At 43.1% G+C, this 122,144-nt stretch overlaps 9 protein-coding genes across 23 annotated transcripts in view; 4 read left to right on the plus strand and 5 right to left on the minus strand.

Moving 5' to 3' along the window:
• The window catches only part of dscamb (Down syndrome cell adhesion molecule b), a 96,863-nt gene extending 96,503 nt beyond the window's left edge, over window positions 1-360 (minus strand). For all 5 annotated transcript variants that reach the window (XM_041940173.1, XM_041940172.1, XM_041940170.1 and 2 more), the window contains exon 1: window positions 243-360. In XM_041940173.1, the coding sequence (XP_041796107.1) occupies window positions 243-345 (103 nt within the window). In that variant the 5' untranslated portion in view covers window positions 346-360. The remainder of the gene's footprint in view (window positions 1-242) is intronic.
• Window positions 361-34,282: 33,922 nt separating this feature from the next.
• Window positions 34,283-46,011, plus strand: bace2 (beta-secretase 2). Its single transcript, XM_041940264.1, has 9 exons — window positions 34,283-34,833; window positions 38,476-38,564; window positions 38,931-39,147; window positions 40,926-41,057; window positions 41,614-41,748; window positions 42,082-42,183; window positions 42,456-42,605; window positions 42,705-42,873; window positions 44,291-46,011. Exons 1-9 carry the CDS (start codon window positions 34,540-34,542, stop codon window positions 44,530-44,532), a joined length of 1,530 nt encoding a protein of 509 aa, XP_041796198.1. The 5' UTR covers window positions 34,283-34,539; the 3' UTR covers window positions 44,533-46,011.
• Window positions 46,012-46,312: 301 nt separating this feature from the next.
• LOC121609709 (transmembrane protease serine 2-like) lies at window positions 46,313-51,360 on the minus strand. The gene is made up of 13 exons (XM_041941409.1): window positions 51,346-51,360; window positions 50,942-51,097; window positions 50,362-50,446; window positions 50,100-50,213; window positions 49,685-49,808; window positions 49,464-49,574; window positions 49,316-49,359; window positions 48,543-48,705; window positions 48,277-48,449; window positions 47,787-47,888; window positions 47,529-47,671; window positions 46,609-46,761; window positions 46,313-46,421 (listed from the first exon to the last, which is right to left on the minus strand). The coding sequence occupies exons 1-13, from the start codon at window positions 51,358-51,360 to the stop codon at window positions 46,404-46,406; spliced, it is 1,401 nt and encodes a 466-aa protein (XP_041797343.1). The 3' UTR covers window positions 46,313-46,403.
• A 419-nt stretch (window positions 51,361-51,779) lies between these two features.
• Window positions 51,780-73,280, minus strand: atm (ATM serine/threonine kinase). Of its 5 annotated transcripts, none has more exons than XM_041940072.1 (63): window positions 73,166-73,280; window positions 72,745-72,887; window positions 72,494-72,612; window positions 72,004-72,149; window positions 71,724-71,888; window positions 71,390-71,555; window positions 71,033-71,271; window positions 70,611-70,780; window positions 70,275-70,453; window positions 69,703-70,074; window positions 69,407-69,610; window positions 69,028-69,129; window positions 68,587-68,821; window positions 68,372-68,503; window positions 68,105-68,230; window positions 67,875-67,964; window positions 67,620-67,785; window positions 67,018-67,211; window positions 66,853-66,932; window positions 66,611-66,766; window positions 66,283-66,358; window positions 65,871-66,013; window positions 65,656-65,773; window positions 65,391-65,561; window positions 65,036-65,211; window positions 64,683-64,926; window positions 64,455-64,570; window positions 64,156-64,282; window positions 63,843-64,042; window positions 63,567-63,741; window positions 62,912-63,070; window positions 62,649-62,781; window positions 62,460-62,555; window positions 62,215-62,386; window positions 61,972-62,113; window positions 61,699-61,875; window positions 61,363-61,540; window positions 61,061-61,166; window positions 60,755-60,910; window positions 60,563-60,671; window positions 60,230-60,318; window positions 60,035-60,137; window positions 59,685-59,833; window positions 59,439-59,543; window positions 59,216-59,335; window positions 58,887-59,121; window positions 58,635-58,805; window positions 58,290-58,409; window positions 57,123-57,343; window positions 56,812-57,019; window positions 56,595-56,720; window positions 56,317-56,451; window positions 55,975-56,113; window positions 55,736-55,818; window positions 55,388-55,528; window positions 54,486-54,602; window positions 54,195-54,344; window positions 53,919-54,084; window positions 53,545-53,631; window positions 53,207-53,321; window positions 52,929-52,992; window positions 52,671-52,813; window positions 51,780-52,563 (listed from the first exon to the last, which is right to left on the minus strand). In XM_041940072.1, exons 2-63 carry the CDS (start codon window positions 72,814-72,816, stop codon window positions 52,383-52,385), a joined length of 9,255 nt encoding a protein of 3,084 aa, XP_041796006.1. In that variant the 5' UTR covers window positions 72,817-72,887; window positions 73,166-73,280; the 3' UTR covers window positions 51,780-52,382. The 5 variants fall into 5 exon arrangements, 4 of the variants coding, with proteins under 4 accessions (XP_041796006.1, XP_041796005.1, XP_041796007.1 ...); XM_041940071.1 differs by having other exon boundaries at window positions 60,755-60,913; XM_041940073.1 differs by lacking the exons at window positions 51,780-52,563; window positions 52,671-52,813; window positions 52,929-52,992; ... (30 more) ...; window positions 63,567-63,741; window positions 63,843-64,042 and having other exon boundaries at window positions 64,170-64,282; window positions 64,449-64,570.
• A 387-nt stretch (window positions 73,281-73,667) lies between these two features.
• npat (nuclear protein, ataxia-telangiectasia locus) lies at window positions 73,668-84,581 on the plus strand. Its single transcript, XM_041940487.1, has 17 exons — window positions 73,668-73,818; window positions 74,033-74,151; window positions 74,262-74,322; window positions 74,425-74,497; window positions 74,624-74,664; window positions 75,719-75,955; window positions 76,350-76,425; window positions 76,789-76,912; window positions 77,284-77,375; window positions 77,543-77,624; window positions 77,786-77,882; window positions 77,997-78,113; window positions 79,068-80,429; window positions 81,200-81,300; window positions 81,766-81,859; window positions 81,958-83,294; window positions 84,008-84,581. Exons 1-17 carry the CDS (start codon window positions 73,782-73,784, stop codon window positions 84,086-84,088), a joined length of 4,131 nt encoding a protein of 1,376 aa, XP_041796421.1. The 5' UTR covers window positions 73,668-73,781; the 3' UTR covers window positions 84,089-84,581.
• A 752-nt stretch (window positions 84,582-85,333) lies between these two features.
• On the plus strand, window positions 85,334-98,799 carry vmp1 (vacuole membrane protein 1). Of its 6 annotated transcripts, none has more exons than XM_041940494.1 (12): window positions 85,334-85,370; window positions 85,923-86,030; window positions 86,343-86,475; window positions 86,859-86,949; window positions 87,444-87,554; window positions 91,467-91,634; window positions 91,972-92,103; window positions 93,645-93,725; window positions 93,931-94,047; window positions 95,323-95,384; window positions 97,113-97,212; window positions 97,759-98,799. In XM_041940494.1, exons 2-12 carry the CDS (start codon window positions 85,952-85,954, stop codon window positions 97,900-97,902), a joined length of 1,218 nt encoding a protein of 405 aa, XP_041796428.1. In that variant the 5' UTR covers window positions 85,334-85,370; window positions 85,923-85,951; the 3' UTR covers window positions 97,903-98,799. The 6 variants fall into 6 exon arrangements, with proteins under 6 accessions (XP_041796428.1, XP_041796424.1, XP_041796425.1 ...); XM_041940490.1 differs by having other exon boundaries at window positions 85,341-85,370; window positions 86,340-86,475; XM_041940491.1 differs by having other exon boundaries at window positions 85,355-85,482; window positions 86,340-86,475.
• Window positions 98,800-98,988: 189 nt separating this feature from the next.
• tubd1 (tubulin, delta 1) lies at window positions 98,989-102,724 on the minus strand. The gene is made up of 8 exons (XM_041941042.1): window positions 102,431-102,724; window positions 102,206-102,353; window positions 101,474-101,690; window positions 101,164-101,395; window positions 100,726-100,890; window positions 100,500-100,628; window positions 100,135-100,318; window positions 98,989-99,957 (listed from the first exon to the last, which is right to left on the minus strand). Exons 1-8 carry the CDS (start codon window positions 102,579-102,581, stop codon window positions 99,852-99,854), a joined length of 1,332 nt encoding a protein of 443 aa, XP_041796976.1. The 5' UTR covers window positions 102,582-102,724; the 3' UTR covers window positions 98,989-99,851.
• Window positions 102,725-103,384: 660 nt separating this feature from the next.
• Window positions 103,385-112,687, plus strand: rps6kb1b (ribosomal protein S6 kinase b, polypeptide 1b). Its single transcript, XM_041940271.1, has 15 exons — window positions 103,385-103,532; window positions 105,117-105,160; window positions 105,254-105,374; window positions 105,562-105,630; window positions 107,323-107,470; window positions 107,645-107,702; window positions 108,176-108,276; window positions 108,366-108,456; window positions 108,569-108,659; window positions 108,770-108,877; window positions 108,981-109,043; window positions 109,475-109,552; window positions 109,752-109,859; window positions 110,792-110,904; window positions 111,304-112,687. Exons 1-15 carry the CDS (start codon window positions 103,464-103,466, stop codon window positions 111,557-111,559), a joined length of 1,518 nt encoding a protein of 505 aa, XP_041796205.1. The 5' UTR covers window positions 103,385-103,463; the 3' UTR covers window positions 111,560-112,687.
• A 123-nt stretch (window positions 112,688-112,810) lies between these two features.
• On the minus strand, window positions 112,811-119,847 carry slc33a1 (solute carrier family 33 member 1). Of its 2 annotated transcripts, none has more exons than XM_041940270.1 (9): window positions 119,783-119,847; window positions 118,290-118,744; window positions 118,015-118,168; window positions 117,719-117,914; window positions 117,411-117,604; window positions 117,122-117,306; window positions 116,919-117,036; window positions 115,477-115,692; window positions 112,811-115,008 (listed from the first exon to the last, which is right to left on the minus strand). In XM_041940270.1, exons 2-9 carry the CDS (start codon window positions 118,700-118,702, stop codon window positions 114,841-114,843), a joined length of 1,644 nt encoding a protein of 547 aa, XP_041796204.1. In that variant the 5' UTR covers window positions 118,703-118,744; window positions 119,783-119,847; the 3' UTR covers window positions 112,811-114,840. The 2 variants fall into 2 exon arrangements, with proteins under 2 accessions (XP_041796204.1, XP_041796203.1); XM_041940269.1 differs by having other exon boundaries at window positions 119,626-119,841.
• Between the last annotated feature and the right edge of the window lie 2,297 nt (window positions 119,848-122,144).

Genomic DNA, 122,144 nt, shown 5'->3' on the forward strand with positions numbered 1-122,144 from the left:
AAACAGCGACGAGAAAAAAACCCAAAAAACATACCTCTCCCTGACTGTCAAACATTTAAAACCACATTATGTCTTTAGAAAAGTGGGAACAAAAAGGCTTCATGTGCTCTTTTATAACTAAAATCCTTCAAAAATGTGATTTTAACATTACCACTGGCCCTTCAGCTTCACATATTACACATTAGGCTTGATTTTTAACCAGCTATGCTCTGTACAAATCATTGAAGTATGCCATGTCTTACCTGAGCTGAGTGAAACTGTGTCTTTCTCCCATGATACAACAGTGACGTAGGCCTCGACAGAAGCAGGGATAATGCACTTGAAGACGGCTACGCTGCCTCTCATAGCCTTCTGGTCAGCCACTCTAACTGTGTAGGGTTCCCGTGAGACTGTAGACCAAGCAAAAAACATTCATGAGAGACAAATTTTGTTATTATATACCTCTTTTTCATTTTTTCACATCTGGGGACAGGGTGGGCATCCGGATTAGGACGCAGGATCAAGCCCTCATGTTGGGAAACTTCAAAGCTGCTGAAATGTCCTTGAGGCAAACTGAATCCCAAACAACACCAGGGTGTATAGGGAGTCGACTCTATCATCAGTAACAATAATACTATTGCATTTACGCATACAATTATGCAGTATTATACTGGAGATACTAAACATTAAGCAAGATCATGTCTATTACACACCAGTTAATGAAAATATTTTATAAGCCTTTAATACTTTAAAGATGTTAAAGAGTCAAAAATGTAAATTTAGGAGGATCTCTGCTATTTCCCTCATCCACCGCCATTACAACAAGGACTCCTGCTACACTGTGCCCTCCTCTGTGGACTCACCAGCTTTGATGTGGACATCCTGACTCCTAATCTTGCCAGAAGGGTTCTCAGCAGTGCAGTAGTATGTGTTGTCGTGGATCAGCTTGCTGAAGCTGGATGGCAGGAAGTTGAAGATCTGGAGGGTTCCATTGGGGTGGACGTGGCGGATGCCCGGGACATCGTAGATCTCCTCGCCGGTCGCCAGATACCAGCGGAGCGAGGCAGGCGCAGCGCCCCCAGCAGGACAGGGCACCGAGGTCCCTGTGGTGCTGGCAAATACTACCTCTTGCAAAGATGCATTGACAAAGTATAAGCTGGAATGTAGGTCCTCACTGAAAACTGCAAGAGAGGAAACACAGGATGCTTACTGTTACAACCATGTACTGCACTTGCATCATTTTTATTGCGCTGCAGCGTCGTTGCATTGTTTTTCTTTGTATATGGATCACTATAAAGTTTGGAAGCAACACCTTGAATGTAATCTGAAGCAGAGACCTTGAGATGAAAAAAACATTTCCCGAAAAAGTACTTTTAGCTCATCCTTATATGTTGTATTTAGATTGCTTTGTATTTGAGTATGAAAATGTTTATTTAAAATATTCAAAATCAGAAAGCACCCATCAGTATTCCTCTAAAGCTGCTCACTGGAAGTGCTTCTATTTATGGAACATGATCAGTAGTTTTGGAGTTCCCATCCCTGGGACCTCGGGACATTAAATTATCATAAACCACCATCAATTATAAAATAAGGTCAGCTGCCTCAATCATGTTCAAGCTTTAATTCAAGCCAACATCACAGTCAAGAGGATGACGTTAAATGCAGTTTGTGCAGGATCATTCTCTGGAGGAGAGGAGGGTAATAAATGTCAATGTTGGACCAATTAGCTCCATAGTAATCTACAACTGGTTTTAGAGTGATGAAGCCAGCACCTGTTTGCAATCGTGGGTTCTGTGTTTGACAGAGAGAGAGCCATAGTTTTGTATTCCAGGCAAAAATATTTGTATGTACAGTATCTGTGTGTGTGTATCTTGCTTGCCATCTCAGCCTGGTGACGAGCCCAGAGGCTCTGCACTAAGTGGCTTACAGTGGCACTGGCAGCTGGCTTGTACCCTCCCTGGGGAGAAAACATTTTAGCACTTCATAAATTCCTAACAAGGTTTCAAATTGCAGACGTTTCCATCCTTTTCTCCGCTCCAGCAGCTCTCAAGCAGCAATGAGACACTCCAATGACCTGCTCATGCACACACGCACATCCGCACACTCATTTGTTTGTTACAAATTAGGAATTCATTCAAAATTATTAGCACACTAAAGATCAATACTGCAGCGTTTTGTTTTTTTTTCAACAAGAATTTGTTGACATATTGGAGATCTGGACATTTGCGTCATGTCCGAAATGCAAATGACTCTGCACTCTCTGTGTTACAGAAGCAAGCATGTGCATTCAAGTAACGTGAACTTTTCATCCACAGGAGGGAGGAAAGAAGAAACGACAATGTCTAATAACTGACGTCTTGCTACATGCATTATTATGTTGTGAAAGATTCTAATGATAGTTATTAAAACATCTAACACAAAATGTATTTATATAGTTTTCTTTATGGGTATCAGAGATTTGCATGTGCCTCAATTTGATTTAGCAGAAGGAACCAAACTCAACGTAGTAATACAAATGAGAAAGGCATACTGTACGTTTTCCTGCTCTGACAGAGAAGCATTTACTGTTGTATGTAACACGAGTGCTTAGAAAGCATTTGTCTTTGTAGCGGTGGAAACGACATGCACTCAATTAGTATACTTGTGTACAATTCTGAGGTACTTGTGGTTTACTTTACTGTGGAGAGAAATGTTGTGCTCCTTTATAATGCGTGTAATGATAAATCATAGACTCCCCAACAGAATTTCAAATAGACAAAATTAGCTCCACATGGAGCAGTGGAGCTAATTTTAACATAAATGCTTTAACATTAAATGTTGCGTACATGTTAATGCATCATAATAATAATTATAATACAGAAACATAAAATGTAATCACCTCTGAAAGGGGTGCTTGTGCATAATGAATACATTTGCTTAAAATACTTTAGGACATTTAGCAAATTTTGCTGACTTCTTTTAATTAGCTAATTAAAGTTTTGGATGCAGGCCGGATTTCTTCTTGTAATAGAGTATTTTTACATTGTGGTATTAAGTTAAAACTTTTATTTAAGAAGAGGATTTGAGTGCTTCTTCCACCATTGTTTATGTAGATCGTGGAAACTTAAGAGAGCAACTTTAGGGTTAACATTATCTTAACCAAGCCAACGCTAATTTAGCTGCGATTGGGATTTTATTTAGCTAATGCTATAGCTAGCTAACTAGTAGCATAAACGTTAGTATCAGGTAAAAAGGTCAAAAACAGAGATGGTGTAGCTTATACATTTTACCTGTATTTAAAGTCTTAGTTGTTGAAATGTCTGCTAGCTTTTTTAATACATTAGCTAAGTGAAAGGCACCAATAAACCAATCTTTTTTTTTCTTTTAGCTAGCTAGCAGCTTCAGAAACAGCTACGTGTCTGTCACTCATCAAAAATCATCCGATATTATGGCAGAAAATGAAGGAACAATCACACCATGGACAGCCTGCAGACACTGTGACACTATCACGTCAGCTGTGTTGTGGACTGTCGGGCCTGCTTTCAATCCATCTATTTGTTTTCCTGCCTATGTGACTATTGCCGTCTGTCTCTGTATGTATGCTGATTTTATTTGTAAATGATTACAATGTGCATTCTTGACTCACTGCTATACAGAACTATATGTTACTTCCATCTGTAAATTGTACAAAGTGATGACTTGACTAACAATGCACCTTGGGCTCTGCACATATTTCTGTGCATGCAGATATAATACTGTGAAAAGCTTGCAATGCTGAGCACGTCTGGATGCATTTCAATGCATGTTTTCCCAGCATTACACCAGGAAAATGGACTAGGCAGCATGCACACTGACAAATGTCATGTTTTATTACTATCTATCTATCTATCTATCTATCTATCTATCTATCTATCATGCACCTATGTAGCCATATATAAGGCAGATTGCCTGAATTTCACAGAGTATATTGCTTATGAAACACACTGATTCTTAAATTTGACTTAAATATCTGTCTATGGAAATAAAATAAAAACAAAATAAAATAAAAGTACAATATGGTCCCAGCAGAGGAAGTTTTGTATACACTTGTGTAGAGTCTCTTACATCAAAAAGTTTCAGCCAATTTGAATCTTTTAAAATGCGGTGAGATGGGGTGCTGGGCTCTCAGTGGGTCTGTGGCACCGGCCAAGATGAAAATAATACATCAAAGTCATATTAAATTCTGATTCATTCTCTTTTTTCCAGCTGGCACGGGGAGTATCAATCTTCTCGGTGCTCTGTTGATAATACAGACTGGAGCCATGAGGGGACTGTTCATGGACGGTGCTCAAGGTTAGTGAGAAGGAGAAGACACTTTGAAATCACTCATGTCTATATATTCAAACACACAGCCTCTACTGATGTTACACTCAGCAGACATTTTCTTTGTGTATGAAATATTAAATGTGCTGGTGATTATACTAAAGACTCTTTGTAAATATGGCTTATGTATTAGTGTTGTAATATCTCAGCAAAAATACTGTGCGAGATCCTGCTTTGATGATATGCTCATATGCAGGGGATTTTGGGAAGTAAGTGAAGACAGACTGTTTTGCAAAAATAATTTGCACTAATTAAAAAAACAAAGTGATATTTTCTTCAGTAAAAAAAAAAAAAAATCCAGTGACAGACACAACTGGCACACATCAAAGTTTCCAGCAAATACAATTTGGGTACTTCGTTAATTGATACTTTGAACGTTACAGCACCACAACTGCAAATGGCTGGAGAGAAGTAGATCAAAGAAGTGTGTGGTTGCTTGGAAAGCTTCTATTCTGTGCAAGCATCGGAGGAATTGGATTAGGATTTATGTCATGGCTGTTTTGATATTCGTCTATTTCACTTATTAAAAGTACGTGAGAGCAACTCAATTTAGACTGGCTGAGTGATAGCGAGATTGATTTAATTAAAAAAAGAAATGGACTCTGGTGGAAGGGTGCATATCACTGCGCTGCTCGTTTTCCTAATTGACTAAGCTCAGGAGCCAGGCCACAAATGGTCCGGTGACGCAGGTACATCACCCCCTCAGACCTCACAAAGAGCACCATGTCATGCCCCAACAAACGGCCTCAGGGCCCAACCACTTACTACATTGCCCGAGAGGAAATCAGTAATTGGCATAATTTTTCATGAGCTCAACCGTAAAGGTGAAATAAATGACACTGTTCAATAATGCATTATATGCATCTATAATTGACTATGATTTTTTTTTTCTAAAGGGATATCTTCAGGGAGAAGGGAAGAAGAAAAGCTGTTTCATTTAAATCTTTCTGTGTCCTGCCAGCAGGAGAGCCTCGAAATAATACAACCGACCAAAAATGCCAGCTGTATAACCATTTATGGGGATGACGCATGGATCTGGGTTATGTTGTAGCTAGTGACTAAATGCATTACTTTTTGCATTTATTCTTTTCAAGATGTGTGCAGTCTTGTTAAATCTGGGCCTTGTTGTCATCTCTGTTTGGTATACTTGCAGGTTAGCATCCTGTAAGACTGCACTGAGTACCATTATTGTTGACGTTCTCCATTGTTACGATTGTTTTTTGCTCTGCTGCAACCACCGATGTTCATACAGCTGACTTCAGAAGCAACTGCACTATCAATACTGAGGTAATATCTTTTAATATTTACTCTTTTTCTGACCACAATTAGTACCAAGTGCAAAGCTACATCCAGCCGACTGCTGGTGTTTCACGATCTCTACAGTGATGAGGTGAGTGCAAAGTTACCACAGGTATACTAACCAAAAGCATGAGAGAATAACTACCACAAATGTTCATTCGTACATTCATAGATGTGACCGTCACTATTTCCATACCAGAAAAAGAAATCCCTAAATGGATCAAAGAAGATTATATCTCCAGTATCATCAATGCTACTTGCATTGATTGATTTTTTTAGCCACTTGGGTGCAACACAAAAAGCTGTAAATAACATGGACATATAAGTTAATATGGTAAACCTGATAGCAAACAGTGGTTTATTTACAGTCGTTACAAAGAAACATTATCTTTCATTTGGAGTTGTGTTTCTGGCCACCTGATGATGAAAGTCTACTGTTCACTCTTGTTTTAGCTCTGTTTTGGCCCCCACCAACTCCTGAGGATAATATCTGGCCCTTTAGCTGATAAATGCTCAACTATATTCACCAGCTAGTTCTGCCATTCAGTGCTGGGCAGGAAGCAGACTGTGGATTTTCAGGCCAAAACAAGGAGCTACAAGACAATAAAACAAAGATCTGTGGAGAACTGTAGAGTCAGGTGGTAATTTTCTGTGGGTTCATCTCTTGGAGCAACTCCTTTCACATAACACATAGTCATTTGATCCATCATTCATACAGAAATAAATCAGTGTGGTCTTACTTCTGAGCTTTTAACCACTGAATCTTTGATGAGTGTGCATGTTAAGTATTAATACAGTGACACACCTACTCTGCTCAGGGTTGACTAGTGGATGGAGATATTGGAAAACCAGTGCCTTGCTTAATTGCACTTTGACATCTGCTTTTAAAGAGCAGAGCAACGTTACTTGCTTGCGGTCAGAGTCTTTGAACCAGCAATCCTCCACGAGAATTTGTATTTGGCTGCAGCTTCAACATACAACATGGAACTGTTATATGAAATGTGTTTGCAGAATGTGTGAATCATACGAACTGAATGCCGCACTGCAATGCATTACATAACTGTACTGCTTGAAAATTATTTAAATCTAAGTAGGCTTGTTCATGTCATTTGTACCATAAGGCAAAAGTATACCTGTGCCTGTTTTTCAATGTTAAGAGACTAAGAGAAAAGTTAGAACAAAAATCTAGTGTAAACTCACAGAATTTACACTCTGGTGTTGTGTTATTTATAATGTGTTGTGGGAAAGCATCCGCAGTAATGTTCACACAGAGTTACTGTACAATATGACAAACAGCACCTATGGCTCAGAATCATCACAGGACTGTGATTCTTCACACAATAGTGCTCATCAGTTGACAGGGTGTAACCAACCATGACAGTGTGCTTTCAGAGCCACTGGGGCGCTTCATTTAAGTAAACGTGCAATCAATGCCGATGGGAGCAAACAGCAGGTCAAGATGAATTCACTAACTGGCTGTTTGCTGAATCACAGGAAGGAAGAAGTTGCCTCGAGATCACGTTTTTCAATCTCGTGTTCACAAGTTAACTATTTTTGAGGAAACTGCTTCTCAGATACCTGATCAACGCATGTAAGAGTCACGCAGAGTCGGCCTCATCTCATGCACCTGCTGCACTAAGTGAATGGCTCCCAGTGCCACGCAGGAAACTGGTGACACTCCACAGTTACATATTCTGTCTTTCATGCCGCCGCTGGCTTCTTTCGTGAACACTCTCTTCACAGAGAGAACAGCAGAGAGCAAACAAGAAGAGCCAAAGAGAGAATCACAGAGACAGTGGGATTGATTCAGCTTCCCATGTTTCACAGGGCACTCGCGTTGCATCTGTTGAGCGAGCGGAACCATTGTCTGAGTTGTCATCGCGGACGCGGCAGGGGGACTCAGCACGGCGTGGCAACGTGGCACCGGGTGCCTCACAATGACAATGTGACAGCAGGAACCCTGGGTAATTAAAGCAGCTCTCTGCTCTGTGCCCTCAGGGCAAGCCTGCCTGGGACGTGAAGATCATACCTGGCTCGCTCACATTCAAGACTCACAGTAGCCAGAGCATTTTTACACCTTAACGAATTCCCATTCCTGCTCCGTGGATTTATGGATGGAAGCAATCGTATGATGCATGCACTGCTAAAAGCATGTGATCAAGCTGTGTTCACAGCAGCTAAAAACAAGACTTTGACCTGTGCATGTAGAGCGTACAGTTATTTTGTTTTCACGGATTAAAAGAGTTGAAAGTCTTACTTTTACCAAAGTACATTAAGCTGTGAATTTGAAAATAACATATCGCAGCTCTGAGACAGGCAGACAACAACCGTTTGGGGCCAGGCGGTCCAGTATGAGTAAGCATTCCCACTGATCTGATCTGCCCAGAGGCAATACAGCATGCACGGAAGTTAAATGACTGTCTTCCAATTTGCTCTCATGAATATTAAGCAGCGCTGTGACAGTAGAAAGGGTTGGCTGTATGCAGGCTGCTGATCCACACCGACAGATCTGTCCTCTGATGTCTAGGAGGGGCGGGAATCGCTAAAACGAGGCCCCCACAGCAGATGAGCCTCCTCCTCCCCGGTCTATTTCCATGTCTTAAATGGGCCAGAGTGGCTGCCTGTCTCATCAAGGGGAAGCCGGAGACCCTGGACTGTTTCTCACTTTAGTAAAACTGAACGATAAAGACACTGATGTCTAAATTATGCCGCTGCCGCTGCTGATGAGTGCATGAGAGAGGATCTGATGAGGGATTATACTGTAGCAAACTATAGCAGCTCCCTCTGCCGCTGCCGACGGTGAATAAAAAACTTCCACAAATCTAATATTACTATGTGATGTAACCGGCGCACTCGAAAGTGAGGGAAACCCACGTCTGCAATAAAGTAAATAAAACAACAATTGTATTCAAAGTGTCGCATAGATTCGCTGTATGTTTACTACGGGTTTGGCTTCACCATGTGAGCCTCGAAAATGCTGCTGATCTACAGCAGCTTTTGCAATTAGCCGTTATTTAAAACTTCAACAGCTGCAATCTTACCTATTAATTAAAATAATTTTCTAATTTTACCAAGAACTGAGGGGAGCAGCACTGCTGTGCTGCCTCTCCTCAACCTAATTAACAAGAATAAAAACTAGGTATTTATAGAAAGCTAATGCTAATCCTTTTGACAAACAGTACTAGGGGAATATATTTATAAATATATTTTATGGCTGATTTATTCTTGTGAGGTGCATCATTGGTGGTTTGCCACATAGAGTAACACACAGACTGCCAAAAAGACAGGCAGCTGCTTTTGAGTGCAGTCTTTAAGAGTCATGTTAAAGTTTACTCTTCTAGTGTATATATCACAATAAAATGTATTTTTTTTAAGTACACATCAAAGTGATTTCAAAATTAAGTTTGTTGTGGAATCAAAGTCTGATATTTTAAACATACTTAATCACTCATTTTGTGTCCTTCAATATGATGTCAGTGTTGAGCACTTCACTGAAGGCAGCATATCATCCTTACATTCAGAACAATGCACATCTGCATCAAACAGAGGTGTATGTTTTTTTGGGGGGGTTATACACATTTTGCTGCAATCTACACAGATTTGTTATCTTTAGAAATTTTGTAACCTTTTTTATAGCCTCAGATGAGAAGATTTGAATGGGCTTTGCTGCACAGTGTGTTGAAACAATACACCCATTGGTGAGTCTACAGGGGCTGAATAGGTTGAGGACAACAATTTGTTGGAATAATCAATCAAGACGACGAAAATGAATTGCCACAGGCTTGTCACACCGTCCCAATGTGATTCCACTAACAGAAAATACACAATAATACTGAACCATCGCCCCGCCCACGCTTTGGATACCACTGAACTCATGGTAAACACAAATGTCATCAGATGACAACACTAGAAATGTAACTTTCTGCATGCTTGTGTTCATTTATGCAGGAATATAACATTTCAACAAATGTTAACGAGAGTCCACCCCGTCACTAATCCAATAACCTGTGTTATTATGACTTCTGCTGTATTTTGGATGAGTTCATGGCCACTGATCCAGTTTGCCAGTCAGCAACTGCACGTCAGAAACTTCTTTTATGCTTTAAGATTCTCTTTGTAATTAACTATTATACTTAAACATGTCTGACTGAGACTTGAGTGGATATAATCAAATTGCCACCAAACTAATCTAATGGTCAGCATACAAGTCTCTCTTGATAACTCGATTAGGCGGCATCGCCCTCATTGTACAGATGCCTGTTGGCAGAGGGCTTACCTCAGTTAAACAAGTAGACATGCGACATACTGGACAACCAACCTTATTATGTCACCAAATATTAAGGTTAAGGGCCTTCAAGAGAGTTGCTGTCGATGGTGTCTTAACGTGACCGCTGTCCACCTGCATGCCAGCTAAAGTAAGGCAACGTGCGCGGAGGTGTCACTGTAACCAAGCTGCGACATGAGAGGTCGCTGAAGAGAGCGACCTGACACTGACAGCCTTTGGCCCTCAGGGATCTTATTTCACTCGTGTTACCTGAATCTGTGCGCTGGCCATGGCACACTTTTGTGAAATGGTGCCAAAAATAGCTTTTTCACTTCAAGTCTCTGCTTTTATATTCAATATTGTTTCCGTGGTGACTCATCTCAATTGGTCACCATGTGCTGAACTTCATCTTTCTGCACGCTTCCAGGCCAAAGTCAACACCTCATCCACCTCAGCCTCACAAGCAACCTGAGATCATCTAAACAACTCGATCTATGTGTTCTTGATTAATCGCTGCCAGGATTATGTCCAGGAAGGAGGTGCTACGTTTAAACACTGCACACAAGGTGGTGGTGGTGGATGATGGGCATGCAGAATGCAGGACTCCAATACCAGAGCTTAAGGTTTGTGCCCTGATTGGTTGGGTTTAGGCACCAAAAGCACCTCTGGTCAAAGCAAGGGAAGTTGGGTTTGGTTTTGGTACAATGTTCATGAAGTAAATATGTCTCATCTCCAGCATCAAGTCAATTTTTATTTGTTTAATAAATCTTTCCCTGATTTTTATCAAGTGGTGTGAGTGTCTGAATATAACCACTAATCACACTTTGGACACCAGAGGCAGATTTTGTATTACAAGAGTGGATATTATACAATAAACTACCCAGCAAACATTTCAACACTGAAAAAAAGGTGAAATGAAACGAATCGTCCGGGGTTTAAAATGTTTAACCAAAATGAAATCTAAACTGGTGTTAGGTCGCAACCTCAATGTCGTCTCAACATGGAGTCTTCAGCTTTTGTTATATATATTGTCAATTCCTAATTTATTGGTCATGTATCCAATTTTTCTTTTTAAAGAGCCGTTGGTTTGGTCTTTTTTTCAGATAATTGTTAGGGGTTTTATCTTTTTTGCAGCACTTTTTAACTTCATTTTGAAAAAAGCTATACAAACATGCTGCCCTCACTACTAATGCTGTACAGGTAATGATGTCATTATCAGACCATGGAGGCCCTTTGAACATGTACCACTGTCCCTGTGATGTCTGTGACCAGCAGCTGGTGGAGTGTGTTAATGTTGATGTCACAGCAGCTGGCTGCTCTCATCCTGTTAGCTCCGCCTGCCATTATCAGCCCCCCCCCCCCCCTCCTCCTCCTCTTCCTCCTTTAAAGCTGCTGCTACTGCTGCTGCGTGCCATGCTCATTTTAATACTCCAGACTCATTTGACCGTCTTTATGGACTTATCATATTAAACATTTATCGCAGCCATTTCCCTAAACCAAGCATGTTTATTCAACACTTAGGGGACCACAGCACGGCTCCTTTCAGCACACCCCACACCCACCACACACACACACACACACACACACGCACATATCCTTACTTTCTCCTTTCCCTCTTTTCTCTCCACCTCTCCACCTCTCCACCTCTCTCCCTCAGTACCCCAGCTTGCTTTATTACAAGCCTCCTCCTCCATGCGCTACCGCCTGAATAAAAAGGAGAGGCATTTTCGTACAATTTCCTCCCTCTCCTCTCCTCTCCTCTTCTCTCCCATCCAGTCATCCTTTCTTCCAGTGGCGGGGACACCGGGGGACTCATGGCGTGTGAAGCCAGGCAGCCAAGCAGACACAAATGTATTCTGAACATTTAGTACTTTGGATGAATCGAGTTTTAATTTAATCATCTGATCAAACACTAATTAGCATAATCACTTGTGGGGATGGATGGTCTAGATAGAGAGACACAGGGCAACACATAATAGACTTCATCCTGGCAACAGTCTATGGGGACACTTAGCAACATGTAAACAGCTACATGCTTCTAGGGACCCGTGCAGCACTCTGTCCAAATTACCTCCCTTTGTACGAACAATACATCCAATTCTCTATTTCCTTCAACAGCCACTGCAAAATGATCTATTCACTGCTAGGCTACCCTACAATCAAGCGCACTGCTGCCAGGCCCCATGCCCTCTTATTTGATCTTGAACAAGATGGCTTACTGCACACCGTGGTCTGAGCAGAGCAGGTCTGGGAATTCTAGGAATACCACAAAGTGCTAAGATTATTGACAATGCACTCAGTCTCACACCCGGCCGGGAGATCGATGAGTGGCTAGAACGACATAAATCAGACTCCTGTGGCTCCACTCCATGTCACACCCATACCCACCCACCCACCCACCCGGCTCCCCAATTAAATGCACACACACAAACAGGCAAGCACGCCTGCACACAACAGCACGCACTCTGTAAACCCCTCTGCCTCCCCACATATATAGGTAGTTGCACGTAAACACCAGCAAATACACGATAAAGCACCCACTTTACACGTCTCGCACACACGTGCTGCACACACTCGCACACCCTTACCTCAACTCCAACAAGATGACAGCGCTTTAAAAATGGCTGGCTAAAAATAACCGCCACTAACTTGGTCTTAAATCTTAGCATCTGTGCCAGGTTTAAAAATAAAGAGCAGTGTCGAGAAACCAAGCTGGACCCATTTGTCTTTCTGTCACTCTGTCTATCCGGCTCTGCCTCCTCCGTTATCCCACAGCCTACTTTAATAATCGGACTGCGGAGCATCAGAAACACGGGCAGACTTGAGGGTGAAATGTCTCCTGGAAATACAGTCTTGAATAATCGATTTGAGATGTGGATGTGCAATGTATGCTTGGAAAACTGCAGAGAGGTCAAAGAGACATGCAGTGTGATTGTTTTTTTGTTTTGTTTTTTTTTTTAAAAAGGTCAGCAGTCAGAGAAGTCCATGAAATATTAGGGGCAAAAGCAAAGCTCAAAGGCAGCAAGAAAGAGAAAGAGAGAGCAGCAGACCATCCATCAGGCACATGCATCATGCCCAGGCCAGAGTTGCAGGGATCAATTCAGCCTTGGGCCTCCGAGTGTGTCGAGTTCAAAGCCTAGCCCTGGTATGTGGAGGACTGGATTAAGAGGCAGTATTTATGAGGTCCAGCATGAATGTTTGTCTTGGTGGGTGATGGATAGCAAACTCATCACACCTCCGCCACCTGTCTGCCACAATGAACAAAAGCTCTGGAGGGGAGCTCACTATAAGAGCTATGGGTTTAGTGTGCAGTGTACAACACACACACACCCTGCAGAGGCTACACTGCAGCTTCCTGTGAGCATGTACAAACTCTATGCTCTATCCTGGAGATCCAGGTAAAGCGCACCTTTACAGGTTTGTTCGATTTACTGCATATCAGTTCAGAGATGTACAACTTATAGATTTTTATAGATAAATACAAGCAGCCCTGTCTCCTAGAAATGACATTTATACAATACAATTTTGTTTTGCCTGTTATATTTTCAAGGGCGACATAACTGAATGAAGGGCTACATTTAAGTACTGAACTGAATTTGCTGGAAGCTGGCCGGGGTTGACTTACAGAGGGCAGGACTCCCAAGAAACCTGCAGACAGGACTCAGCTGATTTGACCTCTCTGGAAGCTCTGTCAGTTGTCTCATGTTGACCTGTTTGCCAGACCTGCTTCACACATAAAAAATTAAACCTACAGCTAGAGGCGACATGATGAAATACACCATGAACCCATATATATTTGTCAGCCATCAGAGATTTTGTCATATATCTCGTGGACTCACTTTCTCAATTGTAGACCGAAAATGTATGATCTCAAAAAATGAATATGTAACATTACATATATCATGATAGATCAACCTGTGTTTGTAGGCAAGCAAGAGTTTGAGTTGATTTCTGTGGAATATGCTGTAAGAAAGTTGTGTGTTTTTCAATCTATTAACATTTAAATTTCAGTATAATAGATGGAGCAAGTTTTGCATGCAGGGTCAGTCTGTCACTCTTATTGAATGGATGAGCACCATGCTCTTCATCATGATACAACAGTCTTGACTTCCAGGTCAAGGAAAAACTGAGGGACTGCTATGCTATGGGCGTTTCCTGAACTTCTAAGCTCTTCTCCCCAAAATCTTTGAAAGAGAGATGAGTTTCTGCACACGAGAGCAGAAGCGCCTCTCTCTTGACTTAGTCTGTTTTAAACTGTCAAAATAAAGCTTTTAAACCAGTTCCTCCACTACAGTACCTGTGCAGTGCAGCACAGTAATATAACATGTCACTTTGACAGGTGCTGAGTGAATTAAAAACATCCTCTCTACTGAGAATCCTGTCGGAGAGGGAAACCCCCGCCAGATGTACTACAACCTCACTTTGCACGCATGATCAAACACCTACATCTGGGCGCTGAGGGCTCTTCTGCTCTTCCCTGCAGATGCTAAATGATATCGTTAACATTTTAATGCAAGAGACATTTACACGCGGGCTTGCGCAATTACACCTCTGATTCAGTGGAATCCAGACAGACACAGTGTGATCGGTAATTAGATTTTACATTGGGTGAAACGCAGCGCGCACACACACACACACACACACCAGTCGCCAAAGCTTGCTCCTAATTAGAGAGCTAGACAGGCTCGAGGAGGTAGGGTACAGTAGAGTAGCCCTCATTATACAGCTAGGATGTATGAACTAGGGGATATCTATTATGATCACACATCAGGGTGTCCATTACCCAACATTAGCGGCCCTTTCAACTGGAATCACACACAAAGTTCAGAACGTAACCCAACAAAGCCTCTTAACTCACACAAGTGAGCAAGAGTTAAGTGGGTTTGTAAACTTAATTTAGCCCATTAGATATTCATATCAGAGTAAGAGTGCACAAGATGATCTATCACTTCACTGTACGCTATGTCTTTTCATGGGGTAATTTAATTTCATGAGCTGTGATACCTCTTCTACAACCAAACCCTAATTGGTAATTAGTAAACACACTAATGTCTGTGAGTGCAGCACACGGCTGGTCGGGTTTCATTCCGGGGCCTGCGAACGGCCACCGTGTCCACCGGGAGCCCGCTGATGTTTGTCTTTCCTCAGGAAAAGAGAGAAGCATTTTGGATTGTCAATTTCAAAAGTGTATTTCCATGGGGCCTGAGTGAGTGACATCTCAAATCCTGAGTTTTTTTCTTTAATATGTCTCATTTATGTGGTTCTGTAGTGGCTTTTATGATGTAGCTTGTTGCTCTTCCAACTCTACGATACATGGCCATATACCCAGCTTTGTAGGTCCCCCATTGGCTGATATGTGCATGCATATAAATTATCAGTTGTCTTTAAATATAAAGAGCTTTCTGCCTCACACGTCCTCTGGTGACATACTGTTTGTAATATGTGTCGTGATGACCCTGATGAATGCCACAAACGTTGGTCTGACACTGTAGTTGTTCTACACTCCAAGTGCTGGTGGAGTTTTGCCCTCTTTAGACTTTTAATTTCCCTTCTTCGTGCACCTTGGAAGCAGGTGGAGTTGTGCCAGAATGCTCTACTCTCCAGCAGGCAACTGAACTTTGAACATCTTTATGCAGACATCAGAATCGCCTCACGGCTCCAACAAACGTGGCTCTCATCAGTGCAGTGCCTTCATCGCCTTCATGTAGATTTACTGCCATGCAAAAACCCGGAACCCCATTCTACTTGCAGCCAAGTTCAATCTATCTGTCCGCCCCGGGTCCCTGTAGCATTTTCATCCAGTGTTTCAGGTTGCTAATAATGTGGGGTCATGTGAAATTGGCAGGCTAACTGATGTTGGCAGCTATTTACTGTACTGAAAGATACACTGGGCTAGATGCTTTGGAAGAGCTTCCTTATTTCAAAGTGGATCTGCTTTACCCCGACAAATGTCGCAGCTAATTGAGATCAGAATATTATTTCGATCCCCTGACCTCTGCATAAATGTTCATTTATTAAAGACATACAAAATAAGTCCTTTTAAGTCCTGAGCATCAGGTTGAGCTGTGTGTATGTCTACAAATCATTGCAGTCTTCGTGGGGACTGAGCGAGAAGCCTTGTCTCGTTATATCTTTGCAATGAGCATTTGAATAGGCCAGTTTAGCTTGCTGTGGTTTTGCCTAGAGGCAGCTTTCAGGGAGAGATATTTAATAAGTTTCCTCTCCTGTACTGATGACTGATTTTATAGATTTCACTTGATAGGCACAGGAAATACCAAAAGCATAAAGCCTTAAACAGAATACAAGAAATAAATGTGCCTGTTGGCTGTTGAAAAGGTTTAACATTTTCAAATCTTTTTTTAATGTCTGGAATTTGACAAAAGAGTCATTTAAGGACTGTGGTTATGTTTTGCTTCGTTTTCATATAACTTGCAATGATGAGTCAATTGCAATGATCTCCATCATGAAATCCATAAAATCTGGCATTTTGTGAACATTGCTCGGGTGTGTATCTATTTTCCTCTGTTTAATGGGTTGAGTTCATGAAGGGTATTTCTGGTATTTTTAAATCTGGGCCCTACTTTTACATATTTTTGGAGTCTGGGTACAAAACATTTTGGATTTGGTCCAGTAGATCACCACAGCCGGCAGCCATGCAACGGGCCGCAATGGCACAATGTAATCTTTGGGGGCAAATGTGCCCATAAAAGTATGTCCACTAAAAGTGCTTGTTTTTGCAACTGATTGCTCAGATTGTTGTTCTGTCTAACAACATTATGCAAAGGATCGCTAGAGAGATCATTGTTGTTTAACCGGAAACAGTTGCTAACATCGCTCTGTTCAAAGCCACTAGACTCCTTTTACAAATACAGTAATTTTACCCCGGAGAGCAGGACTTGCTGGTCAGTTAGTTTGCTTCTGTTATTCTGTGACTTTGGTCTTTTGGAGGGTTAATTCGAAACTGAACTAACGATCAGAACTAACGTGTTAAAGTCAGACAAACTAACCAAGCAGTAGAACAGCACAACGCGGTAAAATCACTCTTTTTGTCAAAGGAGTCAGGTGGCTTTGGACAGAGCAATACAATGGCTTGAGCTCTGAAAGGGCTGCCTGAACAGGTCTGTCTCTGCAGAGATCCCTCCCATAATGTTGTCGGCTGTTATAATGTTGCGTTGACATAAGCACAGAGAAGTGACCACAGTGCAATGTGGAAAAGAACCCTGAAAGCCCTGAAGGCAGTGAGCCGCTTGGTTGCCATTTGGCCACTTATCACTTATGGACACACTGATGTAACAGGATGTGATTAGCTACTAATCAAGTACTTCTGGGTCAGCTCAGCTTGAGACAAGAGCCAAAATCCCAATTCCATGTCCTGAATCATTCACTACATAGTCCACTATTTCCTGAGTCTGCCATTTTGTGGTGCTGTCTATCAGTATAACTGACATAGTGAACAAAAATGATGCCAGAAAATCGTACACAAGCATCAGACACTAACCAGCAAGGATTCTGAATGAGCTGAATGGTGACTGATGTTGGAGTTTTTGCCACCAGGCAACAACACGCCATATAGTTTTCTACCCCAGTGGAGAGTGAATGGGTGAACGTTTTCGGACGCAGCCATGACACCCATTAAGGACGTTACCATAGAGACAGGCCGGCGAGCATGTGATAGGCCTAACTCTGAAACAGCAAGAATTGTCTGGAATCCAATCGCTGTGCTCGCTTCCATCTACAAGGTCATTCATTCATTCTGACAATGCCTGCTCAGCCGACGAACACCTCATTTTCATGATAATCAACAAAACATCCAACCGGAGAGGACAAAGTCACATAGCTAGGCTCCTGTACAGAGATGGAGAAATCAAATAAAATGACAAGGCAAACAGCAAGTGATAAAAGCTCCATGATTGCAGTGCAAATGACAGGCACAAAAAGTGTAATGTCTGTACTCAACGCTGTCTACTGCTTAATCCCTATCAGTTGTTTGCCACAGGCCTCCTCAGTAATCCCTTATGCAATAAACGGACACAATCTTGCATGGCAGTTGATCTAATGTCAGAGTCAGATGATTATGATTAATGAGGATTCCTTATTGTTCCTTTATGAGTTTCAGCACAAGCTGGGCTGAGGGAGATACCATTTTATATGGAGTCAATGTCAATAAACGGTACCGACTGAGGGTCGCTTCGGCGCTGAAAAAGCGACGACACAGAAACAAAATCCATTTCGAAGCTTATTTTATCACCCGAGCCAGAAGCGGAAATCCATTTTGGGGACACACCATATCATATCGCAACCCCTCGATGTGGTTGAACGTATTCATACCTGTAAATCCCCATTTCCCATTTTTTTGCTTTGTGAATTCAGCTTTTCTTGACCCTTTGATACAAACGCAGGTTACCACCGGCTTGATTTTGCCTCAACACGTGAACAATCCCTGTCTTGTCACCCTGACATGTTTTCTTTACAGACGTGTTTCCATTTTCTTTCCTTCTCCCTCTCCTTCTTCGACTCTCCCTTTTTCTTCCCGTTTTCGTACACACCCAGTCAGCCATAATCCCTCCCTGTAAGGGACTCCGGCCAATAAGTGAATGCAATAAACTGTATCAATTTTCTGCTATTGATTATAGATACATTATGTGGGCACACAAATATGCATGCACGGTGTCAGCCGCGTGCATGTGTGCACACATGCGCGCACGCAAATACACATGTGTACAAGGAAAAAAAAGAGAGAGAGAGAGAGACAGGACGCACAACCAAATCTGGGTGTTTGAATACAGTATTTGAATGGAGAAGGAGACTTTCGGCTATTTGAATGGAAAATTCATTTCACATTTCTGGTGTGTGTTTGTTGAACTGCTTTTGCATTTTCTGGAAAAAAAAATGCGTGGAATGTGTCTCATTAAAAAAATGTACTAACAAAAAATTTGTAACACTGGTGCTCAATTTCTCTCTACAAACTAAATTTAAAGGTAAATAACATAAAAACTGTATTCAAATTTGTGCCAAAACTGAATGTAAATAATTTTGGAAACATTCTGACAGAGCAGACACACAACTGAATATTTCACATTAAAATATGCTCAAAATGAAAATATGGATTGCTGATAAATGTGCTAAAATGATCATGCTAATGAATTACATTCATTTAGGCCACTTTGAACTTGAAAAATATGCTCAATCGGGGGGAGGGGGAAGGGGTTAATGTCCATTATATCAAATACGTCACTTATTACTAAGGGCCACAGTGGAACATGGCTGTGACAGTAAGTAGCATCAAATAAAAACACAAACAAATCACATTAATTGAATGCAAATTAAAAACAATTAAAACTTGAACCTATAAAATCAGATCTGAACAACACAATCAAACCAATTAACGAAGCAGAGGCCCAGGCAAACAACATTATTCCGTTTTATTTCATCTGGCTCAGGTTGTATATCTGAAGGCCAGAGATGTATCTGCTGGTTTGGAGGGGAGCTTGAAGGATTTAAAACGCAGTTCATGCCTCGCCCGTCCCTCTCCCTCTGTGTCAGCCTTCTGACAACCATATAAAATCCATTTCATGTGGGTCACAGGTGACCTCCATCCTCGTCTCCAGTCACTTAGCCGTGTACTAGTCATTTGCCTTCTGCAGTAGGTAATGAGCACTAATTTTTGAAAAAAGCCATTCAAACTTACCATTCAAGATGCTCTGGGAAAAGATAAAAGCCAATATCCACATGCCCTGCTCCGTTCAATCCCCCCCAAGCTATGCTTTCTCTTCTTCCTCCGACCGGTGCCTCCCTGGGTCTCTCTTCTGTGCGCTTGGGGTAAGGTTAAACATTTGCCACTGTCTTGAAGCAAGCCGGTCCAAGTCTCTACTTTTAATATCTCCTTCCTACTTTTTCGTTACACTCTGGTTTCTTTTTCTTTTTCCCCTGTGCGCTCTCTAAGCGCCTGGAACATAAATGAGCTTCTGTGATTGTCTTGGGGAGAGCTGTGCTCAGACTCTCCTCCTCTGCTCCGCGTCTTGCTGCTTCTCCCTGTTATTCAAAAGGATGCTGAAGGGGTGAAGCCCAGGTGTGTGTGATGCTGAGTCAGAGCCGGGTACGAGCGGATCCTGAAACAAAAATGAATCAAAAAAAAAAAAAAAAAAAAAGACTGGCTAAAGTAAATCTTTAAAAAAGAAAAAAAATGTCAGAAGCTCCGATTGGCTGACTGACGGATCATCCTTGGAGGGGGGAAAAATTAAAATGTTAGTAAATTAAAATAACTAAAAGAGCAAAGAAGCAAACATGGGGCAGAGGGCGGCAGAATAAGAATGAAAAACAGGTTTTTTTTCTGAGACTCCAAAGTCAGATCATCTTCATCGCCTCTGTGCGTCCAGCAAGAGGCGAGTAAGCGCATCTTCCCCGCTGCCGCTCTCTAATCGCACCACACTGACTCTCTGAGCATTACACAGAATAACCCACTCCCTGCCCCTGCAGACGCTTTAATTCCTCATTGCCTTAAAGGAGCAGAGGCGGCTGCCGGTAGGTCCTGAGGGCAAGGTAGTAGTGGAGGTGCGAGTGTGTGAGAGCACACAGTGAGTGGGGCATTTGCATTAAGGAAATGAGCTGCACCTGACGCACCGAGGTACCTCGGATAACATTTTTACGCACGGACCGGCTCAAACAGAAAGCGCTGCCTGCTGGTGTGCAGGTGCACTCAGCACACAGCATTAGCAGATCTGGCTTGAATGGAGCCGGTTGGGCATTTTTCTGGTGGAAAAGAACAGAGGAGAGTCCAGTGTTTGAAACGGTGATCTGCAAGGACATCCAATGACGCGTATTTTGTGTTCATTTAATTGCATGGGTGAGGATTAATTGAATCACACCTTTAAATTGGTCGAGGTGGTTTAACAATTGTGTGTTCAAAAAAAAAAACAGAAGAGGCAACGTTTTGTCAGTGGTTGCAGAAAATACAGGGTTAAACTAAAGCATCCCCCACCCCAAAGGCGCGCGGCACACACATACACTCTCCATACCGCCTCCCTCAACCCCATAATCCACCCACCACCACCACCACCACTCCATTTTAATGCCTGCCTTGAAGTCAAGGGTGTAGCTGTAGTAGGCAGTGGAAGCCTGTGGGCCTGTCCACAGAGCTGGGGTACGCTGAACGTGATATAACCAGCAGGGTAGTCTGCATCTCATTCTCTATTCCACATGACAGACTACACTGAGAGTGGAATCCTGTTTATTTACCCCAGGATACTCATTCCTGTCTTATATCTGGACTTCATAATTCTGAATGTGCGCAGAGGAAAATAAATAGAAAATGGAAAAATACAGGGTGTGCATGGATCACATACTCCTGCCTGTCCTCAGTTTATTCATGGTGATATAAATGCTTGGTTCAGGTGTCTGTGTCTGGGTGCAGTTGTATATATACGCTTTTCTAAAGGAGCTAATCAGTCGAATCTCCGTGTGTTAAGCTGGTGAGGCATGCTCTACCTTTTCCTGGCTCTAATGTGTTTTGATCGGCCCATTTTCCTGTTGACCAGTCTTTCTGTGTTTGTCTACAGTATCCGTCCACGTGCCTGCCTGTCTCTCTTGCAGCCTTCACTCCAGTGCAGCACGACAAACACGAACACCGCTCTGCGTTTGCTGAGGTCTGTACCAGAACACACTGTTCTAGCTCGCCTTTAGATGGTCTAGCTCCTTTTTTTCTACTTCTGTTTCATGTATTCAGCAATGGCCCGAACTTAATTGTCGTTTCATCACAGATGCCCTCTTTTTGAACTACCGTCACACCAAAATGCATGTTTAATTGAGTAAGAGGATCACTTAGCTTACTTTTTCCTTAAGCCGTAAGGTAAAACCAAACAAGTTGAAGTCTCTGTTACTCGGAGGAGAAAACATGGGTGAATCAGGGCAGTGGGTCAGAGATCCTGCCTGTCAGTTAGAGTGGATTAGGAGCGCTGTGCTTGTGTTTCAGATCTGGATTCTTGGCATGGACGGGTAAGTAAGTTCATTAGCAGCAACAGACCGAGCGATATGATTGTTTAAGTGGGGGGATGAAATGCAAGGCCTTTGTCCTCACAAAATGAATATTCTGGACTACCCTGTTGCACACTTATATGGACTGTACATATTTACACTACAAGGCTTCATCTTCTACTGCCCTGGCACAGTTGTGATGAGGAAAGTGAAAGAAAAGTGCCTTGCGCACTGATGCGTCTGCAATTCTAGTTCAAGTTCAAGGACTACATTAGTATATAATGCCAAAGGCAAAGTCTTTTCATGCCCTACAGGTAATCAACCACACAAGCACTACATGTGCTTTTCCTTGATTCAGCCTTCAGCAATGTTAGACGGCAGGGAAAAAAATTGTCACTGAAGGTGACATTAACAGCCAGCAAAGACAAACAAAACCCAATGAAGGAGGAAAAAAAGATCCGACTGTGGGCTCAAGGGATTGGGAGAGGGGATCCACGGAATTAGAGGGTGCCATCTGACATTTTGGGGGAAATGAGGCGTTGCTGTAATCTAGCTCAGCAAACAGGATTTTATGAGAAACTGAAATTAAAAATTCGGAAAAAGAGATGGAATGAGTAAAGAAATGCAAATCAAAAAGGTTATATTTGTTTGCGTGGGATGTGAGAACTAATGCAGCAATGGAACAATCAACACTGGCGCCATATAAGCAGAAATGAGGAGCAGTGGCTCTTTTCACCACAGCACATACGCAGGGTTAACACTGGTTCGGGGGGGGTACATGTTGTGTGTACAGTATATACATCTTCCAACCACTGTACACACACTCCATACGTGGGAGTTGCCTATTATAAGCACAGTTTCACTTCACCACGTGTGTTTAACAGCAAACAAACACAGAGTAACATCAACACTGACCAAATGACCTTACAACGACATATGACAGCAGGTGTGTGTGATCGTCTCTGTCATACTCAAATCAGTGATATTAAAGGTAGAGAAAATCAGTATAATGGTGCCTAAGTATAATTTTCTACATATGACTCATATTTGATCCCTATATGGTGTCTTATATTTGTTAAGTTAGAGTAAATTGACCTTTACTTTAAAAAACAGTAATTAAAAATAATTACTATCCAACTGAGAGAAGCTTCTAATAAGACCTGCATTAAGGTACAATCTAACCCCAGAGACACAATAAATAACAAGAACAGAAGGAATCAAGCATCATAGCGTAATGTAGCTCTGTTGTATTTTGGAGATAGTAAGATCACATTTAGCTGACCGCGCTGATACACACAGATCAAATGTTTCTGCTGGCGGCACGCAGGGACTTCCATCCTTACGGAGAACAGGTGCTAGTGTTTGTCGCTTACACCCAGCAGACAGCTGTACAACTGAACAGGCTACTTGTGATGTGAAAGACAATACCTTGATTTCCACTCTGAAGACAAAAGCCTTGACCTTGTGACCAGTGGGTTGAGGTATTCAGCAGTGACCCCTGACAGATTATAGTCAGGCATGTAGAGGAGGCACACGCAGTATGTTTTATAACTGCCAAACCCATGTTTATGTGGCTGATGTAAATTATTTTCACTTAGCCCATAAAGCTTTTTAATCAGTGTATCATTATGATATTCATCTGTTTGGTGGAGCGTGGAGGAACACTTAGAGTAAAACTGCATTATGAGAAACATTGATCAGGTTTGTCAGGCTGCACCTGCGTCATTTAACTTATGAAGAAACTTAGAATTTAAAGTCATATATCATTTGTTTCTATTTCACGTGAACTGTAGTAAAACCCATCTTATTTATATCATCATGACTGAATACATCCTTATGACAACAGGCCATACATCAACATTCACACATGGATGAAAATATTTAGCCTGTTCCATTACGTGAGCATGAAAGTACATGGTCCAATCACATAAATCAGTTTGTACACAGTGATGTTTTGAATATGAGCAGAGTGGATTTTTGATGGTATTTGAGTTTCCTGTGTGGGTAGTGGGGGAGGAAAAGGGTGTAGTTCATTTTAGCCCCCCAGCATGATGCCTAAACAGTGGTAAGTGAATGTGACAATGAGGCCCCTGGGCTGCCGCAGACAGTCTTGGCCTTGCTGTGTGGCCATGCATGTGTGTCTGTCTGTGGGTGTGTTTGCATGTGCCACCATGTCTGTGTGTGCACACAAGGATGGAAGTGGAGCACATATGAGACGATTCATGAACACTGCTCGGCCAAGCTCGTGACTCCTCTGACTGTTACACTCACAGCGGTGGGGGAACAGAAACAAGAGGAAATAAATTAATCAGAGTGGTGGTAGCAGTAAGTGGAAGCTGCAATGTTTTAACTTGTCCCACACAGTGTAGGACTATAATGTGTGTTGTCTTAATTGTTATTGTTCAGCGTGAAGGCTGTTGATTTGTGCAGGTGAATTCCCTCAGTTTACAAAATATCAGGGAGGACGGCTTTTAAAGCATATTTATTTCACTGTTTTCACTGGGAAAACAAAGAAGATGTAGATGAATGGGAGTGAATAAAGAAGGAAATTACAGCAACTAAGACGTGGATTGTGCAAGATGAACTGAATCTTATTACCAAGAGGCTTTCCTCAGTCAGTGTGTTGGTGTGATATCATACATTTATGGATGGGATATTATTATCATCACTGTACTTTACTGCATTATTTTTACTAAGGTATTTCTATGAAAAAATATAACAAATACACTCCCAACAATGATAAAGAATTAAAAAGAGGCAAAATTTTTATCCATCGTGACTAATGCTCACTGTAACAACTTACCACCACAACAGGTACAGGGATCTCCACCTCTTGTGCTTACTTTCATTCAGACTCAAAAGAAGTGTGTGCGATGATTCCCTCAGCTCCTTGTCTCCATCGTGTACGTGCCCAAATCTCAAATGGCAAGTGAAACGTTATCGCGACCAACAGTGATAATGGATGAACATTTGAGTGCATGACCCCGGTCGAAAAATACTTTAAATGTCCATTATAAGTGTTCCTGTGTACATTCAATATCAGAGAAAATGCTTTCTACCAAACACTCTATCATGGGCTGTCCTCTGCCAGGCTAATGAATTGAGATCAGATAGGTAACAACACAGAGTGTGCTTCAGTGCTCATACTAATTACATCACATGCTGAATCAAGTCAAGTGCTTCTTGTGATTTATTCAAATGCATTCCAGCACTACTATGGTGAAGTCTGCATGTAATCCCATTAATAACCTTTGTCGTTAGAAAATATTAAGAATAATAGGAAGATTTTCCCTGAGCCATGTCTCTTCTTTAGTGCAACACCTTCCTCTCTGCAGGGCACTCACACGCCACACATGTCCATACACACACACAGAGTCCCCCCGCCCCTCCTTGTCCCTCAGGCCGACCCTGTCCCTGGCGTGTGTGCAGACAGGCTGGGTAATCCCTCAGGATGGGGCCTCTTGTTTTGACAACTCCTGTGAAGCCCAGTGTCTCTTACAACAAAACACAGACTGGCCTATCATCAGCAAAATGTCAACCCTCTGCTCACTCCTTCGTCACCCAAAGGAGGATCAGGTTGCCTTTACACTATGCGACCCATTAACTCAGAATAGAAACATTCTCAGCACTGGTATAATGATCCCCTTTGTTTGCTAAGACAATGACATTGATAAGAGACAAGCTGCGCTCGTGGCTCTTGATAGAAGTGAGTATAAGGTTACACGTTGCCAGGGCAGGAGCGATGTGGCTCCTAAACAGAGTTCAGGGTGGTGTACTCTTACCCTCTCCCATTCCCAGTGGGATGAAAAGACACCTGCAGGTCAATCAGCATCAGGACACATGCACACTCTTTAAATTAGGACTGCTGCAACATGTGAAAGGGGCTAATGAAGAGGAGCTGTGTTTCTGTGGAGGTCAGCTGGAGGGCCACCCACATCAAACATGGACTACGTTTGATGGCGTGGATGAGAGATGATATCTGCTTTACAATTGCACTTCTTATATGACAAACATAAAATCCTAAGTTGTGAATTCAAAACTCTCCTGGATAAGATCTCTTGAGGCAAATAGTTTTCTATTTAGGGAAATGTGCTCATTTGTTTTCTAGCTGAGGGTTAGATGAGAAGATAAATAACACACTCATAACTGTATACCAAATATGAAGCTACCGCCAGCTAGCTTAGCTCAGTACAAAGTCTGGAAACAGGAGTAAACCGTTAGCCTGGCTCTGTCCAAACGCAACAAAAAACACCTACCACAAGCTCCAAAGCTGGCTAACTGTTTGAATTTAGCCTCAGATGTACTGTCAGATGGACAGAACTGGGCTTGTTTCCTTTTGTTTTCAGCCTCTATGCTAAGCTAAGCTAACTGGTTGCTTGCTGTAGCTTCTCATGCACGGGGTCCAGCGTGCTTTGTGTTGCAACTGCAGGTGTGTGCACACTGTCCACAACAGTTATTGTGCACTCAACTGAGGCGAGCTCGACCGTCCATACGGGAGTTTTCAGTGATGGGAGCGAGCTGGACCAGTCCACGACAAGCACACGTCCTGCGCTGCAGAACAAGAAAGTAGGAAAAGATGACACGACAGCTCTTGGTTACAGTAAAACTCTTATATGTGCTGCTTTCTACTAGCTTTTATGTGCTTTTGGTCTTCATGTATATGTTGGTGATCTGGTTATCGGTGTGGGTTTGGGTCAGGGTTCCCACAGATCAGTGATCCAATCAATATTCATCAATAAGGAGTCGTGCACAGTTAGTTCAGGCGCGGACACTAATGTTTTGTCTTTTGTCCCACCACAAGTAGCAAGTAGCCATCTTAAGGGTGGTATCTTCTCATCTAACTCTCTGCAAGAAACTAAATAAGCATCCCCCAGAATTTCTTTTTTTAGGTTGCTAATTCTAATTTAGATCTAATTTAGACCTCACTAAAATTACCATTAACAGCAACAACACAACATTTCTGTAACAGAGCCCCACATTTACTGAATACTGTTTTTTAGCCTTTAACAGTTCAATTCCACTCTGCAGAATGGACCGCAGCACATGTACTACAGTAACCTTTTCCCATCTCCCTCTCAATTCATGATTCCAACACCCCAGCCTGCTACAGCAACCCCAGCCAGTTTCCCATTGGTTAGCCCCAAGGCACAGAGGAGCATATCTGTAGCCAACCTTGACGTGCTAAACTAGGACGCTGAAGGGGACAGAAATGGGAGGAGAGAAGAGGAGAGGCAGGGGAGCGAGCGAAAGGAGGAGGGGGGATGTAATGAAAGGCTGCTGGAGGAGTGGCAGAAATGCGGAAGTGAGGATGGAGAGGGTGATGGAAAAGAGGGGTGAGAGAAGGGAGCAGTGGAGAGGGAAGGGAGTGAAGGTGGAGAGTGTAAGTAAAAGGAGGAGAGAATAGGGTGGGTTTTGGTGATTTGTACTCTGGCTGCATATGCGTCTGGTCTCCATCTCCTCCATTCTCTGCTTGAAAACTGGAAAAATCAATACATCCACAGTCTAGTGTATCCCCACATGAACTGAATCATTAAAAATATATAATCAAACACCCCACCGTCATTTTTCATCACTATTACCATCATCACGCATATGAACGGGCACGGATATCGGTATATCACCAACATGGCTGTAACAAAGTAATAACCCAATCAATGGCCTTCTAATTATTTCAGTGCCTCAGTTAATCGTCCAGTTAAAGCAGTCTTTCAGCCTTGACTCTCAGAATGGCACACGGAGACAGGCTGCTTGTTAACAAATGCACACAGCAGAACCGAAGCAGGGCTGTTGTAATAAGAATATCTGACTTCTCAGCTTCACAACTCAATCCAACTCAGGGTTGCAGTGTTGCTTAGTAACGATGGCACACTACTGACCTTATCTATGTGGTCATAAAAATGTATGAAGAAGCCCCCCCTGCTTGCCTTCCAACCTCCTCCCCGCCTTCAGTCAGTCCTTCCTACAACCACACTACCACCCTCACAGCCCTTATCTCCCCGTCTCCGAGCAGCATCTTGCCAGGGGGCAAGCACCCTCCATGCTCCTCTACCCCTGCCAGGGCAGCTCTGCGGTGGGTGGGAGCCTGAGAGCTCCCCTCTCTTTTATTACGGAGGGGGCAAGGAAACATGTACACACTTGAGCCTTGTGCAAAAAACACAATGCACTTGTGTGCACTGTGTGTGCACGCAGAACACAGCAGATACAGCGCTGGTGGGCGGGTGGTGGGAGGCTGGAAGGATGCAGATTGCATGCTATGAAACTGATAGATAGCTGTAAGAACAGAGGGACACAGTCAAGCGCAAAGGAGACTCAATACCACACCGCAAGGTGAGTCGGTGCACCAGCCTTCATGAGAATATTACTTCAGAGTGGAATTTCTGCTCTGCCTGCTGTGGGAGAAGAGAAACATGACAGAGTGGGAGAAAATGTGCTTGTTTGTATGAGAACACGGCAGACATGCAGTGGGCTTACCTCTGCAATGGGTATCACAGATATGCTGCATTTGTGAAAGCAGTTTGTTTGTGAAAGATGAGCTGTATCTGATCTCTATCCACTCATGAGTACTAAGAGCCAGGTTCAGCTTTCCTAATTGGCTATCACCTTGGAGATGCCCATCCTAATGAGGAAACAAACTCCAGCTGTTGCACCTGATATAACCTCTGAGTCACAGGGGGACTGTGACACGTACTGTACACACACACACACACACTCCTGCTCCATCTGTCTGCTCTACAGAAAATACTGTCAGGCCAAAATATGGCAGGATTTTCATCACAAAGTCAAAGCAAAGATCTGCAAACTGCAACCCTGACCCCGACCCTAACCCTGACCCTCTGTTTCATTTATTCAACTCCGGTTGGAAACCAATAACCAGAGCTAGAACGAGTTAGTTTTGTGCATTAAACAGACTCTAAGTCTAAACTATCAAAATTCATCATTTAAATGTATTTTTATTTTATTTTTGTTAGAAAAATATAAGATCAACTTCTACACCAAAGTAAACGTCTATTCATATAGTATAACTATACAGACTCAGCTGCTGGAGATGATAGCTCTAGATGACCTCAGATGGATTGATGGGTGAAAGAAACACACAGTTTTTATGTGGGTCTGAAGAATTATAACAACTGCAACCCCAGTACAGAGTGCCCCAACTACGTCAACAAACAGCATCTCAACAATGAGGACGGCCACAGCCAGCGCCGCTCTCCTGCCCACTTCTGCAGCTACATCTGCTCTGTGGCACCTGACGCATCAGGTGGGATCCGTGGTATTTGAACAAACACAGACGGCATATGTGCGCGTATGCAAGCGTTAGAGTAACTAGGGAGACTGGTGAGGCTATGTGTTGTGCCTCGAGGCGAGAAGCAGAAGGGTGGCAGGGTTCCTGACTCCTACCGCAGCCTGTTTAGAGGCTAGCCTCTATGACTCATCTACGTGTCACTAATGCTTTTGCTATGAATGAACAAACAGATACAGATGCACTGCAGAGAGGCAGCGTTACCACCACGGGGGGAAGAGTAAGTGTGAATAGCCTGTGAGACTAGCATGAGCCATCCTTACTCATAGTCCTGCCTGTCTAAGCAGTGAGAGTTGCCATACAGTTACAAGTAATTGATACATATAGATATATATATATAAAAACAGCAAAATAAATCAAAACCAGCTGTCTTTTATATGTCTGGAAACATGCAGTGTGGCAGCAGTGAATGAGCAGTGATGTACCCACGCACCTGTTGTCTGGCTCGTCCCTCTCATCTTACCCAGGCGCTCCTCATTTGGGCTGCTCTCCTGCAGTAGCAGCTGTGAATATGTACACCTTGTTAGGTGGTTGGCAGTTCTGGCAGAGGGAGAGACAGGGAAGTAGCTTGTTATGAAGAACAGGTTAACTATATGTCAATCCCCACTATGCAGAGAGAGGAAACACAAAAGTAGACAAAGAATAAACAAGAGCTGTTCTGTAAGATACGAAAGCATGAAAATCATCTTTTCATCTCAGTCTAAATTAATTCATAAAGATATATTATATCAATTTAAATATTTGAATGCACTGAACTAAAAACTAATTGACCTTAGCCGCTCTGCTAATAAAACACTATGGTAGACTGGATATCAAAATGAGATTTGCCTCAGAAACATGTGGCCAGCCTGATCATTATGACCTGCCCCTGTGTAATCCCCATTTGCTGCTCATCCAGCTCTGTCATGCCTATGCTGTAATTATACAGCATCTGATATCACGGAGAAATGCTAACAGATTCAGCAAATCTATGACCAGCGTTACAGACTTACAGTGACTGGGGCTGCTATAAAAGGCAGAGAGCGGAGGTTACTGAACACACAACACTGCTAATTAAAGACTTCAAAAAACACTAGATCTAGGTAAACGTAGATCAGTGGTTCTCAAACTTTTTATGCCTTCTTTCAGAAGATGAAAAACGTTCACATCCCCCATCCCACAGTTTTTAGCAGTTATTAACGATGATAGGGGAAGAAACTAATATAAAAGGACCCAGGTCGAATTTTAGTGAAATAAAGTTAAGCACAATAGCATCAGCAAACTCTTGTTTGTTTATTTTCCCTGCATAAATCATATTTATTCGGCTTATTTTTACTCAGTTTTTCCCCTGGTCACCCATGCCTCCCCTGCAGTGTCTCTACGCCCCAAGTTTGAGAACCACTGACCTAAATATTGCATGACTGAACTTGAAATACTCATTCCCAAATGTAATGTTGTGATGTAAATTATAAATTGTGCCGATGTAATGGGAATTATGTAGTATCTGCGATTCAAATAAAATCGATTGCTCTCACTTAAAAAAAAATGGTTTTGGGGACATTCGCTCATTCACTTCCCTGCTGAGAGTTAAATGAGAAGATTGATGCCACTCTCACACCTGCACCGTGAATATAAGGCTACAGGCAGCAGCCTTAGCTTGGCATAAAGATCTGGCTTTGTCAGAACATAAAAAAACCACAACTTGTCATTTTTACACTTTGGTTTTTGTGTGAAATAAACAAATGTGTTCATTAGTGAGTCTCAGAGCTGCTGTTAGGTGGATGTTATTAGCTGAACCAGGCTAGCCTTTATGCTAAGGTAAGCTAACAGCTCTGGCTTCATATTTACCATAAAAACTTAAAATAATCATGTTTCCAAAGTGTCCAACTATACTTTCAACTGTTGTTTTGTTTTGTTTTGTTTTGTTTTGTTTGTTTGTTTTTTGGTCTAATTTTGCTGTTAGTATTGTGGATCTTCACTGTTTTTTTCCCTCCAGGTGCACAGGTGTAACTATTTTCCTGCTGACTGTATATTGCATGATGTGCATTTAAAGCAGAAATCACCAGATCACTCAATTTATGATGAAATGCAACAGCGGTAATAACCAAATGGTTTTTCAGGTAATCACTTAGTCGATTAACAGACAATTAATCACCCACAGTTTTAATAATCTATTATTCTCTTAAGTAATTTATGAAGAAAAAAACACTCAAACAGTTTCTAATCGCAGTTACTCAAATATGACCATTTGCTCCTTTACTGTGGTTTACATAGCTATAAACTGAATATCTTTGTGTTTGGGACTGTTGGTCAGATGAAATAGGAAAATTAAAGATGTCACAATAGGCTCTGGGAATTTGTGAATATTTTATATAGTTTTTTTGGCTAAAAGTTTAATCAATGACTCAAGAAAGTCTACAGATTAATCAATAATGGAATTTTTGGTTGCAGTCCTGTTCACCATTTGCATTAGCTGTAAAAATGGAATTATCCAAAAATGATCAATATCATTGCTGGACTTTTTTTTTTATCTTTTGGGGAATGCAATAACTGACATGTGTTACAGTTAAATTTATTAGGGCATGATATTGTATTAATTACTTAACATGATGTTCTTATTTTATACTAAAACAAAAACAGATACTCCATCAGGTTGTAGAAACTCACTTAGCGGCTTCAAAATCAACTCACACTGCAGCTGCTAAATTAAACAAACCAGTTCCAGTCCACAGTTGTAATAATGAATGAGCACAAAAGCCTAAAGATCTGCACCTTATATCTGCGATTAGATGATGTGTGTCCGTTGTTAAGGCAAAGGGGAGTGCATATGAGACAATGTAGAGCGCTCTCCTTGTCTCTCATCAGCTGTAATGATCAGAGCTATGAGGATTAAGTACCAATGTCCCAGTAAAGGAGCTTTGCACTGCCAAATGTAGGACCACTGGCTCCTCTAAGCTGCCTAATTTGCTCACACAGAGAAGATGCTACAGCGCCCTTGCCTTGGATTAAAGGAACATGGATGGTGTGGAGTGCCTTGTTGTGGCCAGCAGTGGAACTGCAAGAGGAAGCTGCAAGGATAAATGCAGAGGCACATTATAAACAAACAACTAAGTAAGTGGCGGTCAGGCTTACTTTTACATTACTTGGACAAATCTTATTGGATCAACTGCAGTCAACAATAACAATTTGTTCATGAAAATAATCATCACAAGTTGAAAGCTGAGACGGTCAAATTAGTTTGACCTATCTGATTAATATGTGCTTGATTAAAACAATACTTTTGTTGGATATCTATTACCGTATCATCAATTTGCAGCTCTGCATATCCTGGAAGAAATAAAGTACAACTTCACAGGCCTCCAACTGCTGGATTCATAAGAGTTATATCTGTGCCATGTGCCAGAAAAAGTTGAGAAACCCTTTAAGCCAAGGATGTATAGCTCACATGATCAACCACTGCATTTACAGCCTTTCATAAAGACAAGCAAGTGATGAATTCCTACTTCCCCTGTTTTTATACTCTCAGGCCAAGGAAGCATCTCAAAGGGAAGAAAAAAACAGGAATTGTGCTTAAATGGGTCATTCACAAGACCCAGTGCATGACATGCAATACACCGGAAAGAAGTTTGTTTTGTGGTCACAGTCTTTCCCCACATTATTCAGGTTATTGCAGCTATGGTTACTGTATTGACTTCGATGAGAAACTGAGAGAGAGCGAGATGGGGTGAACATGTGACAGTGTAACTGTGGACTGATGAGGAATTCAGAGTGAGACAGTGGTTGTCTGTGCGAAACAGGCAGCATGGAGAATGCCTGTGACATTGATCCCACCTTACCACTGGGATCTTCTTCCTATTCCTCTGTTCCTGCTGCGAATGAGACTAAAGGAAGTGCATGCAATTGCCTTGTGCACTGATGCTGACTGGCATTAATTTTGGATGCCTTAATCATATGTTAGGTGATCTTCGTATGTTCTGCATGCAATGGGAGCAAATGGCTGTGTTAAAATAGGCTTAATTGAATTACAGTATATAACTGGCATCATAATGAGCATATGTGTGAAATACAACCAATGTGCAATACTGAGAGTTCTGATGACTTGAAAGGAGTTTGTATTGTATACAGCTTCCGTAGATTTTAATGGTTTGGTAACTCATAATACAACCTCTAATTATCATTACAATGGGCTTATGTAGTTAATCAGTGTGCAATACTCAGCATTTTGAAATATCAATGATCTTTTGTGCACTGTACAATAGCAAATTAAATACACTGAGAATGAGTATGGTCTTTAAAATCTAATAACTCAAAAAGTATAAGAAGTAGAAATAAGAAAAATCATGGCACCCATCTACAAATAAAAATGCACTAATTGACATATTAGTCGTCTTACTAGTATTGTATGAGAAACATATCAAAAGTGTCTTTCACCTTTTTCAGGCATATCTCATTAAATCTGCTGCACAGCAATCCCTTTTTTTAAGTAATAACAATCTTAACAGGTGACATTATTTAGCCTACTTGTTGTTTAAATATTCACAGCCTTGTAAGACTATCAACTTGACTGATTTTCAGGTGAATTGTACAGATGTCATAACTTCAGAAGATTTGAGGCATGAGGGAATTTCCTTTCCTGTGACGAACAAAGTCTAAATACTCGGCGACTTCAACAAGACAACCAATGGTCATGGCGAAAGTGAAGAAAATCGGATTTGCTCTGTAAATGCGGACACATTCAGCGAAGCGAGCAATTTGGATCTTTTTCTCCTTACACGATCAACAGAATGGACACACATCCTCAAGCTTTGCTCGTCATGCGTGTTCACATCCAGCTGAGTTGCGTGAAGTCCAGAGCTGTCAGCAGGCGTCCAGGAAGTTTTTGACAGCAGCGAAAAAATAAGACCAACGGTTACGCCGCTCTGCTTTCAAAATAAAAGAGTTTGGAAAAACTTAAAGATGAAGAATTCATTAATTTACAACCTCATTCGTTTTCTTGTTAAAACTTACTTTATTTTGCGATTTCCTTCCTTGCATGTGGCTCACGTTCCTACCGTAAACATTAACGGTTGTTGTTTCCTTTAATTTGAAAGCGTACATAACCGGAAGTCAAGTTTTCTGATTTGGCTAACTTGATAGCGGAGGAGTGGATGGAGACGAGAGAAGTAGCTGAAACACTCGGTTTGCGGACAAACAGTTGTTTTCAGTGTTGCTCACACCGTGCTACCATGTCACAATGTTTAGCCTCTCTTTGACGGTGAAAAGGCGTATTCAGGATGGCGGTTTCCGCGGCACGGTCGTTTTCAGGACGGCGACACTGAAAACTTAACGTCAGGTAGCGAAGTTTGAGTGAATAGCTGGAGTGTTTTCCCGGACTTTCCCTGTTGTCGCTATAGAAACTAACAGCGCCATGGCATACACCGCTTCAATTACGATGTGGACATTTGCTTTTAGCTTATACATCGGCGTGTCCAAGTGTTACTTCTCTGTACCATTAAAGATATACACAGGCAAGTACAATTTATCCTCGGACGTGGGTTTGACTCCTGTCCAGCGAGTCGTGTTGACGTCTGATGGAAACGGCCTCTCTCTGGCCTCTGACCCAACCGGAACCGTCAACTTTCTGGACATGGTTAATAACTTGGAGGGGGACTCTGGACGAGGCTACTACATAGAAATGTCAATCGGTACTCCTGGTCAAAAGGTAATGTTACTGTTACTCTGTGTATGTGTATTGATTTGGTTTGATAGCTGTTATCATTTCTACAAGAGGTTTTCAAAAGGATCAGGCTCACATGGAGTCACATGTTATTGTCATTCACTGATGGCAGGTCTGGTGTACCTGCTGTGTGTGAACAGGGGCCGGTCCGTCCACCATGTGGCCTGAGTGTGTTTGTCTCTGTCTAAGATGTGATGTTTGCATATACAAAGTGTTACCACATTACACTAACAAGTGTTTTTGACATGACAGCAACAGCAGAAGAAACGACTTGGGTCTTGAGAAAATCAGCAGTTTATTTCCAGGCCTGCCAGGCACCATCATGGCAGGGTGATATTGTGCAGCAGCTGGCTCAAGCCTTTCCAGCCTTGGGGTCTGTAGGTAGACTAAAACCCCCCTGCTCACATGCACTCACATGATGCCGCCTGTGAGGACCACTGTTTCTTCTTACCAGGCAGCTGACGGGGATTATGAGGCAAAGAGCAGCCCCAGAGTTGCACAAAAACAGCACTGGTTTGAGCGTATTTGCTGCCTATGTTCTTTCGGTTGGACAGAAACATGCCTGTGTAATTCACTGTCATCGTTTTAAAGTCCTGATTATGCAAAGTGCCTAACAAGAACACGTTAATGATTAAGCGGCACTAAACGGCCCCGTAAAAGTTGGTATAGGGTTTCCCACGTCACATGAGGCTTTAGAGTGTTGTAGGTTTAAGGCTGTACTTTGCCATTGTGTTGTAAGTAGATGTGTTTGAACTGGATCTTAAACTAAAGGTGAGTCATCTCATTAGTGACTTGACTTGTTGTTCTTCACAGACCTCTCATCCTAAACAGATCACCACTTTTAAGACTCCTGGGCAGCACAGCTCAGTTTCCCAGGCTCACGGAGGCTTATCAGTACTGCCTGCCATGTCACTGCCCTGTGTCAACCTCTGAGAGGATAATGTTGCAGCACTTGGCAGAGCACAGTTCCCACACAACTTTACAACCTGTCCAAAGTTGTAAAATATGCTTAATACCTGCTGCTCTAATGGAACGCCGCAATTTAAAGTGTTCCTTAAAGTTAATGTTTATTCAGACTAGTATTCAAAGCAGCGTTGTATTCCTGTGGACCTCATCCAGACTGTATAGTGACAAAGTGGTACACTAAACCACACTGCTCTATGCTGTATATGGAAGACACCTGTGATTACCTTTTATAGAAGAAGCAATAACGATGTGAGCCTCACCTGTTGATTTCTAATAGGCATCCAGTCACAGGAGACGTTTTGGCTTGTCAGAGCAGGAAATGCATAGGTGTAACTAACACTAACAATACCTCGGTTCCATTAAATGTTCCAGTGAGCTATTGCAGTGAGTGCACCATACCAGGACCAATACCAAACCAGGTCATGCATGGACAGTAGTCGTTATTAATGTCACTGGGTACACCTGCGTGTTTCCTGCAATGACATGTCAAAATGACAGCTGTAAAAAATGTTGGGACTGGTGTCAGGCAACCTGCTGTCTGCACAGCAGGAGGCTCAAGAGGAAGGCAAACAGTGATGTTTTTGAAGAAATATTACTTTAAACATATTCCTCCTCTGATATTCCATATCACTCCTGTGCTCTGTGCATAGTGACATTGAACCTTTATCAGTTAGTCACGCCAGCAGAGCTCAACCCACTGTGGTTCAGATTGGTTATGCAGTGCCAAAGCGTCCTGTAACTCGATACTATTGAGTTACATTTTCAATATTATGATGATGTGATTACAGGCCGAGGTGTAAAGTGAGGCGCTATTCAAATGAGCCACTAATTGCCACATCTGTTAGCATATGGCGCAGCCAGGCTGAGGTGTCGGCTGGAGAGCCTCACATCTGCTAATTGGTACAAACAGGTAGCAGATGCATGGTGCCGCCATGGAGCCACTGCCAATTAGGCAGCGAGCGCTCAACTGTAGGCGACTGCATGCTGCCGCAGTAGAGTAGGGAGGAAGATATTTGCCCGAGGCGCTGCAGCCGAGCTAAGGGAGGATAGTGTGACCAGAAAAGAGAGGCCGTGTGGGCATGAGGAAATGCCCCTGCTCCCCCTCCTTCCCCACAAGGTTCCAGCGCTTTCCAATCTGGCCTGTTTGGCCAGTTCAGGCCATGTGTGAATGGACTGATGCCATTGACAAGGCAGCAGTGGGGTTTTATATGGCACAGTCACAGTGATGGGACCACAGCCTGTCCAATGAGGAGGAACTGATAGGCCTGAGTCGAATGGACGAGCCAACTGGGGCGATTTTTTTTTCTTTTCAATTGTTTTGTGAACGTGACTACATGAACAGGCTCTAGTTAGACATGGTTTAGGTGTAACAGGTTTCAGGGCTTCAGGAAGTAGATTTCTTCATGTAATTGTTGGAATTCCTCAGTAGAAACTTTAACATTTTAAATAAACTCCTTCCTGCTGGTCTGGTTTGTCTAACAATGGCAGCCACAGATGAGTGAGGAAAGATTGATTGTTGCAGTTACTGTTGTGCTTGTGCAGCTGAGCATGGTCAGTGAACACTTAGTATTTCATAGACTGTGTCATGTGACATTGAAGAGCCACTGTATGGAGCTCTTTGTTGTTGAGTCATCAGGTGGCCGTGGGGCATTAGGTTTATGACTCCGTCATGGTGAGGAATGCTTGCTTGTGAGTGTTAATGTGGCCCCTGCTCAATAGTGAAGGTGACAGTCTGCTGGCTAATTAGTTCCTGCTCGTTGACCTGATGCCTGGAAGACAACATTATCTCAACTGCTGTTAGCTCGCCCCCACCGTGCACATGACACATACAAGGATGGCTGGACGGGTCATACGGTCATGACACTAGCTAGAGGCTGACATGTTTGACTCATAGATCGCACATTAGAGGGCAATTATATCAGAGGTGCATAGTAATTTCTGCTCAATCTGGCAACGCTCTTTAAACCACTTTGTGATGCTGGAATCTCTAGGAATTAGGGATGCACCAGCCAGGTTTTTCTAAGTTAATATGGAATTTCTGCTTATGTCCAGTCCATAAATTACTTTTATGTATGATATTATAATGCAGCTGTGCACTTCACTTCACTGTGCATTAAATATATTGTGACAATCAAAGCTCTGCATTAAGGAATAATTCCTGCAACAAACCACTGACCAAAAATCTTACTGCTTCTACAGCATTGAAACAAAACTGTCTGTCTATCGCTTTCTTTTTCCAATAATTCCACACAGCTCACATTTATAAAACACAATCAACACTGCTAAGTTGTGAATAATGTTCATTTGTATGTGAGCACAGGCATACCAGTCAATTGAAGTACGTCTTGATAATCTCCAATATGGATCCCTCAGATACCGAAATATAACGAAATTGAAAAAAATCAGTTTTGTCTGTTTTTTGTGTGTGTATCTTATGTTCTCTCTCCACTGTTTCCAGTTGAATGTAATTGTTATTATTAGTACAAAGAGAAACTTTAATGTCTTAGTTGCATTGTAATTGCTTAAAGTCTTCTTATTAACGTTTCACACTGCGGAGTAGCTGTCAGTTCTCACCCTGTGGCTGTGTAAATAAGGGTGGGGTTGTCTTGTAGCAGATTAGTGTAATGGTTGTTAACAAAAAGTCTTCCTTGTGTTTTTCAGCTGAACATCCTGGTGGATACAGGCAGCAGTAACTTTGCCGTGGCTGCAGCGGCACACCCATTCATTACTCACTACTTCAACACTGCACTGTGAGGAGCTTGAACTCTTTGTATAACAGTTGTTTTGTAGTGAATTCAGGCATGGAAATATGATACCAATATTTAGATAAATATGATAAAGTTTTAGTTAAAGTTAGCGTTTTTGTGTTGCCTTGTCTGGTCATCACCCACAGTCTAATATCTGAATGGACAATATTTAGTATGAGACAGTATCTCTATACTTACTAATCAATTATATAATCTTTGTTATGTACTTGATTTATATGTTTTTGTATAAAAACTTTGTTTTGAAGTGGCATCTTAAGTTTATCTTGAAGGTTGTGCCTTTATTACAAATGTACCTACCACAGGCCTTTGTCACCATTCACACGCCTTGGCTCCCTCCCCTGTGTTTAGCTCCAGCACCTACCAGTCAGCTGGCCGGACTGTGGCTGTCCGGTACACCCAAGGCAACTGGGAAGGTGAGCTGGGCATTGACCGTGTCTCCTTCCCCAAAGGCCCAAATGGGACCATTATCATCAACATAGCTGCCATCCTGTCATCTGACGGCTTCTTCCTTCCTGGGGTCAACTGGCAGGGCATCCTGGGACTGGCGTATCCCATGCTGGCACGGGTGAGAGATGCTCATAGAATTTCAATTAAATTTTTTGGTTGCACAATTAGTATTTTTTTAAAAAAGTATCAAAAGAGTAGACTCTCGCTAAAAAAATATTATTTTGGTCTGTAAGGATGACAGTAGAGATTTCTGATTGCTGCTCACCACTGACTTTGGTAAAATTCAACAATGAGTAAATCAAGGGGACTAAATAGTGTTTTAGAGGTCATATACTTTACTTGTGGACGTGTTGGTGCAGTAAATGTCTGGATCATATTTCCAGAACCAATATAAATTATTTTTTTGAGTATTAGTACTTAGAAATATATCATAAGATGGGTTAGGGTTAAAGACGTAGGAGCAATACAATAAATGTACTGTTTAACTTTTAGATGAAGCTTATAAAACATTTTGATAAATGCAAGAAACAGACAAGTGAGAACAGTCTGTGTAGAAAATGCCGGGTGCACTGAGGGGAAAGGAATATGTTGACCTTATCAGGGTTTATCAAGTTAATCAAGCTGTATTGCATAACTTCCTACTGTCCGACATCTCTTTTACAGCACTTTTCAAACGGAGATCTTATCTGGGTGTAGTCATGGACATTTCACATGACAACAGAAAAGTTGTGTTCACGGTCTGTTTTTAGCAACCATGTGTGTGATGCTTTTGCGTAATGCAGTTTTTCTCAATATCACCAGTTGAATTTATTTTTGTTTTTTAAACTGAATATTCATTTTAAAAAAGCTGGAAAGTATTACCCAACATATTGTAGTTTTGATTTAGAACGTGAATTTCATTGGATAAAAACTACATATAAGTATTTGACCCCACATGACAAAAATCTAAATACCTTTAATGTGGAAAAGCACATTCTCAAAGTGCTTTTTCCAGTCAATTTAATTCAGTTACCAGAATGGCATTTTAAAATATAGTGTATTAGTGTCGGCTTTCTTTCACGTGATAATTTGGTGTTGATGGGATGAGTGACGTCAGCGTAGACCGAAACAAGGCATTCATTCATTCTCTGCTGACTACAGCAACCTTTGGGATCAAATGCCAGTGATTGAGGTGCAGATATGCACACACTGACCACTTTGTGCTGCCTGTGTGTTCAGGTTCAACTTGCCTGAGGCCTGTTTGTCACGCGTGACATGATAACAGCACTGACATGAAAACCTATCTGAGGAAAACAGGCGAGAGAGCATCCTTTTACCATTGTCACAGTCGTACACATACAGCGTGGTCAGATTACTGTTTCATTCCACCTTTTTAAAAACACTTCATCTGTATTCAAACAGCATGAAAAGATCTGTTTTCTGTTGCAACATTAGTAAAAATACAGATTTTAAAGGCAAGTCTATGAATACCTATCAGCCTGTCAGCAGTGAGCTTTGCTTATCTCTCATGATTTAAGTGTAATTTAGTCCAGTGTTTTAACATTTACAGCTGCCTAATCAGGAAAAAAAAGTTGTCCAAAATATCACTTACCGGAAAAAATGTTTGGGTTAAATCCTTTCATAAATATCAAATAAGTAGCAAACAGTGTGCTTTTTCATCTCCTTCTTACTCCCCAAGCCTTGCAAATTTTCTGTAAGACCATGTAGTAATATTTTGTCAATCACAAAATAAGTGTTTCACTTCAGTTGTGTATTTTTGGAATTCCCATTTCCACTCTTCAGATATTTTGTTTTTCGAACTTGTACTTAATGTGTCGTCAGTATGGTCTGGATAATCACAGGGACTGAAATGTTAATCAGCTGATAATGATTGCACGGCTCCCGTCTCTCAATTAGCCCGACTCGTCCGTGGAGCCCTTCTTCAACTCGTTGGTGCAACAGCTGGGAATTCCTGACATCTTTTCCCTCCAGATGTGTGGTGCTGGACTGTCAGCCAGCAGCGCAGCAGACCCAGTGGGAGGCAGTCTTGTGAGTAGTCAGGAGGGGCTGGTGGAGGGGTTTGGTCAAATGAACATAGCAAATAAGGTTTGGGTCACATGACTTTTGACCTAAACAGTTTTGGAGACTTTCAAAAAATATTAAATGTGATCTCTGCCTCCAGTTCTGCATTTTTGTGATACAGTTTGTCTCTTAGTTATTTAGCATGGACTTGGATGTGGCTGAGCACTTTTTCAGACAAAATAAGATCTGTCACAAGTGGATCAGACGTAACAGCTGAGTGCATTTTAGAAACATAATAGCTTGTATCTTCCTCAATGTTGCTTCTCCATCGGAGGCCCCGTCTAGTTTGAGTGGAGCTAATTAAGCTACGACAGTATCCTGCTGAGAGCAGGTCTGTCATGGTTATACAAACGGCCTCGGTGCCTTGCTCACTGCATCTCCATCATGTGACCCACTGATACAGACAGATGGATAAGATGGCAGGGTGCGTGTGAGTGTGTATGTGTGTTAATGTATTCTGCCAAAATGTGCAGGGATAAACCTTTGCTGGACTTTGCTGGAAGTGTTTTTGCTCCTTCCTTAGATCATGGGAGGGGCTGAACCAACTCTGTATCAGGGGTCAGTGTGGTACACGCCTATAGTAGAGGAGTGGTACTACCAAGTGGAGGTTTTGAAGCTGGAAGTTGGTGACCAGAATCTGGACCTGGACTGCAGAGAGGTAAACTTCAAACTCTGCAATGCTTCCCTGATTTATTTCTAACTGTTGAACACCACCCATCACCATGCAGAGAGTAAATAATGCGTTTTAAGTTTGAAAGAGAAAAGCAATAATGGTCCTGCAACATACGTTCTTGTTGAGCTAAACAAGGTTACATCATGGAAATGAAATGGAACCTGAGTAGCAGCACAGCGAGGGAATGTTTTCTTCTGCTTGTGAAAGAACTTCCTCATTTTCTTTTTTTTTTTTTTGTTTGCTCAAGGTCCATTCCATAGGAGCCTGTTGCACTGAGAGAAACCCTACTGCACTTCACTCTTTCTCCCTCTCTTTCAGTATAACATGGATAAAGCTATAGTTGACAGTGGGACGACACTGCTGCGTCTTCCTGTCAACGTCTTCAATGCGGTGGTAGAAGCCATCACACGCAGCTCTCTGGTACGTTGCCGTCTCTCCACAGACAATGATGAAACGTGTTGTCAGAGCAAAGAGATGCAGGGGAGGATGGCACACACTCACTGTTCAAGGACTTGTTAGCTTTGAGAGGAGGGATCAGGAGGTTTTCTGCTATGAAAATATGTGTGTGTGCCCATGTTTTGGGTTATCCCCCCCACACATTTTTCACCTTGTGTAACTGCACACAAACAGTACTGAAGGTTAATTTGAACCAAGAAGCAACATTTTCATTTAATGTGTCCACATCCATCCAGATTCAGGATTTTTCTTCGGGGTTCTGGGATGGAACCAAGCTTGCATGCTGGATGAAAGGAGAGACCCCCTGGAGGTTTTTCCCCAAGCTGTCCATCTACCTAAGGGCCACAAACACCAGCCAGTCCTTCCGCATCACCATCCTGCCTCAGGTATCTGGATAAACATAAACGCAACTCTCCATCAACCTACAAGACACCAACACTCATTGGTCCTCATTCATCTCTGTTAATTTGTCTGCGATCTTGCAGCTGTACATCCAGCCAATCACAGATGTCGACGGCACATTGGACTGCTTCCGTTTCGGAGTGTCTTCGTCAGCTAATGGCTTGGTGATCGGCGCTACCGTTATGGAAGGCTTCTACGTGGTGTTTGACCGCGCCCAGCGGAGACTGGGGTTCGCACTCAGCAGTTGTGCAGGTGAGGGTACATGGATGGAGCGAGGTTCATTACTACATGGACTCAGGAACACTTAAAACCCAGTTCGTTTGCAAATGATTGCGTTCTGTTTTGATTTACGTTTTGCACAGCATCCCAACTTGGAATATTTATACCAGCCTTATGACAGCATTTTGCGTGTGGTGTAAAATGAGTTGCTCGTGTGCTGCCAGTCTCAGTGTACTATGTTTTATTAAGTGTGTATTTCGTATAATGTGCTGAGCACAATAATTCACAGCGTATCATAGCAATGCAATTCATACTCAGACACCAATATATGCACTGAAATCACCAGAATACGTAATATCATATTGACTCATAATCAAAAGTCAAATGTCAGCGGAAGCAAGTATTAACATACAGTAAGAATGAAATGGCAACAAAAACAAAGTTTGCTATAGCTGCTGAAATGTGTTCGACCTTCCGCTGACTTATTTACAAGCTGCTGTGTAAAAAATACGAAGGACAGATGATCCCTTGTAGTTGTCTAGAGCAGCAAAGCACTGAAGCTTTCATTAAAAAGGGCTGTAACTCTTTTCTCTTCTTGGTATTATTTCAAGACATTTATCAGAAACAGAAAAAGACACACAAAAAAGATTAATTTTAAACTTTTTAAAATAAAAACTTTAAAGTGCGATGTACTATTTAACAATACTTGTGAATTCACTGAAGAAGACCTTGAATCATCGCATTCATTGTGACCCAAACAGTGACCGTTCAGCCTTGAACAGTGGCACTTCCCTGTAGTTCTTTGTAAATATGAGCCCGGGCAAGGCTTCCCACTCTCATCTTAAAATACAAAGATCACTTTTGTTCTGTAATAAGCAAACAGACTTGGAGCAGATGTAGGCTGAAGGTTAGGGATGTAGACTTGTGACAGCACGGTCGCCAGCTCTCTTTTCTCAGCTGGCTGATAAAATCTAGACAAAGAAAACTCCCGGCTAATAATGTGTTGCCCGTGAATCAAGCAAATAACCTCAGATTACTTCAGCGATGCTGCTCAGCTGCTGCCACTCAAAGACAACTGTTGTGTTAAGAAGCTGCCACGAGGAAATCAAAAACTAAATCTAAACTTCTAAGCTTAATCGAAGCATGAACTTCATCTCTCATATGATGGTAGATCCTGGTCCATCCAACTTTTCTCACCCATAAGCTCCTGGGTTTACTGTGCAGTGGTTAAACACTGGTGTAGTAAAAACAAATGTAAGAGCATAGCTTTTTATTGGGACTGAATAGATAATACCAATTTAGTGCTACTTTTTTAAGGGTCATGAGGTTTATTTTGGTTTTTTTGGGGCCAGTTCATTGATGTTTGCATGTCCAGATGTGTGTTTATATCAGAATTTTTACTTCAGATGTGATTGAGCTCTGCAACTATCGGTCTTGTATTTCTCTGCAGTGAGCGGCGGGGTGGCTCTGTCAGAGATCGCAGGGCCCTTCTCAGCAGCGGACGTGGCGACCAACTGCTCCGGCGGGGTACTGAAGGAGCCTCTCCTGTGGGTGATCTCCTACGCCCTGATGGCTGTCTGCGCCTTGGTCCTCATCATCCTGTTGCTCCTGCTCGTCCTGCCTTGCAGACGCAGAGACCGCTCCGGTGAGATAACCGACGAATCCTCGCTGGTCCGCCACCGCATCAAGTGACTGAGAGGAAATGGACGGGCGGACAGGGTGAGCGGGCAGGGGGACAGCGGGCGGAGGCCATCCACAGCGGTGGAGAAAGGGGTGAGGCCCAGCTCGCCCCGGACAGTGACACTCGGCTCTGAATGTCTGACTGACTCTAGACTGCACTCAGCAGGTTGCCCCATGGACGTAGACACAGACAGATCAACTGCCTCTTGAAGGGAAAATCCACCCTAAAAACACTTCTTCAAACATCCGTCGGTGATGTATTTATGGGTCCAATGTCGAGTTTGATGGTGTGTCTGTCTTACGTATTCTCTTGCCTCTTGTTCTCTGGGCTGTCAAAAGATATTCTGGGAAATGTAGGATGTCACCGTCGCAAACAGAAGAGTGAACCAAAGTATGAAACACATCACAAAGTAGCTCCTGACATGCAAGCAACGATGTTTAACACTATGAACATGGCAAAGGGTTGAAATTCTTCCTTACGGACAGTCACAGGGCAGCGTGTGGCGAGGACATTGAACTGCACACGCTCAACAACCATTGATTCATTCTTGAGCAATTTAGAAGTTACTGATTTCATTCCAGGCACACTGTGTGTTATTGATTTCTAAGGGCATACGGCGTCCTAAAAATGTGCCTTTACAGTTTATAATCTGCTTCCAACAGATGTTTTGTAAAGATCTAATTTAACTGCAATCGGTGAAGGAATATTTCTAGGGCCTTCTCATATTTTGAAGTTGACCTCCAGTCTGTGGACTGAAATATATGCCTGAGTGTTGAAGTTAAGGGGACAAGCTGCTCAAAATATCACTGTTAATAGGAAGAATATTGCTAGAGGTTACACATATGTTTACAGTGCCTGTAGTGCCTTTAAGTCTCAGCTCACTGCGAATACAAATTCATGTACAGTATCAGCAGTTTGAGGCTTACTCTGCTCAATTGCACTTTGTTTCAGTAAATCACAAGTGTAATATAAAGCTAAAGATCAATATTTCTCAATCCGTTGTATTCATGTAGTTTTACTAATTTTGTATATGTACAACTTTATACCTAAATCTCTTGTAGTATTATTCCAGATCTTTGCTTTTTAGACACTAGATGAATGGTACATGTGTACACTGCATCTTTTATACAAACGCTAAATTAGAAGCCAAAGGATTTTTGAAACTGACGCACTGGAAACACATGCATTCATTTATCTTTCTAGCAAAGCTGACTGACCTGTTAGCAATAAAGAGACAGCCTCTTTTCACTATTGACAGCATCATATGTAAAGTATTGTGTGATTTGACTCAAGTTGCACCTACGTGGCACCGTCTGCCACGTTTTCAAATCGTCAAATTGAAGGTATGCTCCAGCGTTTGAATGTTCACGTATTTATAAGTGTATTTTTCTGTGCCAAAATTGTACTTGTGCTATAAACGAAAGAACTTGTGACCAAATCAAAAGTGTAAATTATTTTAAATGAATAAATATTTCTTTTTGTGAAAGGTTGCTCAGGAACAACGTCTGCTTTGGGAGTCGGTGGGAACAAGCGTGATGTGGTTTGTGAGTGACATCTTGTGTTGACTCGTGGTATCTTCATTTATTGGCTCAAATATTACTATTCATTAAAAAAGAACAGTTTCAACCATGTTCATACAGACTAGAGACTTTATCTATTTCACATAAATATACAAAAATAAAAGTTATAAAGAGATAATATGCAAACATTGCTAATTGAAGTTTATAACATATATTTGAGCAAAGTCTGCATCCACACAGTAATATATAGGAAATAAATTATGGTAGTGATACAGATATTCTCAAGGCATTTTTTGTTTTTATAAAAATGTATCTTTAAACACTTAGAAAAATAGTAAACATCTTCATCTTTGGTCCTGTCATCAGTCATCTTGGTGCTTCTGTGAACAGAAAAACAAATACAGCTATTTTTTTTCTTTCATATGATAATTGTGTATTACTTGGAGCACCAGACAGATGAACCTCATTACATCTGATGCTCCAAGCAGATTCCAAATGCTGCAAAGTATCTGTACATACAGTACATGGAAATCCTGATTTTCTTTAACTGCTTTATTTGGTGTTTACCCTCATCTGACGGTAGATCCAGTCCAGAAAGTAGGTGACGTTGCCGTAAACACTTGGTTTGTTCTGCTCTGTGCAGCGGTCCCCCCAAATACTGTCCCCTATGAGCCACCATACTCCATCCTTCAGGGACACCAGAGGGCCGCCGCTGTCAGCCTGAGAAAGAGTTCAGCACAAAGCTGAGTGATTTTTTTATGAACTGCACACTCATGTAACACATATCAAGATTCCCAGATTCAATCTCAATAGCTTTCCATTGACCTAAAAAAGACCTGCTTTTGTGATATTTAAACACTAAATGTTGTTCATTCAGTTTAAGACACTTTAAGACCTTCCAAGGTCAATGAAAAGCTTTGAACAGTTCAAATAAAACATGATATCATGGTCAGCTGCCACTTCAGAGCTCTAACTTAACATTCACTGTTGACTCAACTGTATAAATGGTTTGTTATGTAAGTCACAAAGTGGAACTATTTAGTTAAAGCTGTTGCCATATACAGAACACAGTGCGGGTCTTGTTTGACTTTGCCTCAGAGCAGGTTCCATAAGAGCTTTGAATTCTTTGAAGAACAGGAACTATTTGTTTGCAGCTGCTCAACTGGTGCAAGAAAACCGGCATTGTAGCAGAAATATCTCATTATAAAGAGTGTTTGTTGCTGCTTATATGAGCACTGATTTCTTTGAGTACATTGTTCTCCAGGATCTCTTGAGTCTGTATTAAAAGGGCATTATTTGTGGCTAATGTTTAAACATAACCCTGAAGGCGCAATGGACCAATGGGGCGGCGGTCCGTCTGGTACTCACTATACAATAAAACTAACCGCTCTGTGTTCGGTTTAATCATTTCATTTGTGTTGCTTTTAGAATTTAAACTTCATTTTCACACCTCAGAGACAAAATGCATTGTCACTGGTTTGTCTTACGTGGCATATGTTGGCTGCTGCCTCCATCTCTGTGGCACAGAGCATGTCCTGAGATATCCTGCCATTGTACGTGGTGGAGCTGTTACAGTCTGCAGTATCTGTGAGAGAGACCTGGGCCTCCATCAGGTGCGGAGATCCAGAGTCTGTCAAATAACATTGCAGTAATTCAGGTTATTCAAGTAACTTCGAGTATTTGTTCATGTACATTGTCCTACATCTTGTTACTGAATAACCACATGTAACCATTAACTGTCTCACCTCCATTTACTGTGCGACCAAATCGTGTTATCCAGCCCTCCTGAGGAGAAGTGATGTTCAGACCAACATTTGGGAGGCACACAGGTCCGATGTTCCTGGAGGCTGCCGATGAAAAGAACATATCTGTTGTTTCAGTCTAAAAAAGTAAAACCGGATTCTTTCTGACTTTGAAAAAGGTTTCATTGTGTTGAGTCTGACAGCCCCTGAGCTCTCTGGACACACATGTATGCATTTAACAGCTGGTTTCCACATAATAAGGGACAAATACACTTAGTGGCCAGTTTATCAGGTCCACCTAGCTGAAAGTGCTGCAGTCTAATACAGCACTCCTTCAATAAATCCTCCCTAATGTTCAGTTTGTGTTGAAACTGTATGGAGAGGTGTTGATTCAACTGTATGATTTTGGAGGATATAGTTATATTGAAAGATGTTTCTATTATTTTGTCCACCCCATTTATATCAGTGCAGGGAGGCTAAATCTTTCTTTCACCTGTGAAGTCCAGAGGTTTAGAGAGTCTCATCAGAGCGATGTCGTTCCTGCGAGAGAGACTGTTGTAGCCTTCGTGGGCTACGATGTGGCTCACAGAGTACGCAGGGTTAAACAGGGTGTCCAGTGAATCCACCATCCCAGCATACACTGTCCAGGCGCCAGGACTGGAGGCCCTGCAGGGGACAGAGAGAGAGACAGCAGAGAGCGGATTCAAGCTGGGCCAGAACACGACCCCTGCTGTGAGAAGTGCGAGGAGAAGGCCTCACCTGGCCACACAGTGTGCTGCAGTGATCGTCCAGTAGGGGGAGATGATGGCTCCTCCACAACGGTGGGAGCCCGCAAGCTGCAGGCTGACCTGCCAAGGCCAGGCCCCGAGAGAGGCCAGCTGGCCCCCGGGGGCCCTGCTGGAGTTCACCCCAATCCCACAGTCTGAGGACAAAACTGCTGTTAGAGAGGATGCATTTCACTGCCAGAGTGAAAGTAACAGTCACAGTTCTGTATAAGTCAGAGTGTGAAGACATACAGAACACTGATCTCATAAAATATTAGAAATACAGTCTTGTTGTGTTCCCAGCATATATGTTGGTCTTTTTGGAATAATCAAACAACAGTGTCTTCCTCTTTTATACATATAGTTTCATATTCTGAACATGGAAATATCTGAAAAGCACAACAACATTTTGCAAAAGCCTTGTTTTAAATTTCTTTTATGTGTTTATTTGCTGGGGGCACAAGACCACAACATAAGGGAGATGAAAAGCCCAACAGAGAACACACAGTCCTGCATACTACTTCATCAAAAACAGACAAAATGTTCCAGCATCTCTGTCTTAGATGTTTACAGGGAAATCAAAAACCACCAAATGCAGCAAATGATCAACAAAAATGCAAATCCAACACCCACCCACCACATTATGTCCTATACTGTAGTTATAAGCTCAAGACTGCAGAAAAAATGAATATTATCACATACTTCTTCAGTATTTCAGAAAAAAAACATTTTGATTGAATGTTTTTAGGATGTGTGAGAACAACGTACCAGAACAACGCAATGTCACCACGCTGTTGTTGGGACAGGTGTTGCTGCAGGTGGCAAAGAAAAGAGAAGACATTTGAGGTGGACTTAACATTGGCATTGATTCAGTACTAACAGCTTTATGCTGGTTGACCTCTACCAGTTCACTGACCTGAGCACAAGCTGCTGCAGTATGGAGGCCTCGGGGTTGAAGTCAGACTTCACTGTTAAGAATCCATCATCAGAGTCAGTCTGCTGTTGGCCTGATTTAAAATATGTCCCCCTGTCAAACCACATTACGGAAAACACAACATCCTTTACATCCCTCACACGTCAGAATATAGAGAAAACAGTCTGAGCTCCGGCAGCCAGTGAGACGTGAGGAAATCACACCTGCTGTGTCCCAGATGCTGGCAGCCTGCCCTCCCCTGCTGCTCCGTCCAGCCGTGAGAGCAAACCGTCCTCCAGCTTTTACTCGTGTAGATCTGGAGCAGGAAACTGGAACCATGCAGCCTCACTGAGCACAAGCAGCAAACACAAACAATGAGTCGACTTTTTGTGACAAGCGGACAGACTCAGGACAGCTGACAACGAACATCAGTGTTCTCTTTGGTGTATGAAGTCCAGTTTATTGCTTTAAAAGTGAGTGAAAACAAAACCCTGAGAGCTCTTTCACTTCAAGCACCTGGATGTAATGTTTTCTGACACTTTTATACTATTAACACGATACTAACAGAATTTAAAGAGAATTTGAAGAGCTCGTGGGTGTGTTTTATCCCACATTTGGCCCCTGGATGAGGCTGTTTACCGCAGTCAGCTTCATCCTGGCCTGCAGGACAGTCAGTCACTCCGTCACACCACTGGGACTCCCACACACAGCTCCCATCACCACACTGCATCCCGTGCACACAGGCCGAGGAAACTGAGAGACAAGACGAGACAGAGGAAAGGATTTTACACTGTGTGTGTGTGTGTGTGTGTGTGTGTGTGTGTGTTGAGGTTCGCGTATAGGTTGTCATAGCATATGATTCAGAGTTACAGTGGTCAGTTGGGATAAGTGCTGCGCTCACAGTAATAAGCGAGGAGGATTCCAGCCAGCAGCAGGAGGAGCAGCAGGGAGATCACAGCAGCCACGGTGAACTTCACACACCTCCTCTTTATATCTGACAGGACGACACACGTTGTGACTCATGTGGAGACGCATTTACACCCAGCAAACACACTTACTGAGTGCCCCCTTTCAACCAGGTTCATCCTCAGTTTAATCCTCGAAAAAAATCTGTATAAAGACCTCTGCATGTTAAAATGAGTGCAGCTCAATGGCTGACAGAAATTACTGTTGTATGAGCATGACATTAAAATGAATACATTTGTATTTTTAATCATACGAAAGACAATGACTGACTACTACTCAATATTTGAATTATTAATGTCACATGTATCTCTGATGCAGTATTTAGTTATGAGAGTGTATTAACGTTTTTTGTTTCCGCCAAATCACAGGTCATTTTACATCCGCTACATCTACAGTAAACATTGAAATATGCAGTATGTAGATCTGTTTTGCTTGCAATAATCTTATTCAAAGCCTGCATAAAGTTACTGTTGCAGCAGTTCTGTTAAAATCAAAGCATCAAATGTTCAGGAGACTGGACTACCTTTGCCTTCCGGAACGGACTGGCTGATCTCAGGTGGGGGTTTTGGGGCCACATGATGAACATACTGAGGCTTAACTTCAGATCGGCCGGGTGGAGGAAGCTTCCTCTTGTCATCTTCAAGGACAAAATGAGGACCTGAATCCTGATACTGTCAGTAAAGCATGCGTGATGAGAAAAATCTTTCATACTCTGGAGATTTAATGGACTTTTTATTCCTTGTAGATTCAAGTTTCAGAAAAAAAAACGCCTAAAGTGTAAATGTACAAATGAGATTTGTCAGCATTTTAAATAAATTAATACTGGTGTTATTATAATAGGAGTTACTCTATTGATACAGTATGTATTTCTATTTTAATTCTTAAAACTGATACGAGGAAAACATACTTAAAAACTTACCGGATCGGTGGTCATTTTCTGATTAACCAACAATATCACAATTTGATGCAGATGTAGTGAAAAAAGTGTCCTCCTGAGATAATTGGAACATCAGCCTTGCATGTAAATAATGTGCTCAGTAACAATGTCCACTCCGAGACGCGCTGCAAAGACACTGGCCCTGCTCTGCTCTCTGCATCCTCACACCAGAGATGAAGTAAAGAGTTTGGCCACTCCTCACACTTCAACGGCACCGGTCGAAAGTTTTCCTCCTATCACAGCTGGTACCTGGAACAAACATCCCTCAGGTGTTAACTGTCAGCATGGTGAGTGAGTGCTGCTACACAGGACGCAGTGGAAAGGTACTTCACTACAAGAACTGTATACAAACACTTTAAGCTTCAACAGTTGAGTCAATGATTGACAGAGAGCACAGCGAGGTCGGGAAATTTTAACAACAAAAACTTAGAGAAGGTGTTTTATTTACTATTATAGTAAAGAGCAGCATTTTTTACAGAAAAAAAAGTAATGTGGCTTTTGAATAACTGAAATCCATACATACATCGTACACGTCTAAATGCCCTCGCTAGACATATATGAGCTTTACAGCATAACATTCAGCAATGTACTGCCAGGAGACAAACAGCTGGAGTGGAATGAAACCGTGCTGGAGAAGGATTTAAGTGGCTTTTCAAGTGCAGCGTATTTAAAGGCTTGTCGTCCATTCATAAGGCATGAATTCATGGTGGAGAGCTTTGGATATCCACAGCCAGTAACATCATTTCATCCAACAGTCAACAGTGTGAAAGCACTCACGTCCCATCGGGTAAAATACACAGACTCTATTTTACAGTAAACATGAACTGAACCAGGCTTGTCCATTTCATTAACAGTTACTTGGTCTTTCCTTTCAGGATTCTGTAATTCTCACAATATGCAGCAAAAAAAAGGGCCGATCTTATGGTCTGTTTGCATGAATTAAAGCACGAGGTTTGCCTACTTGACTTCTTCTGTTAGTGCAAATTCAGTTCTATTACACTGCCTGGAGCAGGAGGGGTCTACACCCAGGCCTGCCAGCCTGGGAACAGCCTGCTGAGGTTCTTGGGGTCCATGGCTTGCTGGATGAGCAGGTTGACCTGTCCCCCCACGCTGAGCACCGTGCCCTCCTCCACCCCCTTCAGCTTCTCCTGCAGCCTCAGCAGCACCCGCTCCGCCACTTTGTTGAAGGTCTGGCTGTCACTGCAGGAGGAAGAGCATAAGGTGATGAGACGGAGCTTTAGGAGAGGTGGAAAACTGTTCTACGACATTTCTGAAAGCGCGCTCGCTCTCCTCCTCTGCTCCGGCACCTGGATTTACGGTGGTTGTCTATGTCGTCTCCCCCCATCGTGGAGCTGAGCGTCGCGTTGAGCTCCTGCTGCTCGTCGTGCTGCAGGTAGAAGGCCTTCAACGGGTTCATGGTCCAGTCGAACAAAGGGTCATACAGCAGCACCTAAACGCCGCATGAAAACACACAATGTTTGACATGAAGGAAATGACATGATTTAAAAGCAGCTAGGAGGCGTTTGTGTTTGTGTGTGTGGGGGTGAATTGTCCCGTGTTGTCACCTCTACAATAGTCAGCAGAGCTTCTTGAGAGCTCCTCATCACCTCAATGGTCTTCTCACAACATCTGCAAAGAGAGAACGTTTATATCAAACACTAAAGAGATAAATCTTAACCCATGGCTCTTCTTTTAGCTGTATTTAGCATTTAGCACAACTATGATGAAAAAGAAGAAACAACAAATGAGAACATTCCCAGACTTGACTTCCTGTCTTGGGTTTCTATATTTTATATGTATATATTTTTCAGGGAACAAACATGATCTCCTCCTCCTCCCTCACCTCCTGAACACTCCCTCCACTCCAGTGATGCCCATACCATCCACAATGTCCCTGGACAGCCTGAAGGGGACGGTCTCGGGGGTGGGGAGGATCTTCCCCTGCTCAAAGGCCACACCTGAGCACCACACACACGAAAAGGAATGTGTTAGGCTGCATGTTACATCATGAATGAACTAAGTCCTGATCTTTGAATCCAGAAGACCTCTTTGTGTTGTTTGAATGCAGCGAGCTCAGTGCACGCAGCGACTGTTTACACGGCATCGCCGTTTCTGTGACAACAAGACTGAACTTTCTGTGTTTGCACACAGTAAATAAAACTGATGAGTGAATCATTTTACCTAAATCGATGTGCACCAGCTCAGCAGTCTGCTCATCAACCAGAATATTATGGATGTGTCTGTCACCCAGGCCTACGATGTAGCCAACTGCGGGCGCAAAACACAGAAGTTGGTGAGTTCATGGGCTGAATCAAAGAGAGAAAGCTACCAGGTCATCCGTAATTTAAAATCCCCAATATATTTCATTATATCACCATGAAAAGACAAATGACTGTCACAGCTGAACTAATTTTAATAATCTTTTACACCTTATATCTGGCCCTGTTTGAGGAGATGTGATCTTTTCTAATTCAATGCAGGCCAGCCTCCATGCCTGTCTTGCTTCACCCGCTTGACAACCCAAAGTTTTTGCTTTCATCCAGGGCTGTCTGTACCTATAGAGGAGGTGGCCACGCTGCGAGTGTAAGCCAGCCGTTTCTCCATCCACACGGCGGGGTCCAGGAATCGCTCCATGCAGAAGTACCTGAAGACGGGCCTGAAGTTCTTGCACACCTCACTGTAGGCCTGGAGCTTCCCATCAAACGCTAGCCTCTGAGCCTCCTGTGGTGACAGCATGACAGGCTGCTGGTTACTTTTTTTAGCTGTTAAGAGTGCAGTTCTGATTGGATCTGCAGTTTGTACAGTAAACTGTGAATATGCCAGAGCAGTACATTCATCTTCTTGCGGCAACTGAGGCTGGTCCAGTCCTGGGGTCTGAACCTTTTGTGGGCTCCTTTATTGGGATCCACCAGAAACTCCCCAATAGGCACCGTGCCCGAACACCACTCTAACACGCCGCTACGCTGAGAGAACGGCACCACCTGGGACAAAATATGAGCGAGACAGCAAGCTGATGACACCAAGGCCAAAGACACTGTGCGACAGAACAAGCTGGTCCTGATTTACTGTTCTCTTTGAATTAAAGAGCAATGGTTCAAACACAAGACCATAAAGAGCGTAACCTTGTATCGTCTGATGTTGAGCTTCCTCTTGCGAGTGTCCGTGTTGCGCTGCAGCAGCATGGAGCACATGCTGAAGACCTGCTGCATCACTGCATCCTGCCGCAGGTCGTCCTGACCCTGTCACACAAGAGGGCAAAGGTCACTGGGTCATACATATAGTATATAACAGAGGACTCATAGCTGTTTTGTCTTGTTTATTTGACCATTTTAATTTTCAGTCATTAAAATGCAAGGAAATTGTCTTATCTTGTCATGATATGTCTGATTTTCATATCTGAGCTGTTTTTGGTACAAAACATTCAATTATCCAGGACTGGAAAATATCACTGACCTATTTTCCACGACTGAGCAACTACACGACAGACTAAGTGAAATAAAATGTGAGATTAATAAAACTATACGTTTCTACATGTGGGTAAAAATCAATGGCATAAATAATAATACATATGTTATTGATCTAAAAACAGAAATTTGCTGAGGTTAATGATCGGAAAAACTGTTATTTCACCGTGACTCTCCCAAGTGTCTAAGTGGTGAATTATTAGCCTTTAAGAGGCTGACGAGTGTTCCCGCAAACACACACACACACACAGACAAACATACACACAGTCTCCTGAAGAATGTCCTCATTACAAAGGTGTGAAAGCATGTTTGCAATCTGCAAACGCGTTTGTCCTGGTACAGAAACACAATTAATTATTAGCAACAGCCTCACTGAAATGGAAAAGAACTGGTCCGTCAGGGCTGGTCAGACTTTAATCACACATGACAGCAGCAGCTTTAGCTTCAAAGAGAGGGCATTTGTTTAGTCGAGAACACACTGACGGAGAGGAATGTGTTTGCACATGTGCGGAACATAAAGGGAATCAAAGGCGACCCTCTAACGAGACACGCCCACTTACCTTCACCAGCTGCCTCCTGCTCTTGCCGTCAGAGCCGACACAGTCGACGATCTTGGGCAGGTTGACTCCTCCGGCCAGCCGATACTGGGGCACGAAAGACCTGAGAGTCACCAGGTTGTCATAGCAACCAGATGGATCCACCTATTTAGACGATGAAACAACTCGTGTTATCGTACAGGGCGCTTGTTCAAGAACGTTAAATATCTAGTCTGGGGGGGTTTTGTGCTGGACTGTGTTGTTTAACATGTGACACGGGCAAAATCAAGATCAAATATTGATTTGATGTCACAATATCAGTTCTGTAATTACGTGAGTAAGCATAATGAAAGAAGTTGAGACGTTTCTTACCTTGATCTCCATTGTGGGGATGACAACCTCATCCAGGTCTTTGATTTGCATGATGGGCTGGTCAGCGGGGATGGGAATAGCTTCTATAATAAAACAAAGACACGAAGGAGCCGGACACATAATCCACACATTTCAAGGTAAGGAAAAAGAGGCACAAATGAAACGGAAATGAGTCCCAGCTGCAGCTGGGTGGATCCAGAGTGTTTCAGTGTTTAGATCACGGTGCTCCGACAACTCACTCTTCTCCAACTTGTGCTTGCTGGCGTCCATATAAGCCAGAGTGATGTAGGCATCACACAGATGCTCCATCCCACGGATCATCTTGCCCCTTTTTTTCTTGACCGCGTTAATGATCTTCTGGGCCACATCTGAACGCTCCTGCACAAGAAAAACTTGAGTATCACGCTGAGTAAACATCAACAAAAGCCAGAGGAAATGACGTTCAGAATTATTTGGACAAAAACACTGTGATATCTGATTTCATTCAAATTATCCAGCCCCACTAATGTGCTTTCGTTTGTGTGCCTTCATCCTGAATATGTGCCACATAAAAGTGTGTATTATCTAATGAAATGTCTCACCAGGTCGAATGGCTGCCGCGGAGCGCTCTTAGACGGTCGGCTCCTGCAGAAGCTCTCGTCTTTGTTGGCATTCACGAGGGCGAAGATGATGAAGAGCGTGTGGTGAGGGTGCTCCAGAGTCGCTCGGCAGATCAGCTGCGAGGAGAGGAAACAGGTGGAGCAAAACAGGAGGAATATATAATCCATTATCGCAAACAAAAATCTTGAGCTTGTCATCACGGAGAAAAGTCAGCTGTAGGTGGTTGCTGTTGATGTGCATTAAAAACGTGTTGCATTACGTCATTGAGGACATCATGGAAGCCTGTATCCTCAGTGAGACCAGCTGCCATCTTGGTCCCCATGCGAGCGGCCAGCTGATACATGAGAGGCAGAAACTTGTAGGAAGGGATCTTCTTCACCCCTTTCTTGAAGAGAAAATTAAAAGCATTGAACTTGCATAATTTTAAAGTTATATGCAAAAAAAAGCAAAAGCAATTCGGGTTGTGTTTTACTGACCTTCATCATGTCATTTACGGGCTTAACGTCCGCATTCTTCAGCCAGAGAGAAGCCAAGCGGAACACCCAGGTGTCGTGCTCCTCACCTTGCTCCAGACACTGGATGTAGTTCTCCACCGCCTTGCACAGGAAACGCTGTTTGTCCGCCTGCAGGTTGGACAGGGCCTTCTCGTCCAGCACCAGCTCCCTCTGCACCTTTATCGTGTATCTGTGAAGTCAGAGGAGGAGCAAGTAGAATCTACACCTGCTGGATTGTTGTCTGCACGTCGACTGTGTCTAAACAGCCAAATCAGTGCTTTTAAAACACAGACCTGTTGCTCATCACTTTGCGCTCTCTGATCAAGTCCACTTCCTCTTTGGCCTTCTCCAGCAGCGCCTGCTTGTTCTCAAACTCGGAGGAGTTCATGTATTTGTCGATGCTCTGGTACTGAGCGTCAGAGAAGCGGGCCAGAGACAGGAAGGCCTCTGTCCGCTGACTCTGCAGCCTGGAGTCCTGATGAACTCCTGAGTCCTCCTCGATCACCTCCACCGCCTGAGAGAACAGCACAGGACGGAAACAGGTATAAAAAGCAGCTTCTTCAAATAATACTGACAGCCTGACCTCATTCTGTAACTTAGGAGGGGACGTGTAGAGGCACACAGGTACAGGCAAACAGACACACACACACACACATATATGAATAATTTAAATTTGTCCATATGAATCTGCCATAGCCTGAGGAAATAAAGTGTAAACTTGCAGAAGTTTAATATTTATGTGTTCGGACCTACTCCTTATTCATCTGGACATAAATATAGAATTCATGCATGAGTATATGAGTACGGTTGTCCGGAAACCACCTGGCTGATGGGTAATAACTCATTTATTTCTCTGAGGGAGGCCTGCTGCATGTGCACATATATGTGTGCACTTCACAGTGTTCGTCAAGCTACATTATATTAGACATGTTGAGACCTTTTACTTTCCTGTTTGCCTGTTGGAACCATAGACTCTATAATAAAAAGTGGACGGCACCACCATGTATTATCCTATTTTGGTTGTTTTTTGTTTGTTTTTTTTAGCCAGAAGTGACCATATTCTGATGAGAGTGTGGCGTTTGGGAAGGTACGCATTGCTAAGCCTGATTGGACAGAGATGGAAGACACACTGTGGTAGCGCCTTGTCAATCACAAGGTAGCCATATCATAAAGCGTACCCTGATTCATTGTTTATTTTACTCTAAATGGACTGTAAGTTACAAAATAAACATCAAGCTGTATTGAAGAAGACTTGAACTGTTAATGAGGTAATAAATCAAGTGAGAAGAAGGTTCATTTTCTCATAAGCTTATATAAAATCAAACCAGTGGAGTTGCCCCCTGCTGGCCATTAGAAAGAATGCTTGTTTAAAGCCTTTCTGCATCAGCTTCACTTTTCAGTCGCATTGGTATGAGTTCTTCACTTGTCTGGTTGTCTGGATACCATAAACTTCCTCTTACCCTCTCCAGGTATTTCTCCAGGATGATTCCAGGGCTTTCCAGGCAGGTCTCAGCCAGCCAGTTACCACACAGCCTGAGGCACTCCGTGTAGACCGGGACCACAGCAGGATTTATATCCACCTGGCCAACAAAACCAAAACAACGAGGACAGGTCAATAAAGCCTCTTGACGTTTTGAATTTTCCTCATTTCAGTGAATCTGATGAATGATGATGATGTTTAGAAACGGCTCAGTATTGTACGTTTCATTTGTAACATTTGAATCGAAGTCTCAGCAGGGAGCACTGTAACATCCTTACAACTCATAACATATAATAACATTTAGGTTAGTGTGTGTTTGTCTGACCTTTTCCTCCAGGATGTTTATCATCTGTCTCAGCAGCCCCAGGGCCAATCCCTGCTCTCCCTTTGCCCAGAACACCTGGGCTTCCTCCAGCTGCCATGACGACACAGGGGATGACGCCCAGGACCCTCCACCGCCATGCTGCTTCATCTGCAAGACTGCCCGCTCCGCCAGCTAGATAGAAACCACAACACCGTGAGGACTCAGCAGTTCACCGTTCTGACCATATTCACCGCACACACACGCAGGTGCTACCTGTGTGTTCCCAGCCTTGCGAGCCAGCCGGCAGAGCTCCATGAGGTGGTCAGTGAGCACAGAGCTGAGGTACTGGGTGCTGTCTGGGTCTCCCACCCTGGACATCAGGGTGTGCTGGGTCACAGAGCGGGCGGCCAGGATGGGCTCCACCAATGCAAAGTCGCTGTCAGCGAGCAGATGCGAGTGCTGCTGCCACTGACTGCAAACTTCCCTCAGAGTGATGTCTGAGAAGGGCCTGATTCAAAGAGTGCACAACATTGTTTAGAAATGATTCACTCTCCATCAGCCTAACACATGGTGGCAGGGAGCAGGCTGACTGCTGATATCACCTGGAAAAGAGCTGTTTAATCCCCTCCAGCTCCCTGATGCTCTGCAGGTTCCTGAGAGTCGGGTACAGAGAAGACACAGCCTCTAGACTGCCTCTGCACAGCTCTTCCACCTCTGCACCCCTGTTGAAACACACAACCACATAAATGGGTGATTATTTTGCCTGTGGACGAGTGAGTGGAAATTGAAACTGAGATTCCACGAGTCTCTAAAAGTCTTACATACCTGGCCTGTTTCATAGTTTCATCAAATATGGAGAACTCTTTGTCCCTTAGCGCTTGCATGGAGCAAAACACAGATTCATGGAAGCCAGGTTTGGATTTCTCACTCCTGATACAACACATTAGATTTGGAGGGAAAAATGGTAGAAAATGAGAGACGATGGTGTGTGATTCTCTTCTGGGTTACAGATGAGCTTGGTGCAGCACACACTGCGCTCTCAGCTGTGTGTTTACGCCGCCTTCGCCTCACCTCTCTGACAGCTCATAGTCCCACTGTGTGTTCCTCCAGGCGGCCTGGAAGCGGAGCTCTCTCAGCTCCGCTCCCCACTCCACCCCTTCGCTCTCCAGACCCCGCATGTAGGTGGCGAGGATGCTGCTCAGACCAAAGTTCTGCAGGCCCTGTTGGTGCGACGGGGAGAGGAAACATCACCGCTGCTGCATTACGCAAACATGAAAACCTGGTATACGACGATTTGGGCAAATCTGCAGTGTCTCATCATGTGGAAGGGACGCTCTTTGTCGTCGCATCTCCACTTCCTGGTTCATTCAGATGAGACAGGTGTATTTCAGCATTGCCTAACGCAGCTTTCATCATCTTACCTCCACGATGCCCACTTGTCGAGTGACCTCCGGCAGTGTTGAGTGAAGGTCGTATGAAGTCAGGGCCTTCCCCCACATAGCCTCATGCTCATAGGTTCGAATCCTATAAATCAGCGTGACAAAACAGGGGAACAATTGATGAAGCGACAGATGGCGAGCAGGTCTGCAGGTCACACTGATCTACTTGTTGACTACCTTGTCAGTGGACTGGTCATCGTCTCCCCGCCACAACCATACAGACTATCAGGCTCTCCAATGCTCCGATACACCTCAATCAGCAGCTCCTACAGGATGAGCACAGAAATGTTGAAATAATTCATTGCACACTGCTTTACAGCCATTTACATTATTTAGCATCACACTGGACTCACATTGAGTAATGAATAATCAAACTGTAACTGTTGTAGGTGGCCGTTTTTTCAGAAATATTACACCAAGGAGAAATCTGAAGTGGCAAATTGCTTTGTACAGCTCATTAAGGAAATACAATTGTCAAAGCAAAACACATATCAGCCATGACGATCTGACCTGCAGACTGATGCTGGTGTCTTCCACACTCTTCTCAGTCAGGCTGGAGATGGTGAACGTCTGGCTGTTCTCCTCAAAATTGATCCTACGTGTTGCTTTGGACTTGGTTCTGCAGAAAAAACAGAGAGAGAGGGGATTGAATAAAACTGTCAAAATGTTTAAAAAGACATGGTTTAAAAGTGGATTGCGTACCTGCGGCTTTCCTCCATGTTAGCTTTGATCTTGTCCACATAGATCTCAGTGTAAAGCAGGGCGGTGAAATGCGCTGAGCAGGACTGAGCAGCTTTGGCCACCTCCAGGTAGTTCAGTTCCAGCCAGAAGTTTGAGTCGCACACTGTGCCATAGGAGCTGCTGGAGGAGGGACACAGTGTTTACACGCACCTACATTAACGAGGACGCATCAGTTTGCCATTGTGTCGGCAAATCAGATAAAGAGCAGGCCCAAATACAGAATTCAGATTAACCTGAGACATGTTTGATTACAACAACATTGCATACCTCTCAGCTTCCAGTGGTCTCTGCTGCTGTCTCAGATAGTCAACAACAGCAAGCATGGTACGCAGAGAGGTCTTGTCGTACAGGCCCTGGCCGGCAGCATCCGACTCTGTAAAGAATCATAAATGCAAATAGAAAAACAGAAAACAAAAACATACAGACTCCTGAATGTGATGACAGTCATTTCCGTTCACTGTCACAATTCAGGCATATGATTGTGAACATGAGCCACAGACAAATGCCCTGAACTGGAGCAAGTGGACGAACAGGATGTTAAATCATCATTGCTATGTGTCAGAACTTACCAGAGTCAGAGTTGAGAGGTGTGGCAGAGCGACTGGAGGCCTGAGCGCTTCTGGAACAGAAGCTGAAGAAGTCCCGAATGTGGGAGGAGAGTGACTCCCTCCACGAACCATCAGTGTCATCCAGAAGGATGGAGTGAATTATGAGGGGCAGCAGCCTCTGGCAGCAGTCCACCCACACCTGGAGACGGGACAGAGGGAATGAGGTGTGCTTAGATCTGGAGCTCTGGATTCGCAGTGGAGCTGTGACAAAATGCTCTACAGCACATGTAAAACTAGGATCTTAATAAATGAGATGAAAGGCAGAGTGTGAGAGTTCTTCAGCTGACACCTGCTCACCAGGCACAGTGGTCGTGACAGCAGCAGAGCCTCACTCCTGACTCCTCCACTGTCGAGCAGGGCCGTGCACAGAGCCTTCAGCCAGGCTCTGTGGCCGCCCGCCTGGGGAATCCAAAACGCCTGATTCTCCAGCTTGTCCCTGGCCTCCGAACTCTCCTCAGCACTCACAGCTGCCACCTAATCAGGACAACAGTACATGCACATACATGAAAACACACATTCAGACCTGGATTTTCAGCAATAAGTTCAGACAGAAAAACCTCCATCACCCACCTTCTTCTTGGCCTTTCTGAAGGGATTGAGGTAGGCCAGCATGGGGTCTCTGTTGTCTTTGTGTTGCTCCCAGAAGTCGACTCCAGACTGAGCGGCGAGGATGTTCGTCACACACTGAGCGGCTGCCTTCCTCACCTCGATGCTGGCAACCAACCACAACACAGAACGCGGTAAATACAAACACAAAGCGCTCGCTCCTCCACGGTCACGTACGACAAACGTTTGATCCAGCTGTCACCGTACCGCTGTTGAGTGAGTGCGTCATTCATGCAGTTCAGGATGATGTAAAGACACTGTGACTCCGTGGAGGTGTAGAGAGATGCGGCCTTCTCGTAGAGGGTGTCTCTGCCGTGAAGCAGGGCGATGGTGGAGAAATCCACAGGACCCAGTTCTCCCAGACAGCTGCCTGCTGCCTCTGCAGGGAAAGATTTGTGTTTGTAAAACTGGAAACTGTGAAGTGGCTGTTGAGAAGCTGTTTGACTTTATACCGAGAATGTCGGCTCCTCCGGGGTGGTTGGCTGCTAGCTTACAGAGCTGCAGCAGGCTGAGGACCAGCTTCACCAGCACACTGTCAGTGGGTTCAGCTGCAAGGAGGGCAAAGAGGGAGAGCATTTAGCTCATTAGATATTTAACATACCACGACTTTTTGGACTATTTTTCCTCATCTGGCATCATACTGTGGCACTCTTTGAGCAGCTCTCTGATCTGTCCCTTGTTGTCATGCAGCTGTCTGGTCAGCTCCTTCAGCCCCTCGAGTCTGGTCAGAGGCAAGGAGTCACATGACATCACCGACAGGAAGTGGGTTATCTCCTGTAGAGAGGGTGCAGGTCAGCAATTACACTCAGGGTTGAGGAGACAGAGCTGCATAGAGCTGTATGCATCAAAGGAAAATGACTTGGATGCATGATACTAACACATGGGTTCTAGTTTAGGCCGTTACCTGTCGCAGCGTAAAAGTCCCAGTGTTATATTTGAGCCTGTGCTGAATGGATCGCAGCTCTCTGAATTCAGGGAGGTCAGGAAAAGGCTCCAACCTGCTGATGGCTCCTTTTAGCTTTTGTTGGTTTTCTATCACGAGAAACTGCAGCAGACTGAGCACCTGTAGGGGAGTCAGAGGAAGTATGTGAGGATCCCAAACACTGCAAGGAGGCAGATGTTCCTTTCAAACCGAAATAATGCAAAAAGAAAACGTCTCAAGGGGAGCTTGACAAGTGAAAAAATCTGTACTAGATCTTAAATCCAAATAATAAATCCTGAGCTGACAGTTTTACCTATTAAGTAGCAACCAGCGCACACTTGTGTTTGGATGCAAAAGTCCCAAATCCTACAGTGTTTTGTGGTTTTAAAGTGAATGACTGGCACTTCTCTGTTGATATAAAAGCTATAAATAGTAAACATATTTACATATTCAGATAAGAGTTATATAAGAACCAAATGTCCACTGCATAAAATACCTGTAAGTGGCAGTTTTGCACAATTCATACCTTCTTGAACGCATCATTTGTTTTTTCAATTTCCATAAAGGTCACATCATTTCTATTGAGTCGGCAAAAAAGTCGCAAAACAGAATGTTCTTGAACTTCCCAGTCTCTTACCTCCTGCGAGATGGCGGGCCGACTGGTCACCTGAGCCGTGAGAGTCCCAGCGATGACCTGTAGGTGGCAGTCTAGTGCATCGTCACAGAACTGCAGAGCCGCCCGACACACAGAGGTCAACAGGTCGCAGCACAGAGAGAGGCTTCTTTTAGAGACCTCGTCGCACTGAACTGGTCTGAGGGTCAGAGAAACACAGACTGGTTTGGCTTCGACAGGGAGTGGTTTGTGTCGTCGCAGAGCGCGTGATGTCCGCATGTCGCCTTTGTGTGCACCAACCTGCTGTTGATATGGTGAATGAGCGTGTAGATGATGTCTCTGAGGACGAAGGCCCAGGCTCCACCCAGGCCGTCCTTCACCTCTCTGAGCAGCAGGTTGACAAACAGGTGATACATGAGGAGGATGCGATGGCGTTCGTAGCTGTTGGTCGTCTCTGCTGCTCTTTCACACACTGCCAACAGAATCCTCTGGATAGAAATCTACAGCACGAAAAAGGGCCGACAATCAGGACAGAGCTACACAGAACAGGGGAGACCTAGACAGTTCAACAGGTTATAATAGTCAAAAATACTTAGAAATGTTGGTCGATTACCGGAGTTTTTGACAGAATGGCTACCAAAGACTTGTGGTTGGCGCTGTGGCACTTGCTGAGGTAGTCCAGTGTCGCTTTAATGACATAAGCGCTGAAGTATGGTGGGTTTGGTGCAGGATCCAGTTCCCTGAGGGGCATTAAACAATTATGAAATCATCATTTTCTTTCATTTCGCTTTGAGTTTTACATTAAAAGACTTAAAAACAACCATTATCAACATCCAGTTGAACAATGATCAGTGAATGAAATAAAATGAACCACTACAAAAAACAGTCATGGTAGATTTTATGTACCATTACCCTACAAAGCGTTTCAGGTCTCCTCTGTCCCCTTCAGCTCCAGCTCCTTCATACAGAGTCATCAACAGTTCCACCACTATGTCCGCCAGGTTACTGTGGATCAGGTTGTCAATCTCCTGCAGATGCATGCACAAACACAGACTTTGTGCATGTCTTTCCCCTTGCTGTCTCTTTTCTCTTTTCCTCATTATTGTCGCTGAATGTGTCATGTTATCCAGCTGCGTTTACCTGTTTGCCCAGACAGTTGGCGTCTTTGAGCAGGTCGTACACCCTGTGGGCTTTCTCTCTCTGCTGCGCGACCTGTGCATCCTGGCCAGACAAGGCGAAGTATGGCAGGATGTTGACCATGATCTTGGGGAAACAGTCGGCCAGTAACTCTCTCCAGTCCTTCTCGAGATACCTGCCGATAGACTTCACCTGCTCAAAGTCATCCAGGAAGACCAGGTGGGGGATCAGCACCTGGTAGGAAGCGCTTCAAGGGGACACAAGACAATGAGGGTGATGGGTGGGTGGTCACTGATCACTGCTTAATGGTGAAGGGAGTGGAGAATAAAGGTTGCCACATAGAAGAAGCTCCTCACTTGTAGAAGTCCTTGACTGTGTCGTGGTCTAGGAGAGTGTAGGGGAAAGATCCAAGAGTGTAGCGATCGTCAGACTGTCTCTGTGCCAGCCACTCTGCTACCAGGTAGTACAGGTGAGAACTGACGAATGTTTTCACGCTCCTGTAGCCCAGCGCTGCGGAGACGCTGCACAGCATCTGTCACGAAAGAACAAACAGGAACAGCTCATTCGGACGGTGCTGTAGGATGTTACAGAAATCTTGCACAAACACCATTTTCATGAACTTCAAGTCCTGCGTGAATTCTATTTTTAAAGCCGCATTCAGCATCTTGAGCCTCCATTTCCACAATGCACAAAGGCCTGAAGCCCCTTTACCTTTTTGATTAGATGTTCCTCGATATTGTTCTCCTTGTAAGACTGGAAGAGGGCAAACAGAGACTGTTTTTCACAGACTGGGCTGCAACACAGTACAACGGACAAACTCTTCAACAGGGCGGCCTTGCGGTTAAACGACTCGTCCTGCTGGTCCTCTAAAGAGCCGCTTCTCTGAGGAGGATCGTACAGACACAAGAAGCATCAGGGAGGTCAAACAGAGGCAAAAAACGAACACAGAATGAACTACAACACCCGATGAACTTACTGGGAGCCTCATTCCTTCCTGAGCCTTCAGGTAAACGGTCTCAAAAGCTGCCTGCTGGTGTTTAAGCGGCAGCATCTTCCTCTTCTCCGGATGCTCTGGTCTCATCTCCAGAAACAACCTGGATGCACACAAGAGTAACAGTGACGATCAGATCTATGATCCACTGCATGACTTCCACTTTCTATAAAATGTATTCTGACACACAGTCAGCGTACCTCTCCACTGACGTGGCTACCAGCATGCGAACTTGGTGGTGGGCATCTGCGAGGTGAGACGGGAGGATGACAGACACTGGACGATCTTCCTCACTGTCGGAACCCCTGATGCTTAAAACTGCCCACTTACAACAGGGGTCAGCCTGTCAGAGAGGAATCAAAGTTTTCACATTCAGTGTTATTCATGTTTTACACAGAGTCCCCACTTTTTGGAATCGGGGGTTGTATAAATATAGTTTTTCAAAGTTTGATGAACCATCATAAACTGTCTGGCTGGTGTCATTTACTTAGAATGAGTTAAAAAAAAAGATAGGAAGATAGTTATGCAAAATTGAATTGTTGCACAGACACACAATATAAATATCAACAGTAGTCTCAAACTGCAGGAAAGAAGACCTCTGAGAGAGCTTACCTCCAGCAGGGCAACCAGACATCGCACTAAAGCAGCACGTACAGCTGCTCTGCATTTCCCCGTCTGGCTCAGGAAACTGAAACACAGCACAGAGATTGAGTGCCAGACACTGAATCACTAACAATATGTAGACAGATGACTGACAGTGAATAGACTCATAGAATCACAGATTCATGTTTTTAAAGTTTTTAACGAGACTTAATTTCCCTGCAACTCCTGCGAGGATGCGCATTTTACATTTGATCATCATTTGATCAAAGACTGAAGGCTCCCTGCCACAAACAGACTAACCCGGCACATGTTCATGTTGTAGAAATATGCCACTAACCAGAATCCAGACACCACTTGCAGCAGAGATCCCTGAACGTGCCTCATTTCCTCCAGCAGGTGGTGGGTGTTACCCAGGCTCCTGATGGAGGGTAACAAACCCAAAAGAACAGCAGCACAGATCTCTTGGTCCTGACGGTACTGAGAACACACGTCCCTGTCAACAACAAACAGGCCTTAGTATTCAACACAGATTAGGTGAAATGCATTAAAACAGAAACAGTCTGAGAGAGATCTCCCTACGCTAGAGGACGAAGCAGCGAATCGAATTCCTCTGGAGAGAGCGAGTCCTCGGCAGGAAGCTTCCTCAGCAGGACAAGATACTGGAAGAGAACCACATGTTAGAGCTCATCAGCCGCACCGCCGTCGCCACCACAACCACGCCTCTCCACAGCAGCGGCTACCCACCATGTTGAGGTGCAGGGCTTTGCTGAAGTCCATCTGCTCCACCAGCAGCAGCAGCCGGCGCCGCACCTCCTGCGGTTTGAAGAGCAGACCGTGGACGGGCTGGACGGAGCCGCACTCACACAGGAAGTCCAAAGCTGCAAGGAGAGCCAGGTCCTGCTGGGCCAGATGATCGTCTGCCAGCAGACTCTTTGCACCTGATGGCGGACAGAACTCTGATTCTTTAACCTGTCATCCATTTGGGGACCAAGCACACCAAGATCTCGATTGCTGGCTACAAGAACCAACACAGAAGTTACCAACTCAAACCATCTGAGGATGTCAAGACCAGGTGGATTCACTTTGTTTGTGATGGAAATGGGACAAAGCAGCTTTCTTGGTCAATATAGCACACATTGAGGAATTTATTGACTCAACTGACTGCATTTACCATCAACACTGATTGACATCCACATAAAACATGATAATATTTTCCTTTAACAATACTTTTACGAAATGGTGCAAATTGTGTGCTAATTTCTTGTACAAGTTTCTATAAAAATGATATCAATTTTTTGTAATCCTGAGAGAGGCTTTGAGATTGAGAGCAAGCAATCCCTTCTCACCTGGCCCACAGGAAGCATCACTGTTGTCTCCCTTCTGTCTGTGGGGCCCACTGGTGCTGCTGTGAGACTCGTCGCCCTCATCAAACAGGGTGCTGCCATCTTCCCAGTCTTCATCCATGTGATCGTCTTCATCCACAACACTGACTCTCTTAGAAATGCTGCTTAACTGAAGAGACAAGGGAGTAAGAGTAATTCAAGTGTTCTTGAAATTAAGATTTCACTTTTTTTCTTTAACCTGCTCCGTATGTCACTTACCAATAGTTTGCAGATCTCAGCCAGGTCACTGAGGAGACTGGCTGGCAGGATCATGATGAAGAGACTGGAAGAGATTGCAGAAACTTTATCCTGCAGGAGGAAGGACAAAAGATTTACCCCCAAAACGGCTGTAAAGGATGAGGCTGGATTGTCCATAAATTGATTAGATTCATTCAAACGCTGTACGATTTCAGCATTGTGCATCCTGTCATGGTGGAGGGTTTTGTCACCTTGTTTTTGCTGCTGGCTGACTGTGTGCAGAGCTTCATGACGGATCTCAGCGTGCTCATTGTTCCTTCCTCTGTCATCTTCACTTTCACACTAAAAACAAAACCACTGAAGTCCTGGGCCAGGGTCTGGCAACAAGAACACACCAAAAACCTTCAATTTTTATATGCTTTGATGGAATATTTTTAATGCTTCAGTGGCTGTGATGATTAATAACCAAAGGATTGAATGATGATCACTTTATACATGCAGATGCATCTGAATGATACCTTGGCTTTAGTGAAGAGCTGTGAGCGGCAGGCCTCCTCCTCAGTCAGAAACCCGGTGGAGACGTAACCTGCTAGGACACCGGTCAGCAGACTGACACAGCGCACCAGACACTCTGGAGGGGTGGACTGAGACTGTGGGGGTCAGAATGAACACCAGTTTGTCGCTGTGACGACCAGACACGCACATAAACATACACGCATTAACTTGCACTCACATCAGGAGAGTAGCAGTTGAGCAGGTTGTCAGCTACACTGAGCAGGGATTGCTCCAACTTGGTCCTGAGGCCGGGCATGGCGGAAAATTGGCCGTCGGCTGAAGCCGCCTTCACCGACTCGTCATTCCCTCGCATCGCCGAGGGCAGCGTGTTGAAGCTGAACTGCATGTACAGCCTCTCGATCTCTTCCAGGTTGTCTTTGGCTTCGGATGAGGTTCGTTCTTGAAAAAAGGCACTTTAACAACGTAATTGAAAACTGAATTATTTTTAGGCCAAAATGAGTCAGCTTTAAGTACAGAAACGACTTGGTTGATGCAATGTAGCAGGAATTGAATTGAATTCAAATATAACTGTCTGCATATTAATCTAAATGTCAAAAAATACAAGGATTGTTCGGAAAGGGGTGGTGGTGGTTTTGGTTCACAGGATCGTTTCCCTCACCTTTCTATCCCTTCAGTACTCAGCAGAAACTTCAGGCCAGTTCTCGCATCTTTAAGTGTCAGAGAGACCAGGATGTTCGCTACTAGATTGTTAGGAAAGTCTCTGCAAACACATTTAGAAAAAAGATAGGCTTGCAGACATTTATCTTAAAATAAAAAAAAAGGTATAAGGAAAAGTCAATCAGAAAGTGTAAGTTATGTTTTGAGCATATATTTTCTGTTTTTTGTACATGTAGCAGAGAGTGCATCCCCAGAATGCAGATATTCTCAAAATATTATAACACATCCCCAAATAAGCAAATATTGTACCAGGACAAAATTATCTACAGTCAGAGTCAGCTAAATCCACAGTTAATGTAAAAAAGCGGCACAGCACCAACCTGCAAATGATGGGGTGTGGTCTGGAGCTGTTCTCCGTCTCATCGCTCTGATCGGTCATCAGCAGCCAGGCTATGAGAGTCTCCCTCAGATTAAGGGATGCAGGCCCCTCTGTGACCCCCACATAGTCCCAGCCTGATCTGGAGATGAGACTTTTAGGGATGGGACACTTCAGCAGGGCCTGGGCGAGACAGAGAGCTGCACCCCTGTGGACAGAGAGGAAAAAGGGTGACGAAACGCAGACACAAATGACACATTTTCAGTATTAAAAACAACTTCATGTATGGTGGGGACTCACTGAGATGGTTTACATGCTGATCCAGAGAAGAGCTTCCAGAGTTCTCTATCCATATTGATCAGTCCACCGTGGACAATAGAGCTCAGCAGGTCCAGGCTGAGGGCCTCTGTCTGGGGTGAGCTGACTCCTCGCAGTGCCAGGGCCCACACCCGACCCCACAGCCTGCCCAGCTCTGTCTTGTGGACTTGGGCACTCTCAGGGTAGTGGGCCTGGCAGCGGGCCACCTCCCTCAGACAGCGCAGCACGTACGGCCCCCTCTCTCCTCTCCGCTGCTCTGCCAGGAGCTGGCACAACACTGACAACAGAGGGACCAGCTCCTGCCTGGGCACTATGGACGGGTACTTTGAGGCGAGCACTGCAGTGATCTGCAGCCTGAGAGCAGAAAATGTAAGAGGAATGTTATACATGCTCGTTGATGTGGAGTGGGTGCATCCGAGAAACAACAGGCTACTTTTCAGTTTTTCGACCACACAATAAAATAAATAAAAAGCCATTTTTTAAGTGCCTATACTCAGTACTAACATGTTTATCTTTAAAATGTTCTTATATTCATTTTGTTGTGATTTTCATACCATGGTATGACATCAAAGTCACTGTGCTGAGGCTGCAGATGCTCCCGCAGGACCTCCCAGCCTAGTTCGATGCGCCGTCGCTTGCTGGCTGTTCCATGGGTGGGACTGCCCATTTGGGTGGCTCTGAGAGAGGCCTGGGTCACCTCCAGGACATGGGTGTCATTGTCATCACTGAACAGCTACATGCAGGAAACACAAGAAGATTAAGATAACAATACTATCAAGACAGGGAATTCTTACAGACAGCATGTACAGCAAGACATCTTAGCTAAAAAGCTAGCTTGCAAACAAAATTGTGATTTTCTGTACACATTCTTGAGACATGATTGCTATTACCTGGTGACAGATGTCAGCTGTGAGCTCAATGAGATTGTCTTTGACAGCTATGTGGCGGGTCCCTGTGATGTACTTCCCTCTGCTGCCAATATGGCTGATTTCTCTGATTAAGGCATCATACAGGTTGTACAGCAGACTCCGCCACCTGGTCCAGTCCTCAGCATGAGCACCTAAAACATGAGGGGGAGGACCAGAAGTAGTATTATGAGCTGGGTGTCGCTCTCAACATTCCTGGAAAAAATATTATAGTAAGTTGATGCTAATGCAAACCGGCCATTACTTTGTTTTGCTGCCTCGGGATTACATGACCTGTAGTATTTAACCACATTTGCGGTTATCACCAGTAACTACAGGTGTCATCAATTCAACCAGGACTGAAATTTTAGAGACTGCCACCTTACAGAAAAATGAAGGATCACTACCTGTTTCCTGTGTCTTGGCTCCTTTGGGGTGGTGAGCACAAATCTGCAGGTTAAAGAACTCCACAATCTCCTCTTTGAAAGCAGCATTGGGCCTCATATCCGCCCAGACATACAGTATGGAGGGCAGAAGCTCCTCCCCCAGGTGACACACCCTCATCCGACAGTTCATGGCCGCGGACCTCAAGAGGATGTTGAGAGCAGAGACGAGGTGCTCCAAAACAGTCAAGTGTTTCTCCTGCCTGTCAGGGTCATAGGATTTTGAAAAAGAAAGCAGTAAGTGCATCGTGTTCGCACCAATTTATTTAACTGGTGTCCATTATGTTTACAATTTAGGATGATGTTGGTGAAAGTCTTCACCTGGCATTTAGCAGTGCTTTGGAGAAGAAGCTGAACATAGAGTCGTTGAATCCCTCAGCCTGCATGCAGCAGCCCTGCACCACCGTGCGGATGACTCTGCTCAACAAAACACGGTTGATGGACTTGGATGACGAGTTGAACAAGTGACAGTACAAGTCCAGAAGGCCTAAGGATCCAAAAATAAACAAACGGGGATGAGGCAAAATGGGATTACAACATCAGAACACTGTAATAACACTGTGGATCGCAAAAGGACAAATGAGATTACTATGAATGAAATTTTGCTACAATTGTTATATCATTTCGAAACAATTTAGATGATTATCCCACTGACTGTGCCACTGCTGTGGAGAGATGTCACACCAGTACTTGCGAACAGAGAGGATGTCCTTTACTAGGAGGCTGCTGTAATCTTCTCCATAGGCTGAACAGCTGTATGAACTCTGCAGGACGTCCATCACATGTTTCAGCAGCTCACTGCACTTAAGACGAGGCCCACCTGCAGCCGGCGAAAGAGACACAATAAATGAACTTCCTATGTGATGTACAGACTAACTACTGCACTGTACTATAGTGTAACCTCCAACAGGTTCTTGCAAAGACAGCGCCCTTACGTTTGTTTGCGCAGCGAATTAAGAATTTGACCAAGCTGCACATTTCAGCCATCTTCTTCTGCCGTGTGGCCAGCGTAGTTGCTGTGACGTTGGATTTACTCGATTGTATGCTTTCTGTCTCCTTCTGGACATAACGCTGCAGAACTCTGACATGGAAAAACAAGCACATAATACAGATATCTTGCACATGGAATAAGAACAGATTCTTATGAAACACCTTGAAATTGCAATTCTGAATATAGAAAGCCAAATTTGCATTTAATTACTATGCACAGTGGGTTCCTGGAAGTCAGCTGGTATTCATTTGTGAATGATGCTAAGAAACAAAAGTGAAACTAAACTGCAATGCTACACTAGGTCCATTGTCCTGGCAGATAGGGTCCAAAAAAAAAAACAGGCATGGCTTGTGTTACACCAGATGTCTTTATAAGTATTTTGTACAAATGTGCAAAAAAAAAAAAAAAAAATCAAACATGCAGAGGCAGATTACCTGAAAACAGCATCCCATGACAGCTGCTTAGAGCCTTTAGCTTTAAGTCCAGAGGTGCGATCCAACTCTTGCACAACCTCTGGAGTTCGGAGGAGCCGTCTGAAGTGCTCAGCTTCTTTCTGGAGGGTTGAAGAGAGGGCACAGCTGTCATCATGTAGGATTCATACTGCACTTGCTGGTTAAACCTGACTACAGCAAGAGGCTGATGTGCAAAACATCTAACTTCACTGTTTGTAAACAGGCGTGATTACCTTCCTCTCTGCAGCTTTGTCACTCTCCAGCCCCCTGCAGCAGAGCAGGAGATCATGAAGAGCCAGACTCATTGTGCTTCACAGTGGATCAGGGCACAGCTTTCACCAGCGGAGACTCTGATTCGACCTGCCCGGACAGGATGCTGACAAGAGAACATGTTGTTGTTCGTCAACATTATGCCCACACTACAAACACTCAGCATGGGCATCGGATTTCTTCTCCAAAGCACTCCTTACAAACTAAATACATGAAATGAGTTTAAGAAGCTACCAGTTAACCTAACTCCTGCAACCGCTCTATTATCAGCCTGGCCTTGCAAGAGAGCTACTTTAGCTAAACTACCGTGCAAAACTAGATTTGATTCACAAGCATTCATTCTCACACTCAATACAATCTGTAGCACTCAGTGTGATCACTGACCTCTGCTGACTGTGCTGATTGTAGTGACCGAGCCGGCACACATAAAGGTGCAGAGATGTTAACTGAGGTGCTACAGTGGTGGGGCAGCCTGCTTCTTGCTCCACTCACAACTTTGCCATCTTGACGTGCGTTAACAGACACGCGAGCGCACACGTCGATCACGCAGGAAACTCCCGCCCCAGCAGCGGCTGCGAATGGGGTACGTCACTTCCTGGTCGTGGCTAGAACCCAGTGTGTCCGGTGACCCTTGCGCCAGCGTTAAAAGTAAACGTATTGTTTGGTAGAGTGGGATGTTATTAAAGTGATGAATGTGTGTAAAAGTCATATTTGATATATTATACTCACATATTTGTGCATAGCAGCCTGTGGGGAGTAGTGGAACTGGACGTTTCGGATTGGACTACAACTACCGAAAACCCAATCAGAAGAATAACTTGAAACTTCCGGGTTATAAGTGCTTGAGTTCCCCGCCTTTTGAGTAAGCATCAGTGCCCTTAGAGTGTCGCCTTCACAATAATACCGATGACGGGTTTGTAATTTGATTTCTGAGAGGCTTTTCTTGAACATGTAGTGAACTCTTATCACCAGCGCGATATAGATCAACCAAAAGGCGGCCATGTTGTTACCGTCCGACGTCGCTCGGCTTGTTTTGGGTGAGTCCAGTTTTGTTTGATGGAGCGAAGCTATAGCTGTGTTAGCCGGCTAAGATACTTAGAGCCGTAAACAGCTTCAGAGCTTACAGTCGTTAACTGTTTACTAGCCAACGGTCAACGGCAAACTAGCCATGTATGAGGGTTAACTAGCTGTTTGAGCTGTCTTGTGCTGATATATCTGTCTGACTGGATGTTGGCAAATGTTCTTCCCCAGGATACCTTCAAGAAGAGGGACTGTCCTCTACGAGCCAAGCTTTCATTCATGAGAGCCCAAACCTGAAGGAGTATTTCGACCACACCACAGGAGATGGGACCATTCCTGCTTGTTTGTTTGTAAGTGTGCCTTTTTGTCTGAAAGGCCTTGTCTCAAACTGTAACGTGAATGTCATGCGCACAAAGCTACTAATTGCATTTATGATTCATTGTTTTTCCCCCGCATACAGTCTGTCTTTGGTAAAGGCCTGACAACCATCTTAAATGAGTATGTGGCCACCAGAACAAAAGGTGAGATCCTCTGACATCGAGCCCATTACAAAACGTGCCAGTCATAATTATTCTTATTCATGTGCCATGCTTGTGTTGGTAATTTATCAATATCTTCAACAGAGTCTTGTCACGAGGTACCTGCCGTGATGACTTCATTGTGGAAAAAGCTGGATTTTACACTCAACCAGATCAAGTAATGAGCTTCAAGTTTCATTGAAACTACTGCAACCATCTTTAGATGAAACTGACCACTGTCTATAATCCCAGTGGGATCGTCATCACTGATACTGATCCTATGATCTTCTATGTCTTTCCTTAGGTCACTGCAGAACTCTCCCAACACATCAGCATGCCAGAGAAGTAGGTCTAATATTTTATTTTGTACTTGCATTAACATCCTTGCCAGCAAAAGGTGCATTACTAGTACATAAACATATATTCCAGTGTTCTCCATTACAGGGCACAATATTGGATTTTTGCCCATATCCTGGTATTCTGATATTTTCCCACTCATTTTGGCTGATTGCAGATACTGATATATGCACACATTTTTTCCACGGCATTGCAGAGAACATCAAGTCTCTCCTGTTGTGGAATTAACACATTGTTATGCTTTAATCACTATGGCCCACTGGAAGATGCAGAGATAAAATACAATGCTTTTTAAAATGTACGCCTTCACTGGGCAAAGTAAAGGAAACTACTGCAGACAAGTTTTTTTGTCAGAGCGCCTGTTTCTCTTTGCCCTTCACAAATTCATCGCAGTAATCGGGATGACAGCTCTTAAGGTGGGCTGATAAATTTGTAGTGTTGAAAGAATGCGATTTGGCTCCTCTTCGCATGACTAAACAATGATTGCAACGGACATAGTGACATCACATGTGCAAAACTCAAGCGTCATCTTGTTGTCCTGTCAAATCAGCAGGAGTGGTAATTTCGAGCCAGGACAGAATTTTGCAGCATTTGTTGGCCCCGCTATCAGCGTGCATTTGTGATTTGACTCAGCGATCAAGATTTTTATCTTGTGACTTCTATCTTTCAAATGTATGTGTGGAAATTAAAGTTTCAAGTAATTGTAGATTCTGTTAGGATGGTGCATTTACAGCATGTGAAGCTGCACATATCTGATTGCCTGAAAAATGGCTTCCTTAATCCGAATCTTATTGTGACTGCAGTGTTGAATTTTGGAGCCTTGAGCATCAGGATGTCAACCTCAACCAACCCGAATCAATTAGCAAAATGTGGGAAATGCTGTGATTGATACATCGAGTGTGCAGATTATCAGCATTACACACTCTTCTCACAGTAGTCAACCCATGATTTAAGAAATACTATATGAATGAGGTTGTTTGAGTTCTGTGTTTCTTAGATTACATAAATAGGCTTTTTATTTACACGTCTCTGTCCATTGCAGCTCGTTCGCGCATTGGAGTGGCAAACATGGCTAGACAGCGGGTCTTGACCGTGGCTTCAGCGGGTACTGTTGTCTGCTCATCAGTTTCTGAAACAAGCTCCATCGTCAGCCCTGCGCACATCTCCCACAGCATGCTCGGCCACTCCACCCCTGTGAGCTACACTGCCCCACACACCCGACCAGCTACTGGCAGTGACACACACCAGCAGATCCATGATGTCAGGCTAAATACGCCCAGTCAGTATCGTAAAACATGCACTACTCTGTATATTTTTTATCCTCTTTATAGAGTAGTTGAGGTGACAGTTTAGAAGGTGGTTTTGTTTTCACTTCTAACAAATAGCTGCTTGTTGCATATCTCTAAGATTAAAGAAGAGAAAAAAAATCACTTTTCTTTGTACAATCTTAACAGTAGTCATTTCCCTTCTGTTCTGAAATACAGTATTGTTGCTTATTAGATACATTAGAAATGTTGAAACAGCTAGTTGTGTATTTTTGCTGATTTTGTGTAGTGTTCTTGAAAAATCTAGCAAAGCTTTATAAATTCTTGTATTTTGGCATGCTTGCAAACAGTTGTCAATCACAAAAAAATTGCTTTTGTATAACATGTGACATAATGTGTCCATTACAGGGGATTCACCTGCACAGATAATTGTCTCAGAACATCGGCTAAATCCAGGCCCAATGTCTCCTGGACGACGGAAATGGTAAGGATGGTCATTGTTACTGCTGACAGCCTGTTCATGAGGCAGCACTGAAGAGGCTCTGTTGTCCTGCTAACCCACACTGTCTTGAAAATGCTGCTTTTCCACACGGGACTAAAGTGCAGAAGAAGATGTTCATACCTAGTCCTTTTACACAGACATTTTGACATGTTACAATAAAAAAACATAATGAAATTATTCATTATTAATGAACTATTGTTATTTATTACAATGAGTAGTAAGGTGAAGCTTAGTGCTTGATTGTGTTTCCTGTCAGAGATGTGTTGATTTATAATTTGGGCTTTAGTTTGTGGCGTTTTGTATGAGGTTTCACTTTGTTATGCTTATATTTTTCGCTGCCTGCAGGGACACCCCGAGAAAAAGAGGTGGTGCTGTGAGTGGGTCCAGTGGCCCTGGCAGATGTGCCACGACTGCCAGTAACCTCAATGCAGAACCTCAACCTGAGGAGGCAGTCGATGAGAACTTTCCTGTAAGTGGATCTGTATGTTTGGAGTTAGGTTTCCTTAGCAGTGAGAAACTTTGAACAAACAGGAGCATTTTAAAAGAATAATCTTTGTCCATCTTGTGCAGCAAATGAGGGCTTAATTACCTGTAGATTTTACTTTGTAGGGCACCTGAAATAAATGTTTTCATTTTTGATTTGCAGAGCAATCAGGAACTTTAATGGGGTTTAATCTGGTTTTCATGATGATTTTAGTTCCATGTGTTTTTACAGTATGTAGTGAGTTCAGAGGCGGAAGGTCCAAAAGGACCTTTTGTCTCTCAGACCTGAGAACAGTAGGTGAAGTAATAATATTCATCATTACCGCTTCACTTCACAACCAATGCTACTCTCCACAGAAACTTGTGATACAGAATGCACGTGACAAGATATTGGGTGACAGGTCGTTACAAGAGAAGCTTGCTGAAAACATCAATAAAATCCTTGCCAGGTAAGTGTTGAGTTGGAACTATACATGGCCTCACCGTGTATCTATTTAGTTGTTGTGGTGGTGGATGAGTTATGGTTTCGTCAGTGGCTATCAAAGTTGTGATGTGACAACAAGCATGTTATAACATGGTTGTACTATTTTCTCCTCTGCTTCATCTCAATTGTCAGTGATCCAGTGCCCCAAACGTCAAAAGCCTCTTCGAGTGCAGTGGAGGCAGACCAGTCTATAGATGAAATCCTAGGATTACAGGTGCTGAAAAACTAATATATACTAATATTACAGCAGTAAAATTTGTTTTTCGTTTTTCTCTGTCAGAAATGTTCCTCATAAACACTTGTCATGATCACTTAATCAGGCTGTGTTTATTTTCTCTGTGTGTCGTGTTGCCTGACGTATTTCCTTCGGTAAAGGGGGAAATCCACATGAGTGACGATGCAATCCATGATATTTTGGAGCAAACGGAGTCTGACCCAGCTTTTCAGGCCCTCTATGACCTCTTCGATTACAGTAACTATGATTTTCTTTGCTTTTATTTGGTTTGTTGTGCAGTTATTCTTCAATAGCTTGTGAAAGCACACTGGACAGCCATTTCGTAACAGATGTTTATAATGTGTGTTTAAGATAAAACCAGATTCATTGATGGAGAACCAGGGGATGGAGATATTAGCAGTAATCCAGAAGAGGCTGACGTTGCTGGACCTTCACCTGTAGTCAGACCCCTTCAGAGTGATGATCCAGGTATTCTTACAATCTAGTATTTGGCTCTGATTGTAAGAAAAGACAATTGTCACGTTTGATCATTGTCTTCCATCTCACACAGGCCAGGGCAGGTTTCTTGAATTCAAACTTCGTAAGGGAGAAAAACCTTCATGAACAGTGAAAACATTGCAGACACGGTCAGATTTATTATTTGTAATGCAAAGTGTGAAGGATTGTTTGGCTATGGTTAAACAGAGTTAGTTTGTTAGACACGACCACACTGAAAATAGAAAGTGTTTAGAATTATTCTGAACGGCAGATGTGACATCATTTAAATATTTCGGAGCACGTTTTCAGACGGTCTTTCCGAGAAGGCATTCAGAGTGTGGCACTGTTTGCATGAAAAGTCTCAGAAATACTTGTTATGAAGAATCAAAACAGAGCTACAGTGAGATGATCAAAACGTGTGTCCTTTCTCATATCCGGCCAGTCATGGCATGGAGTGGGTGTGAACGGAAATGGTCTAACAAAGCTCCCCAAGGTGTTCAACAAACGTGTGGGTTTCCGAAGCTGTTCGACCATTCGACAAGCACTCCTGAAGAGACATACTGACAGTTTAATGGTTCACAAAATCAATTATTCAGTTACGATTTTGTGCTCAAAAACCAATTGTTTTTTCAAGTTTTAACAAGTAAGATATGTATGTGCGTGCAGTGATTGTATCATCCTTAAATCAGACACACAGGTATCTTCAGCACTTGGCTTCCTAGTTGTCTATGAGTTTCACAACAGTTTGTATAATCACCACATTTTGATTTAGGACTGCAGCAGTGACCAGCTACACAGCACTCTGCACAGAGACATTGTTGGTTTGAGTCAAATCGAGTGTTTTTGACATGAAATTAAAAAAATGTTATACCCCTATTGAGGACAGAGCTACAGAAGATACACAGGTTTTTACAGATTACTCATATCTTTTATTTTATTTGTCAGGCACTACACACAGAGATGCCAGTGCTTCAGATACAACACCAGTGACTGTGAAAATGAGAGCTGGACAAGAGCGTAAGACCAGGAAGTCTACCACCACCACCTTGTTAAAGAAGAAAGTTCTCGGCCCCAGTGGCAAAGCATCCAGAATTGAAAACAGTTCAGCCAGATTGTTAGTGAGTCATGGGGAGCACCGAGGTGTGTCATCTGCTGCAGTGGACTCGAACAGAAAAGAAAAAGCCTCACTCTTCAATAACAGTGTTTTTGTAACACCAATGGATATTAATGAACCGTTGAATACGCCTCCCCCTCCTTTAAACAGTATGGCCACCTTGGAGCCTGCTTTAAAGGACAGCACCTCCACCTCAACTAGCCTCAGCAATTCAACCACAGTTCCCTCATCAGGAGCCTCTGCTGTATTTGCTGTGCCAGATGCAGCACCAGCCTCGAATATGGACAAAAAACAGGAGCCTGAACAAACACAAGGATTTAAAGAACAACTTGGTATCGCCGCCTTAGTTCCGAGTAATCAACCTACTTTTTTGTCTCCTGTACAAGTTGAACTGAACAATACTCCAACACTGACTGCTGATCTACCTCATATGTCAATTTCAAGCGGTGTAGGAGACGCTCAACCAGTGTTCACTCTGTCAGTAACACCTGAATCTGCCTCTTCCACGTCTGCTTCCACTGCCGCACCATTCACAGCAACACCTTGCTCACCCACATCTGCCTCTACCTCTGCAACACTTACAGCAACACCTGTCTCATCCACACCCGACTCTCCCTCATCCTCATCCTCCTGTGCCCCTGTTGGTGCAGCACCTGATCCTCCATCCGCTAACCACACTGCCCCAAGCAAGGCCTCGGCTGATTCCAATATAGTTTCTTTGAAGATTATCATCAGTGATAACCAGGAGGAATCCTCCTGCGACCCCGCCCCTCAGGCAATTTCTAGCATTTCCAGAGACAAGATCCCCACCATATATCTCTCCTCTCCAGCTAAGTCCCCTGGAGGCCCTGGCGCACCAAAGGCTAATTTGGATGAGGCAGCACAGGCAGTTAGTGGCTTGCAAAGCTCTGAGGTACATGCTAGTCCTCTCGGCAGTAAGGCTGGGGCTGTCATGGCATCCCCATTAATAGGGGCATCTCAGCTCCAGCAAAACTACATCATTCAACTCCCCCTGGACACCACTACACCTGCTGTCCAAGGAGCCACTGCCAGCTACTTCCTTGTGACTGAACCTCCAACTACAGATGCTCAAACCAGACAGGTGCTGCTGTCTGCTGGTGTCTCAAAGGGTCAGCCTTTGCCCAACAAACATGGGGTCACCACACCAACTCACAGTCAAGGCTACTCCACAGGTAAGAGAGCATAAACTAGAGCAGTGGGTTAATCTCAGCCTCACTTGAGAATCACTGGGTGGCTGTGATTTTTGTAGTTGCCGCAGTTGAAGATTTGTAGTGTTCTCAACTTGCTGTGAAGGACTTGATAAACAATGTTGCTTCTGCCCCATTTGTGAACAGGTGATAATGTGGAATTCTGTTCCTCTGATGCAATGCTCATTAACACATACAGTAGGTTGCAGTGTAAAATGACGAAGTATTATAGCATTTTTTTTTTTTTTTTTTTGCAGAAAAATCAGGAAACACTGCGGCTGAGCAAAGTTCATTTTGACTTTTTTTTGTCTTAGACCATCTTCCCTGAACTACATGTGCAATTAAGCACAGTGTTAATGAAATGTCCCCTGTCCCCATTTAAATTTGCACAAATGCCAAATTACAGAATGAGAGAGATGCAGGTAACTTAAATAAACACAGCGAATATGATTTCTAATGTAATATTTTGAATGTAGCAACACATCCATCATCGGTTCGGTCAGCATATTTCCTATTTCTGAGCCAAGGTTTGTTTGTTTTCTTGTTCCGGAGAAAAAAGTGTCGACAGGTTTATAACAATGAAGCGCAGTCCACTCCACATCACATCACCTATTGTGTCTTCTCCCTAGTCCTGGGGAGATGGCATGTTTTGTTCATCTTTGTTGTGCATTGCCTTCTGTCTTCTAAGACCATTACTATCATCATTATTAACGTTGGTATTATTTTTACAAAAAATCTGTGTTCCTCATATGCAGGGTCGGCACTCATCTTACCATCACCTCTTAAGTCCATGATGCTTCCTGTTTCTGTTGTGGGACAGAACACTCTGGGGAAGGTCCAGATGGTGTCCAATCAGGTAACGTAACTTTATCTGCAGTTCTTAGTCAAAAGAAATTTCCTTCCTTACGATTTTCACCAAAATAACAACATCATTCTGGTGACTCTCCAACTCCATCTACCATTCTGCCCATTGAAAGTGTTGGTGCATGACAAAGTATCTTGAGATCTAATGGAATCCATGAAGTTTAATAAGGAGAAGATGCCCAAAGGAGAATCCTGCCATTCTGGACAGCTGTGTTGTCCACTGACCTGCATGTGCCACTCTCAGGACAGACATTACATTATTTATAGTGTGGGTATTGTTAATGCCCAAACAGTAGCAAAATTGTAATAATGTTTTTCAATCCATCCAAGACTTTAGAATTGAGTAGTGTGTGGTCTAATAAGCACTGCCGCCTAAAGCCCCCCCAATTGTCTGCAGACTTTTAGCTCTGTCCAGCACAATAAAACTAATCAACTTTGTTCTTTGTTTTATCTGCAGCTTGTTGCCATACCAAACACAGTACCAGTACAGCAGTCAGAAACTGTGAAGCCCAAATCTCCCTCAGTGGCGATCAAATGGTCTACGACTGATGGTAAGTTAAAGGTTAAATACTTATTAATATCCTCATAGTATATATTACCAAATGATGTCACTGTCTTACTTCTTTGACCATATTTTTCTGAATTCCAGGCACTGAGCAACATCTTGCTAGTAAGTTAGTTCAACCTGTGTCGGCTGAAAACACAGGCCAGCAGGATTCAGCAAAGGCTCCTAGGCATAGGAGGATTTTATGTTTTGAAACTCCTTCAGAAGTTCAACCACAAACTGCTAAAACAACAGGAACCACCTCATCTCCAGCTACGTCAGGAACTGTCCTGCAGACTGAGAAAGATAATATGCAGCCGGCTACTCGAACAAAGCCTACTATCTTGGGTGGCAACAAGGCCAAGAGGAGGGTACAGACTGTCAGATGCTCAGCAGAGCCCCAGACTGAGGGAGGCTTTGTGAAGAAGGCAGAGAAGCCCATGCCTCCACAACAGCACCAGAAAGATCCTGTTAAAAGGAACTCTCGCAAACAAGACCATAGCATCCATAGCCAAGAGCCTGCACAGAGTGCAAGTGCCAGCAGGGGTGATGCCTCAAAACCTGAGGCTTTGAAAAAGTCAGAATCAGGAAAGAGATCAAAATCTGCTGACAGGAAGCACAGTCAGGATAAGGATGGTGATGGAGCAAAAGCTAAGGATTCTCATAGTTCCAGCTCATTGCCCTCTGATTCTGCACTGAAATCAGGAACTAGAAAGGAAAAAGAGGAAACCAGCAGGAAAGAACTTGCAGAAAAAGCTCCTGCTAAGTCGTGTGAGGGGCGTACAGAAAAGAGGACTCCCTCTCAGGAGATGCCAAACGTGACAGCCAACAAGGAGAATGAAATTAAAGGTAGCATGCAAGAACAGCAACAACAGTTAACCCCCTCATCCTCAGCATCAAGAGACTTCAGCCCTCCAGCTGTCACCCAGCCTACATCTAATCCTCAGTCCCAGGCTACAAAAGCCCCCTCAAAGACCATCTCTCTAGCCAAACAGGCAGCTGTGATGCTGCATGACATCCACGGCCTCAACTCTCCTTCCACCCCAGTCAAGAGACCTGGAGCAGCCAGTTCAGACATTTGTCTTTCCCGTACCTCTGGGTCTGGCTGTAACCAGGACGAGTCCGCTGACTGCCCCAGGACTCCTTCTCGACAGAAGAAGGGCAAAGATGGAGAGGGGACTCCCAAGCAGCTAATGCCCCCCAACACCCCAGATGTCCCCACCTGCAGTCCAGCCAGTGAGGCTGGCAGTGAAAACAGCATTAACATGGCTGCCCACACACTCATGATTCTTTCTCGCGCTGCTATTGCCAGGACCGGCACTCCCCTCAAAGACAGTTTGCGTCAGGAGGGAGTAGGAGAAAAGTTGCCCACAAGCTCAAAGAACTCCAAGAAACGTAAACCATCTTCTCCCACAGCCAGCCCACCTGCAAAGAAAGACCGGGTGAGTAGAGCACAACGATTTGCCATTCAGTAGGCATGTGTTAAAAACATTGTTAAAACTTGTAAGAAAAGTTCGGCTTCAGCAATATTCAGTCAGCACATCTGGCAGCAGTTAGATGTAGGGCGGCAATGAATTATCATTTTCATTATTGATTATTTTTTCAATTAACCAGAAGGTATAGCTAAAAATGCTTGTTCCAGTTTCAAAAAGCCCAAGGTGATGTCTTCAAATTCCATATTTTAGACATTGAATGTATTATAAAGTATGACAAAAGAAACCTACAAACCTTCACTTCTGAATATCCAGAACAAAGGGATTATTGATTATCAAAATAGTTGCAGGTTAATTTTCTGTCAATCAGCTGATCAGCTCTGCTTGGATGTCTTGCTGGTGTAGTTGTAGTTATAAACAGACAGTGCTGAAAACTCCCACAGCACTACAAGACTAACAACATGCTCTGGCTCCCTCAAGTGTTCTCATGATTGGCCACATGCACTTTACTCTTGTTGATCAGAAATTGTGGTGGTTTTATCAGCAGAACTGCATTTTGGTTTCACTACTTTTCATTTAGATGATACTAATGAAGAGTTTATGCAGAGACTGCATGTCTGGCAAATAATTAAAGTAGATTAATTCATCAATGCCAGTAAATGAAGGAGAGTTTTGAAGTTTTTTTTTTTCCATTTCATACTGACTTTTGTTCAAATCTGCAGGAGAAGAAGAAACTTGTTGATTGCTTTCCCCATGACCTGGATGTGGATAAGTTCCTGTCTTCACTTCACTATGATGAATGAAACCGGACACACCAACAGGAAAGGACTACCATATCACTACCTGCTTAGGTTACTATCCAGGAATAGAACAAGCCATCTGCTAAACCAGTGCCTAAGGTTCCTATTAGTAACTTTGCCTGAGACCTTTTAAGCTGTAATGTCTCCTTCAGCCAATGAGGGACTTTGATTTGATTGTCTAGTTTCCACTGTGGGTGATCTGCAAAAACCCTGTTAGATGCCGCAGCAGTAGGGCAACCATGGCACTTTGTTATGTTTTGTTTTTTTCATTCTCATGCTCACTTCTGATTTAGGTTGTTATGTTAAAGTACATTTTGGAATATTTCAACCAGTCATTTTAGTAATACGTAATGAATGGGGAGTGCTCATTGATGGAAGTCAGGTTAATTGAAACAGTAATTGTTTTTGTTTTTTTCACTCTGTGTGAAAATGCATACACCTGTTCAACTGTGCATATTCAGGCCTAATTCAGTGTTGAAATAAAACAAAGAAACAGTCTTGTGTTTTTCCATATTGTACACACATTGACCCAGTTCCAGTGTATGTCTTAAGATAGGCTTTATTTAATATCATGTGTAAATGTTTGAGGATGCAGGAGCCCAAAATGTTCTTCAAGTAATGAGACAACACTGACAGATTGGAGGAATTTCTGTGGCCAGTTAGGTGCAAGGCTTACATTTGTGTAGCTTGATAGATTGTGTGGGTTTGTTGCTCACTGTGACTATAATAATGGCCTATTACTAGATTTTGTGTGAGGCAAAGTCCTTCAAAGCGTGAGCCTTCAAACGTGCTTTTTCGTCTGGTTTTACCCACGCGCGACATGACTTGGTTGAAAATAAACCCATTGTCCGTTTAAGTATTATCGATCCGTCAATGTTTTCAGTGATTGCAGGATACGAATTACCATGATAAGGCAAACGTGCTCCAAATCGCTGGTAAAATTAAGTATTGCGATAGCAAGGTTAGAGTGTTGCAACTGTCACATTTTGTTTGTAAATCTGGCAACCTCCTATTGGACCACCAAGCCCAACTTACGGAAATGCGTCGTCAAGTAAGTTTCATAATAAAGGTATCTCACATATGAATTGAGTTATATGAATTGAATTTGGGGGTAAGAAAATGTATTTGTGACTCGCCTTGCCTCCACGTTCATATAATTGATTATTTAACAGTATAAAGTTAATAACAAACTTGGTTGAAGCTAATAATAAACGGCTGAACGAAAGCACCGTTTTTACTTTGACACGCCGAACGTTTGTTTCCGGGTGAGGAGGACAGGAAAGAGGTACGACTGTCAATTAATTTAAAACATCGCTGTTTCCCCTCTATATAACGTATATTTTGTCATTACTATAACAGCACAACGACAAGGAACATTTTTGCACACCTTCCCACAAGTAAGGCGACTCGTTATTGATTTTAAAACCCTTGTTTGATGTAGAGACTCCTCAACGTCCCTAGCTTCTCCATTAGCATGTTGGCTAGCCGGTTTGCATGTGGAGGATGATGGTGTGCACGTATTTGGCATCATATCTTATTACAGATTGACCTACAGAACGACGGTTATTTCAGTAAACTGTCGCTTAGGCGTTATTGTCACGAGGCAGTTGGTAATATTTTCGCCTTATTGCTTTGTTGGATATTTTCTCTTTGTAATCACCATGAATTTTGAATGTCAGCTGACATGTTCGCATTGACAGTCTGACAGACAGATATATTAAACGGCCGCTGATAAGTCCCACAGCGTTCGTCATATTCCCGCGGTCACGAAGAAGTCAAGCATTAGCGGGGAGGACACTGCTGAGCGACACCAACTTGTTATTTTCTTTCGTCCTAGACTTCCTGACCTGCTAAATCTTGATTGACATGGCAGCCAATGGAGCGAGCTGTGAACAGCCTCAGAAGCGTGCGGGAGCTAAAGACAAACAGAATGGAAAGTCTGCAGGTTAGTTTCGCAAAGCTTCAACTTTCTAAACGTACAGTAGAGAAGTTAACAGTCATCTTGAAGTGTCCGTGTAACGTCTGAATGATAACCACCACCACATGGTTTGAACCAGTCATAAAACCTCTCAAGTCTGACTCATTTTAGGTCACTTTCACTTTTCAAAGGTACAAACAACTTGGCCTTCAATAGAACAAGAACAGAACCATACATGTACCATGTATTTCACATGGCCGGTTCAACAGGATGCAATAATTGATATAGATAGAAGTGTTACAGTATGTGAGAGTGACTGCAATTCTGTTTGTTCAGCAGACTCCTCAGTAAGAGAGAGGCGACAGAAAGATAAGGAGGATCGTCTGTCTCTGGTGGTTTGGAGGAGGCCTGTCACCACACTGCATTATTTCCTCCTGGAGACCCTTGTCAAGCTAAAGGAGTGGACGTTTAAGTAAGAGTTAAACAGGTTTTTCCAGTGCACTGCTTTTGACAGGATGTTTGTGCTTGCGTGTCCTTGTGACTTATTGTTTTCTGTAGTGCTCACCAGTTGGTAAAGCAGAAAAAGCCTCACACCTAAACAATTATAGTCATTCTCTGTCCCCAAGATGCTGGAGTTGTAATGCTTAAAATATACATACTTTTACACTATAGATATATCAAGGGGGGCAGGGGCAGGGGCAGAAAGAATTCCCTTATACAGGGAGCTGGGCATTTGTGAGGTCAGGCCTCTCCAAGACAGTTTCACAAAGATAAGAAAACATGTCACTTTTTTCAGTTTTTGTGTTTGGAACTTGTTTCATTTGTGACATTTTGTTTTCTTGCCTTCCTGTTCAGGCTTTGGCAACGACGAGGCGTAGTGTTCTTACTTTTGGTGTTATGTTCTCTGTTCTCCATCGCCTACTCCACTGAGGGCACACACCAACAAGTAAGGCTCGACGAATTTCTTTGTTTTTTTAAATGAAGTTAATAATCAACACCATTGTTCCATCACAAGCCTGTTTAAAGGTTAATGATAAGTCACTCTAAAAACGCTCCTGGAGGAAAGCTCACTTTGGGAGATAACATCTGCACTGTTGTCAAGCAACCCTTGATCACACACTTGACTGAAAGTTTTGTTCACAAATTCCTCTGTGCGATGGTATGTTACAGTTCAGTTAACACGTCACCAGTCTTCAGTATAACATTAACATTTTCCTGGAGTACCAACATTTGTAATGAACAAATATTCAACCCACTACCGGTAATTTAGATTACAACATGAAATTATAGGCTACATTTGAAACAAAAATGTCACTAAAATCAGCTGATATTAATTTAAAAAATCTATAAAAAGTGTTGTGCTTTTTGCCACAATCGTACCATGAGTTCATCTGTGTCCTCAGCCTTCTAATCTCTTTTATTTTACTTTCTTCACTCAAGTATGTTGAGTACCTGGAGAAGAAGTTCCTATGGTGTGCCTACTGGGTAGGCCTTGGGATCCTGTCCTCGGTGGGCCTTGGGACTGGCCTGCACACCTTTCTCCTCTATCTGGTAAGAGAGTTTTTATGGATTGGCAAAAGTGTAAACACCAGTTCTTGAACTGGGTTTGTACAGAATACAGAGACACTCACAAACAGTATACAGATGGTTATTTCTAGTTGAACAAAGATCTTAAATATGCTCAGGAAACATTTTATATTTAAGAAATAATCAAACATGAGCAATGTAATTAAAGACACAAGTGAGGACAAAAAAAAACACTTTTTTAAACTGCCTACTGTGCTGGCTCAAAATTAACTCAACTTGAGGTTCATGCAAATGTTTCCCTAGTTGAGTGTCTTGAAATGTAATTTGAATGAGCAGCATGTAATTATGATAGCAGGAAAAGTAACAGGAAATGTCTGTCAGCGATAAAATAATTCAGTTGCCCACATGCACACTGTAAGTGCACACAAAATAGTGGAACTGTACAAAGCCGACACGATAAATTGTGTACATGTAAATGTCCACTTAAACCACAACCAGATCTAATCATCCACATGTTTTTTATCATGATGGTACCAATTACTGTATTTACATATTTCTAGGGAAAAACTTTGTCAGATGGCCCACACGCAACCCATTTCTCAACAGTCAAAAGCCTGCAAATGACAATGACTGTCGAGAGAAACTGGTAACCATGATTATCTGGTCGGCTGTGCTCGGCATTGGTCAGGATGTTCCGTGTGTATCTACAAATGCAGTCTTTTCCAGATGTAAATTACATCTGATTCATCATTACCTATTTTCCTCCAAATATGCCTACATAAATGATAGAAAACTCATACTTAATTTCAAAACATTTCTCCATGCGTGTCTGTCCCTGTAGTTGCCAGAGGATGGCGTCATGCTCCTCCTGCTTCTTCAAGCTCGTTCCATTTTGTCACCCGTCTGTCTAAGGCTAAGCAAAAGTTAAGTGTAGTTTTTCCCTGACAGGCAGTCACAGAATGACTGTTTGACTGAGTCACCAAAATGTGTGTCATTTGTCTTGGCTGCGGTAAAAAAAAAAGGAGAACATAGCAAAATGAAAGGGAGGAAGAAACTGCACCATAGTCCGCTTTAGGCTGATGATGTGGCTTCTGTTTTGTAGAGCTAGTGCACATGTGGGCCAGCTGAGTCAGCTATTTCCATTATAATGAAATAATGGGAAAAGATTTAACTGTTACCTTCCTGTTTTTCAGAGCTGATGCACACTCCTTTCATCAGTGCATTACCATGTGTTTGTTTGAGTTGTCTCACTTTCTTTGTTTTTGATAACAACTTCTCCCTTTAGCCTCATCTGATAACGTCTGTGTTACGTTACTCGCCTTGACATTGCAAACAATGATTAAAATTCTCATCAGAAACATTGTGTCTGGACAATAAAATGGACATCAGTCTTCCTGAAATTGGACTGGCTCCCATTCCAGTCTGAGCTCATTCTTTTTCTTTTTCTTCTTCATGTCTCAGCAGAGAATTCTTTTGTTTGAGCACTCGGATAAAGCCTGTCTTTTGAAATTAAGACCGTCATGCTCATTTGTGCCATTGGAGGTGGGGGTGTTCTTGTGGCCCAAGGAGCTAGAATGTGGCTCTTTGGCTATTTATCAACTTTACATTACTGACAAAAGATAGGATTACTTTCAACAACACTCTGAACAAGTTGTAGCTGTGGAGCAGTGCTTTTGGAGAGGTTGAGGACTCAGAGTCAAGCTGGGTAAAAATGTGGAACAGCCCTCTTCTCTTCTCCCGGTTCCTCTCTGTCGCACCTCCTGCCATCTGCCCAAAGCTAGATCCTCCCCTCTAGATTATATTCCAGCATCCTGTTGTTGGAGCCTCTGCTTTCCATTAGCTTCCAATTTAGGTACACTAATACCCTTTTAAACCCAGACCCTATCCTGTGTCATACAAGCATATTTCTTCTTCAGAAAATCCTTCAGGTTGCTGTAATTCCAGGGTGTGGGCGTTAAGCAAACAGCATACCTCTCTGATGAGAATGGTGTAGTCCATACAAAAAAGTCGTCAAAAAAAGTCAAGCTGCCAATGTCTCCTTTATGTGACTCCCACCTCATATCCCCATCTGTTGCATCCAGAGCACCGTGCAAAGCATCCCTAAACTCCTGTTAACCATATCAGATTTTTTTCAGAAAAGTGAAAGTGGAACAGTTCCTACCATTGCTGCCTACTCAGTGTTGATGTCAGCCATAGACAGGAAACTCCCAGAGTTGAGTTTGAAGGAAAAACCACATGTCATAGTTACACCGTGAATTTATCTCAAGCCTGAAGCATTAATAGTTAGCCCCACAGAGAGTATGAGATCACTGTGCACATGGGAAAGGGGATTCACACATCAGTATGATCTTATGATTCATCTTGATGTTTTTGGAGGTCACTGCTGTGTATGTAAGTGCTGGATTCTAGTCATAATATTGTGCTTACAATGAGAGAAAATACATGCTCATATGTTGTTGCTTTTATTTATTAATTGGTCTGTTTAATCAGACAAGATATTTAAAGCTTCTGCTATTTCTCCCCTTGAATTCTTGAGACCTAAAGATGATAAAGTCAATCCTAGTTTTAATAACCACGTGCTACCTACAGGTTAACATTGAAAATGAACCAGCACAAGGTGTTTTGAAAAATAACAGTTGTACCATTTTTGATGGCACACCAGAACCACACCTGAGAATTTCCCTCTTGCATCGTCCACAGGTTAAAATATCAGTGCAGATGCAGTGAAATGTGCTGAGGTCATTCATGCTGCCAGTGGGAGAAACCGTTTAAATGATCTCATGGCCCTTTCTGTTGCACCACTTCCCAATATTAAGACCCATTACTTGTGGGCTGCAGGAATCTTTGCAGCTACGAGTTAGTGGTTAGTAGTTTTGTTCTTAAATAAACATGTCATTGTAATTTTGGGTTTTTTTTTTTTCATTTGACAGGTACTTGATGAACATTACTTGGCAAACAAGTGTTTTATCTGTATGCAAAGAGTTCTGCTCTGCTGACTGCAGTGAACTTCTTTGTTCACTGCAGTGTCGCCCATCTGATGAGAGTATCAAATTGTGGTTTCAGAGTTTGGATCACAGCGCAGTTATTTCTTGTTAGCACTGACTGCGTCATGAAGAAATCCTTGTAAGCGAGGTTCTGTTTGGCCTGAAACAGACTGTGTTTTGTAAACTAAAGAAGCCCCCTGTGTGCTCATGCAGCGGAGTCGGGTGGAGAGTTAATGTGGGGGAACAGTTGCAGTCAACACAGACTAATTGTGTGCTGTCAATCTACTGTCAGAGTTTCCTGTATCACCTTAAGCAGGCATAATGGAGCAGTGTGTAGTGTAGTTACAGGTGGGTCATCTGTTATTGAGGCCAGGTGGCTCAGCCTGGCCAGACATTTCACAATGATAAAAGATGACATACCTACCTGTCAGAGAGACCGTATGACTCAGCTACTGCTGGTGTGTGTCTGTGCCTGTTAGCAGACGAGCTGTGTTTAACTATGCAACAGCATGTTAAATTTAACTCAAAAGCTTTTTTGTTTGTTTAGGGCTATGCAATATAATCACGTGTCGTTATTAAAGGTCCCACTGTTAATAAATATGTATATACACTCAATTTATTTGGTACACCCAGCAAGAATTAGTCAGTCTATAAAACAGCCCTGCAGGAAATGCTACCTTTTAGGAAGGTTATCATGTTCGATTACAGCTGCAGTTGTTTCAAGGGAGTGTTGATTCAACCGTATGGTCATTTTGGAAGCTGAGATACAAGGCTAATCATCAAAATTGTAATATACTTCACTACTGCAAAATCTAAATGTACATTTACAGGCCCATGTCTCGCAGTGTTTCATGACGCATGTTGGACAAAATGAATGTGCCACAATATGTCCCAGTGGTTTCCAGTCCATGAAAGCAGCTCATCTTATGCATCTGTCCCACCTCTCTCTTAGGGTCCTCACATAGCATCTGTAACCCTGGCAGCATACGAATGTGGCTCCACAGACTTCCCAGAGCCTCCATACCCAGACCAGATTGTCTGTCCCCAAGGTGGAGGGGTGGATGGAGGCGTCTCCCTCTTCTCAATCATGTCAAAGGTCCGCCTGGAGGCCTGCATGTGGGTGAGTAGTCGCTGGAGTAAAGACACAATGCAGTGCTCCGCTCTGAAAAATGCCAAGAATGTTTGGCAGTTCCAGCAGTGGGTGGCATTGTGATAGCTGTAAATTTTTTCCAATAACTGACTCCCTCATTTCAGCATGCATCGCCAGAGCAAAGGGGTTTAATATTAATATGACTTCAAAAGCTTCACTAGTGTCTTACATTCAGCCAAAGTGTGTGGTTCTTTACCCAAAGCAGCTGGGCATACCAAATTCAAAAATTCATGGTGGCATGAATAGTTGCCTGTGTGTGTGAAATGAATGAGCAACTGCTGACATGGAACATTATGTGTTGGTGTAGGGCGCAGGCACTGCCATTGGAGAACTGCCGCCATATTTCATGGCCCGAGCGGCTCGTCAGTCAGGAGCTGATCCGGATGATGAAGACTATGAGGAGTTTGAGGAGATGCTGGAGCAGGCCGAGGGCGCTCAGGTCAGACTCGCACAGACATGTACATCTAAGGTGACACCTTCAGGTGTATCATGTAGATTTTTTGATGATTTCTAAGAATTTCCAAAGAACACAAGCACAAGAAAACGTCCCAGAACTTGTCAGTTTTAGTGCTAAAGATAGCCTAGACCCAACCCAGCAATTACACTGAACTATCTATTCCTCAATTTGGCTTCCTATTAGCATAGGTGTTTACACTCTGCTAGCCCGCCCGATGTGATATGATCATATCTGATATGATGATATGTCTCATCTTCATAATGTGTAACTGACCATGGGGCCACTGTCCAGTGATTGGTCTTAAAGTGTCATGTGACTTCAGTGAAGCCCCTCCCTCCCTTGCACTTCCAGTAAATCTGTCTGTTTGTGGGTGAGTCACCCTGAGCACAGCTCCCCCTTTAATCATCCCTCTGGCTTTGCTCCCTCTGCCTCCCTTCTTCCCTCCCTCCGTCTCTCTTTTCACCGGCCTCTAATTTGAATGACAGACAGTTCGGTCAGGAACAAGGTTCACATGACTGGAGTCAGTTGAGATCAGAGGTTGAGTCAGCAGAAATCAGAGAATTTGAGAACATTGTCTCTATCACCTATTCTCACTTCACTGGTTCTCAGCTGAATAGGCTGAGGAGGCCAGCTTCACATCACATGGCTTCCATCATGGGGATGTATCCAGGATGTATACACATTTGTCATTGGTCTTCTAAGCTACAATCTCACAGTCAGAAGCACTTCTAAGGAACACACAGTTCATGGAAATAAATGTCACACACAATGTGTAACATTGAAACAAGCATAAAAAAAACCTAATCAGATCTTGTCAGGTGGAAATCTAAATCCTGCATCTTTTTGAGGTTATGTCTACAAGAGGTAAACAAAAATTAAAATTCTGAATAAAAAATATGGCCCACAAATACTGATGACAAAAAGAAATTACACAACTGAAAACAAGCTTGGTTTGAAGATGAAAACTCAGATTTTTAGTTGTGGAGACTTAAGAAGAAACTGAAATTTAAATTGCTTTCTAAATTGACATTGATGTGATGCCAGCTTTTCAAACTGCCTCTTAATCTCCCTCCTGCATCGACTGTGATCTTCACCATGTAACCACAATCATTTCACCCCCACAGGGATTTAGATAGGATCAAAAGACCCTCGGCACTTTTGTACCACACAGTTTTAGTTGTAATGCCACAAAAGTCATTAAACCAAAAAAACAGTCAGGGCTCAGAAATAGTAGGTACTTGACCACAGTAATTTCTTTGTAGCTCTCATTTCTTGTAATATCACTGCAGACAACATCTGCGAACAAGGACAACCTGGTTATTTTAAGAAAAGAATGGAAGGGTGATGTCTGTTGAGAGACACCCACGTATTTTTTTTAATTGTGTTGCAGTGTGATATAGCAGGTTTTACAAACCATGTGTCATGAAAGTCAAATGTAGAATTTTGACTTAGAAAAAAAAATCTACCCATTCATATGTGTGTTTTAAAAAATTTTTGTTTGTTTGTTTTTTACCTGTTTGCAGGATTTTGTCACAAGAGCAAAACTGGGAGTCCAGCACATGGTGCAGAAAGTGGGATTCTTTGGGATCTTGGCTTGTGCCTCTGTAAGTTCATGTATTTATCGGACGCTGTTCATTATGTCCTTGCATTTTTCAGAAAATCACAATCAAAGAATAAAGTTGCGTTGCAGTCTTTTCTCATTTTAGCAAACATTTGTCACTGTGCATGCAAATTAGCTTGTTGGAAATAAACCTGTAACAAATAAAATACACTATGAATCAGTAATATTATCTGATGTGAATGTTTCAGATCCCTAATCCTCTCTTCGACCTGGCTGGGATAACTTGCGGCCATTTCCTGGTTCCCTTCTGGACCTTCTTTGGAGCGACTCTGATTGGGAAAGCCATCATCAAGATGCATATACAGGTCAGCAGCTCAACTAAAAGTTTTGTCAGAGGTGTTGAGAACCGAGCAAAGAACCAGTTCACCTCAAGCTACGCCACATTTTTCCATCTCTAACTCAAACCGTACAGGCACATATCGTAGTTGAAGCATCTTGGTTTTCATTATGACTCAATTTTTGTTTCATGTCATCGCAATTGTCTGTCCATATTGTAATAATGTGTGTCAAAAAAAATCTCAAGAAAAAAGGGTATTCACCACTGAGTGGTTTACTTTGAATAATCCCTGCAACCTCAAAACGTGTGGGAGAGCTAAACCTACTGCTTAGATCATGAGTTTGTGACTGTGAGAAACTCCTAATTGTGCACTTCTTATTAACTCTTTCTGACGGTGCTCTGGTCCTTTGGGGGATTCCTCATTCTGGTTTTAGCTTTGGGATGCCTCCAGACCACAAAAACAGGCTCCAGATGAAAGGACGGGAAGCTTTTAAGAAGCTTTTAACAAGAGTTTGGATTTTAAAAAATCCACTGCATCAAAAAAAAACTTGTTAATTACGGAGTGTATTGTTGAGTCTGCCACACCAGTGACTAATATAAGCTTTATACTAAGGGAGGTTGTCTGTCTGGTGGGGGTGAGTCGCTGAGTGTCTTAACAAACTAAATCTATCCATCTCTTGGTGGTACCAGCCAGTGATCTCACTCTGAGACCTTTTAGACAAAGGGGTTATAGAGTGGACATGAGAAGGTAGACACGAGAGAAGGAAATTGAGTAGACAGGAAGAAGCTGCAGGGGGGACTCTTGGACTTATTTTTTTTTTCTTTTTTGTACCTTGAACCTATTGGACATCACATGTCATATCCTGTCTGATTTTGTCCAGGGGGCCATGTGTCATGCTTGTTTAAAGCTGATCAGTTTCAGGACCAGAGAAGAATATTGTGGTTTTGCCCCCCCACTTTGGCGCTTTGCAAACCACACAAAGCCCCTCGCAGCCCAAAATTTAGCTTACTGCCAGGTTTGAGTTTTGTAATTAGTGTGTCTGTGGACGGAGCAGATGTGGTCTCAATTTCCCACAGCTGTGCCGCTACAATTAATTATCTATCAATCTAGCTGTTCGTCACGTGAGTTTCTGAGAGACACCGAGTTGTTTTGTTAATTATTTGTTTCATCCTATTTTCTAAAAAATGTTGTCCTTAACCTGTTTCCAACATATCTCTGTAAATGATTATGTTGTATACCTTTGCATATGATCAGAAAGAAATTAGTTTTAATGCTTATTAATATCTCCCTTGTTTTCAACAGAAACTATTTGTCATCATAACCTTCAGCAAGCACATAGTGGAGCAAATGGTGTCACTCATTGGGTAAGTGCTTTTCTGTCTTCATGTGCGTGCGTGCATGTGCGAGAAAAGACCGTATTAATCAGGTACTCTGTGGAGTCATTGTCTTTCTCCTGGTTTTGTGGTTGGCAACGCATTTGTAAACATTTTCAAAAGCATTTTGACCACTGATTGGGCATCCTGTATGAATACATGCTCTCACTGCGTGGGGGAACGTGCATACATTTTGCATTTTTCCACACATGCAATCCATCTCTACAGCATTGGTGGTCAGGCGTGTGAGGTCCCATCTGAACATGTTGATATGACTCACCAAGTTCAGCTTTGACTGAGACAGTTGCCCCAGTGAGGCGGGAAACAATCATAGACATAGAAAAAAAACGTTTCTGTGACTGTTTGGCAACATCTGACATTAATTAATCAAAAAGAATTACAGGTAATATTCTAGTTGATGATCTTAACTAAAGCTTGTTGGTGGTAAAACTAATAATTCAATATAAAAAATGGATATTGGTATTTAATGTAAGTCAAGTCATGAATTGTCATTAGGCAAAATGTTAAGGAAGCTGGTTTAGGAGTTTACTCAGACTTCAAATATCATGATTTGGATTCTGCTAACATGTCCATAGCTGCTTAGTTTTATTGCTCTATTGGGTGTTAAATGTTCACTCACATGTATGTGATGTTCAGATCATAACTTTGACATATCTGGACCTGAATCTGTGGTCCTAGAATTCAAGGTCAAGCTTCTTTGCCATAGATTCAGATGGCCCGCTGTGACTTGCTATGATGAGTGCAAACACTGCTGATACAGGATTTTTTTGCCAGTTGCTTTGTGTATAGCCGTGTGTGCTGGCATGTAAAGTGGGAGAGATAAGAAAAATGAGTCAGTCAAAACTTGTTAGGTTTACTTGAAATCAGCAATTACCCCACTTCCATTTAGCTCTTTAGTTTAGTTGTTTAGTAACTTGTCTCTCTTTTTTTTTTTTTTTTTTTTTTTTTTGTGCTTCGTCTTGTCAAGTCCAGACTACATGTTTATGCCTGATTCAGAGACAGGACTGAGTTTATGCAAAGAGAAGGCTGTGTCTGAGATATATAGAGATCCCTTTGAACCGTAGCACTGCTGACAAAATAAAAATCAAGTTTATAAGTCAAGAACCATATTCAAGGGAAGTCAGACCTTGGTACAACTACAGCACCAATGTCTCAATGTGACTTGGATTGGTAAAATGGTATCCATTGTGATTGGCCCCCTGGTGAGCTAATCCACACTGCCTAATAAGGACATGAGTACGCCCTGATTAGATATCTTCCCACCCATAAGGCTGCAATGGTGGTAAAGGTGATGACATCATGTCGACTCACTTCCTGGTTGAAGGGGCTGACACAGGCTCCTATAGAGAGCAAAGAAGTATAAAAGGAGGGCAGATGGGTTTCTGCTTTATTCCTCTCTGCTGCCTGCTCCTGCTCACAGCACTAAGTAGAAGAGGTGGAAGCTCCAAGATAGGGCCCACATGTAGGATGGGGCCTTCCGCAGCTGTTCCAAGGATGCTGTTAGACTGGTGGATCAGTGAGGACCTGTGGTAGCGTTCAGGCTTTGAGGCTCTTACAGGGAATAAGAATCTAACGCTTCAGTCTTGGGCTCCATGTCAAAGGAAGGATGCTTATTGGGTGAGTGGATTAATGTTCTTCCTCCCTTTTGTCTCTTTTCTGTGCCGTTCTGTGTGGATGTACGTGGGACTGTGATGTCAGGTCTGTGCCCAAAGTGGGACAATCGCTTCAGAAGCCCTTCAGTCAGTACCTGGAAGCACAGAGGAACAAGCTGCACCACGCTGGGGGAAGTGCATCAGCGGTAAGAACAAAGCATTATTTTACCATGCACCACTTTCAACTTTATTTTATGAAAAATTTCCCTAACTGTCTAAACATCCACGCAACACAGCAGAGTTGGGAGATTTTTAGTAGATTTTTTTAGTATAGCCTAATGGATAATAGATTTTTAAGGCTAATGTTGAAACTTGAGAGTTTCAAAGTCTGATGATGAAACACTGGCCTTTTTAGTTTTTACATAATCTTATAACAGATTTTCAGAAACACCCTGAACTTTGGTTAGTAAAGAATTGTGACTGAGATGTGTGCTGAAAATGTCATTGTCAGTGCTCTCTGGTGGACAAACATGACCAATGTAACTGAGGAACTATTTCTAAATTACCTTCAACATATCTTTGGCATTTCTGTACTGCGATATCTTATCTGTCAGCACACATATGTGCCCACTCTAATATATTTACAATAATATCAGAGGATTTTATCAGTCACTTGCTCATGAACTGTAATTTTACATTATGGTTGTATGATGGCAATTAATAGCATATGCACCCTAATTTTTGGTTTCCAGGATGAGAACTGGCTGTCATGGGTGTTTGAGAAGGTGGTGCTCGTCATGGTCTGCTACTTTGTCATTTCCATCGTCAACTCCATGGCTCAGAGCTACGCCAAGCGCCTGCAGCAGCAGAGGCACTCAGAGGAGAAAACCAAGTGATGACCAGACAAAGCCGCACAACCATCCAAGTGACTGTGTTTCTGCTGCCGCTGAGAGCCCTCCACTCAGCCGCAGCCACTCACAACTTGACAATTAACCTCACCCCCATCCATTCTCAGAGGCTGAACGCTCAAACAACCAGGCACTATTTGTTGAAGTGTGTGTGTGTGTGTGTGCGCGCGCTATAGAGGATGTATGTGCTGTTTACTGTTTGTCCCTCTCCAGGTTTTGTAGTTTCTCCTCTCATCTCACCCTCTAGGAGTGCGTAGTGCGATTGGTTCAATTGCTGATCTTAACATGTTACTTTATGTTAAATTTAACCCATTCATCGACCTCAGAAGTTAAAGCAGCGGTTTGGTGGTGACTGCTGTGTTCGGGCAGTGCCCATCAGATGCTATGCCTTATGCAAGACGGGAAGGTCTGACTTCCTTTGAATATGGTTCTTGACTTATAAACTTGATTTTTATTTAATTTTGTAACATTTATGTATGGATGGATCCTGATTTGTTTGTACAGTGTGCTGCCAAGGTAACTGCTGTGGATGGTCTTTGTTTTCAGGGTTTCATTTTCCTCATGTTTTTGTCCTGTTATAAGACCAATTTGTCTTTTTTGTTTGTTTGTTTCTGGAATTGTCGGTTTAAAATGGTGAAAAAAAAGCAATATCAACTTAAAACAGTGTGGTATTGATGGTTTGCACATTGTGTAAATATCTTAATCTTTTTGACAGTATGCACAGATGTATTTCTATTCTAATAGTCTGTGTGGACATGAGTAAACTTGAACCAAAACAAAACAAAAAAAAATATCATTTGTAAAGTGACATTGTACTCTCAGCTAACTAGTCCCATTTCTATTCTGTACATTTAGGTTGAACCTCGGATCAGATCATATAAAACATGTAAATCATGCACTTGTTTCCAAGTCTTTTTTTTTTTACCCTCTAGCAGGACAAGATTAACTGTTATGTTTTCATCCTCATGAGCTCTGTTGTGATCTTGTGATGTTAAAGAACTGTTGTATTTTTTTAACCATCATGACAGCGCTAATGCTTCATTTTCTTAGAACCGATCATCTTTAAGGTAAGTGAACAGCTCAGCACTCATTTGCTTTGTCTTTTAGTTTTTTGTAATTGTCAGAACAAGAACTGTGTCCTCAATAGTTGGAGCTGCATTTGATTCATCTGATTCAAACTTTACAATCTGACTGCCTTCCCTCCCCGTGTCTGCGCTTGGCGGATTCCAGCTCTATGGAGAGGTCCCCTTCTGGCTTTCTGTAGTGTATTCCTTGACACACCTTTCCCATCCCATCAGCTAGCTTATCAGACTGGTGTTGGCTGTTAAATTACCACGGCAACAGCAGTCTGTAGGCTGGCTGAAGTCGTGGGCGACCGACATTTCAGTTGTACTGCTCGGTTCATGCCAAGACTCAACTTCAGTTGGTGCGTTTGCGGACACTCTGCTTCCATGCCGATCATCCCAGTTCTGGAAATGCTACGATGTAAAATCAATGAACAATAAAGTGGTGAAAAGTATGTTGACTGATGCTCTTGTCACTTTTCTTTGTGCGCTGCTGCTACTCCTTATAATTGCTCAACAAACTTGCTTTCCAAATTTTCAATTTTTGGAGCACTTTAAAGGCTTCCTATCTATGTTAGATTGAAATTTGAGTCCATTCTTGGCCTTGATAACAGCAACTGACAAAACGGTCACACCAGAAAGTCCATAATAATTTAATTTAATTAAATAGTTCCCACATTTTTCCCTCAGCACTGACCGTGGATCCCAGTGGTACTTTGGGTCTTTGCTGAAAAAAAGTCAAAATCAAGGAAATGGTTCAGGTTTCAGTGAGGCAAAGAATCCTGTTAGTTTTATTTCCATGTTAGTTCTTTATGTCCCACATCATGATGTTCAGGCCACAGGCGAGGTGGCACTTGTTGGCTGTTCTCGTGTCTAGCACAGTTGACTGTAGCTGGAGACGACTTGCTCAAGAGATGTAAAGCTGTCCAGAAAGTCCTCCTCTGAGATCCCAAATTTAATGTACTGATGGACGTAGGCCCTGTTAGAGAGGAGAGGAAAATAACTCAAAACAGCTCACTGCTGGTTTCCAGCTGCACTTCTCTTCAGCAACCTACTAACGTTGATAGGTGAGAATATGCTGCTCTATATAAATATGACCTACTTTTTCCTAAAAGCTGATATTTAAGCATTTCTCTGAGCAGCATGACTGACTCACCTGGAAGCAAACATATTCCAGGCTTTTCCCACCATGTGATCCAGCGGCCTGAGCAGAGCTCGGCTGTTGCTGACCAGCGTGGCAGATTTTTCATACTTGTTAAAAGGCACTGGGGATTTCCACACGCTGAAAGCTTCTCCTGATGAGAGCCAGGAGGTGTACAGGCCCGGATCCTCAAAGCCACCTGCGGACTGGACTATGGTCAAGCTCTTTTCTACGTTATGTGCATCACAACACCCTCATCTCCTTTTCGATTGTCATGAATTTATCAGGTGAGATCAATCAGGAATTAAGGTATTATATCACTCATTTAGTCAAGTTATTTTTCAGTGATAAAATCAATTTGCTTGAAGCAGCTCTCCGACCTGTCTCTGCGCTGTACACATCTTTCCCTCTCAGTATGAGCAGGTTGGCCAGAGAGGTGTTGAAACTGGGTCCCGTCAGACTCCCGGTGCGCTCGGACCCCGCAGGTGGACGCACCTGCCAGTCTATACCTGACTCAGGACAAACAATGAGATCCTCACAGGTGTCATAATGTAACTTAATAAACATGCCATTGAAGTGGATAGGTTAGATTTTGACAGAACTTGCCTTCCTCCATCTTGGCGTTGGAGATGAGCATCTGTCGTAGGTGTTTGAGCAGGCCCGGCCAGCTGAACGTGCTGTAGGCCATGGAGGCACGAGGCATCTGAGGGATCGTGCAAACACTGAGCAGCTTGTACTCTGGGTGGCACGCGAGGGTGCTCACCAGCTCACCTGAGAGACAGAGACAACGTCACCAGCAGGGTTAAGACGCGAGTCCATGCCATGAGAAGACTGAACGTGTGAAGGTTTGGCCTCATGGTGTTGATTTTCTACCTGTCGGTGCAGCTGAATCAGTGGCAGAAGGATTTCATGCCAAGATCATGAGGACAACTGCTTTGAATAAAATATTTTTTTCATCTAAAGGGATTCAGACTCTCTCAATCCACACCCTGTGGGGACCCAGCCATGTGTGTGTTTGCGTGTGTGTCGCGGCCTCTCTCTCACCCAGAGGGTTTCTGCTGTAGACTCCGTGGGAGTCAGCAGTGAGGGCGGGCTGCAGGACGCTGCCCAGCTGGTGAGCGATTACCCTGTTGACATCGCTGAAGGAGATGTGTTTGATGTTGAGCAGCTGACTGCAGATCTTGTGCGCCGTGTCGTTCTCATGCACCAGGATGGCGTCCGACAGCTGGTAGAGGTGAGCCAGCGTCAGCACGGAGTTGTAATTCTGGACTATCACCTGACAGGAAGGGTCAAGGCAAAAGGTTTATTAGCATCTTATTTTATACTAGCATTAAAGACTTAACAGACTCAGTACCTCCCCAGTCCCGTACGGCCAGGTGAGGTGGTTGACAATGAAGGACTTGGGGTAGATGTCTCGGACACACTGAGTGACGTAGGTGCCGACCCCGGAGCCAGTTCCCCCCGCCACGCTCATCACGGCCATGAGGCCGGCCAGCCTGTCACAGCGCTCCACCTCTCGCCTCACCAGTTCCTCCACCACGTCTCTGTGACGAGGGCCGTGGACGCAGTACCTGGTGTGATCCAAGAGTCACATTACAAGCAATGTAAGATAAATCTGACATGATTTACGGAAGAGAGTTCAAAATCCCAACCCAAGGCCCACTTACTGGCTCTTTATTGTCCAACTACTGTTCTTAAGGTCATGAATGAATTTTGATCAAACAAGTATTCAATGAGTGGATCGACTGAAAACGAAGCAGCAGCTGTTTTGTTAATCAATCAGTAAATTGACAAGCAAAACCTTTTGCTGCTTCCAGCATCTTAAATGTGACAACATCATTGAGTTTTAGGCTGCTGGTCGGCCAAAACAAGACATTTTAAGACGTGAGCTTGGGTCTCCTGAGTCGTCTTAACTTCTTGTTCAGGATAGATCAACAGCTACTGACTCTGCTCCTCAACAGATGCATCTGCTGCAGATGAAAGCTCTGGAAAAAGAGCTAGTAAGTGGGCTTTGAGTTGGGATTGATTTGACCTGATGAGGGTGGTGGTGTTCCTGCGACTGTACCAGCAGTGTAAGCGTCCTCACCCATTAGCCCAGTTGTTTCCAGAGCCCTGCTTCTGGCTGAAGTGTGACGCCTCTCCATACCTCCACCTGCCGGATTTAGCAGCCCTGCTCACACTCTGGTTGATCACTTTGGGCTCCATGTCAACCAGCACCGCCCTGGCTACAAGGTCTGGTTAACAGAAGGTGTGACAGGTAAACTGGAGTGCAGTGCAGACCGGAAACAAACTTCTCTAACAGGTGTCTTACCTCCGTGTGCAGTTTGGTGGAAGAATCGCTCACAGCTAGCTGTGCTGTACACTTTCCTCTGTCCGTCCCGAGCATCGCTGCAGATGATGTCAAACAGCTCGTGACCCACCTGGTTACCGCACTGACCGAGCTGCACGGTCACTATGGACATCGTTCACCCGGGAGAAGACTTTCCAGAAGGATCGGTAGTTGTCCGATCAGACTATGAGAGCGCACGGTCTGAATCCCACCGGTGGATTCACGCTGCGAGCCAAAGTTTTCATGACTGTGTCCGTATCTGTTTGTTTGAGCCGGCTGCCGCCAGAAGAAGTCAGAATGGTGTTTCCGGCCCAAACTGTCACAACTTTCAAAATAAAACTCCCATCATGTGACGTGAACGGTTGCAACTTTTTTGAGTCGCAAAGAAAAAAGGAATAAATGCATAATTTTAGCAATGCAATCAAATGTAATTTACACTGTAAATATTATCATTGTTGTTATTATTGTTATTAATATTATTTTTGCTGTTATAGTTTTCTATGTTTTCGTTCGCTTTAGTTATATTATTATTAGTGGTATTAGTGGTATTGGTGTTAATGTTGTTTTCTATTAGGAAAAAATGTACAGATATAGATATAGATAATAGATAATAGATATTCTGGCTCCAGGTCCTTTTGACAGGGCGCCAGGAATGATTTATTGGAGGATATTTGATTTACAGAATTAATTAGATTTTATTTGAATTGGTTTTATTTTATTGGTATATCTCACTTGCTTTCATAGAGTATGTAAGGTTTCGTGTAAAAACCGGTTATGAATGGAGATGGAAATGATTGTTTAATATTGAATTTGTAGTGGGTACGGTGTGCGCTGGTGTTGTTTTATGACAAAATAAAAGCAAAGCGCTCAGGTTACCGCCCCTTTTGTTCGGTGTTGCAGTGCGCATGCTCAGTGTAGTAGCCGGTTATGGCGGCGGTGTGTGTTTGTCCATGAGGTGGGGGGACGCCTGCTATTCTTGCGGTCTGTGACAGAGCGATCCGAGCGAAGCGCTGCAATGGCTGGAGTGTTTGACATTGACTTGGACCAGCCGGAGGAAAATGTCTCCGACGATGAGAACGAGGAGGTACTTTAATGGAAGACGCTGAACGTAACCGCGAGAGTTGTCACAGCAGAAACTCTTCGTGCACAGCAGCTAGCTGCTAGCTTGGTAGCCTGCCAGCCACCGCAGGCCTGCTCCTGCAGCCAGAGCTCTAAGGCCTTGTCAAACAGGGTTATCGGAGGCTAATGCTAGCCCGGTACCTGACAGCGATCGTGACAGAGCTGTCACTTGTTCTGGCTTTATTTCGCTCGTAGCGGTAGCTCGTGATGAAATGCGTGCGTTGTTGACGATGTCGCGTTTGAAAACCATCGCTGTCACGTTGGGGTTGTGCGAGCAAAGCCTTACTTAGCCAAAGGTGCTGCAGTGATAAATGTGGCTCGGTGTGCAACAGTTTATTTTGGCAGACCGTTACAGAGTGAGACTGTGAGGAGTTCACGTTAAAGCTGCTGCCTGTGTGTTTCTGTTCACACCGAGTCTTTAAACGCACCAGCACAACACTCCTACTTATTCACAGTGTTCATTTAACATAGACTAACAGTCACTTAAATGATGTGTAAATACTGCTTCATGCACGTGTCAGACTCTGCGTGTCTTATCATAACAAAGCATGCTATTATTACCTGCTATTACAGGAGTAGTACAGTGGCTGAATATGAGATACAGACAGTGCAAAGTACTGTAATTATCTGTTACATGTTCTCCATTAGGATACACAACTTTTGCTAAGTATCTTGCACCATGCTGATGTTCATGTAGCATGGATTGTGCAACTGTTTCATCACTGCAGCTCTTGTTTTTCAGTGTCATATCAGAGCTCCTGTGTGAATATGAAACCTTTGTAAACAGGCAGATATTTTGGCTAAGAGTGTTGCACAGTTGGACATGTTGCAAGTTGATCCAAAACTAATCATTATTTTCATTATCTTAGAGTTCATTTCTCCATGAACTGACTCGTTGTTTGGTCTATGAAATGATGAAAAATAGCAAACAAAACAAAACAAAACCTTCACTGTTTCCTGAATAAAAGATGATCTCTTCAGATGTTTTGGTTTGTTGGATCACCTGTCCAAAACCCCAAAATATTCCGTCTACAGTTATAGCAAAACAGTGAAAAGCAGAAAATCCTTAAAGTGGAGGATCTAGAATAAGAAAATGTTTGACATTTTTGCTCAAAAGATTGCTTAAATGATTGATCGATCAAATTGTTGCAGATCTGAATACAAGCAGTTGTAGCTATTTCATTAGTTACCTACATGATGTCATCATCATCATTTCTTTATTATCCAGACTTTAATGAGCTTGATTCTATATTTATTTGCAGCCATTATCCTGTTTATAGCAGTTAATTTGTATATGATGTCAAGTAAGTATAAAGTGTTAAAACACATGAAAGTTAAGGAAATACAGAAATGTCCAAGAGAGGTTAAAGGCTCTTGCAGACTTGTTGAGCAAAAAGTGAAAAATGAAAGAAAGAATGTAAAAGCCACTGAATCGGTCTGTAATTTGTGAAGCTGGCGTTAATGTTCAGCAGCTCCTCATGTTTTGTTCATCAGAACAAAAACCCTTATTGACTCGTGATTATGTTGCGTTTCCTGCTTCTCCTTCCAGGCTCAACTCAACGATATCATGGACCAGTGTAGTGGATTTGAGTTGTGAGTATTCAACATGCGCTTGTGTTCATGTATGTTTCTGCGATTGAACGTGTGAAAAACAGCAGCACAGAGCACGAAATGTTGTCTCTGCAGCAACATGGACGACTGTGAGAAGATCGAGATATCAGAGGACAACGTCAATCAGGGCACGGAGAACATCAGACCAGAGTGCTTCGAGCTGCTGCGGGTCCTGGGGAAAGGCGGTTATGGAAAGGTATTTATGGTGCCCAAGAAGCAGAACGTACAGGAGAAAGTACACTTCACATGCACACACTCCTACAAATACACACTTTGGATTATTTCCCCTCTATAATGCGAAGAACTGAATTAGCCTGGCTCTGATTCGTTCAGCTGTTGATGTGATTATTTTAAACTTGTTTATTCTTTTCCCTTCTGTGCAGGTTTTTCAAGTCAGAAAAGTTGTTGGAGCTGCAGCAGGAAAAATATTTGCCATGAAAGTTTTAAAAAAGGTACTTTTCTTTTTTCCCTCATCAGTGCTGAAACACAGTCCTGCTTAAAGCACTTCAGTTAGAGTGATGTACGGCTGCTCTCTGTCTGTATCCTATGAACGTAATTGCATGCTTATTATTACAAATAAACATTGGTGTTGCTTCTGTCTGCAAATATTGGCTGTCCTTGAAGCCAGTGGTGGGGTAAGATTTCACTGCTAGTTGGTAGATTGCCATCTGCGCCGCGCTGCTGCAGCCTTGGCACCTAAAACTCTCTGCCTCAGCCCATTAGATTCTGCTTGATGTTCACACTGCTTCTGCCTGATTGGCAAAAATGACCCCAGCGACACGTTGAAGACCTGCCGGATTTCAAGCCGCCGTTAAGCTTCAAAGTGGCAGCGTTTATGGAGGCCTGTAGGCCAGGGCCCTTATTTATGAAGCATCTCAGAGTATGAAATCAGTCCTGACTTGCCTAAAATTGCCAGAGTGACACATTCCTGCATGTAGGCTTTGGAGTGAAAGCACTTTATCAGCTGCCTGAACCGATGACATTAGTAATGTCTTTTCCAGAGAGCTGCCCAAACCTGTTTGCAGCTCCCAGCGAGTCCAGTGATAAGTTAAATATGCAACATACGCACAAGAAGCTGCTTTTGATTTTCATTATCACGTTTTTAATGGAGTAAAATTTCTTTGTATTCAGATTTTGTCCAAGACGATGCAGGAGTAGATTTAAATATTATTGTAATTCACACTTAACTAAAAAGAAGAAAATATAGCAATAATAGCAATGATGTAGGATTTAACAGCTGTTTTAATGTTTTTATCTGTATTATTCTTATTTTTAGAGTCTTTCTGGTGTAAAACTAACTTACAGTCCGACTCTGAGGTTGAACGACAGTGATTCTGAGATGCTTGATAAACACGGGGCCACATTATTCAACAGAAGTAATGACCAGTTTGTGAGCGAGAAGGGGCTGAAATTACAGAATACAACGCAAAGTTCTTAATCATCTTAACAAAAAGTGAGGTCAAGAAAGGCTTCTCAGTCAGCAAGCATGTGCTGCACCGCTCTCATCACAGGGCTCTCCACAGCCTCGGCCTGCCTGTTGGAGCTCCGTCTGTTGTCGTCGTTCTAACACTCAAAGCTGAGACAACATTTTTGCCGACAGGCAGCTCTTTAGCTTCCCAACAGAAGTGGTTAGCAAACATAAACAGAAGCAGGTGCAGTAGAGAGGAGAAGGAAGAAGTGCAGAGAGGATCAGAAGGCACTGACTGTACATATAAAACCACAGTAGCACTGTTGACATCATTGTAGTCCGTAGAACTATAATTCATATGTGTATATTTCAAAGCAGTTTTCATCACAGAGCGTTAACGTTGCATTTGTGTGAGTGAGTAGCAATTAAAGACAGTCAGTGTCAGAGTAGAACTGACTTGTTAAATTTTATTTATTCATTGAACTAGATGAGCAATAATTAAGAAATGTCACTCCTCCATGTCGGTGGCATAGCTGCCTAAATTGCTGAGCTCAGCCCCCACCTCCCAGATGTTGTATAGTGGAATACTTCTCTCTATTCGGCTTGCAGGCAAGCAGCTTCTAAGGCAGTGGTATACATTGATCAAAACATGCCCAGTATGTCACCACCCTCAGCGGCGCGTCTTTATCTGCCTCCTGACTAATGTTGACATGCTTCTCCGGGGCGGGGGCACCAGGCTATGATTGTACGCAACGCCAAGGACACGGCCCATACCAAGGCAGAGAGGAACATCCTGGAAGAGGTGAAGCATCCCTTTATTGTTGATCTCATCTACGCCTTCCAGACAGGAGGAAAGCTGTATCTCATCCTGGAGTACCTGAGCGGTCAGTACAGGATAATACACACACAGCACACACACACACACACACACTCTGCAGGAAGGTGAATGCATGCAGTTCAAGGGTGTATTGCTATCATGTTTAATCATATCTCCAGTCTAAACCTTTGTAGATGGTAGGATTGTCTGTTAATGGCACAACGTGTGTTCACCTGTGCAGGAGGAGAACTGTTCATGCAGCTGGAGAGGGAGGGCATCTTCATGGAGGACACAGCCTGGTGAGTGTGTTCATGATCATATTAAATAGGGATGCATCTTGGCAGACTGTCAGTATCATCTTCTAAGTGCTTTAAAAAGACTTTAGGTTCTAACCTCAAGTAATGCCTTTTAAAAGCACTTAGACGTACAATGAGCTGCTTGAGTGAGGATCTTCACAGACATATGTCAGTATCATCTGTCAGGAAATCACTGTGAAAATACTCTCATGACAAACAGTTTTGATCAACAGTGCACATGGTATAATAAACTGCAGGTAACTATAGCAACTGTGCTTAAGCTTTCTGCTTTCTTACTCGTGAAATCTTAATGATAAATGAACCGAGCAATGGGTGAAACTGACTACAAACAAGTTATGTATTAATACCATTTGCATAATTATTGGTATCAGACTGGCAGATCCTTATTTAGAAATCATTTCTTGGCGTGAAGTTGGTCGTAATTAGCGAAATGTTTTCTTTGTTTTTCTTTCTAGTTTCTACCTGGCGGAGATCTCCATGGCTCTGGGCCATCTGCACCAGAAGGGCATCATCTACAGAGACCTAAAGCCTGAGAACATCATGCTCAACAGCCAAGGTATGTTGTATGTGTGTGCATGTGAACTCAATCCTTTCCTGCACGATTTGACCAAAACAAGATGCATCTTTATATGTATTTCCATCCAGGCCACGTGAAGTTGACGGACTTCGGGCTGTGCAAAGAGTCAATCCACGACGGCACAGTCACCCACACGTTCTGCGGTACCATCGAATACATGTAAGTCTCGCATTCTCTTTCCCGCACACTCGCTCGTCTTCTCCTTTCGTGCTTACCGTCGCCTCGTTAACGTGAGTTCGTTAGTGAGAACTGTGCACTGACGTTGCTGCAGGGCCCCGGAGATCTTGATGAGAAGCGGCCACAACAGAGCAGTGGACTGGTGGAGTCTGGGCGCTCTGATGTACGACATGCTCACAGGAGCGGTCAGTTAAAGATTTACATCATGAAAAAAGCTTCATTCTTATTAATGCGGTTTTATGAAATGTGAATCATAATTTGAAACGAAACCCCTTCCTCTCTTCTCCCGCTGTAGCCACCGTTCACCGGTGAAAACCGCAAAAAGACCATCGACAAGATCCTGAAGTGCAAGCTCAGCCTGCCACCCTACCTCACACAAGAAGCTAGAGACCTCCTGAAACGGGTACATCCTGTTTGTTTAACGTTTATACAACTCGTGTGTATCCAAAATAAGTGTGGAGTTGTTGTGTAAGTGCTCTTTTGACATTTGACTACTGGTCGCGCAGCTGCTGAAGAGAAACGCCTCGTCACGACTGGGAGCGGGAGCAGGAGACGCCACAGAGGTGCAGGTGAGAATGTGCGGGGGCTGGACGGCACACTCGAAACACAGTCTTGCACACAAGTAACGATGTACTGCTTTTATATCGCACGCCAAAATCCCAGTGCCTTAACGAGGATGGCTTACTTACGTAGATTATTTCTAAAAATATACTGTCCTGCCTGTCCTGCTGCAGACCATGCATAGCTACGGAGACTCTAATTAGCTTGGCTTTTGCTGCACTTTAAATGTAGCTTGGTTCAAGAAGCACTATTTTGCAAACCCTGAGAGCCTAATATGCAGAGTCCCTGTCCCACAGACCCTCTGAAGACACTCTTATACATTGGAAAAAGCTGTGGCTGCATGAATGGCAATTTGTTTCAATCTTTCCAGACTGAGTAGCTATGTTTTATGGCTCTCTGTCCACACAGTAGCACTCTGTTTGCATGTGATATCCCATAGGCTCATCCCTTCTTTCGACACATCAACTGGGAGGATCTTCTGGCTCGGAAAGTGGAGCCTCCCTTCAAACCTTTCTTGGTGAGTATGAGAGGAGTGGACCGCAAGGAAGTCTGAATTAGATACTACATACATTTGAAAATATTAAACGTTAAAATCAGGTCACTGTCAATTCATAAGTAATGCTACTGAAGTAGGTAAAAATTTTAAGCTAGGTTTAATTGAATCTGCTTACATTGCCCCTCCTCACCTGCGTTTGTCCTCTCGTCAATCTTTGCAGCAATCAGCTGAAGACGTGAGTCAGTTTGACTCGAAGTTCACCAGTCAGACACCCGTCGACAGCCCGGATGACTCAACTCTCAGCGAGAGTGCCAATCAAGCCTTCCTGGTAAAACTCTCGGACTACATTTCCCCAGCTTTCGTTTGTTTTGTTAAGTTTGGCACGTCTGATATTTTAAATAGAGAGGCGCAGACCCTCCCCCTCTGTTGGACCACCATGGGACCTTATTTCAGAAAAAATATGTACGGTAGTCAACAGCGAAAGACAAATAATTTTTTGATCCCATTTGAATTGTGCCATGTGTGTAGGATTTAGTGACATCTAGTGGTGAGGTTGCAGATTGCAACTAACTAAACACGATGGCCTCACCCTCCCCTTCAAAGCATGTAGGTGAACCTACGGTGGCTGCGAAACTCACAAAAAAAGCCAGTGTTTAGTTTGTCTGTTCTGAGCTGCTGTAGAAACATGGCGGCACTACATGGCGGACTCTGTGAAAGAAGACCTGCTCCCTCTGTACATATAAAGCTAATGAAACACAATGATTCTTATTTTCAGCTAACTGCACGTGAATGAAAACAAATATGAATATTCCCTCAAGATCCTACACGCTGGTCCTTTAAAAGATCATTTTGCAACTATAAGACTGTGAAAATCCACAGGTATAAAGACTACACTCACAAAAGTTCCTCTGGTGTTCCATGTGAAAAAGCTCATTGGTAACCAAGATAGTTGACTTCCCTTCACTTAAAGACCCAGCAGGTTTGCACAAAAACACGTTTGTTAAACAGGCTTGTAGTTAAACAGCAAGTTTGTGTTACTTATATTCAGTTTTAAAGGCAACTGCTGAAACACTTGCAGTGCATCACAGAGCAGAACACACAGCTAGGTGGAGCTCTGTGGCCAGTTAGATCTGGATCACACTGCTGCTTCTGATCGATCACTCCTCTTACTCATGCTCGCTCTGCCCACAACCTGCCCCTCAGACGTGACCGTGCACCGACCGCGCCCGTGCTTTCTCGCTGATGTCTTTGTCCTCATAGGGTTTCACGTACGTCGCTCCGTCAGTCCTGGAAAACATCAAAGAAAAGTTCTCGTTCGAGCCAAAAATCCGCTCGCCTCGCCGGATCGTGGGCAGCCCAAGAACACCTCTCAGGTATGTCGTGTGCAGCAGGCGGGTGGAGACAAACATGTCTGAAATAGTCAAGTTTATTTCCCAATTCAAATGTAGCTTTTCACTACATATGAGGCCAAAAAGACATCAGTCCTGCAACATATTTGTGATAATTACATGAAGACCACCTCTTGAATAGCTGCCCTCATGTGTTGCATAGAGCGTGCTTGTTTATAGTGGCAACTACGGCCTAAACAACAGTTTATGGCAGATTAAATCCACATACTGAAAATATTGTCATACATGTTCTCATGTCAATAATTTTTTTTTTTTATCATGCAGACTAATAGATAAAAAGCAGGCACTTAGACTGTTAAAATAGCTGAGAATAGAGCAAAAACACATGAAAACAAACGCCTCCTCTCTTCCTGTCCTTTCCAGCCCAGTCAAGTTCTCAGGGGGGGACTGCTGGGCCCGGAGCCCCCTCCTCCCTGGCGGAGGACCAAGTGTCCTCCAGTCACCTCAGGACCAGGCCATGGAGCTGTCCACCCCAGAGCAGATGGACGTCACAACGAGCTCCGAGGCCTCGGCCCCTCTCCCCATCCGTCAGCCCGCCGGGGTCAACCTGGCTCAGATGAAGCAGCAAGCCTACCCTGTCGTCGCCAAGCGGCCCGAGCATCTACGTATGAACCTATGACCCACTGCGCCACTTTAGGAGAGTTTATTTCTTGACTCTTTTTTTTTTTTTTTGTTGATATTTTTTTAAGAAACAAAAAGATATGGATGTTAGAGACAATTCAAATCCAAAAATTGCACATCCTCACACTACATATACTGTCACAACCTGGAGTTTGTGCGTGAGTCTGGGACTCCAGCGGAGCGTCTGACAAAAGTGCTACCAACGGCATCACCGTCTCACCACTTCTCCTCCGACACCTCGGGTCTCTCGGCCTTCGTCTCCTGACCCTCCCTTTCTGAACTGGACTAGTAAGACTGGAAATCATTTGAGGAGCTACAGCCTTTTGAGCGACCGGGAAATCAAAGGCGATAATGTATCACAGTATGCAAGCGTATGTATGCTACTATGAAATGCAGTCAGCTGACAGAACAAGATGACGTCCAAAGTGCTTTGTGCTATTTGAGTGAACACAAGCGAGGAAATTGCTTCCACTGGGAGATTCCGACAGTTCTTCTTTGACAAAAATGCTTCCTGGCTCTGAATGAAATGATGTGACTTGACTTGGATGAAAAAGATCAAAGAGATCATTGTGAGCGGTGGACAGGCGGAGGTTCTGCTATTGATGAATATAGCTTTATGTCTTACGATGTTTTACGAAATGGATGCATTAACTGTGCTATACATCAGCAATGAATCAGAGAGCCTAAATTAAACAAGAAAAAACCATGTTGACTCTTTACGTTCTTTCGGCATTGATGTTGTGGATGACTTGTGAAATGGTTTGTTTGATGTGGGAACCACACCTCAATTATCTGCTCTTCAGGCGTACTACACTATGGGATGTATCACTGGATTAGTTGACGCGTCACCAGACATAATTCAGCTTGATCACCATCACCACCCAAAAACATCAAACTGAGCTCGGTGCTGCTTTGTGTGAGTCCACTCGGCCCTCCCCGAGAGACTGTGGGCCTCAGCGGTGACGGGAAGTCAGACCCCATCTGGCCCCTGGAGTGAATTCACCGGGGAGACTGTGGCACCAGTTGATCTGGATCTGCAGTCGTGGGGTCTAATGCTCCAAGAAACTTACAGCCTCTTGCATCAGCGTTCACTTGTTTGGGAGGGAAATTTTCGAAATCCTGAAAAGCAAGGAAAATTATAATAAAATGTAAAAAAAACAGAGCGTGTGTGTGTCGTGTGTCTAATCATCTGTATTCAAAGTTTCAGGAAAAACAATCAGACACCGCACAAGTGTGCTTTTTTTTTTAATTCCATAAGATTTATTTCAGATCTCAACATTGCATTGTATGAATGACAAAAGTGTATCATCACAACATTGTAGAGCACTGCTGCTAGCATATTTAAATGTCACCATACCATCACCTTTTACTTTGTATGATTGGGGATTTGGACCCATCGCAAAATCAAAGGGTAATGAGGTAACGTGAAATAAATAAAAAAACTACTGAATCATCTGCAACTGAAATAACAGTTCACCACCACCTTAAAGTCACATTAGCAAACTAAAAACTGATATGACACCAAAATCTAAATTATTCTAAAAATGAATATGTGTTGCTGAAATGAAGACGAGAAAATCAAAACAACAAACGTAGTTCATGTCAAAAAGGATTAATGTCGAGTATGTGGGACTTTGCATTTCAGCGGAATCAGAGGCCAAAAAAAAGAAAACTAACCTACCAAATCATTATAATCAAAACATTTTTGACCTTTTATGTGTGGTTGACAAGATGAAAGAAATCACAAATGAGTTAACAATGAGTTTGATCCTGATTGAACCCTGAACCCTGATTGTGCACTTCAATATTTTACATTTGACCGAGCGGGGGCTTTTCTTTTTTAAAGAAAACACTGTAACGTTCAGTTCCATGTACAATATGCAAAACAAACAGAGCAAGTTTCTCACCGCGGCTGCTGGTCCTGGATCTCAACTGGTTTTGGGGCGAGAAATTCGCTGTATGTTCACACTTGCATACTTTTCACGCTGGTGTTTTGACGTCCCACTCAGACGGGCTCTGCCTAGAGATCCTTGATCTTTACTGCAAGACTAAAGGTTAAATTAGGACTCCTGTAAATACCTCAGCAAAAATCATTCACCACCCAGGACAGACTGTCTAATATTGCTATTAAAGATTTGACTTGGTGCTTTAATGGGTAAAACTGATCAGATTTAAGGATACTTTAGACATCTCAGTTAGTTTAACAGTTGATATTGTTTTTATATATATGCATAAATCACTGTGCAAGTTAATCTTCATAAGGAATGTGTACTAGAGCATGTAAAAAACAGAAATAACTGAAGTAGTGAAAGCAGTCATGTTGCTTTGTGTAATCGGCCAAACTACATTATGTTCCTGAAAATAGTGTTACACAATGAGTATTCAACAATTTAACAACTTCATCTTCAGGTTCCTGTAATATTCCCTGCCTTGATTATTTAACTACAGCTTAAACAAGGTTGACTGTTCAACAGACTTTGAAAAACTAAACAAGGCACACATTACTTAGAGGAAAAAAAATAATTAAATAATAAAAAAAAAACATTGGTTCAGATAGTCAAAAGGCAATGAAATGCAATGAACAGCAATATTCTTCAGGCTGGCCTTAGCTCACTTGGATTAACAGATGGGTTGAGTTAAACAGCATCAGACAGTTTGGGACAAGCAGGAAATTGTATCCACACAAGTGCACACAGTCTTTTCCCTTAAGGATCCTTTTAATGTACATTAAATGGTGACTGGCCAGCAAGGTAAACAAGTCAGTCTGAAGTGCTGAGTTTACTAAAGCTATTTGGGGCATGAGGAAAAACTGCACAGAACTGCTTAACTTGTACTTCACACATAGTCAACCCAACAATCTGGATGTCCAAGCAGGTGAGAGCAAAGCCGGAGAGTTACTCTTCGACCCAGCTCTGGTTTGGTTTGGCTGTTTTGAGCAGCAGATTACAGTTTCAGAACAAAAACAAAAAAAGCATCAATCAAGCGGTTGTTTCCGTTTTCGGGGTACTGTTACAGTTTGCACAAATAACGATGAGAGGGATTTTTACCTCCAGAGACGACGGTGTCTTTCATCAGATTGATGTGCTTCAAGGTGACAGAGGTGAGACAGTGTGACAGTGAGTGTTTTCTGAACGTAGCAGGCCGAGCAGGACCAGAGGGACTAAACCAGACGGATGAGGTCGGAGTTACAATATGTCCACCATTCAGTCGTCAGAGCAGAGTATGCAGAGGTGCCAAGAAAGAAAAAGAAAGAGTCTGTGGTACTGATGATGAGTGTCATCACTGATTCCCTCTGCACCTCCATGCAGAAGGGCTCTGTTCCTGCAGCCGCCTCATTTTCTTCCCTAACCACAACCACCAAGCTAAACCAATCGCAACACACACCACTGACTCCACATAGTAGCCGTCCAGTGTTGTCACACAAGCGCCGCCCTCCTTAATGCACAGCTGTAGAGGGGAACAAATGAAGAACTGTCAGTATACAGGCCAGTATCAGGGCAGTTCCTGAAACATGAAATCTTTTAGATTCATAGAAAAGGTGTTCGATGTTTTCCATGACTCACAGCACAAAGTGTAAAAAGAAACAAATTCAATTCCTGTGTGAAACCAACAGTCATGTTTGTTTTAGGGAAGTAGTTATTTTAACCCAAACCATGATCTTTTCCTGAACCTGACCTAAAGCACACAGTCTAACCAGGCGTTGCATATTAATTATTGCTAAGTTGAATGAAAACAATCGTGGATGTGGTGCAGGCGTGAAAGATACTTCCAAGTAAAATATATTCGTTTGAAAGTTGTGCCTTTACATTAAATTTTGTGACTATTTCATGAACTTCTGTGAGACTGCATTGCAACTCATAAAGTCGAGGTAGTTACATACACCGCTGTGCATGTTTCCCCTCACTGCTTGCTTACCCCTGCCTCCTCTGGAGAGCCACAGCTCTGCCCGACGGCTCCCTGACACTCCTTCGAGGTCAGTGGGTCCACCATCCACAGAGCCACAGTGGAGGGCCAGTTTCCACCGAGGTTTGTGACCGTGTTCAGCAGGGTCATGTAGGTGCCGCCGATGAGGGGGTCGCTCACTTTTGCATGGAAGGCCATGCAGGCCACGTACATGCTGTACAACGCCACCTGGAGTAGCAACATGGTGAACATTTGTTAAAGGTGATCAATTCTCAGACCTACATACCTACCTCCATGACATTTATAGGCTTCATTCTGATCTTATTAATTGTATTTTTTATTGATGTTTTGATTATTGTGACCTGATGACAAAAATCCAAGGTCCTGAAAAAGAATATATCTAACCAGCTGCTCCTTAACCAAAGGACAAACAAAGGCTCCCTCATTTAAATATCCCAAGAGTGTAAAAAATAAAAATAAAAACATATTTCCCAGACATTTTAGATTTTCTTCAGTTGCACAGTGACATCTGGAGGCAGAGACAGGAAGTGAAACAAGAGAAAAGCCCATCAGGTTAGCACTTGTTGGCCTTTATGTACCTGTAAATCATACATTACTCTACAAACCACTAATCTATCAACATGCCTGCTGATAGATCATTTGCTTTTTGTGAGGCTATGCTTTGAGCTCACAATGATAACACTAGCATGCCGATGTTAAGCAGGTATAATGTTTATACCATCTTCACCAACTTCGTTTAGCATTTGCTCTTTAGCACCAAACACAAAGTACAGCTGAGGCTGATGGGAATGTCCTTAGTTTTGCTGGTATTTGATCATAAACCAAAGTGCTGGACAATTTTGACCTGACGACAGACACTAGATGAAATATTAAGGGATTTTATCTGGAATTTATCCTGAGGGGAGCTTGAATGTGTGTGGAAAATATACGGAAATCCATCTGCAAATTGTTGAGACATTTCACTCAAAACCACAAATGTGACCCTAATGGTGCCACAAAAGGAAAACTCAAGGGAACACCAAGTCATAATAATTCATCCTCTGAGGAATGAATGTCTGTTCAATAGTTCATGGCAATCAATCTAATAATTGTTAAGATATTTAAGTTTGTACCAAAGTGGCACACAAATGACAGACTGACACTGCCATCCCTGGAACCATGCTGCTCGCATGACTAAAAAATGACAAATTGTGCATGATTGGATAAGGGTTGTAACTACATGGGGTCAAAAACACTTTGTAAAACCGTTGCCGATAAACACAGTTTGTCTGCAAATGATCAGAGCTGATGATCTGTTTTCATTCACAGAGTCCCAGCTTTTTTGGAATCCGGGTTGCACAAGTCTGTGTGTTGCTGAGATCGTGTCACTTGGAAAAACTATGACAATGAAGGGGCTAGAAGCAGAAAAGAGGAGAAAACCAAGATGCACAAACCTGATGCACTGCGTAGCTAAGCAGCACTATGGTGTAGTAGTAAACAGGGAACCCTCCTTCTTGTTTTACACTGGGGGTCCACCACACCAGCAGAGCGTACTCCAGTCCTATGAGCAACCTGCCAACATAAAACAACTGTTAGCATTTAGTTTATTGAGCGTGTGTGCGCATAGGTTTGTGTGCCTCTGTGTGTGTGTTATCACCTAAAAGGGAAGGCCTTGTAGAAGACATCCAGCGGTCTGGGCCCTGCTGTGTATTTACTGATGATCACAGGGAGCAGGATCTGCAGAGGTACCATGGGCACTGCCAGCAATGCCAGCTGCTCCTTGGGAACTCCAGCCTCCACCAGCTTCAGACCCGTCACTGCATCCGCTGCGGAGAAGCCAATCTGAAACACACACAGAGCTCTTTACAATGAATATTCATTACATAAGACTTTCACTGATAGATTTCAATGGTAAACCTAATATTTAGCAATTAACGCTCAAATACTTTAGCAGTGAGAAGCAGGACACAGAAGGTGAAGACTGTGGGCATCTTAATGATGGAGAACAGCAGCTTGTAGGTGTCCATGACGCCCTGTGTCTCCTCATGGACTTTCCTCTTTCCTTTGCCGTGCTCCCTTTTCATGATGGCTACCAACGTTGTGGAAACCAGGAACACCATTCCCCAAAAGAACAAGAAGTCTGCAGAATAAGAACAGAAAGCATTAGAAAACACACTTTATTTAACCGATCACCAGAATTACCGTTCTGCGGTAAGGCTGTCTTGTTCATTTATTCGGTCAGAGATCGTAATACCCGACAAGGTGACGATGCCTGTGTCCTTGGGCTCTGTTCTGAGGTATTTGTTGCAGAAGTCTGCAGACTCCAGGGCCAGGAAGAGCACATTCCCCAGGAAGTAGCCAGCAGTCTGGCCCACAGAGTTGCATGTAGAAGCATAGCCCACATTCTCTCTGGATAACATAGTCAGGGCCCAGCCATCCACAGCTATGTCCTTAGAGGCAGAGAAGGTACAACCAGTAAAGAATGGGAGAGAAATTACCAACTTGAATCTTCCTGAGTATGGTTTTGTGTCACAGTGATTATGAGCCTACCTGTGTGGCTGCCAGGAAGGCAAGCATGAAGAAGACTGCAGTAAGCGTTGCAACCTTCGGTCCTCCCTCACTCTGTAGCAGTGAATTGACCGTCACAGAAAGATACAGCATGAAGAGGCCCAGCAGGTACTGGGTGGGTACCAGCCATGACTTTCTGCAGAATCAGGTGGGAGGTTGGGGTGGCACAGAAGTTAGCAGGAAAAAGATACACAGGGCAGCAAAAAATAATCCAGACAGATGAAACCATCAATATTAACAGTACATGTTCTTCTTACCTTCTACCAAACCTGCTGAAGTATAAAGCATCCACAAGTGGTGCCCACAGAAGCTTGAGACTGAACGGCCAGAAGACAAAGCTGAAGAAGGCTTGGTCTTTGTAGTTGACGCCCTTACTCTGTAAGATCAGGGGGATGCTACCAGCCAGTCCCAGAGGAATCCCTTGCAGCACATAGAGGAACAGAAGAAGCAGCACGTTCCCCAACTCGCCACGGATCCCAGGCCGGACTCTGTGCCTCCTGTTCTCAGAGTCCGACTCTCTTACGAGACCCTCTGCTTCATCTTCCACTTCTGGCTCCGAGGAGCTCGCCTCTCCCCTGTCCATATCCCTCACGTTTTCAGGAGGGAGGGTGGCACCCGCCAGCTTCCTCTGCCGCCCGTTCTTGTGTGTGATCAAATCTGAGTGCTCCATGTTGGAGCAGTGGGCATCAAACCCGCCGTGCCCTCAGCAAATCTGCAGAAAAATATGAGCAAGAACTACTGTAACAGCTAAACTGAACTGAAACTTTGAGGTAGCTGTTTGGTTTTGTTCGTTTGTTTTTTTGCTTTTTGGAAAGCATAACCATAAAATAGATTCAGAAAGTTACAGACCGGCAGTTCAGTGCAAGAAGAAAGATACAATGCACAAATGGAACAAAGTACGACACAATATTTGCGACCTGACCTGGTTTGTGTGATGCTAATAAGTCTTTTCATTCTGAGTATGTAGCTGCAAACAGCCAATAAAATGAGATACAAGCAGTAACATATGGACAAAAGTTGCAAAAGTGAGTTTGTGACTAACTAGAAGAATGAACACTGTACACACAATGCACATGCCAGGAAAAAAAAACAGCACACACAGGCAGACATCTGTGCAATTACTTTGGAAAGAAATCAAAAATTGTCACCAGTCATTATTGTCATTATCGAGATGAAAGAAAAAAAAATCCAGGATTATCTTTAATTTAAAATGAGGTGCCAGAATTTTCAGAGCTTCGCACTATATTACAAGGAATGAGATAATGGGACTGTCCACTGTATGAAAAAAGTTAGAAACTAATGCAATGTGTCCACACTCACTGCTTGGCTCGCTGACACCCTCAGTCTCTGTCAGAAAGCAATTCAGGCTCATTATGAAGCAGATAAATCAGAGAATGTCTTAAATTAGCGGCTGTCACCTTAGAAATGACCAGGTGTTGCGTTAGCCTAGAAATAAAGGACAGCGCACAAAATGACAACAGAAAATATTTTTCCAGCAGATTATTTAGGGCAAGTATAAAGACATACTAAGGACATGCATGAGGTGACAAAGAAAAGTGGGAGAACAGAAGCAGTAGATGAATTCATGCATACCTGCTGATGACAGCATGCCAAATAAAAAAAAAAAACAGATCACAAACGGCTGAAATACAGAGCCAATCAACGGGAAATCGATTTTATTCTAGATTCATTCAATGGAGAATTGGCGGCATCTTACTAAAGGCAAGAAACATTAACAAAAAAGTGATACCGTTTAACTTAACAGAAATTACATCGGTGAACATCAACACAGAAGAACCAGGAAGTGCGGCGTGTGCGTCCGTTAAATGTGACCGGCACCTACAGCTGACGTGTCAAAAGACGACTGAATGGAGTTCCGCTTCAGTGCAATTACACAGTATGTCATTCGGAGAAAAAACTACAGTAATCTTGTAATGAATGTTACACAGACACTAAAAAAAAATCGAAAAAATGTTGAGAAAAATGTAAACATAACTACAAACTGCTATTGGAATAAAACTTAAATACTGCAACATGGTAAATTCAATCAGTGTTCTCACAACTCAAATGTCCTCTCAACAGCAGTGGGCTGTTATGTTACATTAACATGACAGTCAAAACTAAGAAAGAGCAATTTGAACAACAAGCAATCCAGTTAACAAGAGACAAGAAGACTTCTCAAGTGTCATTATCATCAAGAATAAGAGACAGGCAGGTAGACAGCCAGGCAGACAAATGGCAATTTGATATGTTAATATTTTAAGATGAAATATATCACAATTAATTGTATTGTGTACAGTACTTTATAAAAGGACTAGATAATATCAGCTCATTCATTGTGAAGTGTGACACAATTAAATATTTAGCTATTCATTCTTTATTCCCATTTAAAGTCTATTTGACTGTATGACTGTAATCATGTCTTAGGTTTTTTTAAATCATGAATAGTTTTACACTACACCTGTCAAAGGTGATGACAAAAGCCATTTAAATGAGGATACTGAATACAGAAATGACTTGTACAAAAAAAACTTTTTGTATTAAAGTGCTTATAGATTTTTTCTTTATACCCATGATGTTTTATCAAGTATCCTTTAGCTTTTAGGCCATCACACAACTCATGAGCAGAAATCTTCCCTCAAAAGGTCTTGAGGAAAGGGTCATGATGCACCCATTACACCGCATTTTATTTTGAGGTAATGAATAACAGCATGCTCTGCCTTGTGGTTGCTATGAGTGCATGTGAAGCCATTTATCTGCACAGACGGCATGTGACAACACAGGCATATTCGGGTGGATCAGCATGTGATAACCGGAGCACTCTGAAGCTGTAGTTGTTGCCATGTGAGACGGTCTGTGTCAGTGACAAAGTGTCCTGGTATAGTAAAATAAAGCACGTTATTTTCACTCTATGTTAGGACAGAGTATATTACTGTACTCATACCATGGTCACTCACCACAGACAGAAAGGGAAGCTTTGCTCCAATCATTCCAGCACCATCCAGGTTTATAGTTTGTCAGTTTATTTAAATTACTTCCGAGGCTGAATAACCAACTGGGCAAACTGGGCATCTATCTATGGCCACCAATGGCCCGATATTTATTATTTCTCAGTTAGTTTGCGATAATCCGATTAATTGCAAATTTGTTTACGAATATGTGCCAATCAAAGCACAATACTGAATTCTACCATATGGGCCTGCATCATCAGCTGCCTTGCCTATCTGTCTTGCAGAGTTCCTCTGTGTAAAAATATACAGGGTGAATATTCATTAAATTAATGACCAAAAAAAGAGGGTCAACGGGGGCCATCGGATCTGTTTTCCCTGCAAGTACTGGTGGAATAACCCGCCTACTTTCAAGGTAAAGTCTACTTCATCAGTGAGAATTAACTGAAGAAGTACTGTTACTGCTGTTACATTAATGTGCTTTGTGCAGTGGTTTTAACAGTCACCTATCAGCCAATCCAACATGAGTACTGTTCATGGTCATAACTGTGTTGTAAAGTGTTAAGTATCCACAGGATGGCGCTGATATCGTCACATCTAACAATCTTACCACAGTGGGGTCCTGATAAGACTTCCTAGCATCTGAGCAGTCTTTTCTTCTTCTTTGTTCCCAAATGATTGAGAATCACAGGCCCTATTCACAGCAGACACTTTGACTTGTCATGACAGGAAATGCACAGGTGGAACAAGCAACACTCGTGATGGCTCTGTTCCAGCAATTATTGCAATGCTATCTCTAGGGCAATTGTAATGCCATTAGTTAAATCTCTGCGTGACTCGTCCAAATGCCTGCTTTGAAAAAGGTCTATTGAACATCAGCCTTCTATCCATCCCCAGGTTGAAAGCCATACCCTTTTGGAAGCTAATAGTTATTTTTCATGCTTAGAAAAATATTTACCGGTAAAAGATAACTAAGAACTACAGTGTGGAATTTGACATCTCTCTATTTGACTAACGTGTGTATTTGCTGTGACATTCCTCTTTAACTTTCAGGCTGAAGGTTTCAGAGAGCATGTAATAACCTTTGCGTTGAGAAAATATGGATACTGCAACTACATTATTGTCAGGCAAATAAAGAAACTGCAAAAGAAGCACACACAACTT

Source organism: Chelmon rostratus, chromosome 7 (genome assembly GCF_017976325.1).
Source record: "Chelmon rostratus isolate fCheRos1 chromosome 7, fCheRos1.pri, whole genome shotgun sequence".
Lineage (NCBI taxonomy): Eukaryota > Metazoa > Chordata > Actinopteri > Chaetodontiformes > Chaetodontidae > Chelmon > Chelmon rostratus.

What these genes read in the sequence shown, in the direction of transcription:
- bace2 (XM_041940264.1), top strand. Translation starts at nt 34,540, where the DNA reads ATGGCATACACCGCTTCAATTACGATGTGGACATTTGCTTTTAGCTTA. An exon ending in ACCCAGTGGGAGGCAGTCTT is followed by an intron (nt 41,058 to 41,613) that starts GTGAGTAGTCAG and finishes CTCCTTCCTTAG; the next exon opens with ATCATGGGAGGGGCTGAACC. An exon ending in TGGACCTGGACTGCAGAGAG is followed by an intron (nt 41,749 to 42,081) that starts GTAAACTTCAAA and finishes CCTCTCTTTCAG; the next exon opens with TATAACATGGATAAAGCTAT.
- vmp1 (XM_041940490.1), top strand. Translation starts at nt 85,952, where the DNA reads ATGGCAGCCAATGGAGCGAGCTGTGAACAGCCTCAGAAGCGTGCGGGA. An exon ending in ACACCTTTCTCCTCTATCTG is followed by an intron (nt 87,555 to 91,466) that starts GTAAGAGAGTTT and finishes CCTCTCTCTTAG; the next exon opens with GGTCCTCACATAGCATCTGT. An exon ending in GCCTGGAGGCCTGCATGTGG is followed by an intron (nt 91,635 to 91,971) that starts GTGAGTAGTCGC and finishes GTGTTGGTGTAG; the next exon opens with GGCGCAGGCACTGCCATTGG.
- npat (XM_041940487.1), top strand. Translation starts at nt 73,782, where the DNA reads ATGTTGTTACCGTCCGACGTCGCTCGGCTTGTTTTGG. An exon ending in CCATTCCTGCTTGTTTGTTT is followed by an intron (nt 74,152 to 74,261) that starts GTAAGTGTGCCT and finishes CCCCGCATACAG; the next exon opens with TCTGTCTTTGGTAAAGGCCT. An exon ending in CCTTCAGAGTGATGATCCAG is followed by an intron (nt 78,114 to 79,067) that starts GTATTCTTACAA and finishes TTTATTTGTCAG; the next exon opens with GCACTACACACAGAGATGCC.
- slc33a1 (XM_041940270.1), bottom strand. Translation starts at nt 118,702, where the DNA reads ATGGAGCACTCAGATTTGATCACACACAAGAACGGGCGGCAGAGGAAG. An exon ending in CCTTCCTGGCAGCCACACAG is followed by an intron (nt 117,915 to 118,014) that starts GTAGGCTCATAA and finishes TCTGCCTCTAAG; the next exon opens with GACATAGCTGTGGATGGCTG. An exon ending in TCCTGCTTCTCACTGCTAAA is followed by an intron (nt 117,307 to 117,410) that starts GTATTTGAGCGT and finishes TGTGTGTTTCAG; the next exon opens with ATTGGCTTCTCCGCAGCGGA.
- tubd1 (XM_041941042.1), bottom strand. Translation starts at nt 102,581, where the DNA reads ATGTCCATAGTGACCGTGCAGCTCGGTCAGTGCGGTAACCAGGTGGGT. An exon ending in CCACCAAACTGCACACGGAG is followed by an intron (nt 102,354 to 102,430) that starts GTAAGACACCTG and finishes TCTGTTAACCAG; the next exon opens with ACCTTGTAGCCAGGGCGGTG. An exon ending in TGTGTACAGCGCAGAGACAG is followed by an intron (nt 100,319 to 100,499) that starts GTCGGAGAGCTG and finishes TCCAGTCCGCAG; the next exon opens with GTGGCTTTGAGGATCCGGGC.
- atm (XM_041940071.1), bottom strand. Translation starts at nt 72,816, where the DNA reads ATGAGTCTGGCTCTTCATGATCTCCTGCTCTGCTGCAGGGGGCTGGAG. An exon ending in AATTCGCTGCGCAAACAAAC is followed by an intron (nt 71,889 to 72,003) that starts GTAAGGGCGCTG and finishes CGCCGGCTGCAG; the next exon opens with GTGGGCCTCGTCTTAAGTGC. An exon ending in TCCATGATGTCCTCAATGAC is followed by an intron (nt 56,452 to 56,594) that starts GTAATGCAACAC and finishes CTCTCCTCGCAG; the next exon opens with CTGATCTGCCGAGCGACTCT.
- LOC121609709 (XM_041941409.1), bottom strand. An exon ending in AATCCTCCTCGCTTATTACT is followed by an intron (nt 50,214 to 50,361) that starts GTGAGCGCAGCA and finishes CTTGTCTCTCAG; the next exon opens with TTTCCTCGGCCTGTGTGCAC. An exon ending in TGGTCGCACAGTAAATGGAG is followed by an intron (nt 47,672 to 47,786) that starts GTGAGACAGTTA and finishes GTTATTTGACAG; the next exon opens with ACTCTGGATCTCCGCACCTG.
- rps6kb1b (XM_041940271.1), top strand. Translation starts at nt 103,464, where the DNA reads ATGGCTGGAGTGTTTGACATTGACTTGGACCAGCCGGAGGAAAATGTC. An exon ending in TTCATGGAGGACACAGCCTG is followed by an intron (nt 107,703 to 108,175) that starts GTGAGTGTGTTC and finishes TTTTCTTTCTAG; the next exon opens with TTTCTACCTGGCGGAGATCT. An exon ending in GAGACGCCACAGAGGTGCAG is followed by an intron (nt 109,044 to 109,474) that starts GTGAGAATGTGC and finishes GATATCCCATAG; the next exon opens with GCTCATCCCTTCTTTCGACA.